Source organism: Magnolia sinica, chromosome 19, assembly GCF_029962835.1.
Source record: "Magnolia sinica isolate HGM2019 chromosome 19, MsV1, whole genome shotgun sequence".
NCBI classification, from domain to species: Eukaryota; Viridiplantae; Streptophyta; class Magnoliopsida; order Magnoliales; family Magnoliaceae; genus Magnolia; species Magnolia sinica.
This window is the reverse complement of record NC_080591.1, coordinates 27,552,804-27,696,982: the sequence shown is the minus strand read 5'-3', so window position 1 is coordinate 27,696,982 and position 144,179 is coordinate 27,552,804. Positions and strand designations below refer to the sequence as shown.

Below are 144,179 nucleotides of genomic sequence, written 5' to 3'. Positions count from 1 at the left end.
AGACACTGGCTCGACCAGTCTAAGAATTTTCTCGACCAGTCTAAGGTTGTTGTGGCTTTTTCAGAATTTTCTGTTGGACCCTCGACCAGTTGAGTGAACAGTACTCGACCAGTCATGCAGGCTCGACTCAAAGTCCAGCAACATTTCTGTGTCCCACTCGACCAGTCGAGCAAGCCACTCGACCAATCGAGTAACAATCTTATCTTATCGTGCCAAAAATTTTAAAATGTTGTTGGTTCTTCGACCAGTCGAACTGACCGCTAGGCTAGTCGAGCAAACAGTATTTTTGCCTACAAATTAAGGACGATTTTCAGAGTTTCATAACTCATTCCAAAGATATTAAAGTCACAATTCTGAAAACTTAGTCCCCATCATTGTGAAGCTATTGTGAGGTATTTATATATTATTTTAATAGCTTTTTTGGTTATTCAATTCTTTGATGTCTTGATTTCATTCTATTTGATACTAAAGGGGATTTTTGAATTTAACCATTTGTGAGATCTAAGAAGTTGAATCCAAAGTAGCCTAAGGTTGGATTTAATTTAAAATTCATTTAGACCTAGAACCCTATCATTTGAGAGATTGAGCATTGAACATTGAACATTCTACGTCTTTAAAGAAGCAGTTCTACCGGGCTACAACAAAGTACTTTCTTTAGATAAGTATTATTTCAATTTTCTGTATTTGGTTTGTAAGATTGCCAGAAAATATTTCATTTTTGGTTTTGACTGAGATAGCCAGAAAATCTCAGTGAGTGGGGTTTTTAATTGTGCTAGCCCTTTGAAAACACAATTGTGAAGGTTTTGGGTGAACCTTGGAAAACCTATTTCATAGTGAAAGCCAATATCCCGTGGGTGAGGATATTGGGAGTAGAGTAGTTGTGTGGCTATTTTCTAACAATTGGTGTACACACAAGCGAACTAATATAATTGCTGGAGTTCTGGTGAATGATTGTAATTTATTTTCTGTACATATGGTGAATGTTGTAATAGCAGTAGATATTTATTTCTGTTTTATTCTTTATTCCTCTGTATTGGTTTGGGACTTTGATACACAGACCGTTCTAGAAATCAAGTTGTCCTACCATAAGCCATTGGTTTTTGGCGTAAGATTGTCCTTAGAACAACATCTTTATCAACCTCTCAATACTTGTGCATTTGAGGTTGCTATTTATTTCTACTATTTGGGATTGATAAGTGCCATCTTGTTCTAGTGCTTTCTTAATTTCGCTTTTAAATTTTAATTTGGTATAGTCCTATTCAGCGCCCCCCCCCCCCCCCTCTTCCGCAAGGACTCTTAGCTCGGCTTTTTCATCAGGGACATTTGAGATAAAAGATTTAGGGGCTACAAAGAGGGTCCTAGGCATACATATTTATAGAGACAAGAAGAAGAGCAAGCTTTAGGTATCACAGGCAGAATACCTTGAAAAAGTGTTGATTAAGTATGGGATGGACCAGGCAAAGCTAGTGAGCGTTCCCCACGCAGCTCACTTCAAGCTTTCCTCAGAACAATGTCCTAAATCAACTGAGGAAAAGCATGTTATGTCTCATGTGCCTTATTCAAATGTAGTTGGCAGTTTAATGTGTGTCATGGTCTATACGAGACCAGATACTTCACAGGCAGTTGGTGTTGTGAGCAGATACATGTCAAACCCCAGTAAGCAACATTAGGAAGCGGTGAAATGGCTACTTTGATACATTTGAAGTACAAAAGACTATGTCTTAACTTTTGGAAAGACAGGGACAAAGTTGGTAGGGCATGTGGATTCAGACTATGCAGGTAGTATGGATTCTAGAAAGTTGACTTCTAGTTACTCATTTGTTCTAGTGGGTAGAGCAATTAGTTAGATGTCGAAGCTTCAGTCCGTGGTGGCTCTTTCCACAACCGAAGCAGAATATATCTCAGTGATGAAAGTGTTTAAGGAAGATATTTGGTTAAGAGGCATGATAAATCAATTGGAACTTTAGCAGGAGGTCGTGCCGGTTAATTATGATAACGAGAGCGCTATCAATTTGGCTAAAATTTTTGTTTATTACTCACGTACTAAATACATTTATGTTTGTCACCATTTTATCCAACAGGTGCTTAAGGAAGGAGGCGTAACACTGGAGAAAATTCACGCCAACATGAATCCAGCGGACATGCTCACCAAGGTCGTTCTTACAGAAAAGTTCAAGTTCTGTGCAACTTGTCTGGGCTTGGCGATGGCGTAAAAGAAGGATGAAGTGTGCACAAGAAGCATCGATTGGAGATATGAAGCGACGCAAAGATAAGAGAAGAGGGAAATAAGTTATACGCTTGAAGATTAAAAACATGGTGGAGATTATTGTTAACAAATGTTTTAAATCTAAAAAACTTCGACTAGCTCAAAGAAAGTTCCGCTGAAAGTCCAGCAATAATGTATTTTGGAATTTCTGAGAAATTCGACCAGTCGAAGGACAGGTTCGACTAGTCGAACGGCACCCTTCGACTAGCTTGAGCTCTGGTTCAACTAGTCAAAGGTTATGAGAACTGCGCGCGAACTGCGTAAATTTGAGGCGGTTTCTAGACTATTCCAAGTTGATGCGAAAGTTGGAATTTTCCAACTATAAATAGGAATCCCTAGGGCCATTTTAAAGTGATTCTAAGGCTTCTTAAAGTTATTATAAGATATTCCAAGGGTTCTAGGGTTTACAAAGGGTGTAGCAAGGGTGAGATTCGAGGTTGTTCGAATAGGGTAAGTCTTCTCTCTTTGTAATTTCTGCTTTCATAGTGAAGATCTGTCACTTTATGCCATGGTTTTTTCCCGAAAGGATTTTCCACGTTAAATCTTTGTGTTCTCTTGTGTTAGCTTGGTGCTCTTAGATTGCTATCCTAGATCCATCTCTAAGTGATTCCGTAAAACAATTCCCAACATGGGTCAGTTGCGTTGGGTTCAACCCAACGTAATTCATTTCTAGCCTAGACCCGCCGCCCATTTGGCTTGTTCCAAACCCACTTCAAAAAGTGGGTCTCGCCACTTAACCAATCAACCCAACTCATTATCATACCTACTTGGCATATTGTATATTGTCATGTGCGCCTGTGTGAATGGCAGGGCTTCACATGCAAAAGGCTAGATGTTATTTAATACTCTTGGCTGCATGTGAGGTTGACACACAACACTAAAAAATTACATGCAAGGCATGCATCAACTCAAATTAAGCCCCATAAATTATGGAAACCAATGTTGATGAGTCACAGTCGCAAAATTCCTAAACTCTGTTCCCAATGCTGATTTGTTGAAATAGTTCCATTGGACATTTTTATTTTCAACTGCCCATTAAAATTCACCAATCTAATAATCAGTTAAATAAGCATAATTTTTATTCCTGGTCATGCAACACATAACTTAGACAGTTTGATTGAAATACCTCTATTTAATATACGTTGTTGATGCAAAAAACTTTAAGACCTGTAAGAGAAATCACAGAATTTCTAAACTCTATTCCCAATGCTAGTTTGTTGAAATAGTTCCATTGGATATTTTTATTTTCAACTGCCCATTAAAATTCACCAATCTGATAGTCAGTTAAATAAGCATAATTTTTTGTTCCTGGTCATGCAACCCATTACTTGAACGGTTTGATTGAAATAATTCTATTCAATGTACGTTGTTGATGCAGAAATCTTTGAGACCTGCAAGAGAAGACAAAAATGGAGACCCTGGCTACTGCAGGGGACCCTCTAATGCCAAAGTCTGACAGGCAAGATAGGTCTAATAGAACATAAGGTTTTTTAGTGTGTTTTTTGAGTTGGATTGTGCATACCTTTCACCATTAGGGATACTCCTATTTATAGTTGAGGATGAGCGGTGACGTAGAAGGCAATATTTTCTATTTAGTAAGGCATGTTGTAGAGGGATTCATATCCCGAATATATTGTAAGTATCGCTCCAGATCCTCGGCTGAGATCTCGGGTAGATCCGTGTTGCGGTCATCTTTTGAGATCCTCGGTTGGGATCTCGGTAATTACAGTCGAGACTAGGTTATAATCAGCAAAGCGCGTGGTAGGAGGCCGAGCTTGTGAGTTCAATGTGGCCTATAGGTTCATTCCGAATAGTGGTTTGCCGACCTGGATTCTTTGATGAGTTGTGGTCGAGTTTTTAACTTGGTATTGAGCAGATTAGCAACCTACAGACCTGCCCTTGGGAGTCATGTTCAAGCGTCGAGACCGAGCTCATTTCCTTAGTAAAATATAGGCGTAATTAGGGATGACCATCATTTCATCTTGTCGTATGGGGCGGAGTTTTCCTAAGTATGGCAGCTTGGAGGTCTTGCCTCATGCAGGGTCATACCTTGGGAGCCCTTACCAAGGGATGTTCCAAGCAGCATCTCGAAAATAGATGGGACCGTAGAAGTAGGGCTGTACATCGAGCTGAGTCGAGTTGAGCTAGGCCAAGTTCGGCTTGACTCATCCGTGCTATACTCAAGTTTGAGCTCGAGCTCGAGCTCAACATTGAAGCTTGGCTTGTTTGCCAAAGCTTTCAAGTCGATCTCGAGTCGAGCTAGTGGTTCGAGTCGAGTCGAGCTTGTTCATATGTCAACCCAACGCCCAACCCGACCTGACCCAACCCCCACTCCAACCCAAACCCACACCCGACTCAAAAATAAAAAATCAATGGAACTGAAATCATACACATTTATGATATATATATATATATATATATATATCATCAATCATACCTTTGCGGTGGCCGAATGGGTTGAGAGTAGTCGCCGAGTGAGCTGAGACGTGTCAGGTTAGGCGCGGGCTCAGAGTAGTCGCCGAGTGGGCTGAGACGAGTCGGGTTGGGCATGGATCAGGGAGAGAGAGAGAGCGGGGGGGGGGGGGCAGAGAGCTTAGCTCGGGCGGGCATGGGATGGCGACCGGCGGGCTGCGACTAGGGGTGTACATCGACTCAAGCTGGCCTCAGCTCGACTCGGCTCAGCCAGTGGCTGACCTCTGCTCGAACTCGGCTTGGCTCGATCCTCGAGCCTGACTGGCCAGCTCGGCTCGGTTCGGTCAGTAGCTCAGGCTAGTTCGAGCCAAGTTCGCCATTGCAGTATTTTCACAAACACCTGGACTACACCTTTAAAATCTCACTGTATTTGAGAAAGTAGCAATGGTTTTACAGGTATTTTATTAAACACATTCTAAGCAACATAAAAAATCAAGAAAAAAAAAAGTGTTGGTTTCATATACATACCTTCCTTGCCACCAGCCACACCTCTTTGAGTCATTTCATCAAACACTTGGTGAGCAACATCAATATCAAAGTAATCGAGTCACCGAACTGGTTTGATTTGAGTTCGATTCGAGTCGAATTGGGGCCAGCTCAAACTCATTTTCAAGCTCAAAAAATCAGTTCGACTCGGCTTGAACTCAACTTCGAACCGAGTCGAATTGATCTTTTTCAAGTCGAGTCGAGCGAGCTAACCGAGATAGCTCGGTTCGTGTACACCTCTAGCTGCGGCGGGTTGGGTAAGGGAAAGAGAGGGTCAGGTAAAGTCGGTGTTGAGTAGGGTTTTGTTTTATTTATTTATTTATTAAAGTTATATATATATATATATAAAATAATACTTGAGCCCAGTCGAGCTCGAGTTCAAGCTTCGAGTCGAGTCAAGTTGATCTACACCATACTCGAGCTCGGCTCGATTTCAACTCTAGTTTTCAAAAGTGAGCTTGACTCGCCTCAAGTCGACCCTTCAAGCCAAGTCAATCTGAGCTGAATCGAGCTGAGTCGAGCGAGCTTTTTGAGCTAGCTCGACTCGTGTACGACTCTACGTAGAAGGGATCGAAATCTGATAGAAGAACCTTCTGATGGCCGAGCTCGAGAATTAGGTTGTTTCCTTAGCAATGTATTCATTGCTTCCTGGCCATTGAAGAGCTCGTTCATCATGACTGGCGTTGGCCGACCTCGTGACGCGCATAGATGTCCGAATTGACCTCGTCTTATTAATCAGTCCATTTTCACACATAACATACACAATTTCCAAGTAATTTATAAGTGCCTCCCATTCAGCCTAAGTTTTAAAATTTTTCTTTGGCCTAGCCATGCTTAAGTCTTATTGCAAGCCCACATAGTAAACCCTTGGTCCAAGCTCAGCCCAAGCCCATGACAGGCTTTAAAAAAAAAAAAAAAAAAAAAAAAAAAAAAAAAAAAAAGCCCAAGTTGCCCTGAGCAGGACCTACCCTCCATATCCGCGCAAGATCAGGGTTGTTCATCAGGTGCGATCCATCATGCATTATACATAACAAAAGTGTCCTTGAAACTACCTGCTGGCTAATGTGCTTAATTGGGCTAATGGGCTCATTTGCACGCCCATGGACTCAGCTCAGTTAATAAATAGCTAAAAAATTTAGTCCCGGCATGGCCCTTAGGCCTAGCATTCCACCTTGGATCGGTCATCACCTCAAAAATTAAGAGTTTTTTCCTACTATACTCCTCACTTTTAAGCCACCCACCTTCATAGGCACCTCCAAACTTACTTTTCCAAACTAAGTCCCATATGTACGGGCAGACTTTTATCGGACCAAAATGCCCATATTTTATATTTTGCATTCATTTCATGGTGGCACTACCGTCGATCCAATGGTAATGCCGCCCAGACTGTCCAGCGGGCAGCGGTAATCCGAGCAGTATTACCCCCAGGTCTGCAGTGTGTGGAAGCGGATTGGTTGGTGTGTGGATAGCTATTTTATTGACGTCAGCAATGGATCCCATTGACGTCAGCAAGTTGTGGGTCCCATCACTTGAAATAACGCATCTAATAAGGACGCTGATTGCCTACAGGTGGCTACTGACAGTGCTATATGGGCCCAACATGATGTATATCCCTTAACCACGCCATTCATCCAACATGATGATACGCAGGCATACAGAAATTACTCAGAAATTGCATACATGATAGACATCTAAATTAACGGTTCCAATTTAGATGTATCCCCAACCAAAATATTGAACTTATCTGATTATCTGATTATCAGATCAGTGGACATTTATTGGGCAGTTAAAAAATATTCGATGGTCCTGTTTCAACAAGGTGCATTCGTATAAAGCTTCATACATGCCTGAGTGCTACTCTAGTACATTTATCCACAGACCACAGGTTGTTTTCATACGATGGAGGGCCGCATGATATCTCCCATGTGGTGCTTAGTTCCTACCGCCCCGTTGCACACATATCTGAAATCTGGACCATTAATCGGATAGGGAATGCTGTGGCCAAAAACAGGTATAGTAATACACTTATTTTTCTAACCACCCATTTTGCTTCTGCCTGGTCAGCCAATCATCAATATTTTTGGTCAGGGGCATATTCAAAGTCTACCCCCTTCCAGATGAAGGGCTCAGATTTTAACACGTGTGCCACTGGACAATGGGAAGTAGGTACCACATGGGTTAGTATTAAAATGAAGAACTGTCGCACGTAACCACTGGGATGATAGTGCTGTTTCCATATTCAGCCCAGATATCTGGCAACAGTGTTATGTGGCTATCCCAACATGACAATGCTATGTGGGCCCAACAGTGCTATGCGGCTACTAACAGGGATGCCGATTGTCTACAGAAAATTCACCATGAAGTGAAGAAAATTCACTGCGAAGTGAAGCAAATTCACCACGAAGTGAACAAAATTCACCGTGAAGTGAATGAACTTCATCGCAAATTGAGTGAAGTGAATGAAATTCACCGCGAAGTGACTGAACTTCACCGCGAAGTGAAGGAAATTCACCACGAAGTGAATGAACTTCATCATAAATTGAGTGAAGTGAATGGAATGAATGAAATTGACCTCAAATTGATTGAAATTCACAGTGAAGTGAATGAAATTGACTGCGAAGTGAATGAAATTCGCCGCAAACTGATTGAAATTGACCACGAAGTAAATGAAATTCACCGTGAACTGATTGAAATTGACCTTGAAGTGAATGAAATTGACCACGAAGTGACCGAAATTAACCGTGAACATCGTGAAATTGACCGACGACAAAGTGAAATTGACTAACAACGAAGTGAATGAAATTGACTGCGAAGTCAATGAAATTCACTGCAAACTGATTGAAATTGACCGCGAAGTAAATGAAATTGACTACAAAGTGAATGAAATTGACTGCGAAGTGAATGAAATTCACTACAAACTGATTGAAATTGACTGCGAAGTAAGCAAAATTCACCGCGAAGGTTAATAGAGTATCAAAGCTTCTCTTCTAAAAATAGACCAGTTGTGGTCCATCTTAGAAAGCAGAGAATCTCTAGGTGGTGATGTTTTGTTTATCAATGTACACCATCTTATTGTTCATGAAAAGAAAAATAGTACTGATTGGTCCACCTAGCTGTGGACCACCATAATCAAAGATCCACTGCAAGGGCTATTTTCTTCAATCTCACGTGCACCTTTCTTACAAGTGGGCCAATGATCATTGATCATAGACCATTTGAGGGCCCAGATGGACCATTCTCCACAAATCCCCCAGTTGGAAAGTTAGTTGTCAGAAACCTAATGCATTTTATTCTATGAAAAACTTTGATACTCTGGCCATGTGGTGGATGATATGCAGGCACTTAAAAATTACTTCAAAGTGATCTCAACGCAAGATATACTTAATGGAATTTGATTAGGGAATCCTTGACGAGTAGTAATTTGTCCATTTCTCCAATTGAAATTTGGATAATTTCTCCAACTAGGATTATATGTATTGGAGATGAGTCCATTGAAAGGCCTTTGGTAATTATTCATGGCATTAAATTGCTCATTCAATGCCTCTTGAAAAGCAAGTATTGTTGGGAATTTTCATTTGTGTGAATGTTGCAAGCACAAATACCGCAAACAATTTTCTTAACCTTATCCTTCTTTAGTTCTATGGCCTCGAATTTCCTTATGAGATTAGCTACTTTAGCATTGATATCATCATCCTCTTTCAGAAGGTATATTCCACCCCTCTCCTTTGATTGAGTGGGCCTAGAGGTGGTGCTCGATTTTAGGGAGACGTTCCATGATTGTGCGTTTTCAGCAAGTCTGTCCAAATAATTCCATACATCATCAACATTTTTCTTCATGAATTCCCCATTACACATTGTCTCAACCAATTAGCTCATTGAGGATGTCAGTCCATCATAGAAAAAGTGTGTAATGCGCTACATTTCAAAACCATGTTGTTGGCATGAGCTGACAAGATCCTTGAACCGCTCCCAACATTGGAAGAATGTTTCATCTTCCTTTTGGGCGAAGTTCATGATTGACTTTCTGAGGATGTTTGTTTTATGGAATGGGAAAATTTTCTTTATGAACTTCCTTGTCATATCGTTCCATCTACCAATAGATCGAGGACGTAGGGAATGCAACCACGTCTTAGCTTTCTCTTTCAAAGAAAAGGGAAAGAGTTTCAGCCTGACCATGTCATTAGACACATTAGGAAAATATAAAGTGGTTATGATCTCATCAAACTCTTTCAAGTGTAAATATGAATTTTTAGATTCAAGTCCATGGAATTTTATAAGATATGTCTCGTATTTTATGAAAAAATCATGCATGAGGGCGTGCTCATCCTCGTCGGTTGTAACTCGTAAAGTACGAGGCGGGTGGTCCTTGATGCACCTCATTCTCATCCTGGATTTCCTCAACCCTATGTTGAGGTGGATTTGGAGGTTGACTTTCAGCTATAACTTCACTTAACTCTGTGGATCTCGAGTGGTGTCTAATCATGTAATAGATAGATAACCCCTCAACCAATCCCCCTTCACTCAAGAGACGTCGAGTGTTGTCACGGACCCATTTGAGCATGAAACACTCTCAGCCCTCAATTTCAGAATCTAACTAAACCTAAAAGGAAAGAGGGGAATAGAAATCTATAAATAAAAAGTGAGAGAATTATAAAGAAGTTATCAAATTAGAAGTTGCTATATTGGGATCTTGCAAAAGAAAAAGGAAACAAATTAGTTTTTTTAAATGAAAAAGTAAAGAAAACTAGTTTCTAAAAACAAATTAAGAAAGTTTCTTTTATATTTATATATATATATATATATATATATATATATATATATATATATATATATAAAGCAAATTAGTTTCTAAAACAGATTGGGAAAGGAAATTAGTTTCTAAAAATAGATTAGGAAAGTTTCTAAACCTAGAAATAGAAAGCTAAGTTAGTTTCTAAAATAATTCAGAAAAACCCTAACATAAAAATAGAAAGTAAACAAACCCTAATCTTAACCTAATTCCAAAACTAGTTAATCTCAGAAAAATGCAACCGTTAGTCCCTGGCAATGGTACTAAAAGCTTGTTCACAACCCCAAGTGTAGGGTCACGATGTAGTAATAATCTCCGTAAGACTGAGGTCGAATCCATGGAGACTAATCTCATGTGTATTCTGAAAGTAACTAGAATCAAAACTTTAAGAAGATATAAATCTAAAGTACGAATAAAAGGAAGTAATTGTGAAGTGTTTAATTAGAAACTTAAGAATTCAAAGGTGGGAACTAGGGTTTCCAAGGATCCACTTGTAGCAATCAGTGTGATTCCTTACTTGATTCAAATAACATGATTGGAATTGGAGTCTTATCTAATCTAATTGGAAGATATAGCAATTAAGATCAAATCTAAACTTCCTTTGACCTAATTCTCAAAAGAAGAGTATTATGATAATTAGCAGAGATTCCATCACCAAACCATGCCCATGAGACAATGGCAAACAACAGAATTTACCAATCCCATAATCTCAAAATAGGAAAGGAAGATACTCAAAGCTATTGCAGATCTACTGTGATTTAAGTCACAATAAATCATTAAAAAGTGAAAGTATCCCTTAATATATCAAACTAGAATCAAAGTAAGTTTAACATAAACATGAATCAAAGCAATAAAAATATCCCATCATGCTACAAGCTTCACCTCTAAGCCCTAGCTAAGAGGTTTAGCCAGCCATAGACATGATTAGATCTAAAACCCTAGAAGAAAACATGAAAACTAAGGAAGAAAGGAAGAAAAACGCTTGGCGATGGCTCTCCATCCTTGTGCTTTGCTCCTCCAAGCCTTAAATGATCCCCATGGATGCATTAGGGACCCCTATTTATAGGTGAGCAACACCTCCTTTCGCACCGACTTAGAAGAATCTAGAAACTGCCTCAAATTTACGCAGTTTGTGTAAAATCTGTGTAATAGCTTCGATGCATCGAAGGTCTTTCGATATTATCAAAACTAGTCCAAAACTGTCTAGCAAGTATGACTTAAAAATCCTGCAATTCTTTATTCCACCTTCGATATATCTAAGTACCTTCAATATGATCTTCGATGCATCTAAGTACCTTTGATATGATCGAAGGTGATTTTGGCTGTTTTCCAGAATTAGACTTTTCTGGTCCCGGAATCTGTTTTTAAAACAATTTTTAGGATTCCTTTTCTTCACTTCAAGTCTTCGATTCTCTTCCTTCATCACTTGGTTTCCTTGGATCTTTGGCAGTGAATTCTTCAATCTTGGTCTCCTAAGATTCATCCCTTGCCTTGGTGATCTTTGAGCATCAAATCCATGTTTTTAGCACCTTTTCCAATCCAAGCTCTTAAATTCACCTTGCAACACAAACATGAGTAAAATAGGACATTAAGCAGTATCATATTTATAAAATCAAGATATAAATGGGAAAAATATGCAAATATTTGACCCTCGACACATAGTCAGACGCATCACACATAAGTTCAAAAGGAATGCTCCAATCAGGTGGCTGCATGATAGGTGTAGCAGTCAACATGCCCTTGAGCTTAGAGAAAGTTTCTTGGCATTTCTCAGTCCACTCATATGGTATATCCTTTTGAAGTAGATTACATAAAGGACGAGAGAGGTGACTAAAGTCCTTTATCAATCTTCTATAAAACCCAACGTGTCCTAAGAAGGATCACACCTCTTGTATGTTCTTAGGAGGAGGTAGGGTAGAGATAAGATCGATTTTAGCTTTATCTACCTCAATTCCCTTAGATGAGATGATATGTCCAAGAATAATTCCCTTACAAACCATGAAATGACACTTCTCCCGATTTACTACCAGATTCTTTTCCTCACATCGCTTTTAGCACACATTAAAGATTCTCCAAACAATCACTAAAGGATGGACCAAAGACAAAGAAGTCGTCCATGAAGACCTCTAGATATTGCCCCACCATGCCAGAAAAAATACTCATCATGCATCGCTAAAAAGTGGCAGGGGCATTACACTATCCGAATGGCATCCTTCGGTAAGTAAAGGTGCCAAAGGGGCATGTAAATGAAGTCTTTTCTTGATCTTCAAGGGCTATCTCTATATAGTTCTAGCCCGAATACCCATCAAGGAAGCAATAGTACGAGTGACTAGCTAGCCTCTTCAAAATTTGATTAATGAAGGGCAATGGAAAGTGGTCCTTCCTCGTGACGGTATTCAATTTCTTGTAGTCAATGCATATTCTCCAACCAGTAGTAACTCTAGTTGGCATGAGTTCATTATTAGCATTGGCTACGATAGTGATTCTTGACTTCTTAGGAATCACCTGAGTTGGACTCACCTATTGACTATCGGATTTAGGGTATATGATACCTACATCTAATAGTTTAAGTACCTCGGCCTTAACCACTTCCTTTATGTTTAGATTTAATCTACGTTGTGGTTGTCAGGAGGTCTTCGCATTATCCTCTAGATAAATGCGGTGAGTACAAATCAAAGTATAATTCCCTTGAGGTCCAGAATCGACCATCCAAGGGCTTCTTTGTGCTCAATATATAGTCGGTTGTAACAACATATGTGATATAACACATATGGTCTTCACAGGCATATGGTAAATTCCAGTCTAATGTTCAATTCTCAATTTATTATAATGCTTATCATAGAGTACCTTAATGTTTAATATAAATTCTCAATCTTAATTACCATATAAACACGATTATATGGGCAAACACATATAAAGTCAGTTTACCATGCCTATGCAAATGAGTAAACCATCGGTAAGTATTAGAACAAGCCTGTGCAAATGACCTAGGTAAGCCTGTGATATGAAGACTCTCTAAGTGTAGATGTGGAATATTAGCTTGGTATTACCCATCGGGAATTACCTAATCCATCACCTTCTCAGGCCAAGGAGTCTCCATCATCTCCAGCCCAACCTTCGCGCAAGAATTTCAAAATGACCGCTATGCACCCTGCCTACATCAAGGAGCCGGTGTTGCCCACTTTCGATTTCACCGAACGCATCAACACGCTTCCATCCCCCATCCACAGAGCCATCGCGACGGGAGACCTTGAAAGACCTCTCAAACAAGGTCGTGAGTACGACTGGGAGCAGTGGCTGAAGTCAATAGCACATCATCAGACTATTAGCCAAAAGCCTACCACCAGGGAAGATACTCCACCCCCCTCTTGACTGAAGAAGAATTGCTGGAACAAGGCTCAAGAATTTCAAGAGAAAATCAAGGAGCACAAATCGGAAGAAATTGCACAACTCTTGGGAGTCAGTCCGCGCGATCGAGGGTGTCATAAAATTTGACAACCCTTACAAGCAGGGTATCATGGTGATTCCAGTCAGCGTTCATCGTCACCATTCCATGCTGAATTGTGAGGCCAGGGATCATCTGGATGGAGAAAGGCTAGCCTATACGGAGTCTTGGTCGTTCAGAGAGCCAAGGTTACTGGAAGGCATTCTCAACCAACGAAACCGAGACAACAAATCGGTGACATTCACTTTATGATCTTCCTCACCCCATCCTACAATCCTCACATCTTATATCCGACCTGTTTTTACGAGACGCTCCAGCAGCGTTTCAGTGACCGTCGCCTCATTTGGAGCCCTGAAGAGTTCAAAACAAGGGGTCTTTTGACTCCTCGCAATTATTACTCTGAATAGGCCACAGCAATTCTCGTGAAGCATGTGGTGATTTTGTCCAAGATCGACATCTACACCGCGATCGAAGCAACATCATATCCTTTTTATAAGGAATCCTCCATTCCTAAGGCTTTTCTCAACTATTGGTGCTCTTCTACCGATTCTTTCCACCTTCCCGAAGGCGAAATGAACATTACACTCTGGGATATTCATAGGATCACCGGTCTCCCAATAACCAGAAAATTCTTCGATGAATGTCCCCACCAACGATGAACTAGCCTTTGTTTCTTAGCCTGACCGTATCGCCTCCATCTCGGAAACAACCACTGAACTCTTTAAGGAGATGTCCAAGTTTCCAAATATCCACAAGATTCACCCTATGCAATGGCTAGCCCATTTTAACGGAGCTCTTCGGTAATCTTCCTTCTATTCAAATTAATGTTCTTATTATGCCTTGATACATAATCTCGATCTCACTTGCTTCTCCTTTACTTCCAGGTTTAACGGTAACCACTCACGAGAGCTGGAACATCTTCGTAAGGGTATAAAAGATCGCGCCGAGTATTCTGTTTATGGGGAGCTTGCAGCATTTATCGCTTACTAGCTGAGCATAGTGGTTTTTCCTAGCTCTAAGTCAACAGATGTCATCCGCCCCTCACTGTTTGTAGTAGCCGGCGCTATGGCCGAAGGAGTCAAATACTCCCTTGCTCCTGCTCTGTGCTCAATTTATAGAGGTTTCGGAGAGATCGCTTCTCACATAAAAAGTCCCTCCGTTGGCTCTGCTTCTACCTATATGTCATGGCATTATTTCCTCGGCTAGCTTGGCGTTTATTTTCCTTGGACCTTCGAAGTGCCAGAGAAAGCTTACATTCATCCTTATTAGATTCCTCTCTAGTTCATTCAAAAAAGAGTCATGGCGAAGAGGTCTTATGACTTGGTGAAAGATGTCATCTCCTCCAACGCCAAGATTAATTATTTTCATTTCTCTCTGCCTCGCTACACAACGGATACAGATAAGTCAGACACAGAATCACTCACTTCGGGAGCAAGGTCATTCTTTCTGTCAATTAGATCATGCAGTCTCTCGTTGAGGGAGGGAACAAAATTCTGGAGAGAACCGTACTATCCCAGTCATTTTGCTCGTCAATTTAGCTTTGATCAGGCAGTTCTCGAAGACTATGGACTTGTAACTCGAAGAATGCGAAGTTATGGTACTGGCTCATTTAATTGGGCGATGGTTTAGAAGCAACCGTTAGGCCGAGCTAATTCTTCTTTCATCATCTCAAGCTGTGACCGTATTCCTTGGGCTTCATATAACCACATGAGATGGTGGGTTCACCAATCATATTTGGTAAGGAAAGGTTTGCTAGTAGCTAAGCTCATGTGGTTTCCACCACCCAAACTTAGGGGTCGCACAATTGAAGAGGGAGTAAGCTTTATAGCGAAGACCAGTCATGCTCCTTTTGCTGGTCATCATTGCGTCAAAATATCCGTAGATGAACCTATCTGTGAGAAGAAGCCTGACAATACTCTTGAAGGGTGGATAGCTTACGGTGTCATTCGTGAATTTGAAAAAGTTCCTCTCCACAGTTCAAGAAGAGAAGAAGTCACAGAAGTTGCTTCCCCCTTGCCAGAGAACGTTGTCAATCTTCAAGACCAGTCAACCTCTTCTACTCATCTTCAATGTCAGTCGACCTCTTCTCCTGCCCCCAGGACTGTCCATCCTAGTCCTTCTTCGCCAATGACAAGATCTCGAACGCGTGCCCAAGCTTCTTCCCAAGAAGGGGTCATTGCCTCTGCTTCTCCGGTCTTAGCCAATGCAGATCCTCAACCGGAAAGCAACCAGTCTCTTCTTTCTAAAGGGAAACAAGTTGTTATTGAAGAATCCAGTAAAGGAGATTCAGAAAGTGAAGGTTCATCTTCTTCGTCTGGAAATACTGTTTCTGATCCATGGGCAATTTGAGGGAAGAGATGTGGGCGCTTGCCAAAATAGGAAATTTGAGGAGGCTTTGGATTTGTTCAAAGCAATGGAGGTTGAACGATTGGAGCCAGATTCCACCATTATGGTGAGTATAATCAATGCCTACACAGGTCTGGAAAGTGCAAAGTTGGGGTTTCAGATCCATGGGCACATTATTTAGAGTGGAAACGGATTGGATGTTTATATCAATTGTGCTTTGATAGATATGTATGCGAAATTTGGGTTACCAGAGTTGGCTGGAATTGTGTTTTCCAGCATGACGTATAAGAATCTTGTGGCTTGGAATTCAATTATCTCTTGCTATGCACAGAATAGCTATCCGGCCTTAGCCGTCAATCCTTTTTTGGAAATTTCACATCACAGTTTGATTCCTGAAATATAATCGCTTATATCAAGGGAACCCTGATCGCTTATATTTGCTCCATGTATCTAATAAATAATGTACTCGCAGAACTGTCAGATAGCTTACCACTGCTAATATAAATCATAATTACGTAGTTTATAAATGAAAATCATTATGACATAATAGTCCAGTGCAATATATTCACAGGGTAAGAGATAAACCTTATGATATATTTTAGCTGAGTAAATATTGATCTCTATGATAAATAATTGACTCCATAACCCATAACCATAAACTCTGCAATGAAACCCCCTATTAGTGTGTATAGATACCGTTCGCTCATGTTCGCATAAATAGATACAAAGTGAAACTTTTGCAGTTAAAATATTAGACACCTTGAAACGCTAAATCGTAAATGATTAGGTCTTACGGAACTGGACGGTGGGAAAAAAATAAATATCAGCTTGATTAACTTTTGCGCCCAAAAAGTTTCTAATGGTGGTCTTTCCTAAATAAGGGAATGATTTGTGTTATATTACACTTATTTAAATTCAGGAATAATATATAAATAATATATACGTTATATCGTATTTGTAACATGTTATATTACGTATGTTATATATTGCCATAAATTTCATTGTATTGATAGCTCACCAATAACATGTTTTCACAATTTAATTCTACATATGTAATAACCGTAGGTTTGGGGTTCTATGATTAGGTTTTGAACATGTTCCTATAATTACACGGCTACTATGAGTCATCTGAAGGTAATTTTAACTAAGAGGGAGATCAGCACTATACTCAACTATTTATATTAGTGGATATGCAATGATGATGTTGCATTTGTGATTTGGGTAAACTTGTGGTTATGCTTCTTATGAGACAAATGTACGTTGGAAAATCCTCCTTGAAAGATCCTAGGATCGGAACCTGGCGTATGGGCACTGCGACCCGAGAATGTAGTACTACGGAGGCTGTCGGCACCAGATTCGGCGATCAGGATTCCTGTGAGTCCGATTTTCGTATTTGGGGCGTGACAGCTAAAAAGGCAAACATCCTATTCTGCCGTTCACAGAGGGTAATAGACCCTCCAGCAGAGAGGTAGGTGGTGTCAGAGGAGGCGTTGGATTCACCTCCTGAGCGTGTGGCCGTTGAAGGCCCCTCTAGTCGTTCCGATCCTGAGGAAGGCAATTTTGAGTATATATAGTCTCAAGGGTTTAAGTGAATTAATTTGTATAATATGGATATATATCATTTATAGCTTAATTTGTAATTTATATATGATATGTTACAACATGTTATGGTATTACCGCAACATGTAATAAGTTATTGACCCATGTCCTAGCATTGTATTATAATATGTAAAGCTATGTTTACTGTGTTTTTCTATTAAGCTAAAATTATACAGTTCACGATTTATGTTTACCATATATGTATTAGATTAAAGTAGAATATCGCAAATTACTTATTGTACCATTAACGGATAATCTGTGTCCGTGATGGTGATATAAACATGTGGATTGGTTATTGGTAACATATATTACCATATTATAATCTATGGCTACTATATTATTTCCTTAAAAATAGTATTTGACTATAATATCGTCCATCTCCAAATAAAATCTTAGATAAATATCGGGGCTCCCTAAGGCGAACTAAATTTGCGATAGTTATATATAGATTATAAGAATGAAGTTTTAATACATAAATTGATATCTTGGTACATATTATAATATTTGAAATATATGACCTATGAACTAAATTTGTTAATATAGAATAAAAGATATATTTGCAAATACGGTATTTTTATATGATTACATGATCGCTGGGGAATTAGGCATTATTATGTATAACCGGTAATTGCTATACATATAGGATTATGTCATATACTGATATATCACTGTGATAGTAATATAATATATAACGGTATTCACAGTGCTCATATCATAATGCCAAGTATTTAAACTCAGAGGGATTAGTTCGCAATATTGATTATGCATCGATGCCATCTTTACTCAATAAGTAAAGATAAATCTCAATATTCGATGTGCATACGGCATTTTAACCTCAATCAATAATTCGGAATAGTTATGCATTGATATTAATAACATGTAGATTTAATACAAAAGTGGTCTTATATACTGAGGCGATGGGTCTGTGACATAGACATTGAACATCTCGTAACTCTGGTCTTTTGTAATCAAGGGAATATGCATATGTATAGTCTGATTACCAAATGCATCAAGGTTATAATAATAATAAACATATAATTTTAGCCCAATATATGATAAAGTAATATATGGCACATCTGGATATATCAATGTCTTACGCGGAATTTGGTATCCTTCTATCATGTCATATTACACAACAACCAGGAATAAATGTCTTTGAAAGGTCAATATTCTATGCATTGAAGGTTTGCTTACTATCGTACCATTTAGATAATATTAATTGCAAGATCATGACTATCAGTTGTCTGAATATTATTTATCAAGACCTCACAACTTTGAGAAACAATACTTGCTGCAGATTATGGAAATGCGATAGCATCTTTATGTTTAACCAAATCTTTGAATGACCAGAACCACAAATGCAATCTATCAGATTTTATTCTTCCAACTCTTCATGTTAAAAAGCTAGGTCACTACTGATGGGGACATCACGCACACACGAGCACTCACGCCGCCCCCCCTACGCACGTACGTACGTAGAAGGAGGACCTCACCATCGATCTGGCTCAATGACGACGTCCAGGGAGGGCCTCCTAACTAGAAGTTAAGTTTTGGTTCAGAAAAGTGGTCCGATAGTCAAGAAAAGCCCACCATGGGATCTCATGATCGTGGCCCATTCGGCGAATTGGTTTTATATTTTAGGTTTTGCTTATTGTTATTATTTAAAACATCGTGAACGCTTTAGATTTCCTTGTTTGGTTTTTATTTTAGTTTACTTCATCGCCAAGTAATAGGTGTCGCACATGGTGCGAGTTTTTAGGTATAGGGTTCTCCCTATAAATAGGCACCCATTGTAGTTCTTTTCATTCATTGAAGTTAATAAAAAAATTCCTGTTTTATTTTTCTGCTCTCTTCGTGAGTTATGGAAGAATTCAAAAGTGGGTGCGAAGCCCTCCCTTTTCGAAGGGCTAACTACCGTGGTGCGAAGCCACATCGATCCCGATTCACCCCCATTCTCCATCATCTTTTTTTTCATCTTCCCCCACCATCCGTACTTCGAATTCGTCCTTTTGTTGCATCAAATTTCTTCATTACAGCAAATTTTCAGATTTCGGCCCACAGGCGAGTTGAAACTTCGGTGGAGCACCATGCACAAACCGTACATCGGATCGAGCTGAGATTTGGGGGTTTTGGAGACCATCTCTAGCCAACTAGGGCCAAGGTGGCCTTTTTCTAAATAGTAAGCCCCACACACATGCGGCCGGGATCACACGCACGTCCGTTTGGCCATTGTTTCTGTCCACACGCAGGATCGTCTTTTGGCTCAAATTTTTATCCTCTTTTATCCTATCATAGCCATTTTTCATGAATCCTAGCCCTAGATTACGTTTTTCCTAAATTATTTGTCAATTTTCTTACCCTAGGGTTCCCCGAATTGGAATTTCTGAATCCCTTGGATTAGGGACTGATTACTATGCATGCGTGGATGATTATTTCTTATCTTTGAGTATTGTTTGGTTTATAATTTTTATTGATCCAGCTCTATCATGTGTAGGCCTGGACCCGCATAGATTCCCCTTAATTGAATGTTTGGACTTTCATGTGGGATATGGAATTTGTGTAATTGTTTCTGAACTAACATGATCTTAAGCCTGAAATCTCGCATATCATAATTAATTTTCATGTCCTGCATCAAATTTGGTATCAGAGCCTAGGGTTCTTGTAGGGGAATTCATTACATGTTTAGGGTTTGGTTGTTTATGTCCATTACGCATCAATTCTTATCATATATGGCTATTTAGAGGTCCATAAACCCTTAAATAAGCTGCTGAAATTTTCTGTTATCCCCTTATTTGAATTATTTTAGAAATTAACTTAGTTTTCTATTTCTAGGTTTAGAAACTTTCCTTTTCTGCTTTTTTATAAACTACTTTTTTAGAAACTTTCTTAATCTGTTTTTAGAAACTAATTTCCTTTCCTTTTTCTTTTTTAGAAACTAATTTACTTTCCTTTTTCTTTTTTAGAAACTAACTTACTTTCTATTTTTAGCAACTTTTCTTTTTTCTTTTTCTTTAGAAACTAGGTTGTTTTTTTTAGAACTTTTCAAATTTGTTTTTTTTTAGAAGCTTTCCTAATTTGTTTCTTTACAAACTTTCCTTTTTTCGTTTTTTAGAAACTAGGTTGATTCTTTTTTAAAATAAAAAATAAAAAATAAAATCTCTTATATTTTGACAACTATATTGCTGAATTTTGGTTGGCACCCTACACTAAACATGGAACAATTGCAAAAGTCCCTAAACAAGTTGTCCCAGAAGTTGGAGTTTATGATTAAGCGCTTGGAAATGGACTAATGCTTTGAGCATCTTGATGAACGCATTGTCCGACTAAAGACCATCACCAGGACAAACCCCACCATTGGGGTAGATGTTCAATCTCAGGCAAGTGGCCTGAAGGATAGACCAATGAATGGAGTTGGCCAAGGAATCAGTTATGGGCGTGCACCCTTGTACCACCTCATGAGGGACATCAAGACCACTATTTTGAGGGGTACAACATGTGCAACCTTGTGACTGGAGAAAGTGCACCAGATGTCAGTGTAGAGTTACCCACTGAGGTCATTCTGGTAATTGATGATTTTCGTAATGTTTGTCCTGATGATCTACCGGATGAATCCCCTAGGAGGGATATACAGCACACCAGAACATGGGACACCATAATACCTACAACCGAGTTTACGTTGAATAATTTTGTCCATAGGTCCACAGGTCTTAGTCCTCGTGAAGTCGTTACTGATTATAAACCTAGGAAACTTATTGATCTTGTCCCTATGTCACTGTCCAATAGGCCGTTAGAGTCTGCAGAATCTTTTACACATCACATTCATTCATGGCATCAAGAAATCAGGCAGAAGATCATGACTAATAATGAACATTACACATTTTCTACAGACCAATATAAATGTTTCAAAGGATTCAATATCGGGGACTCTATAATGGTCTGCATCAGGCCCAAGCGGTATCCTTCGAGGGTCGTTCGTAAGTTACACGTGTGTAGCGCTGGACCCATTAAAATTATAAAACGAAACGGTCTCAATGTGTATGAGGTAGATCTTCCACCTTCCATGAGAATTAGTTTCACATCCGATGTGGAGGATTTAGTTACTTTTCAAGGATCTACTGATACTTTGTCCGGCCCTTTGCCCACCCATCATGATTCCCCATATTTATCCATTGAACCATGGCCCCTTCCCAACTCATTTTCCTAGCCTCTACCTCCCATATCTACTTTTCCTAACATTTCTTCCCAGCTTCTACCTCCCACACATACCCTTCCCGACCCATTTTCCCAACCTCTACGTCCCATACATACTCGTCCCGACCCATTTTTTCAGTCTCTACCTCTCATATCTACCATTCCCAACCTATTTTTTCAGCCTCTACGTCCCATACCTACCCATCCCGACCCATGTTTCCAGCATCTACCTCTCATACCTACCCGTCCCGACTCATCTTCCCAGCCTCTACCTCTCATACCTATCCTTCTCCACTCATTTTTTCAGCTTTTATCTCTCATACCTAACCTTCACACACCCAAAAAGGAAATAGAGGATATCCTGGACCATCGGATAGTTTCAACATTGGACACCAGGTTTCAAAAGTACATGTTTAAATGAAAGTCACGCCCAGCTTCAGACAGCATGTGACTCACTGGGGAGCTTCAGAGACTTGATCCTAGCGCTGGACCCGTTAAAATTATAAAACGAAACGGTCTCAATGTGTATGAGGTAGATCTTCCACCTTCCATGAGAATTAGTTTCACATCCGATGTGGAGGATTTAGTTACTTTTCAAGGATCCACTGATACTTTGTCCGGCCCTTTGCCCACCCATCATGATTCCCCATATTTATCCATTGAACCATGGCCCCTTCCCAACTCATTTTCCTAGCCTCTACCTCCCATATCTACTTTTCCTAACATTTCTTCCCAGCTTCTACCTCCCACACATACCCTTCCCGACCCATTTTCCCAACCTCTACGTCCCATACATACTCGTCCCGACCCATTTTTTCAGCCTCTACCTCTCATATCTACCATTCTCAACCTATTTTTCCAGCCTCTACGTCCCATACCTACCCATCCCGACCCATGTTTCCAGCATCTACCTCTCATACCTACCCGTCCCGACTCATCTTCCCAGCCTCTACCTCTCATACCTATCCTTCTCCACTCATTTTTTCAGCTTTTATCTCTCATACCTAACCTTCACACACCCAAAAAGGAAATAGAGGATATCCTGGACCATCGGATAGTTTCAACATTGGACACCAGGTTTCAAAAGTACGTGTTTAAATGGAAGTCACGCCCAGCTTCAGACAGCATGTGACTCACTGGGGAGCTTCAGAGACTTGATCCTGACATTCTAGAGCGGTTCAGGAGTTTTATTTCGCCAGTGGCAAAATCTTTGCAGCCGAGGAGAATTGATGGGGACATCACGCTCACACGAGCACTCACGCCGCCCCCCTACGCACGTACGTACATAGAATGAGGACCTCACCATCGATCTGGCTCGATGACGACGTCCAGGGAGGGCCTCCTAACTAGAAGTTAAGTTTTGGTTCAGAAAAGTGGTCCGATAGTCAAGAAAAGCCCACCATGGGATCTCATGATCGTGGCCCATGATCGTGGCTCATTCATCGGATTGGTTTTATATTTTAGGTTTTGCTTATTGTTATTATTTAAAACATCGTGAACGCTTTAGATTTCCTTGTTTGGTTTTTATTTTAGTTTACTTCATCGCCAAGTAATAGGTGTCGCACATGGTGCGAGTTTTTAGGTATAGGGTTCTCCCTATAAATAGGCACTCATTGTAGTTCTTTTCATTCATTGAAGTTAATAAAAAAAATTCCTATTTTATTTTTCTGCTCTTTTCGTGAGTTGTGGAAGAATTCAAAAGTGGGTGCGAAGCCCTCCCTTTTCGAAGGGCTAACTACCGTGGTGCGAAGCCACATCGATCCCGATTCACCCCCATTCTCCATCATCTTTTTTTCCATCTTCCCCCACCATCCGTACTTCGAATTCGTCCTTTTGTTGCATCAAATTTCTTCATTACAGCAAATTTTCAGATTTCGGCCTACAGGCGAGTTGAAACTTCGGTGGAGCACCATGCACAAACCGTACATCGGATCGAGCTGAGATTTGGAGGTTTTGGAGACCATCTTTAGCCAACCAGGGCCAAGGTGGCCTTTTTCTAAATAGTGAGCCCCACACACATGCGGCCGGGATCACACGCACGTCCGTTTGGCCATTGTTTCTGTCCACACGCAGGATCGTCTTTTGGCTCAAGTTTTTATCCTCTTTTATCCTATCATAGCCATTTTTCATGAATCCTAGCCCTAGATTACGTTTTTCCTAAATTATTTGTCAATTTTCTTACCCTAGGGTTCCCCGAATTGGAATTTCTGAATCCCTTGGATTAGGGACTGATTACTATGCATACGTGAATGATTATTTCTTATCTTTGAGTATTGTTTGGTTTATAATTTTTATTAATCCAGCTCTATCATGTGTAGGCCTGGACCCGCATAGATTCCCCTTAATTGAATGTTTGGACTTTCATGTGGGATATGGAATTTGTGTAATTGTTTCTGAACTAACGTGATCTTAAGCCTGAAATCTCGCATATCATAGTTAATTTTCATGTCCTGCATCAACTGCAGATAAAAATTAAAAGATTCAGATCCCTAACATAAAAGAACAAACATCTATCCTGACTCACGAATACAGATAGCCATGATGAATCCAAAGGTGCCTACTATCAGAATGAAAGAGAAAAAGGAATATAAGAGGAAAAGGTAAAAGGATTTAAAACATACATCTCTTACAAGAGAGTAAAAAGGACAAGATTTTGGAAGATGTGCTATTTAGAGAGTGAAATGCATGATTCAGAGTTCAAACCATGGTCAGATATGATACTTAATCAATTTGGTTGATTCAAGTTTAGCTGAAATGCAGGTCACTCTCGTTCATGGTATGGAATGGGTGCGATGTACGCTACTCCCTCCAATATGTAGCATGCCAGGGGTAGGATCGTGTGGGTAGCTCTAGTTCACTTCATAGTTCATACATAGATACGCTTACGTATATGCAATAAAGTTTTACACATGATTTATGTTGTAATTTATGAATGTCATTATTGTTATTATAGACCCCACACGCATAGTTATATATATATATATATATATATATATATATATATAGAGAGAGAGAGAGAGAGAGAGAGAGAGAGAGAGAGAGAGAGATAACAACACTTTATTAGTTATTAGAAAGCTCACCAAAAGCGAGAAAAGAATACAAAGGGAAAAGGTGAAAAAAAGAAAAGTGGCTCAGAAAGAAGAAGACAAATTAGCAGCCAAAGCCGCATCTACATCTGCCCATTACAAAACTACCGATTTCATGTTCCTAATAACATCCTCCACACCCCGGTTCTCATTGCGAAAGCACCGCCCATTGTGAGCTTCCCAAATAGACCAAAAGACTGCCATAATCATAAGCCTCCATTTAGCTTTCTCTGATTTTCCTGTTCCACCCCCATGCCACGCCCAAAGGAGACCATCCACAGATTTCGGCATAACCCAGGCTGTCTTAAGCACCCCCAGGACGAACACCATTACCTTGTGAACGAAGGAGCAGTGCATAAATAGGTGGTCAATCGATTCCGCATCCTTCATACACATGAGGCAAATATTAAGAATATTTAAGGATCTTCTTTGTAGGTTGTCAATAGTGAGGATCCTCATGCAAGAACAGATAAGATGCCTCAGACGAATAAAGTGGAGAGTAAATCAAGGTGAAAAACGATGAGACTGAGAACCTTCCTGAAGGATGAGCCGTCCAAAACATCGAATCCGCTTGTGATAAATATGGGCACGCCTTATGGAGAAGATCTAAAAGACCCACGCACTCAACCAACTCTTCATCCGACAAATTCCTCTGGCATGGTAGTGTATATTTTATGCATGCTTTTGTATAAATCAAAGTACAAATCTCTACACTAAAGATTTACATTACAACTTCATCAACACTAAGAGTGTAGAACCGTAATTTTGGGTTGGTAAAATAATGATCCAGATCGTAAATGACCCATGATCTGGATTGTGCAATTCAGAATGGAAAATGTAAGGGTATTGGAGATCTACATTACATTGGGTTGAGTTGGGTTCTTGATGACAGCCATGGACCACAGGATCCAAATTGAACCGTGTGACTTACCATAGAGAGAAGTAAATGATTCTTGTAATAATGATATGAAGGACATAAATCAAACACGGTAGTATTGAGTGGCTCCTCAATTTAGCATGACTTATATTCTATTCATGGCTTGTTGCAACAAAAGCTATGGCATTGGCAGAATAAATAGAAAGTGCACAATCATAATGCAATAAATACACACATTTTTTTACAAATAACTGTAACTTCAAAAGCAAGCCAAAAGTTAGAAACCGTTCAAACTTACCCATCAGAAAATTTGGCTTCCAACTCTTTGTACTCTTGGTGGAGTACACGCCTACCAGGTACTATAGTACTCTGAAAACAAGCAACTCTATATAAGATTGCATAACAGCACATAGATGAATAAAGAATTCAACTTTACATGTGATGAAAGCTAAGCAAAATGCACCTGCTTGCTAACTATTGCCCCAATCTGACTTCCATGGGGACGACTGTGGAAATATTTCTCAGATTCCTCATCAGAAACTTTTTGTACGGTTCCTTCTACTCTTACCTACAAAGCATGGAAATATCAAAATGCAGAAGATAGTCTAGAAGGGAGGTGAGCCATGTTCAGGTTTTAGACATGGTTCAAAAACCAGAAGACTCGTTGTTGAGCCAGGTCCAGTTGACTCGAAGACTCAAGTCAACTCAATATTTAGTTACAATAAATTGAAAAAGGAAGAGAGGTTCAAGCATGATGAGGATCTTGATTTGCTCTTATGTTTGCCAGCTCAGCAAATTCATGAAAGTTTTGAGAGTCGTCTTCAATCGAAAGTTTACAAAGTTATTAAGGTTTTGTGGCAGCCTATCCAAATATATATATATATATATTGTGGCAGCCTAATATGAAGCACCTTTTTCTGCCTAAGTTGAATCAGTACAGGTAAAAGGTGCTGAAGAACCAAGGCCATTAGAACCATCCTGATTGCCAGTAAACCTATCCTACCCCCCCAACTCACTACCCCAGATTTTTCTTCTGAATTCTCTTTATTGCACCCTGTAAGTTCAATTTTCCCACCCTTCTGAGATGGCAAACAAGACTCCCGAGTGATCTTACTTCCTTGTGCTTTCTTTTTCTTCTTCTGTCCACTCGTTGACTTCAAACTTCAGACAAATATATCCAAAACCTAGCAACTTTTACATAGGTACCGAATAAGACTTGATGGAAGAGGAAATGAAGCATGCTACACATACATAACAGAATCAAATAGCTCCCTAATCAAATAGTCTTTGTGAGAGAGAAGCTTCAAGAAAGTAACTATTTGAGGCACTTTTTCATGTCTTCCCAAATTGGTATATGGGCAGAAAAGGTCAATGCTTTCAGGCGCGCACTTTTTGCAGATCTGAAAATGAAATTGCCACACTTCTGCTCCAATCACAAGTGGCGACATTTGTAGTCTGAAGAGATTAACTGAATACGGATGTTTTTTTGTCCAACAGATCAGGAAATGAGCATATCCAATGCTTTTTAAAATGCTATACAGAGAAGTCACTGCTTGGGGTGGCATACATTTTTTTTTCGAATCTTAAACTGAAGATGTCACATTGCTGCTCCAAATCACAAGCAGACATGAATACTATTCAATTTCGGTGGATATGTATCCGTTCCACCCACATTAACATGATAATGCAAACATGCCCTAATATAGGGAGAAAAAGAATGCTTCACCTGGCGATTAAGGCAGTCCCAGTAGAAAAAGTGATGCACAAGGATTTTCAGATAGGTCATGGCCCTTTCGACTTTCGTAATTGGTATACCTATGGAACACAGAGTCATAAGATAGGAAAAGTAGTTCGTGGTTCTAGCAATATTGTCAAGTTAACATTCCAGATTCATCTTATTACAGGAAAACAGAAGGACCATATTAAATATGAAAGATGAAAGAAAGACTCAACTGTATATCATATAGCAAAATTATGGAAAATACTTATTTTATTGACATAATTTCATTAAAACCCCAAGAAAAGAACATTATGGACAATACTAACCAAACAAAACCATCTTCATCGACTCCTTTTAGCAAAACCATCCTTGAAGAGCTGCAGAAGAGAACATCTTATACATCATAATAATATGTTGATAGTCAAATGCAATATTTTACAAACCTCACTAGTTGTAGTAGCACATGGTTCACATCAGCATAAAATAAATGTGATAGTTATAAATGAAGTTCTTAAAGACAAGGTTATCATGATGTCAAATAAATCTAGAGAGAGAGAGAATGACAGAAGATTACGGTTTTCCATCCTTGTCAGCAGTAGATAAGGCCATGGCATTTGGTTCTTGCAAGCCAGCAGCCACTGCATCGTCAATCCATTTGCGGAACTGCGGGAAAACTATCAACTTTAATCTTAAGCAAGAAAGGCTTTTCCACAGTGCTGTTGACAGAAAAAGGTGGTCCCAAATTTTACCAAAGTACGCACTGATTTTAGCACATCAACAATATAAATAAAAAAATAAAAAATAAAAATAAATAAAAATAAAAAATTGGCTCTGAAGTTATTTCAATTCTCAGCGAGTTATAAGGTACACACCGTTAAATCAATTAAAAGTTCAAACAACGACAATTTGTTACTATTTTGAAGATTTAATACCTGATCAATAGGGTTAGCCTGCACCTGATCCTCAACAAGTTCTGGAGAAATATAATTCTCTCTTAATGCCGAAATGTCAACTGATGGGGGCTTTCCAATCCACACACACATGGAAGTTCCAGGAAACGGTGGAAGATGAATCTTCTGCAATGGAAGGTGGGACAAATCTACCCCCTAGAAAGTGATGAGGGCCACAAAACTTCTTCGCACACAGCTTTGGAGCAGTTAATGAAACCTAAAGATACCACAATTACAGTAATGTTACATCTTCACCAAAATGGAAGGATAAATTCTACAAAGTAAACAAGTTGCATTTATGCTTATTTGTAATGTTAAACCAATTATGGAAAGATTTCATGAGATACAGACCAACATGTCAGGTTTGATCCCATCTCCATCTATGTCTCCTTCTTCTACATGCCACCCCAAGGGGATATCAACAGAAACAATTACAGGTGACCTCTGATGTGTCTGGTCATGATGTTGCAAAGAAACCAGCCTCCGTACGAGATCATCGAAAGGTGGCCTTGGTTTACCTGGATATTTTAACGCGTGCTCTCTTAACATCAACAGTGTCTTATTTAAAGTGTTACATGTCCTATTAGACTGCATCTTCAGAAAAACTAAAATAAAATAACCAGACTCATTGGGAAACTACAAGGTCCACAACCCCACCCCAAAGAAACACCTACATCTAAATGGCACACCTCATTTTTATATTCTGAAGATGTAGTTTGATTTTCGAAACTCCTTTTTACTCCAGATGAATCTTCATGGAAGCAAAACCCTAAGGTGTTCACACAGGATTTGGGGGAGATAATTATATGACCGTTTTGGATTTCCTTATTTGATAATATAAAGAAAAAAGAGGGCCCTAAATGGATGCTTTACACATAATATTTGCAAAGATAGTGACTGAAATGCCCTCTATAATCTACAAGTACATTGACTATGCTATGCACATGAAAGAAAATTTCATATAGCATGAGGAAACTAAAATGCAGCTGAAGAACATAACTCTGCAAATACGCTCGCACAGCACATAGAAGTAGATGAACATTATCTAAAACATTCACTTCACAAAATGATTAAAAATGTCCAGACTCATTAGGAAGCTATAAGATCCCACAACCCCACACAAAAGAAACACCTAGATCTAGAAGGCACACCTCACGTTCATATTCCTAAGATGTAGTTTGATTTTCTGAACTCTAATCACTCTGTATGAATCTTCATGGAAGCGTAAGACCCTAAGATTGTTGTTGCTAATGATAAGCTATTGAAAAACTGAACAGTAGTAATACACTACATAGGTGATCAGTGGTGATCAAGCAGGAATTGACGGAGAGAATTATATGGCTGCTTTTTATATCTCAGCTTATTTGCAAAGATAATGACTGAAATATTCTGTATAATGTACAAGTACATTGCGACACAATGCACATGAAATAGAATTTTGCATAGCATGCAGGCTTGTCATAAGCAAAAGACACGATGCAACCGAAGAACGTAACTCCGCGAAGATGTGCGCTCATAGAAGCAGTCAAACATTATCTAGCAAATTGATAAAAGACGGATATGCATGTAAAGCAATGTTCGTCAAAAAATCAACCAGGAACAGACAGGGCCACCAATGAGTAGAACTGTCTACAGAGAGTAGGAAATCCCATATTCCATAGCAATTTTCCAAATTAGTGTCCACACTGCATGGAACTGAACTTTCACATCAGCTTACAGAACATGCTATAAGATGTTTACAAATATTTCACACCAGAAAGGGTGCAACTGCAACAATTGAAAAGCAAAGGGCGATGACAGAATCAACACCCTGCAGAACTAAACAAGAGCAGACCAACAAGAATCAAAATACAAAGGGGGACAAGAAGAAAAGTGCTTAAGCAACAATGCCCAGGTGACCATGCTTGATTTGGCCTTCTTGAAAACCTTGTCAAGACTACAATTGAGGCTTCGAAAACATCTGTTATTGCTTTCACCCAAAAATGATCACAAAAATGCGAGGAGAGTCTCATTCTCATTTAAGACCAAAGCTACTCCCATGCCAAGCTGTGAAAAAAGGCCCAATCGAAGAAGGCGTCACACAACTAATTGAAAGAGAGAAGAATCTACCACCCACTGTCCTGGCAAAACTATAGAGCACGGAGAATGCAAGCTGTGTATTTTCATTACATTCCTTTTTTGGTGTGTGCATGTGTATAGAAGTGTGTGCTCCCATGGTGTATGTAAGTGTATCTCTAGCAATATAATAAAAGGGATGCTCTCTCTCTCTCTCTCTCTCTCTCTCTCTCTCTCTCTCTCTCTCTCTCTCTCTCTCTCTCTCTCTCTCTCTCTCTCTCTCTCTCTCTCTCTCTCTGTCTGCAAGCTGTGTATTTTCATTATGTTCCTTTTTTGGTGTGTGCATGTGTATAGAAGTGTGTGCTCCCATGGCGTATGTAAGTGTATCTCTAGCAATATAATAAAAGGGATGCTCTCTCTCTCTCTCTCTCTCTCTCTCTCTCTCTCTCTCTCTCTCTCTCTCTCTCTCTCTCTCTCTCTCTCTCTCTCTCTCTCTCTCTCTCTCTCTCTCTCTCTCTCTCTCTCTCTCTCTCTCTCTCTCTCTCTCTCTCTCTCTCTCAAGTTATCAACTTAAGAGGCCTCAACATCACAAGAAGGAGGGCATTTTCAGCCAACTGAAGGTGATGAACTAGAGAGCTTGTCTTTTCTACCGTAAAATCTTTAATCAAAATCACTTTCTCCAGCATTCTAAGAGCCTCAACCACTACCACAGAGGAAAGAAGATGGTGGACCACCTTGGCGCAAGCCTCACAAAATTTTGAAAAGCTTTTTGGAGAATTATGAATGAAAGATTACCTGGAAAAAGCTAACACGCTCCAAAACTCAACTCTTGTGCCCGACCCCATACCCCAACCTATGCAACATATCATCATCATCATCTAACCTTATACCAATTAATTGGGGTTGGCTACATGAATCTTTTTCTGCCATTCCACTCTATCTAAGGCCATAACTTCAATTAGACCATAGGTCATCAAGTATTTTCTTATTACCTGTACCCACATCATTTTGGCCCTTGCCCTTGCCCTTTTAGAGCCTTCAACTTGTACACCTACTCCTAACCAACACAACTCTTGGCCTCCATTGGATATTACATGATCAAACCATCCAATCTACTTTCCCTCATCTTATTACCTATTTGTGGTACTCCTAAGTTCCCTTGAATGCATTCATTTCTAATTTCACCCTTCCTTGTCTTGACGCCCATCCATTTCAACATCCTCAATTCAAATAGACTCATCCTATGAACTTGTTCCTTAATTGCCCAATATTTTGTCCCATAAAGGAATATCCACTACATGTGATCATAAGCATTCTCCATGTCCAGCTTGCAAATCACACATGCCTTTCCTTCCCTCTACCTTAAATCAATGCATTCATGAGCAGTCAGTGCACCATCAAGATCTACCTATCGAAAATAAACAACCCCTGAGAATTGTAGATAACATACCTTGTGGACTCTTATAGAAAGAATTTTGGCCATAATTTTACAAGGGCCCGGAATCAAACTGATAAGCCTGAAATTTTCAAGCACTTGGACCAGCTTTCTTAGGGATGAGCACAATGGACTCCACACCCAACTCTTTCCAAGAAATTGGAGATAAAAGCCATTAAATCACCTTTGACATCTTCTTTATATATATATATATATATATATATATATATATATATATAATGACATCAAGAATCTGTAAAATACACATTAACATGTTCTACTATGATTAACACATCATATTTTATCGAAACATCCCCAATATTATATGTATCTCCAGCTTGGCAATGCCGATAACACTAGTAGCAATACTAATGCAGTGGCATTTTCATACCAGGCTAGAGTGGGATGGCCTATGGGATGCAGGAGCACACTCGGGGTGGGCGACCCGTGTGAGGCGGGTGGCTCGTGTGAGGCAAAACCCATGTGATGTGGGGCCCATGAGGGGGGTTCGGCCAAGGTCCTAACCCATGCGATATGGGGCCTTGGCTATGAGATAAAGGGATTAATTCACCATGCTCTATCAGTTCGAGCTTTTATAGCAAGTGATTAATTGTCTTACATCAAAGTAGTATCAGAGCAGGAGATCTCGTGTTTGAGACTCCTCATCGAAGGTGATCAATGCAGTGGCATTTTCACACCGGGCTCGAGTGAGGTGGTCTGTAGGATGCGGGGGCACACTCGGGGTGTGTAGCCCATGTGAGGCGAGTGACTCGTGTGAGGCGAGTAGCTTGTGTGAGGCAGAACCCATGTGATGTGAGGCCCATGAGGGGCTTCGGCCGAGGTCCTAACCCATGCGATGTGGGGCCTGGGCTATGAGATAAAGGGATTAATTCGAGATAAAGGGATTAATTCGTCATGCTCTATCATTTCGAGCTTTTAGAACAAGTGGCGCCCACGAGGAGGGTTCGGTCGAGGTCCTAACCCATGCGATGTGGGGCCTGAGCTATGAGATAAAGGGATTAATTCGTCATGCTCTATCATTTTGAGCTTTTAGAGCAAGTGGTGCCCACAAGGGGGATTCGGCCGAGGTCCTAACCCATGTGATGTGGGGCCTGGGCTATGATATAAAGGGATTAATTCGTCATGCTCTATCAGTTCGAGCTTTTAGAGCAAGTGGTTAATTGTCCCGCATCAAATACCAATAACACTGGTAATATAAAAAATTCCAAGTATCAGCAATGTATTTCTAAGTATCACCAATGTATTGGTATCGCTAATATTTTCAACTATGTAAGATCCAAGTCTTGCTTGTATTGCCAATGTATTAATATTGCCAAGGTATCACCAATATTTTCAACTATGTAAATTCCACTCGTCGCTTGTATCATCCATGTCGGCGATATTTCAATAATATCTCCAATGATGGTTGGACCGTGTCTTTCCCAACCATTTCAAAATTCCGAAATATCGATGGATGTTTGGATGGATAGATGGGACGATGGGATTATTGGACCGATTTCTTACGATGGCACATGCTTTTAGGCCCCCATTAAATGAAAACTTATTAAGTATGCATTCTTTTTGTAATTTTTTATTCATAAATATGCAAATGTGTGTTTTTGCATCTCCTGAAGTTTCATTGAAAAATTCCACCATTTTCCCCAATATTTCCCCGCATTTCCAATTATCAACAATATTATCTGCAATATCAATATTGTTTTGTATCCTTGGCCAATGAAACTTGTAGCAATACCGATACCTCGAAGACCACCCCCAACCCAATATGCAAACACACGAAAGGAAAAGAAGAAGAAGAAGAAGAAAACAGAGACAAAAGAAAGAAAAAGAACACCCATCCGCATGTGCGTTGCACTCCCTAAATATAAAAGGTAACTTTTTCCATGAAATTATTGCCAAGATGCAACCTAATATTTCCAAGGGGTCCCAAGTATCGTCATCCATGTGAAAATTCAAGTCTATCCTGCTTGACTTTGACTTTCAAGTGTTTATGTAATTTTGGAAAATGGGGTGCAAAGGAAGTTTTAGAAATGGAGAAGATATAAAAAACATAAGGAGATGGAAATATCCAATTGACAAGGAAAGGTAGTTGAGCTTATTTTACCATGGAATGAGAATCTGAACATTGCATCTACAAGGATGTCAAAATCATTTGATAAGTCCAGAGGCAAGTCTTCTTCTGACAAGAATGGTATCGACAGTGATTCCAACTACAAAATTACAAAATAATAGAAATCTCACAATAAGGAAGACAAACCTAAGATTCTAAAAAAGGTTTCAGTTGGAGAATGGCAGTTACAACCTGAGTAACCAGACCAGTATAGAGAGTCTTGGGTGTACGCTTTGGATAACAAACAAATGGTTTATATCCAAAATGATGTAGGTGGCGAGCAGCTACCAAACCATCACCACCATTATTTCCTGGACCGCAAATAGCAAGAACTCGACCATATTCACTTGATTTGTAGACCTGTCAAAATAAGTAATTCCATCTAGAATTTAGCTTGGCTAAAGAGAAATAGCATTACCCAATAGGGGGGTTGACAAGCTGATGATCATTGTTTAAAGATTCGGTTGGGATGAAGGTTATGTCATGAAATAATGCATGGAGATAATCGTTCACTATTCTTCTTCTCTATTCAAACCCGTCTTCCACAGAACAGTCATCATCCATTACATCAACCTGAATGGGTTTCCAACTCACGTCCAACTCTCTGATCCACATTGAAGCATATCACCTCTCTTCGTGGTAATATGGTAACTGAAATTCTCAAAACATGCTGCAAGAACATACTGAATTTCAGTGTTAATTCGTATGTGTATCCAACACGCTTCTTGTTTCGTACAGTCGTGAAGAATGCCTGCTCAAAGTTTCCTTGTTAAACATCAGTCAAATATCCACTCTAAAAGCAAAAGGCAAACCAAAACTTCCTATTTCAGAGTTAAACATCAGTCAATAGACCATGGTTCCTACTGCGTGATGGAATAAGAGTCCTCGTAATCTCCTGTTTAAACAACAATCAGTAAAAGTATTTCACCAACCATTTAGCCAATAAGTCTTGTCAAACCAAAACTTCCTATTTCAGAGTTAAACAAATCCCCAGCTGATATGATCACGAAATTCATTTAACTCATCCTTGAAAGCAACAAGAACTACCTTTCAGGAACCTACAGCAAAATATGCCAAATACAATACTAATAAAAATCATTTAGAAACACAAAGCTTTCATCATTTTCAGATCCATCAGTGTGCATTAATGAAAAGCACTAATCTTACATAGGGAATTATTCGATGCTCTAGCTTTGTAAGATGCTTGAAATGGTATATGCGATATGTATTTATTCAAACACCATAGCTGAGTATTTGGTTTTGTAAAAAAAAAAAAAGGTATCGGGTTTTCTTGAAATGCAACTGAATAAAAAATATTTGAAAAAACTAAATTTAATATTATTAATTAACTTAAAGATTTCCATGTAGGTATCACCAAGTATCTAGAAAGCAAATATTCAAATCCTATTGCTATGATTACCTTGATCAATAAAGCTGTCAATAAAATTGTCCATAACGTGGGCCTAATTTTAAATGGATCACAAGCATTAGATAGAGATACTTTCTATGAACTCAATACAAACCCTTCAATGAATTAATCTTACTCAGAAAACTAGGTGCAATGTTAATTAAAACCTTTTCCTTTTCCCAATCAGCAGAGTCAAAGTAGTCTCCTGGTCTGAAAATAAAAATAGAAATCCACAACTGATAAGCATATTTAGGAAGAGAATTTTTATTATACATGACCAGCATTTTGAACAGTGTATACTAATTTTCAATTCAAACAAGTGGGTTCCAAACCAGAATGGTTATGACCGCACACCACTTCTTTTTTTTCTTGTTTCTTTTTTTCTTTTTTAAGATACAGGGATGCATAAAATAGATTCTTCTTTGGTGATTTAGGGCCTGTTTGGATCCACTTCCTCATAGAGTGTGGGTTAAGAGTAGATTCACTAACCTCTGATTACAGGCAATTCGCATTTGATGCCACTTTCCTGTGCCCCAGCATACAGCAGAAGCTCTATTCATCAATTTCACCAGATCACCTTAGGAGATGAGTCCAATTTAACATAAACAATATTCGCCATTCTTTTTTAACTGACAGTCATGATGCTCATGAAGTGGTTTCCATTTGGCCCACCTTGTATAAGGCCCACAAGTTGTGGACGTTGCTACTACCAAAAATCTCCGGTGTGCCACACAAATTATTTCGTCATTTGAAATACCTTAAGGTATTGGACTTGAGCTACACTTACATGAATAAATTTCCTCAAACAGTGCTACAGTTGATACATGAATAAAGAACACTTTTCCTTGGGTCCTACTATGCTGTTTAGCCGTTGAGTAATACCCCTGCATTGATTGAAGCCCAATGCCTATGAATATGAAAGACCAATATTCAAAGTTTCCTGCAAAGAAAGAAGAAAAAATGAAGCCTGCAAGAAGTTTTACATCCACATGTAATTCATGAATTTGGTAATTTTAATACCACCCAATTCATGAAGTGTGTTGTTGAGACATTTGAGCAACAACCCTTTACCCAATTAACAAATTAGGCAATTAGATGGTCCAAAAGCATGAAGTGTCAAACAAGGAAAAATCAAGGATGGCTGTTATCGAGAGGCTCTGCAGTTTATCATAATCAAATGCATTCCAATCTTTACATTTTCCGGAAATTCTCATCTTCTTATTTATCATCCTTCAATTACAAAATCAGGTCTTCCGTCCAGCAAGGTTGTTATCGAGAGGCTCTGAAATCAAAACTTCCTTTCCTAGTTTTGGGATCTCAAATAAACATTTCCATAATAACCATCTTTCATGATTCTCCCAGGAACTCTTCAATGTAGCATGGATTTCTTCCATCCACGGAGAGGATGAATCCCCGGAAGTGTGAATATATGAGCTCCATCTTTCACCTCAGCCCAACTGCATCTAGGACTCTTCTTTGCTTTCCTTTTTGGCCTTAAATGGAGACAATTTCATGACAACCATCATCCATGATTCTCTTAAGACTCTTCAACGTAGCATGGATTTCTGCCGTCCATGGAGAGGAGGAATCCCCAGAAGAGAATACATCAACCCTATCTTTCACCTCAATCCAACTATATCCAGGACTCTTCTTCAATCCTCTTTCTTTCATCAATGCCCTCAAATCGGCTGCCTTTTCCCACAATCCGGCCTCTCCATATAAATTTAGTAGCTGCACATAGTTTCCGCTTCTTTCTGGATCTAGTTTGAGAAGACAATTGGCCGCTAACTCTCCAAGCTCTAACTGACGATGAGCTCTACATGAACTCAAGAAACACAACCAAACACTCTCATCAGGTTTGATCGGCATGCTCTCGATGAAATTATATGCTTCATCCAAGCGCCCTGCACGGCCATAAAGGTCGACCATGTTTGCATAATGCTCTATTCGAGGAACAATTTTGTGGTCCCTACTCATGGAGTGGAAGAGCCCATGTCCCACTTCCACCAACCCTGAGTGACTGCAAGATGAGATCAAGGCAAGGAAAGTGATGTCATCAGGTGATACCTCCAATTTCTGCATTTCGTTGAATAATTCTATCGCGTGTGAGCAATGCCCATGAGATCCATACCCAGAAATCATTGAATTCCATGTTACAATGTTTTTGTGTGGCATAATGTCGAACAAGCTGCGTGCGTATTGTAAGCATCCGCACTTGGTGTACATGTCGACGAGTGCATTGTCAACATGAAGGTCTGATTGAATCTCATGCCTTATGTGGAAGCCATGTATGGTCTTTCCCATTAGCAATGCTGCTAATGAAGAGACCGCAACAAGAACACTGGTTACAGAAATCGAGTCAGGAATCAAACCGTGATGTGAAATTTCCAAAAAAAGATTGACGGCCAAGTCCGGACAGCTATTCCGTGCATAGCAAGAGATAATTGAATTCCAAGCCACAAGATTCTTACACGTCATGCTGGAAAACACAATTCCAGCCAACTCTGGTAACCCAAATTTCGCATACATATCTATCAGAGCACAATTGATATAAACATCCATTCCGTTTCCACTCTTAATAACGTGCCCATGGATCTGAAACCCCAACTTTGCACTTTCCAGACCCGTGTAGGCATTGATTATACTCACCATAATGGTGGAATCTGGCTCCAATCGTTCAACCTCCATTGCTTTGAACAAATCCAAAGCCTCCTCAAATTTCCTATTTTGGCAAGCGCCCACAATCATGGAACCCCAAGCTATGACATCTCTTCCCTGAATTGTATCAAAAACTGACTTAGCTGCATCGAGGTTTCCACATCTAGCATACATCGTCAACACTGCACTCTGCACAGTCATGTTACTCTGCACTGGTCTTTTTATCAATTCCCCATGAATTCTACTCCCGAGATTGAATAACCCATTCATGCTACAAGCTGATAAAACATTTGAAATTGTGAAAGAATCAGATCTTAATCCACTTAATCTCATCTGAATATAAATATCCAAAGCTTCATCAATATTGCCAGTGCCGACGTAAGCTGAGATCATCGCGTTCCATAACTCAATTTCTCTAACTTGAACTTTATCAAACACCTTGTATGCATCTTCAATTAACCCACACTTTGCATACATAGTCAAGATGGAAGTGCAGACAAAAGGATGATACTCAAAACCTGCCTTGATTATATCACCATGAACACCCTTACCAAAAATCACAGCTTCTCCGTGAGAGCAAGCTGTTAAAACACTTGAAAATGTCACAAACCCGAGCTCATAGCGCTCATTCTTCATTAACACAAATAGCTCCAAACTCTTCTCCAACCACCCATTCAGACAGAACCCCCCAATCACTGCATTCCAAGTAGAAGCATTCTTGACGATCAATCTATCAAACACTCGTAATGCATCGAACGGGCGCTCGCATTTCGAGTACATGTCAATTAACGAAGTCCCCAGAAAAGGATCACGATCAAGCACGTTTCTAATTACATAAGCATGGATCTGCTTTCCATGCTCGATGCCCGAACAACGACTTCTACAAGTTCCAAGAACGATACTGAGAGAGTACCCGTCAGGTCTGATACTCAACAACTGCATCTGACGGAACAAAAAGAGGCCCTCATCTTCACAACCACACCAAAAGCACCCATCAATCATCGAATTCCATACGGTTACGTCTCTTTCAGAAGTTTTATCAAACACATGGAAGGCCTCGCTCAACGAGCCGCATTTCACATACATTTTGATCAGCGCGCTGGCGATGTAAGGATCGGATTGAAGACCCATCTCGACGATCGCCGCGTGGGTCTTCCTTCCATAGGTGAGATCGAGAAGGCCTGCACAGGCTTTGAGAAGGGAAGGGAAGATGAATCTGTCGGGTTTGAGGGAGGAACGGATGAGGGTGGAGTGTAACCGCAGAACCTCTCGATAACAGCCTTGCTGGACGGAAGACCTGATTTTGGAATTGAGGGATGATAAATAAGAAGATGAGAATTTCCGAAAAACGTAAAGATTGGAAAGCATTTGATTATGAAAATTCGACAAGAATCTTGATTGGGGGATGAAAATTCAACCGAGCCAGTCATTAAAAAGTCCTGAGGGGAGGAAGGGGGTTCGAAAAGTCATTATAGTCCAAAAAAGATAAGCCCATAAAAGCTAGTTGTTGGGAGTAATGCCCTCCCATAATAAATTTCGACCCAAACATGATCACAAATTCGACCCAAACATGATCACAACCAATGACAGGTTCGGTCGATCCACCATGGTGGGCTTCATGGTTACTATGGCTGAAGATATCCAGGACACAGCAGTAACTATGCTAAGATGGCCTAATAGCACAACATATTATTTATATTTGTGTGAATAAGCAAATACAAATGACCGGTCTACTAACCTCGTTTGATAGGCCATGACTATTTATAAGTTTAAACAATTATCTCTGCATCAATAAACTGGAAAAGTGGCTACACATATCTTTCCATGCAACAGTCCAAGAATTCTATAAATAGGAGAAAGATTGAAGAGTTCAGGGCCCTCGCCGACCCAACATATATCAAATCAAATCCATAACATAATAATGCCTATTAAGTTTATCTTTTATCTTATCTTAGCATAAGATAACTTGTCTTCGCTATTACTTTGGACTGGTCTTAGACTAGGAGTAATGAAATCTCATCAGTCTACATTGTTACGCCAAACCGACTTAGAGTGTAATTCCCTTCCATCTACATCAAACATTGGATCACAAGGAAGACCTTTTACTTTTCGATTTCATTTGTGTATTTCCCTTTTTTTACGCCTCATTTGTTGGACTAAGGAAGACTTAAATTTAGGACCTTGCCCTCCACGCTGCAAATGCTAGATCGTAAAGGAATTATCTTTTGTAAGTTCGCATTTACTTCATCAATATAATTGAGTTCTTTTTACTCACGTGTTGTACATATCATATCATCTTTACTATCATGGTGAGAAAAAGTTATTTTGTTCAAAAGGAAAAAAGAACACATTAGAAGGATGAACCATCCTAATGCATGATGGTCTAAACTAGAATGCATGTGTGAGCACAAAAATTATCCAGCGAAATAAACTAAGCAAATCAATTGAAATATTCACATTCCACATCATATTAAAGATAATAATAAAGGGAACACGCAATGGTTGTAGATCATCGTCACAATCCTACGGTACCATATTCAAATAATGCGTGGATTGAATTTGGCGAGGGATGGTACCTCTTGATCTTGCATGGTTTCAATTCAACAATCAATGCAACTTCTCCAGTTTAGGAATTCAAAGGATTTCTGGAATATGGACGACTGAAAAATCTGAGCGAGGGTTAAGATCAATTCTTAGATTTTTAGGGTCAATAGCAATAAAAAAAATATATTAAGCATAGAAAGAGAAGAAGAAGATTGGAGAGATAGAAATAGAATTTAGAAGAAGAGAAGAGATAAGGGGAAGAGAAGAACTTCCCACAAAGAGAAAGGGGAAAGAGGCACCAAGCTTTCATTAAAAATTAAAAAAAAAAACTTTATTAGGTTTAGGGTAGAAAGCACCGTATTTATAAAATTCAGATTTAAAAGAAAATGACTAAACTACCCCTATAACAAAAGAAAAAAAATGTGCAAAACAAAGCTTTTTATAAAAAATAATAATAATAAAAAATCCCGCGTAACATATTAGTCTTCTAACTCATCCTACACGTGTGTCCTCTTAATGCAGGGCTTTCAATTAATCCAAGGATACATGTAAGGTCTTCAAAATCATCCTTAGTTGTACTATTAATCAAGTCTTCAAAATCATCCTTAGTTGTGCCATTAACCAAGTCTTCAAAATCATCCTTGGTTGTGCCATGAACCATCATCGAGCCATAAAGATATATTCGTCGGCCGCCTTCATCTTTGATAAACTTTGAACAGTCTAATGTCTTTATTAACTCTCCTCGGGTGAGAAGAACTCAGCTTCAATGAGTTAAAACTTTTATGCATCTCGAGAAGGTCTGTATCAATCCGCTGCAGTTCTACTTCTATAAGCCACGTGGAATCGGATGGTAGCTTGTTCTTCCATTTGACAAGGTACCTTTGGAGGCCCCCATCTCATGTGGAAACAATCTCCTCATCCATTATCCCTTCAATCTCTTTCTTATAGTCAATTGATAGTGGAAGGTTTGGAGTAGGCTGAGAAGTAAAGTCAGAAAGTGGCCAAGGGTGGAAGAAGAAACAATGGAAGGGTTAGGACAGTGGACTAAATCTTCCACATTGATCATCAAATTTATTCGCATTTTCAAGTGGAAGGTCTACCCTGTACACATTAGACCCAATTTTACGCAATACTTTGAATGGTCTAGTGCTACGAGCTTATAATTTCTTAGCGGAACTTGGAAGAAACTGCTCTGCTTAATCCTAACCATTATATAATCCTCTTCATTAAATTTCTATCCACCTACACTGTTGGTCAGCCAAACATTTATAATTATCATTACTCGCATTTATTCAATCTAACATGTGCATGCAAGTCATGAATATGTCGCGCAAATGCATCGGCTGACTTAGAAGATCTTTAGGTAACTGACATGGGTAACAAGTCTATGGGCATCTGAGGTTTGTACCCACTAACAATTTCAAATGGACTCAACCCTATAGATTTATTAATTGAATTGTCATAGGCGAATTCGACTATAAGTAGAATCAAATCCCAAGATTTCACATGTTCACCCACTAAGCATCGTAAGAGGTTTCCAAGGCTGTGATTAACCACCTCAGTTTAGCCATCAATTTGGGGGCGGTATGCAGTAGAAAACTGTAAACATGTTCTCATCATATGTCATAGTGTTTTTCAAAAATAACTGGTAAATTTGACATCACAATCAGACACTATGGTCTTAGGTAAATGATAGAGATGGACCACACCATCGAAAAATACCTTAGCAATATTAGACGCATCTAAAGTTTTAGAACATGGGATGAAATGTAACATCTTAGAGAAGTGGTCCACAACAACAAAAATGGAATCGTGCTTTTTAATCGTCTTAGGAAGCCCAAGCACAAAATCCATGCTAATGTCTTGCCACGAAGCATGCGGCACAGGTAATGGCGTATATAATCAAGAATTTTTCTTTTGTTGCTTTGCCATTTGACACGTTCTGCACTGCCCTAAAATTTTGGCGACATCTCACTTGAGACTTGGCTAGTAAAAACGATCATCTACGAGTGCAATAGTCTTATCGCTGCCAAAGTGGTCAGCTATCCCTTCCGAATGAAGCTTGTCAGGCCCGTATCATAGTTCGCACCATTCCTTAGACTTCCGTGGTCCTTCCGGTCAAATTCAAGCAAACCGCGACCTATAATTGATATTTGCCCGCGACCCTGAGTCGCACCCTATCATCCCGAGGCGACTCGACCCAAGACTTGTACCCTTACATGATCACTATCACAACCAGTCTAGTTACACCCTAAGTACGGACTCTCTTTAAATAAAAGTTCCCATAGAGAGATTTCAGACAATATGTGACTTACAACCAAAACAATCATATGGAGACTCAGGCATGCTTCAATATTCAAAGTAAAACTCACATATATGAGTAATTCAAGAATCATGTGTTGATAACCTATTAATTTCTAAAGCATATATCTCTAGAAAGCAAATCAAGTGATCCCTATACTTAAATAATTTGTTAATCAATTCTTTGATCATGTACTCCAGTAACTAATCGTGAGTTCTAATAAATCCAAAGCATATTCTTAAGACAAGCTCATCAAGTCTTTAGGTCCAGGTAATCAAGTACTCGAATTAATTCTAGGACATTTAGTTAAGTAAATAAATCAAACATCCTACTAAGTGTTAAATAATCAATTAGATAGTTTATTTCCAATACAGGTGATAAGCTGATTAAACAATTATTCTAATCAATTCACATCAAGTCTAAGACATGAGTTGAGTTATCCAAGGATTCAAATCAATTTTAAAGCATGAGTTTAAGTAAACTAACCAAGCATCAAACCACCTAATAAACATAAGCTTAAACAACTAACCGAATGATTTACCATTTCTGGGCTATCATTCATGCTTACCATAAAGGCTACCCTAGCCTAGCTTGGGGATGGAAACCCTAAGGGGAGAAGTCATCACCTGACTTGTTGTAGTCATGCCCTTGACCCGAGTTCCCGCGTGTAGCTAGTGGCCTCAAGTTACGCAAACTGCTTCCTAGAGGACCAGTTTGCATTAGACAACAATTCTCAAGGCTTTACGCATATTGAGAATTTATGGGGAATTGAAGGGCCCATAAATAAGATCATTTGGGCCCGATCTAGAGTGGTTAGGCCCACCGGATCTTGTCCCACTGATGGCCCAGATTAGGCCTGGAATTTGCTCCAAGCTAAGGTCCACATCGGGCCTAGATGGGCCCAAACTAAGCTACAACATCAAGGTCCCAAAAGGCCTGGGCCCAATGAAATTTGGCTGATTGGCCTAGTCCATTTAGGTGGCCCAAATGAGACTGGGTTGGGCCAGCGGCGTGGCCCATTTTGGTAGCCCTTCCATCATCCAGAGACTGGTTGAGGCTGGACCTTGTCCTGCCTAACTCGGCAACCCTACTCACTGCTTGAGTGCGGCCCGCTGCAATGTAGTGAGGCCCACTGGGACATGGCCCTCAAGCTAAGGCCCACTGGGATTTATGGCGAGGCCCACTATGCTTCAAATGTGGTGTGGTCCACTTATTTTATAGGGTGCAGCCCACCTGATTTGAATGTGGTGCGGCCCACCTGATTTTTAGATGTGGTGCGGCCCACCTGTTTTATAGGGTGTGGCCCACCTGATTTTCAAATGTGGTGCGGCCCACATGATTTACAGCCCCTTGCCACAGCCCGCTGAAGGCCTGCATTCTAACCAAGGTCATGGTCGCTTCAAGGCCTGATTTCGACCCAATTCCAGGCCCATTTTCAAGCCGTGACAGCTCGATTCAGAGCCCAGATAAGGGCCCATCTTCTGTCAAACTTCCGGCCCAACTAAGGGCCTATTTGCAACCCTTCCATGGCCTGGTGATTGTTGTATTTCAGGCGGGTTTCAATACATTTACTCAGCCTGATGAAGGCTGGTTTCAGTCTGACCTGAAAGCCATTTTCGGCCTATTACAGAGCCCAGTTAAGGGTCTGTTTTTTTTCCAATTCAGGGCCCATAGGAGGTCCGGTTTGAAGCTGTTTTCAGCTCTATACATGGCCCGATTATTGTCGGATCTCAGCCTGATACACGGCCTGATGGAGGCAAGATCTCAATCCATTTTCACGGCCTGATGAATGCCCGCATCTCAGTCTTATGCTCGGCCCAGAATGTGGGCCAGTTTTGGCCCACAGCTTGTGGCTAGGACCCAGCAATGGGCGGTTGGATGGCATATGAACATTGTGGTGATGCTCCTCAGATAATCCTAGCCATCGACTGAAATGGCCACTGTTGATCAGTGGACCATCATCCGTTTCTGCTAATGGTGTAGTTACGAAGGTAGGATGCCTGCTAAAGCAGAGTTCAGCCGGAACTGGGTTCCGACCAAAACTGATTGCATCTCCAATAGCCATGTTGTTGTTGGTAAAAGGAAAATGATAGAAGGGAGTTCACTACCTAGCCTGCTTCGATGTCGACCAAGTTGATTTAACTTAGTCACAGTCCCAGTGACAGAAACCTGCAAACGAGCATTTCGGATTAGCAAACTAACGTTGAAAATGGAAGGACTGACCAAGGTGAGCCCTAGGCCCTCACCTGATGGGTTCCTAGTCTCAGAACTCAGTGAGGCAGCACCTCCTCTTGACTGAGTCGAGCTGGAGATAGGCCGAGTCTAGCTGAGTAGCTGGGACTTGCTCACTCGATCTCTCTCTTCTCTCTCTTTCTCTCTCTCTCTCTCACTTTCCTTTCTCTCTCTCTTTTCTTCTCTCTCCCACTCTGGTGCGAATCCCGAGGGCAATGGTGCCCTATTTATAGTCATGGGAGAGAGGCCACCAACGACTGGAAAAAGAACTCCCCTAGCAACGGCTGTGATTGAAAAGCGGCCATGCATGGGGCCCATCCACACTTGGGGATGGATTTATATGCCCTGGCCTACCAGAAAAGTAAGTTTTTAGGCCTGGTGGGGCCCATCTCGTGATCACGCTCGGATGGGTTAACGGGGAAGATGACCTGGCCGTTAATGGCAAATCACTACCCAGGATAGTTTGACATAATCTGGTCCGTTTGAGTAGACTGGATAGAGTCTCTGATCAGTGTCGGGCCCACTTTTTGGACCACAAACATGAGTTTCTGTTCATCTCATGAGAAAATCCGATTGTCATCACTTTCTCATGAGATGAGATGTTCTTCTCTCTCATCTCGCACTACCTCATAGGGAGGGGCTGGGATCACTCCACGTGGCCCAAGGAACAGCGAGGAGCGTGCCAATGTCCATTTCTCGAAAGGGAAAGTCTGCCTTTGCCTTTCCTTACCACAACCGTTTGCCCGACCATTTTTTGTAGTGAGAGAGAGCTCTCTTGCAAGGGCAAGTGGATGACTGCGATCTCCTGGCCAAACTGATGTTGGATTGCACGTTAGGCCCCCTAATGGCCCATCATCCGAGGATCCTAGCCGTACATGAACTATTAAACGGTTCTATCCCAAAATCATCATTCCTTTGTATGGGCTCGAAAGCCTATAGGGTTATGATCAGACGGGTCTCACAAGCCTGATGAATGGTCCGGATCAGTCGGATAATGCCTAGGGTGGGCCACTTAGGAGGCCAAAGTCCATTAACCTTCGCGCAACCAGTGTGTCAAGATGTGATAAGTATAGACCGTCACTTAGAATCACTTAGAGAGTCGGTTCTTGATAATGACTCTGTTGAGCTCACGATAGTCCACAGACAGCCGCAACGAACCATCCTTCTTCTTTACAAACAATACCGAGGATCCCCAGGGCAAACTTCTGGGACAAATGAAACCTAACTCCCGGAGCTCATCCAACTGCTCCTGCAGTTCCCTCAACTTCAACGGTGCCATCTGGTAGGGTTCCTTCGAGATAGGCGCGGTATCGAGCACCAGATCAATCTGAAACTCCACCTGCCGACACGGCAAACTCGGGATCTCCTGAAACACATCCGGGTACTCACAAACAACTGGCAACTGCTCAATACACCCTGCTACAGAATCCTTGATGACAAAAGCCAAGAAACTAGATAACGGCTCTCCCCTGGGCTCGGCGACAAACTGGAATACTGGCAAGCTGGGAATGTGAAATGTAACTGTCCTCGCGGCACAGTCTAAGATGGCACAATAATCTGCAAGGCAGTCCATATCCAGACTAACATCAAAGCCTATCATCGGCATCACGAACAGATCAATGGAAAGGAACATCTCACCTACTAACACCGTATAAGAACCACAGTGACGGGTCAACACAACAGACTTCCCCTTGGGAGTCAAGACGGCTAAGACCTCGGATATGGACTCTTACGGAATACCGGTCGATCGACAAAACTGCTCTGTTACGAAGGAATGAGAAGCACCAAAATCAAACAAAACGTGGGCAATGCAAGCAAAAACAAGAAGAATACCCTCGATAACTCCATCGGTCGATGACTGTGGGTTCTGGCCTGGTGCCTGCCGCATGGGATAAAATTGGCCCTGAGCTGGCAAGGGAAGCAAGCCGGAAGACTATGGGTCCTGAGTCTGTGACTGCTGGGCTGCAATACACACTTGACTCAGGGACTGAACATATGGATATCCCCTCTACTGGTGCTAGTGCTGCTCTTGCCTCTGCTGCTGCTGTCTCTGCTTAGGAGTTCTGTCTGGCTGCCTCTGCTGTTGAGGAGGAACCCTAGGAGCAGGGGCTGGAAGTTGCGCTCTCTGCTATTACTGCTGAGGAGGATGAGGAGGAGGCAACTGCGGTGGTCTCTACTACTGTATGAGGAGAGGGCACTTATGCCTCCGATGCCCAGCCTATCCACAACCAAAGTAAACACCAAAAAATGGGCCAGACAATGAAACGACGGGCGGTACTGATGGTGATGAAGAAGCTACTGTCTGAGCCACGGGCTGCCGAAACTCTGATATGCCCCTCCATCTCTGCTGATGGTACTGCCTGGAACTGCCGGCCAGTGCTTTCCTCTTCTGGTCTCCACCGGAACTCTGCTCTCTCGATCTTTGGGTCATAGCCCAGTCCTCCTCATAAACCAATGCCCGATAAACAACCTGGTCAAACGTCTCCAAACAATGCCTTACCACACAGCTACGAAGGGTAGGACGCAAGCCAGTCATAAAACGACGGGCCCTCATCTTCTCATCGCTGGTGAGATGAGGAGCAAATCTAGACAAGGCCAAGAAACGGGCCTCATACTGAGATACTGACAAATCTCCTTGAACCAGGGTCTCAAACTTGATCACCCTCCTAAAAGTAAGCATACTCCTCCTAAGTTTATTAAAGGAGAATCCTCCAACTCAAAAGGGAAAAGTCTAAATCAAAATAGTTTTAAAAATCCTAAAACTTTTTAGGATATGAAACCTAAAAGCAATCATATCAACTATAGAAATCAGAATCATAAACCCTTGGCTAAAAAAATTGTGGATCTACTTAAGGAGCTTTTAAAATCCAACTCGAATGGTAGAATATAACAAGTATCAAAAAATCAACAATGTTCTAAAACCCAAAACTGTAATGAAATGGGTACCTAAAGTTACTTGTTTGGTTGCTCACACTGCTTTCAAGGCTTCAAGTCAATCAAAGTGGTACCTAGACAGTGGATACTCTAGACATATGACAAGTGACAAAGATTTGTTCTCCAATCTCAAGGATATGGCGGATGGTTCAATCACTTTCGGTGATGGTAGCAATTACAGAATTATTAGCCAAGGTACGGTTCAACTCTTTAATCTTCCATCATTTGAGAATGTCTTATTTGTAGAAGGTCTTAAGCATAATCTCTTAAGTATATCACAAATCTGTGATAATAAACATAGCGTCAAATTCAACAATCATGGTTGTGAAATTTCTAATGAGAATGGTTCTATGATATTGACTGGTCGCAGAACTTCTAAGAACTGTCATATAGTTAGTAACTCAAGCTCGTCTAAATTATCATGCTACATGGTCCAAACCAATGAATCTGATCTATGACATAAACGCCTAGGACATGTACACTATCGTAATCTCTATAGACTGAGCAAAGGTGAAGTAATACGTGGTCTACTCAAGTTAAAGAAAATGGATAAAATCTGTAGCGATTGTCAGATTGGAAAACAAACTAGAAGTGTTCATAAGAAAGTTAACTCTAGTGCCACATCCAAACCTCTTGAGCTCCTCCACATGGATCTAATTGGACCTACTAGAACAGAGAGTCGAGGCAATAAGAAGTATATTTTAGTAATTGTTGATGACTTTACTAGGTATGCATGGGTAGTTTTCATGAGAAAGAAATCTGAAACTCTCGATGAAGTGAAAAGGGTACTCAAACATATTCAAACTGAGAAAGAATCACCAGTTATTAAAATACAAAGTGATCATGGTTCCGAATTTGACAATAGCAGCTTTGACAAATTCTATAGCGATCACAAGATATCGCATGAATTTTCTGCTCCAAAGACACCTCAACAGAATGGGGTTGTTGAAAGAAAAAATCGTGTACTTCAAGAGATGGCTAATGTTATGTTAAATAGCATGAAACTTCCTAAAAATCTTTGAGCTAAAGGTGTTAACACTACTTGTTATATTATTAATCGAGTATATACTAGAAAATTGAATAATAAGACTGCATATGAACTGTGGTTCAATAAGAAGCCAACAGTCAAATATTTTTGGGTTTTTGGTAGCAAATGATATATTCTACGTGACCGGAAAAATTTGGAAAAATTTGACACTAAAAGTGACAAAGGTATTTTCCTAGGATATGCTCTAAATAGTCGAGCGTATCATGTTCTCAATAAGAGGACCGATGTAATTTAGGAATCCATTAATGTTGTCATAGATGATCATCTGAATACATCTACCTAGAGTTCAGAAGATGATGAAGTCTCATTATTTAATAAACCAAACTCTTCATCTAGTCAAAATAATGACACTGAACTACGACCAGTTAAAGATCATCCAACTGATCAAATACTTAGGAATCCTCTCACTGGTGTGCGCACTCATAAACAACTTGAACATATATGTAACTATTTATGCTTCACTTCCCAAAATAAGCCGGCCAATGTAAAAAGAAGCACTTGCTGATGAAAACTGGATTATAGCTATACAAGATGAACTTAATCAATTTGTTCGAAATGACGTATGGCGTTTGGTTCCTACACCTGATGATAAACATATAATTGGAACCAAGTGGATCTTTAAAAATAAGTCTGATGAATTAGGTAACATTATAAGAAATAAGACGAGACTGGTTGTACGAGGGTACAATCAAATAGAAGGCATCGGTTACGATGAAACCTTTGCCAAGTAGCTTGTCTTGAATCTATCAGACTGATCATATTCATTGCTTGTTACAAAAATTTTTAAATCTATCAAATAGATGTCAAGAGTGCATTCTTGAACAGTGATCTACATGAGGAAGTATATGTAAAACAGCCTAAAGATTTTGAAGACCCTAAACATTTTAACCATGTTTATCATCTGAAAAAAGTACTCTATGGTTTAAAACGAGCTCACAGGGCATGGTACGAAAAGTTGACTGAGTTTCTACTAAGTCATAACTTTGTAATTGGGAGTGTTGACAAGACATTGTTTGTAAAGAAATACAATGATCACACTCTAATAATGTTGATATATGTTGATGACATTATCTATGAATCTATTTGTGTTAACATGTCTGTTGAGTTTGCAGAATTAATAAAGTCCAAGTTTGAAATGAGCATGGTAGGAGAATTGAACTATTTTCTAAGTCTGCAAGTAAAACAGCTTAGTGATGGGATATTTATCTCTCAAACCAAGTATGTTTTAAACTTGGTGAAAAATTTTAGATTTGAGAGCAGTAAGAACTTCGATACTCCTATGAGTATGACACTTAACCTCTCTAAGAATTCAACAGGTAAAAGTGTAGATCCTAAGTTGTATCACAGTATAATAGGTAGTTTATTATATTTAACTGCGAGCTGACCTGATATTGCATTCAGCGTAGGAATCTGTGCTAAATATCAATCGAACTCTAAAGAGTCCCACCTGATTGCTGTAAAGCGCATTTTAAGATATGTTGCAAGTTTAGCCACACTTGGCCTTTGGTATCCTCATGATACTAATGTTCAATTAGCCGGTTATTCGGATGCTGATTGGGCTGGTAATATTGATGACCGTAAGTCTACTAGCGGTGAATGTTTTTATGTCAAAAACTGCTTAGTTTCTTGGCATAGCAAGAAACAAATTTCTGTATCTCTTTCTACAGCTGAGGCTGAGTATATTGCAACCGGTAATGCTTGTACCCAACTTGTGTGGATGAAGAGAATGTTAAGTGATTATGAATTTACGTAAGATACTATGGTTTTGTATTGTGACAATTCTAGCGCAATTAACATTCCTAAAAATCCAATTCAATATTCACGAACTAAGCATATTGACATTAGATATCATTATATTCATGAATTAGTTGAAGATAAGATTATTTCAGTAAATTATATATATTTAGACTGAAAATCAACTGGCTGACATATTTACAAAGCCGCTTGACAGAAACAGGTTTGCTAAGATGAAATTAGATATGGGTATGTGCAATATGAACTGAAATGTTTATGTTTATTTGTACAATATTGCATATTTTTATTTTATTTTATTTTTATAAATTTTCTAAATTTCAAAATATAAAAATATACTGAATTTTTGAAGTGCTCGACCAGTCGGCCTGCTCGGGTTTGGGAGTTTTTATTGCCTAAAAAGCTTTTTCTTTTCATTTACTTCATCTTCCTAACCAGCCCTAGCATGACCGGTCGAACCCACCTTCGATTCCTCCATGGTTAATATATCATTTTCAATTTTCTTGTAGATTTGAGTTCTTTGCACTTCCATTTCCTTGTTTTTGTTGTTTATTTCAAGGTTTATGGTGGTTTGTTAGGTTTTTTAGCTAAAAAACTGATTTACTTGAAACTTTTCTTTCCTCTTTTGCAATCCTTGTATTCCTTATTTTTCTTTTTGTAATGGAGAGTAGAAATAAGAAAAAAGGATCTCATGGTCCCTCTTCTTCTCGTTCCGCTCCTATCACGGTATGTCATCTTTGGTCACCCGAAGAAGATCCTGAGTATGTGCAAGATATTCACTTACGCAACGTGATAGTTGAACGGACGGTTAACACTGATCATTTGGCACCTTTTGGTATTATTTCACTCCTTCAATCTGTAGGATGGGATAACATTTTACATTGGGGCGGTCCTGCATACCGTTCCATTGCGCAGGCCATGTTTGCTTGCATTAGTGACTCCTCTACTGAGAATCTAACGTTTACTATTACAACCAGAGAAGGTCCAATTGATGTGGACCATCACTTAATTTCTAGATTAATGGATATTCCAGTTAATGATGACGGTATTCCTATTTATACTCTTGTAGCAAAACCGTTTGAATCTGAGAAAAGAATGCTCACTAGAGTTTTATGCGACATGAATGCGGAATGGAGTTCTGGGAATGCACTCAGTTCCAAGTTTATGTTATCCAGATACAGGGTTCTCCATTAAATTTTCATTTCTAATGTCTACTCTTGGTCTGTTAACAAGACTAAGCTTACTACTTTCATGGCTTGTATCCTTCATTCTATTGTTACTAGTGTCTCTCTTTGCCTTCCATCTCTTATCTGTTACATCATTATTCAGTTCCATCTCCATCCAGGTCATAGTGATATACTTTTTGCCTATCTTATGAATGCACTAGCCACCCATAGTCTTGTGCCTATGCCTGTTGGAAAAGCTCCCATTAACCATCTACCATTCAACAACTCGAACATAAATAAGATGAATTTGAGGTTGGCTCCAAGCCAAGTTGATGTCGGTGCTGGAGGAACAACTGAAGCAACTAAAGAGGATGATGCTTTGCCTCCAAATGGTGTCAATATGGATGACATATTTGATGAGATTGAGTCTAACTCTGCGGCTGATCCTGATTTTCAGCCTTCTGACTTTGATGCGTGTTTGCGATCTCTTAAGGAGAAGGTAGAGGGCATGCATGTGTCTCAAGAAACTCAATTTAAATACATGTAAAAATATCTTAGGCGCATTAACAAGGGACTACATCATACAGATCCTTCCATACCTGCTCCTTCCTCTGGTTAAGATTAGTATTGAATTTCTGATTTGTAATAACTTTTATACTTGGATTTCTCTTGCTCTATATGCTTGGACATGTTTTCTTGTTTTTGTGGACATGTTTTTCATGGTTATCTTGACAATGTTTATGTTATCTTGAACTTCCGTCTTACTCTCATTACTCATTCCTCATATTCTCCTCTTATATTTTCATCATTTCAATGCTCTTTCCCTTGTCTTATTGTGACAAAAGGGGGGAGAATTTGTGTTGGTAGATGTGGAGAATATGTGGAGAAGTGGTTATTTTTGGATCTGTATTTGTTCACATACAGGTACTGCAATTCTTCTCTTCTCTTAGGTTCTATGGAGTAATGTATTAATGGGAAGTATTAGGTTGCTGATTTTTACTAACCAATTTTTAACTGGTGTATGATTCTTTATTGATCTAACTGGTGCATGATTCTTTATTGATCCAACTGGTGCATGATTCCTTAGTCTTGGTTTGTTTTGTCACAAATTTAACAAAGAGAGAGATTGTAAATGCTATCTTATCTAGCTCCTAGGTTTGTCAAATTTGGTAGTGCCAAAACGTCTTGGAATTTGTATCTTCTTTTGCTGTTATTATAAGATCAATTTCATGTCATCCTAGCCAAGCTTGTCTACATCCAAGTAAAAGCTTAAGAAGTTCAAGTACAAGATTAAGAAGTTCAAGTACAACATCAAGAAGTTCAAGTACAAGATCAAGAGGTTCAAGAACAAAAAGTTAAGAACTGGATCAAGTCTTCAAGTCTTCAAACTACTTCAAGAGAATGATATATGATGATTCAACCTCATAAGTAAGGTTTGTTTGACCCTAGATTGACCTTAGGATAGGTCATATAATTTGCACTTATATCATAAGTCATTTGATGATTTAATATGTCATTTTTTAACTAGTCTTAGCCATGGTTCGACTTGTCCAGACACTGGCTCGACCAGTCTAAGAATTTTCTCGACCAGTCTAAGGTTGTTATGAATTTTTTAGAATTTTCTGTTGGACCCTCGACCAGTCCTGGAGACTGCTCGACCAGTCGAGTGAACAGTGCTCGACCAGTCATGCAGGCCTGACTCAAAGTCCAGCAACATTTCTGGGTCCCACTCGACCAGTCGAGTAGCGATCTTATCTTATCGCACCAGAAATTTTGAAATGTTGTTAGTCCTTCGACCAGTCGAACTGATCGCTAGGCTAGTTTAGCAAACAGTATTTTTGCCTAAAAATTGAGGACGATTTTCAGAGTTTCATAACTCATTCCAAAGATATTAAAGTCATAATTCTAAGAACTTAGTCCCCATCATTGTGAAGCTATTGTGAGGTATTTGTATATTATTTTAATAGCTTTTTTGGTTATTCAATTCTTTAATCTCTTGATTCCATTCTATTGAATATTAAAGGGGATTTTTGAATTTAATCATTTGTGAGATCCAAGAAGTTGAATCCAAAGTAGCCTAAGGTTGGATTTAATTTAAAATTCATTTAGACTTAGAACCCTATCATTTGAGAGATTGAACATTGAACATTGAACATTCTACATTTCCAAAGAAGCGGTTCTACCGGGCTACAACAAAGTACTTTCTTCAGATAAGTATTATTTCAATTTTCTGTATTTAGTTTGTAAGATTGTCAGAAAATCTTTCATTTTTGGTTTTGACTGTGATAGCCAGAAAATCTCAGTGAGTGGGGTTTTTAATTGTGGTAGCCCTTTGAAAACACAATTATGAAGGTTTTGGGTGAACCTTGGAAAACCTATTTCCTAGTGAAAGCCAATATCCCATGGGTGAGGATATTGGGAGTGGAGTAGTTGTGTGGCTGTTTTCTAACAGTTGGTGTACACACAAGCGAACCAATATAATTGCTAGAGTAGTGGTGAATGTTTATTATTGTGCAATTGTGGTGAATGATTGTAATTTATTTTCTGCACAAGTGGTGAATGTTGTAATAGCACTAGATATTTATTTCTGTTTTATTCTTTGTTCCTTTTTATTGGTTTGGGACTTTGATACACAAACCGTTCTAGAAATTAAGTTGTCTTACCATAAGCCATTGGTTTTTGGTGTAAGATTGTCCTTAGAACAACATCTGTATCAACCTCTCAATACTTGTGCATTTGAGGTTGCTATTTATTTCTGCTATTTGGGATTGATAAGTGTTATCTTGTTCTTCTTTCTTAATTCCACATTTAAATTTTAATTTGGCATAGTCCTATTCAGCCCCTCCCCCCCTTTAGGACTCTTAGCTCGCCCTTTTCATCAGGGACATTTGAGATGAAAGATTTAAGGGCTGCAAAGAGGGTTCTCGGCATACATATTCATAGAGAGGGGAAGAGGAGCAAGCTTTGGTTATCACAAGCAGAATACCTTGAAAAAGTATTGATCAAGTATGGAATGGACCGGGCAAAGCTGGTGAGCGTTCCCCACGGAGCTCACTTCAAGCTTTCCTCAGAACAATGTCCTAAATCAATTGAGAAAAAGCATGTTATGTCCCATGTGTCTTATTCGAATGTGGTTGACAGTTTAATGTATGTCATGGTCTGTACGAGACCAGATATTTCACAGGCAGTCGGTGTTCTGAGCAGATACTTGTTAAACCTCGGTAAGCAATATTGGGAAGCGGTGAAATGGCTACTTCGATACATTTGAAGTACAAAAGACTATGTCTTAACTTTTGAAAAGACATGGACAAAGTTGGTAGGGCATGTGGATTCAGACTACGTAGGCAGTATGGATTCTAGAAAGTTCACTTCTAGTTATTCGTTTGTTCTAGCGGGTAGAGAAATTAGTTACTTCTAGTTATACTGGGGAAGATTCACACCAACATGAATCCAACAGACATGCTCACCAAGGTCGTTCTTACAGAAAAGTTCAAGTTTTGTGCAACTTGTCTGGGTTGGCGATGGCATAAAAGAAGGATGGAGTGTGCACGAGAAGCATCGATTGAAGATATGAAGCAACGCAGAGATAAGAGAAGAGGGAAAGAAGCTACACGTTTGAAGATTGAAAACATGGTAGAGATTATTGTTAACAAATGTTTTAAATCTAAAAAACTTTGACTAGCTCGAAGAGAGTTCCGCTGAAAGTCCAACAATAATGTATTTTGAAATTTTTGAGAAATTCGACCAGTCGAAGGATAGGTTAGATTAGTCGAAGGGCACCCTTTGACTAGCCTGAGCTCTGGTTCAACTAGTTGAAGGTTATGCGGACTGCTCGCGGACTGCGTAAATTTGAAGCGGTTTCTAGACTATTCCAAGTCGATGCGAAAGTTGGGATTTCCCAACTAGAAATAGGAATCCCTAGGGCCATTTTAAAGTGATTCTAAGGCTTCTTAAAGTTATTATAAGATATTCCAAGGGTTCTAGGGTTTGCAAAGGGTATAATAAGGGTGAGATTCGAGGTTGTTCGAATAGGGTAAGTCTTCTCTCTTTGTAATTTCTGCTTTCATAGTGAAAATCTGTTTCTTTATGCCGTGGTTTTTTCCCGAAAGGGTTTTCCACATTAAATCTTTGTGTTCTCTTGTGTTTGCTTGGTGCCTTGGATTTCTATCCCAGATCTATCTCTATCTGATTCCGCAAAACATTCCCAACACGGGTCAGTTGTGTTGGGTTCAACCCAACCTAATTCATTTCTAGCCTAGACCCGCCGCCCATTTGGCTTGTTCCAAACCCACTTCAAAAAGTGGGTCTAGCCACTTGACCAATCAACCCAACTCATTATCATACCTACTTGGCATATTGTATATTATCATGTGCGCCTGTGTGAATGGCAGGGCTTCACATGCAAAAGGCTAGATGTTATTTAATACTCTTGGCTACGTGTAAGGTTGACACACAACACTAAAAAATTACATGCAAGGCATGCATCAACTCAAATTAAGCCCATAAAATTGTGGAAACCAATGTTGATGAGTCATAGTCGCAGAATTCCTCCCAATGCTGATTTGTTGAAATAGTTCCATTGGACATTTTTATTTTCAACTGCCCATTAAAATTCACCAATCTGATAGTCAGTTAAATAAGCATAATTTTTATTCCTAGTCATGCAACACATAACTTGGACGGTTTGATTGAAATACTTCTATTCAATGTACATTGTTGATGCCGAAATCTTTCAAACCTGTAAGTGAAGTCGCGGAGTTTCTAAACTCTATTCCCAATGCTAGTTTGTTGAAATAGTTCCATTGGATATTTTTGTTTTCAACTGCCCATTAAAATTCACCAATCTGATAGTCAGTTAAATAAGCATAATTTTTTATTCCTGGTCATGCAACACATAACTTGGACGGTTTGATTGAAATAATTCTATTCAATGTACGTTGTTGATGCAGAAATCTTTGAGACCTGTAAGAGAAGACGAAAATGGAGACCCTGGCTGCTGCAGGGGACCCTCTGTTGCCAAAGTCCGACAAGCAAGATAGGTCTAGTAGAATATAAGGTTTTTTGGTGTGCTTTTTGAGTTGGATTGTGCGTACCTTTCAACATTAGGGATGGTCCTATTTAGTAAGGCATGCTGTAGAGGGATTCATATCCCGAATATATTGTAAGTATCGCTCGAGATCCTCGGCTGAGATCTCTGGTAGATCCGTATTGCGGTCATCTTTTGAGATCCTCAGTTGGGATCTCGAGTAATTACCGTCGAGACCAGGTTATAATCAGCAAGAGCGCGTGGTAGGAGGCCGAGCTTGTGAGTTTGACGTGGCCTATAGGTTCGTTCCAAACAGTGGTTTGCTGACCTAGATTCTTTGATGAGCTGTGGTTGAGTTTTTTACTTGGTATTGAGCAAATTAGCAACCTACAGACCTGCCCTTGCGAGTTGTGTTCAAGCGTTGAGACCGAGCTCATTTCCTTAGTAGAATATAGGCGAAATCAGGGATGACCATCATCTTCATCTTGTCGTATGGGGCAGAGTTTCCCTGAGTATGGCAGCTTGGAGGTCTTGCCTCATGCAGGGTCATACCTTGGGGGCCCTTACCAAGGGATGTTCCTAGTAGCATCTCGAAAATAGATGGGACCGTAGAAGTAGGCCTATACATCGAGCTGAGTCGAGTTGAGCTAGGCCAAGCTCGGCTTGACTTGTTCGTGCTACACTCAAGTTTGAGCTCGAGCTTGAGCTCAACATTGAAGCTTGGCTTGTTTGCCAAAGCTTTCGAGTAGAACTAGTGGTTCGAGTCTAGTCGAGCTTGTTCATATGTCAACCTAGCGCCCAACCCGACCTGACCTAACCCCCACCCCAACCTAAACCCACACCCGACTCAAAAATAAAAAATCAATGGAATTGAAATCACACACATCTATGATATATATATATATATATATAATCATTAATCATACCTTTGCGGTGGCCGAATGGGTTGAGAGTAGTCGTCCAGTGAGTTAAGACAAGTCGGGTTAGGCGCGGATCACGGGGGGGGGCTCAGCTCGGGCGGGCTGCGGCTAGGGGCGTACATCGACTCGAGCTAGCCTTAACTAGACTCGGCTCAGCCAGTGGCTGACCTCAGCTTGAACTTGGCTCGGCTCAATCCTTGAGCCTGACTCGCCAGCTCGGCTCGGTTCGGTCAGTAGCTCGGGTGAGTTCGAGCCAAGTTCGCTATTGCAACATTTTCACAAACACCTAGACTACACCTTTAAAATCTCACTGTATTTGAGATAGCAGCAATGGTTTTACAGGTATTTTATCAAACACATTCTAAGTAACATAAAAATCATGAAAAAAAAGAGTGTTGGTTTCATATACATACCTTCCTTGCCACTAGCCACACCTCTCTGAGTCATTTCATCAAACACTTGGTGAGCAACATCAATATCAAAGCAATCGAGTCACCGAACTGGTTTGATCTGAGTTCAATTCGAGCTGGGTTCGATCTGAGTCGAGTCGAGTTGGGGCCAGCTTGAACTCATTTTCAAGCTCAAAAAATTAGTTCGACTCGGTTCGAACTTAACTTCGAACCGAGTCGAATCGAGCTTTTTCGAGTCGAGTCAAGTCGAACGAGCTAACCGAGATAGCTCGGTTCGTGTACACCTCTAGCTGTGGCGGTTTGGGTAAGGGAAAGAGAGGGCCAGGTAAAGTCGACGTCGGGTAGGGTTTTGTTTTATTTATTTATTTTTTAAAGTTGTATATATATATATATATATATAAATACTTGAGCTGAGTGGAGCTAGAGTTCAAGCTTTGAGCTTCGAGTCGAGTCATGTTGATCTACTCATGCTCGAACTCGGCTCGATTTCAACTCTAGTTTTCAAAAGTGAGCTTGACTCACCTCAAGTTGGCCCTTCAAGCCGAGTTAATCCGAGCTGAATCAAGCCGAGTCGAGCGAGCTTTTTGAGCTAGCTCGACTCATGTACAACCCTACGTAGAAGGGCTCGATATCTGATGGAAGAACCTTCTGATGGCCAAGCTCGAGAATTAGGTTGTTTCCTTAGCAGTGTATTCATTGCTTCCTGGCGATTGAAGAGCTCCTTTGTCATGACTGGTGTTGGTCGACCTCGTGACGCGCATAGATGGCCGAATTGACCTCGTCTTATTAGTCAATCCATTTTCACACATAACATACACAATTTCCAAGTAATTTATAAGTGCCTCCCATTCAGCCTAAGTTTTAAAAGTTTTCTTTGGCCTAGCCATGCTTAAGTCTTATTGCAAGCCCACATAGTAAACCCTTAGTCCAAGCTCAGCCCAAGCCCATGACAGGCTTAAAAAAAAAAAAAAAAAACAAGCCCAAGTTGCCCTGAGCGGGACCTACCCTCCATATCCGTGCAAGATCAGGGTTGTTCATCAGGTGCGATCCATCATGTATTATACATAACAAAAGTGTCCTTGAAACTATCGGCTAGCTAATGTGCTCAATCAGGCTAATGGGCTCATTTGCACGCCCATGGACTTTGCTCAGTTAATAAATGTCTAAAAAATTTAGTCTCAGCATGGCCCTTAGGCCTAACATTCCACCTTGGATCGGTCATCACCTCAAAAATAAAGAGTTTTTTCCTATTATGCTCCTCACTTTTAAGCCACCCACCTTTGTAGGCACCTCCAAACTTACTTTCCCAAACTAAGTCCCATATGTACGGGCACACTTTTACTGGACCAAAATGCTCATAGTTTATATTTTGCATTCATTTCATGGCAGCACTACCGCCGATCCAATGGTAATGCCGCCCGGACTGTCCAGCGGGCAGCGGCAGTCCGGGCGGTATTGCCCCCATGTTTGCGGTGTGCGGAAGCGGATTGGTTGGTGTGTGGATAGCTGTTGTATTGACATCAGCAATGGGTCCCATTGACGTCAACAAGTTTTGTTGGTCCCATCACTTAAAATAACGTGTCTAATAGGGATGCCGATTGCCTACGGGTGGCTCCTGACAGTGCTATGTGGGCCCAACATGATGTATATCACTTATCCACACCATTCATCCAACATGATGATACGCAGGCAAACAAAAATTACTCAGAAATTGCATACATGACAGACATCTAAATTAAACTGTCCAAATGATGGTTCCAGTTTAGATGTATCCCCAACTAAAATATTAAACTTAATTGATTATCTGACTATCAGATCAGTGGACATTTATTGGGCAGTTAAAAAATATTCGATGGTCCTGTTTCAATGAAAATATTCGATGGTCCTGTTTCAACAAGGTGTATGCGTATAAAGCTTCATACATGCCTGAGTGCTACTCTAGTACATTTATCCATAGACCACAGGTTGTTTTCATACGATGAAGGGCCACATGATATCTCCCATGTGGTGCTTAGTTCCTACCGCCTGGTTGCACACATATCTGAAATCTGGACCATTCATCAGACAGAGAATGTTGTGGCCAAAAACAGGGATAGTAATACACTTATTTTTCTAACCGCCCATTTTGCTTCTGTCTGATCAGCCAATCATCAATATTTTTGGTTAGGGGCCTGTTCAAAGTCTACAGATTCTAACACGTGTGCCACTAGACAGTGGGAAGTAGGTACCACATGAGTTAGTATTAAAATGAAGAACTGTTGCACATAACCACTGGGATGATAGTGCTGTTTCCATATTCGACCCAGATATCTGGCAACAGTGCTATGTGGGCCCAACAGTGCTATGTGGCTACTAATAGGGATGTCGATTGTCTACAGAAAATTCACCATGAAGTGAAGAAAATTCACTACGAAGTGAAGGAAATTCACCACGAAGTGAACAATATTCACCGTGAAGTAAATGAACTTCACGCAAATTGAGTGAAGTGAATAAAATTCACTGCGAAGTGAGTGAACTTCACTGCGAAGTGAATGCAATTCACCGCGAAGTGAAGGAAATTTACCACGAAGTGAATGAACTTCATCATAAATTGAGTGAAGTGAATGAGATGAATGAAATTGACCGCGAATTGATTGAAATTCACAGTGAAGTGAATGAAATTGACTGCGAAGTAAATGAAATTTACCGTGAACTGATTGAAATTGACCGCGAAGTAAATGAAATTGACCGCAAAGTGAATGAAATTGACCGCGAAGTAAATGAAATTGACCGCAAAGTGAATGAAATTAACTGCGAAGTGAATGAAATTCATCGCAAACTGATTGAAATTGACCGCGAAGTAAGCAAAATTCGCCGCAAAGGTTAATAGAGTATCAAAGCTTCTCTTTTAAAAATAGACCAGTTGTGGTCCATCTTAGAAAGCAGAGAATCTCTAGGTGGTGATGTTTTGTTTATCAATGTACACCATCTTATTATTCATGAAAAGGAAAATAGTACTAATTGGTCCACTTAGCTGTGGACCACCATAATCAAAGCTAAACTGCAAGGGCTATTTTCTTCAATCTCACGTGCACCTTTCTTACAAGTGGGCCCATGATCATTGATCATAGACCATTTGAGGGCCCAGATGGACCATGCTCCACAAAGCCCCTAGTTGGAAAGTTAGTTGTCAGAAACCTAATGCATTTTATTTTGTGAAAAACTTTGATACTCTGGCCATGTGGTGGATGATATGTAGGCATTTAAAAATTACTTTGAAGTGAAGAAAATTCACCGCGAAGTGAAGGAAATTCACCGCAAAGTAGATGAATTGAATGGATTTCACCGCAAAACGAGTGAAATTCACCACTAAGTGAAGGCAATTGACCACGAAGTGAAGGAAATTGACTACGAAGTGAAGGAATTAAATGGATTTCACCACGAAATGAGTGAAATTCTTCGCGAATTAAAGGAAATTGACCGCGAAGTGAAGGAAATTCATCTCGAAGTACATGAATAGAATGGATTTCACCGTGAAATGAGTGAAATTCACTTCAAATTGAAGGAAATTGACCGCGAAGTGAATGAAATTCACTGTGAAGTAGATGAATTAAATGGATTTCACCGCAAAATGAGTGAAATTCAATGCAAAATGAAGGGAATTGATTGCGAAGTGAAGGAAATTCACCGCGAAGTGAAGGAATTGAATGGATTTCACCGCAAAGTGAAGGAAATTGACTGCAAAGTGAAGGAATTGAATGGATTTCACCACGAAATGAGTGAAATTGACCGCAAAGTGAAGGAAATTGACAGCAAAGTGAAGGAAATTGACCGTAAAGTAGATGAATTGAATGGATTTCACTGCGAAATGAGTGAAATTCACCGCGAATTGAAGGAAATTGACCGCGAAGTTAAAGAAATTCACTGGAAAGTAGATGAATTGAATGAATTTCACCGTGAAATGAGTGAAATTAACCGCGAAGTGAAGGACATTGACCGTGAAGTGAAGGAAATTCACCGCGAAGTAGATGAAATTAACTAATACACAAACAAATCACCATTCATAATGAAATCACTATTAACAAGACATTATTTACTACAAATTTACAATAAAATATACAGGATATTATTTACAACAAATTACATCATTTCACCCTAAATGTTTTACAAGACATCATCTACAACATTTCACAAACTTTCCCCATTCCTCTCACGCCTAAGACAAATATATCATCTTTTGTGGACACTCAGACAATCATAGGCTATTGAATTCCTAAAGATGGGAGTCAATTTCTGCAAGTCTGTGCCTAACAAAATTCGATCACTACATAAAATGTCAATATATTTCATGACAAATATACTGCAATCATATCCGTTCGTTTGCTTTGGTATAAAAGTATCTTCTTTGACCGTCCAAGCATTCTTGTCCAACACAGACATATCTCCTATGGCATGGAATATTATAGGCAAGCCCTCCTTCATCAGCTCGATATGTTCCTTGTATCAACTGACTGCCCTCGAATATAAACCATCGAGAATAACGATCTCTCGGGCTTGAGGGTGGATGATTATAAAGTACCAATGACTGTTGGCGTAGTTGACTGGTACGTATGCTTGTCCATGTTTGACAAGATAAGATATCATTAGAGAAATAATAGAAATGGATACACCTTGCGTTGATAACTTGCAACGACATCATTACCTATTCATACTGCCACATGGGCTTGTGCCCTTCTCGAGGTTTAGCAATGCCGTTCCAAGTGAAAGTGCTCGACTTATAAGTAAATTTCAACAAGTTCGTAGCCTATTTTACTCATTTATCAGTTAATTTCATGAAGTTGTAAGTCAATTTTCGCAAGTTCTTGGTTAAAAAGATGTCAATTTCAAGCGATTATCGGTCATTTTGATGAATTTTGAGTCAAAGTGGCCAACTCATTGGTGAAATTTAATAAGTTTGCGGCCAATTTCACTCAGTTATCATTACAATTTTTGAGTTTTATGTTGCATTTTGGCCCGAGAACGTCTTGAAATTGACCGCGAAGTGAGTGAAGTAGACCGCAAAATCACTTTAATTGACCAGGAATTAACTAAAATTAACCACAAACTAAGTTAAATTAACCACGAACTGATTGAAATTGATCGCGAACTTTACTGAAATTCACTGCCCACTGAGTTAAATTGATCGCGAATTGATTGTGTTTGACCGCTGACTAAGTGAAATTGATCGGGGACTAAGTGAAATTGATCAGGGACTACTTCAAATTAACATCTTGAACTGAGTTAAATTGACCGCAAACATCATGGAATTGACTGATAACTGAGTTAAATTGACCGCAAATATCATGAAATTGACCGCGAACATCGTGAAATTGATTGAGAACTGAGTTAAATTGACGGTGAACATCGTGAAATTGACCGCGAACAAGCTTAAGTTAGAGAAATTGACCGCGAACTAAGTTAAATTGACCGCGAACTAAGTTAAACTGATTGATAAGTAAGTGATAAGCAGTTATCGATCAATTTCACACAATTATCAGTCAATTTCAAGCAGTTATTGGTCAATTTCACATAATTCTTGGTCAAGATGTCAATTTCAAGCAGTTCTAAGTCAATTTAACGCAGTTCTCGGTCAATTTAACTCAGTTCGCAGTCAATTTAACTCAGTTCGCGGTCATTTTAACTTACTTCGCGGTCAATTCTGAAAAGGCCAAGCTATATGTCCTAGAGGGGGGTGAATAGGACTATGCCAAATTTAAAATAATAATAGCGGAATCAAATAATAAGATAGCCAAGTAAAGAAAAGATAGCAATCCACAATATAGAATGTAAAGCAATCACAAATTTTAGTTGTTCTAAGGACAACCTTTCACCATAAAAACCATGGGTTTATGGCAGGACAACCTTACTAGAACAATTAGAGAATTAAAAGTTAAAACTGAAAAGGATTAAAAAGAAATAACTAGAATTGAAATCTAAATTATTATAGCATTCCCCACAATGCTTGAAATGTAAATATTACAACATTCACATCCACACATACATCCACAATTCTGAATGATAAATGATAGGAAAAATAAATCACACATCCACAAAACACAAAGAGTTATAGTGGTTCGCCTGTGTGTACACCAACTGTTCAACAACAGCTACACAGCTACTCCACTCCTAATATCCTCACACAGTGGATATTAGCGTTCACTGATCAAATAGGTTTTTCTTAGGTTTACCTAAAACCCTCACAATTGTGTTTTTCAATAGGTTTACACAATTAAAAAAAAACCCCACTTCTGAGTTTTTCTGGCTCTCCTCAGATAACCAATTAGTTGAGATTTTTCTGGCTTAACCTCAAATAAAACCAAAAAGATGGAAATTTACAATAAAGTAAAATACCTGGATTTCTCCTTTTGTTGTAGCCCGAAAGAACCAGATCGGAGTTAAAGTTTGAATATTGAAGTTCAACGTCCACACTCACTTTAATATGGTTCTAGGTTCTAGATTGATTTTAAATTAAACCAATTGGGCTAGCACTATTTGATTTTGATTTCAAGAAGAAGGAATATAGCAGTTCCTCTTTCAAATCAGATTAGAATATAGAAACAAAATCGAATTGATAAAGCTAACAGAAGAGAATATTAAATATGTACAACGTAGCTTAAAAAGAACACTAACTTATCTCAGAGTGATGCCTTGATATTTCTTGAATTCAGTTTTTATTCTCTGAAACTCATGCTCTATTTATAGTTACAGAAACATGTCTTCGACTGGTCCTAGAACACCACGACTAGTCGAAGAAGAAACGGATTTTTGAATTTTTGAGCACAATCAGATAAAACCGTTCCATGACTGGTCGAAGGTAGTCCACGACCGGTCGTGAGGCACTAGATATAGTTGCTATAGTTTGAGTCGAAGCTACTGGACTGGTCGTAGGATGAGTCGTGCACTGTTCACATGACCAGTCAAGCAGTCTCCAGGACTAGTCGAAGCTTAACAAAAAATTTCAAAAAATTACAACAAACTTAGGATTAGTCCTAAAATTTCTTGGACTGGTCGATCCAGTGCTAGGACTAGTCGAACAGGGTTTAGGACTAGTCTTAAAACAGGCCAAACACATATATAATGAATCAAATTGAATTATGTGTTCAAAATGACCTATCTTAAGGTCAATCTATGGTCAATCATACCTTGAAAGTGAGGTATGAACATCGAGACTTTATTTCTTCAAAAGATGATTGACCTTTGAAGATTGTGAAGCTTGAGATCTCTCTACTTGATGTAGCTTGAACTTGAGATCTTTTAGAGCTTGAATTTCACTTCATCTTGAGTTGTACACTGACTTGAATCTTGAATAAGAACACTCCATTCGTTGTAGCTTGAACTTGCATTTCTTGAAATGGCTTAAAATGGCTTGAAGTAGTTCTTCATTCTTGACTGAAGCAATGTGTTTATAGAGTCGATGCGATGTCTTGAACATATATACCAATGAGCTACACGAGACATAAATTGAAGTTTTGGTACCACAAAATTTGACAACCAAAGGAGCCTAAAACCATAGCACTTACAATCTCCCCCTTTGTCAAATTTGTGACAAAACACAATAATAATAAGAGAAGCATCTCAATAAAGAATCATGCACCAGTTGTATAACAACTAGCAACCTTCTCACAACTCCCCCTGAGTAGCACATATATATAAAAAAAAATGCTTGCTACTATACCACATTCACAATCCATATTAATCCATATGCAATCCATATGCAAAACTAAAAAAATTCTCCCCCTTTTTGTCAAAATATGACAAAGGAAGCAAATAGAATGAAAAGGATAATAAATAGGAGAGTAATAAATGGATTAATTAGCCAAGATGAAAGCAAGTTAAAGTCCACATACCATTAACTAGTTTAAACAAATGTCAGTCAACCAAACACAGTTCACATACCAACAAAAGTAGAATCAAAGTTATTACAGACCAAAGAGTAAATCACTTAATTCGATCCAAAAGAAGGAGCAGATATGGTAGGATCAATTTGATGAATGCCCTTGTTAATGCGCTTAAGATACTTACGTATATATTTAAATTGTAGATCATGGGCAACATTCATATTCTCTACCTTCTCCTCCAATGCATGTAAATGCGCATCAAAATCAGATGGTTCATAGTCAGGATCATTAGCAGAGTCAGATTCAATTTCATCAGAAATATCATCCATATCTATATCATCTGGAGGAAGATCACCACCCTCTTCTTCATTCACATTTGCTGCTTCACCATCACCTATATCCACTTGGCCTTCAGCCAATCGTAACTTCATCTTGTTAATATTTGAATTGTTGAAAATAAGATGATAAATAGGAGTCTCTCCAACAGGCATAGCGACTAGCATATGTGTAGCCAACGCAGTCATAAGATACGCAAATGGAATATCACTGTAGCCAGGATGGATACGAAATTGAATGATGGAATGACAGATCAAAGAGGGAAGACAAACATTTACACCAGTAATGATAGAATACAAAATACGGACCATGAATGAAGTCAGTTCTGTTTTGTTACCAGAATGTGGATACAGATTAGAAATAAAGATACGATGCAAAACTCTCTATCTAAGTAACAAAACTCTGTATCTGGGTAACAAATATTTGGAGATGAGGGCATTCCCGTTCTGAGTCCATTAGGCATCCATGTTACATAACGCTCTAGTAAAAATGCATTTTTCATATTCTGAGACTTTCTCAGCTAGAGAGCTAGGTGGAATACCGTCATCATTAACCGGTATGTCCAAAAGGCCAGAAATTAAATGACGATCAACTAAAAAAGGGCCTTCTCTAGTAGTAATGGAAAAAGTCAAATGTTCAGTAGAAAATTTAGATATGCACGCAAACATGGCCTGCACAATAGACTGGTATGCCGGCCCACCCCAACATAAAATGTTATCCCAACCTACAGATTGAAGTAGTGGAAGGAGACTAAAACGAGCAATGTAATCAAGGTCAATAGGTCTTTCCACGATAACATTTCGCAAACGCAAATCTCGAACATAAAATGGATCATCTTCGGGAGACCGAAGGTGACGCCTTGTAATTAGAGTAGATCTGGATGAAGAGGGACCTCAGTATTTTTCTTTTTCCCTCTAGAATCCATTTACTTGAATAAAACCAAAGCAACAAGATATCACAAAGGAAGTAGAGATGGGTTTTTCTAAATTAGCAAATGGAGAGGAAAACCCCAAAATCTCAACAAAGCAAATCAAGCACTCCAATGACGAAAATGAAGAGAATAGAACATGAATTTACAAAATTGAAAAAAAAATGCACTAATCTTGACAAATCAGACAGTTGGGTTCGACTGGTCGTGCTACGGCCCGTTCAAGAAGAAAGAAGAAATGAGGAAGAAATGGCGTTTTCCCCAAATATAACATCCAGCGCGCTACACGACTGGTCGTGGACAGTCCTCGACCGGTCGTGCCACGACTGGTCGTGGACCATCCTCGACTGGTCATGTACTAGCAAAAATATTCATTTTCCATAAAACTTTAAAATTTAAATTAACAAAATATCAAATATATATACAATATGATATAAGTATGCATGAATATTCAATTTAAATTGCACATACCAAGATCAAATTTTAATTTATTAAACCTGCTTTTATCGAGTGGTTTAGTGAAAATGTCAGCAAGTTGAGTCTCGATAGGAATGTGTTTCAAAGATATCAGTTTTTCTTCCACTAATTCATGAATGTAATGAAACCTACTGTCAATGTACTTAGTACGTGAATGCTGGATTAGATTTTTTAAAATATTTATTGCACTGGAATTATCGCAATATAAAACCATTGAATCCTATACAATTCCATAATCGCTTAACATATGTTTCATCCAAACAAGCTGAGTACATGCATTACCTGCTGTGATGTATTCAGCCTTAGCAGTTGAGAGCGATATAGAACTTTGTTTCTTGTTAAACTAAGAAACCAAATAATTTCTAATATAAAAACAACCACCACTGGTTGATTTCCTGTCATTAATATTACCAGTCCAATCAGCATCTGAGTACCCAGCCAATTGAACACTAGTCTCATGTGGATACCAAAGATTCAAATTAGCAGAACTTGCGACATATCGCATAATCCGCTTAACAACAGTTAAATGAGACTCTTTAGGATTAAACTGATATCTAGCGCAAATACCAACACTTAAAGCAATATCAGGTCTACTAGCAGTTAAATAAAGTAAACTGCCAATCATACTTTGATATAATTTAGGATCAACATCTTTACCTGTAGAGTCCTTTAAGAGTCCTAGAGTTGTACTCAGAGTATCAAAATTCTTACCATTCTCAAATCTGAACTTTTTGATTAAGTTCAGAGCATATTTGGTTTGTGAAATAAAAATGCCATCTGGTTGTTGTTTTACTTGCAACCCGAGGAAATAATTCAATTCCCCAACCATACTCATTCCGAACTTAGATTTCATTAAATCTGCAAACTCAACAATCATGTTAGTACAGGTTGATCCATAAATAATATCATCAGCATAGATTTGCACTATTAAGATATGATCATTATGTTTATTAACAAAGAGCGTCTTATCGACACTACCCATTTGAAAATTATGACTTAGTAAAGACTTAGTCAATTTCCCGTACCATGCCCTAGGAGCTTGTTTTAGACCATAGAGAACTTTTTAAAGACGGTATATATGATCAGCAAACTTAGGGTCTTTAAACCCTATAGGTTGTTCAACATATACTTCTTTATGTAAATCGCCATTTAAAAAAGCATTCTTTACATCCATTTGATAAATTTTAAATTTTCTAAAGCATGCAATAGATATAAAAAGTCAGATTGATTCAAGACGAGCTACTGGGGCAAAGGTTTCATCGTAATCAATGCCTTCAATTTGAGTATACCATTGTACAACCAGTCTTGCCTTGTTTCGAATTATATTACCAAGTTCATCAGACTTATTTTTGAAAATCTACTTTGTTCCAATAATATGTTTATCTTTAGGTCTAGGAACAAGGTACCAGACATCATTTCGAACAAACCGATTAAGTTCTTCTTGCATAGCAACTATCCAGTTTTCGTCAGAAATGGCTTCTTTTACATTAGCCGATTCAATCTGGGATGTAAAACACACGTAATTACATATATCTTCTAATTGTTTACGAGTGCGCACACCAGTGAGAGGGTTTCCAAGAATCTGAGTGGTTGGATGATCTTTAATAATCCTTAATTCAGAATTATTTTGACTTGATGAAGTATCTGATTTATCAATTAAAAGAACTTCATTATTATCTGAACTTGGGACAAGTGTATTCAAGTGATCATCAATGACCACATTAATAGACTCTTGAATCACACTGGTCCTTTTGTTCAGTACACGATATGCGCTACTGGTTAAAGAATATCGTAAAAAGATCCCTTCATCACTTTTTGTGTCAAACTTTCCCAGATTTTCACGGTCACGCAAAATATAACACTTGTTGCAAAAAATTCGAAAGTATTTGACAGTAGGCTTCTTATCAAACCACATTTCATAAGCCGTTTTATTATTAGATGTATATGTATAAACCCAGTTGATAATATAGCAGGCGGTATTCGTGGCTTCAGCCTAAAGATTTCTGGAGAGCTTCATACTTTTAACATTACATTTTCCATTTCTTGAAGCACTCTATTTTTCCTTTCCACAATTCCATTTTGTTGTGGTGTTTTGGGCGTAGAGAATTCATGCGATATTCCCTGATTGCTACAGAACTTCTCAAAATTGCTATTTTCAAATTTAGATCCATGATCACTACGGATCTTACTGACCAGAGAACCTTTTTCCGTTTGGATTCGTTTGAGTATCCTTTTAACTTCATCTAGGGTTTCTAATTTATCCCTCAAGAAAGCTACCCAAGTGAATCGGGTAAAATCATCCATGATTACTAAAATGTGTTTTTACCACCTCGACTCTCCGTCCTGGTAGGTCTTATAAGATCCATAAGGAGAAGCTCGAGTGGTCTTGATGTGGCATTGGAGTTCACCTTTTTGTGAGAGCTCCTAGTTTGCTTGCCATACTGGCATTCGCCACATATTTTAATTTAGGTAGACCTCTTATTAGTTCTCTTTTGCTCAATCTAGATAAATTACGGTAGTGTACATGTCCAAGGCGTTTATGCCATAATTCTGTCTCATCGGTATGGACAATGTAACACGATTGATATGATGAGCTACCATCGCTTACAATATAGCAGTTTTCAGAAGTCCTGCGACCAGTTAATATTACAGAACCCTTTTTGTTTAAGATTTTACAACCTTGATTAGAAAATTTCACGCTATGATTATTATCACTTATTTGAGATATACTTAACAAGTTGTGTTTTAGCCCCTCAACATATAAAACATTCTTAAATAAGGGGAGGTTATAGTGTTGAACAGTACCTTGGCTAACAATCTTGCAGTTGCTACCATCACCAAATGTGACTGACCTATCAGTCATATCTTTAAGATCGGTGAATAAAGCCTTGTCGCATGTCATATGCCTGGAGCACCCACTATCTAGGTACTACTTTGAATGGCTTGTAACTTTGAAAACAGTGTGGGCAACCAAGTTGGTAACCTTAGGAACCCATTTCATAACTGTTTTGGGTTTAAGAGTATAGTTGGTCTTCTTCTGTTTGTTGTTGTAAGAATGACTTACTGAGTTAGATTTTAAGAGCTCCTAAAGTAAATCAACTATTTTTTCAGCTAAAGGGTTTCGGTTCTAATTTTTATAATTGATGTAGTTGCTTTTAGGTTTTTGAAAAGTTTTAGCTTTTTTAGAAAAAATTTGATTTGTACTTTTCCCTTTTGAGTTTGAGGTCTCTCCTTTTACAACCTGAGGAGGAGTATTCTTCTGTTTAGGAGGAATATTTTTATCGTAGCCCAACCCGGATCTGTCGCCACATTTTCTATATCCGGATAAAAGTTTTTCTAACTTTGGATCTCCTTAGGCATATCTCCATGTATCCTTTAAACTCAAAAGTGAAGAGTTTTTAAGTTTAAGTTTATCATTTTCAGATTTAAGATTTTCAATCAGGGAGGTTTTGAATTCTAAATCACATTTAGTCTTTTCAAAACAATCAGAAATATGGGATTTTTCTAAAACAAGAGACTTAAAATTTTCTTTAAGCTTTAAAAATTTTTCTTTTTGAAGTTTAAGTTTGACAACAATTTTACAACTTTCCATATATAGGGCATTGTAAGCATCTTGAAGATCATCTTCATTTTCACAATCACTATTCGGATTTTCTTCACTAGTTGAATCATCATTATCTGAAAAAGTGAACTTGGCCAGAGTCATAAGGGCTTTAACTTCGCTGCCCGACTTGGTTTTAAAATCTTTTGATTTAGAAGAGGCTTCAGAATCAGAGGATTCATCCCAAGTAGCCAACATACCCTTCTTTTTGGGTTTATCCTTTTTAGGACACTTGTTTGCTAAATGCCCATATTCATGGCAGTTGTAATACTGACTGTCTTTTAATGATTTTCGAGTTTTAGAATTTTCTTCCTATCATTGGATTTTTTAAAATCAACCCTCTTTTTACTTTTGAAAATTTTGTAAAACTTTTTCGCTAAAAGGGTCATATCATCTTCAGAGTTTTCTAAATCAAAATTGTTATTATTTTCTTAAAAACTATTTTTAGAAGATTTAAGAGCAATAGATTTACCTTTTGGAGCTTTAAAAGTTAACTCATAAGTTTGTAAAGAGACAACTAATTCCTCTACCCTCATATTATCCGTATCACGAAGTTCCTGGATCGCAGTTACCTTAGAATTGAACCGTTCAGGAAGTGAGCGCAGTATTTTTGCACATACTTTACTTTTAGGAATTTTATCACCAAGAACCCACAGAGAGTTCACCATGTCATTTAATCTAGTGTAAAAGTCCATAAACATTTCTTTTTCTTCCATATGTATTTCTTCAAATTTGGTTGTGAGGATTTGAACTTTAGATTTCTTGACGATTGATGTTCCCTCGTGTGTCATTTCTAAAATATCCCAAGCTTGCTTTGCAGAATCACAGGATATAATTCTTTTAAATTCATCCGGTGATGGTGCGCAAGTGATTGCATTTAGTGCTTTTGCGTTTACACTACTCTCACTTTTCTGAAGAATTGGTCCATGAAAAATAAGGTGTTACTCTCATTGATTTTGATCCATCGATACCAGTTACTTCAGTGGTAGGATGGGTCCATTTAGTCACTGTGGCTAGCCACACATTTTCATTCATGAATTTTAGAAAATTTCTCATTCTAGCAATCTAATAGGCATAATTGGTGTCATCAAAAGGTAGAGGCCTAGTGACTGAAAGGCTATCAAAAATTGACATCTTAAATATAGCTTAGATCGATTAGGTCAGGAAATAAATCCAAATATAAAGAATTAAAAGCGAGCTATTAGGCTCTAATACCACTTGAAAAGGCCAAGCTAGATGTCTTAGAGGGTAAGTGAATAGGACTATGCCAAATTTAAAATAATAACAGCGGGATTAAATAATAAGATAGCCAAGTAAAGGAAAGATAGCAATCCACAATACATAATGTAAAGCAATCACAAATTCTAGTTGTTCTAAGGACAACCTTTTACCATAAAAACCAAGGGTTTATGACAGGACAACCTTACTAGAACAATTAGAGAATTAAAAGCTAAAACTGAAGAGGATTAAAAAGAAATAACTAGAATTGAAATGTAAATTATTACAACATTCCCCACAATGCTTGAAATGTAAATATTACAACATTTACATCCACACATACATCTACAATTCTGAATGATAAATGATAGGAAAAATAAATCACACATCCACAAAACACAAAGAGTTATAGTGGTTTGCTTGTGTGTACACCAACTGTTTAACAACAACCACACAGCTACTCCACTCCTAATATCCTCACACAATGGATATTAACGTTCACTAATCAAATAGGTTTTTCTCAGGGTCACCTAAAACCCTCACAATTGTGTTTTTCAGTGGGCTTACAATTAAAAGAAATCCCACTTTTGAGTTTTTCCGGCTCTCCTCAGATAACTAATTAATTGAGATTTTTTTGGCTTAACCTCAAATAAAACCAAAAAGATGGAAATTTACAATAAAGTAAAATACCTGGATTTCTCCTTTTGTTGTAGCCCGGAAGAACCAGATCGGAGTTGAAGTTCGAATATTGAAGTTCAATGTCCACACTCACTTTAATATGGTTCTAAGTTTTAGATTGATTTTAAATTAAACCAATTGGGCTAGCTCTATTTGATTTTGATTCCAAGAAGAAGGAATATAGCAGTTCCTCTTTCGAATCAGATTGAAATATAGAAACAAAATCAAATTAATAAAGCTAACAAAAGATAATATTAAATATGCACAACGTAGCTTAAAAAGAACACTAACTTATCTCAGAGTGATGCTTTGATATTTCTTGAATTGAGTTTCTATTCTCTGAAATTCGTGCTCTATTTATAGTTACAGAAACACGTCTTCGACTGGTCCTGAGGACACCACGACTGGTCGAAGAAGAAATGGATTTTTGAATTTTTGAGCATAATTGGATAAAACCGTTCCACGACTGGTCGAAGGTAGTCCACAACTAGTCGTGAGCTCTCCACGATTGGTCGTGACCTACCCACGACTGGTCGTGGGGCACCAAGTATGGTTGCTGCAGTTTGGGTCGAAGCTGCTGGACTGGTCCTAGGATGAGTCGTGCACTATTCACATGACTGGTCGAGCAGTCTCCAAGACTGGTCGAAGCTTAACAAAAAGTTTTGAAAAATTACAGCAAACTTAGGACTGGTCCTGGAATTTCTTGGACTGGTCGAGCCAATGCTAGGACTAGTCGAACAGGGTTCAGGACTAGTCTTAGAATAGGCCAAACACATATATAATGAATCAAATTGAATTATGTGTTCAAAATGACCTACCCTAAGGTAAATCTATGGTCAATCATACCTTGAAAGTGAGGTATGAACATCGAGACTTTATTTCTTAAGAAGATGATTGACCTTTAAAGATTGCGAAGCTTGAGATCTCTCTACTTGATGTAGCTTGAACTTGAGATCTTCTAGAGCTTGAATTTCATTTCATCTTGAGTTATACACTGACTTGAGTCTTGAACAAGAACACTCCATTCGTTGTAGCTTGAACTTGCATATCTTGAAATGGCTTGAAGTAGTTCTTCGTTCTTAACTGAAGCAATGTCTTTATAGAGTCAATGCGATGTCTTGAACATATATACCAATGAGCTATACAAGACATAAATTGAAGTTTTGGCACTACAAAATTTGACAATCAAAGGAGCATAAAACCATAGCACTTACAAATTTCATTCACTTCGTGGTCAATTTAACTTAGTTCGTGGTAGATTTAACTCAATTCGCGGTCATTAAAACTTAATTCGCGGTCAATTTAACTCAGTAGGTCCTCGGTCTATTTCACTCGGTTTTCGTTCAATTTCACATCGGTCTTCGTTCTTTGTTTAAAAAAGCCTCAATGTAGGCTATTTGAGTAATGAATTTACTCATTTATCGCGACATGTCATACCATAAAAATGTTTTAAAAAAATAACTGGATTGTGGACCGTGCGGATATATCATATATACGGTGGGGTCCACATAATAAAGTTAAGGATTTGAAATATACATGTCATTCGAAGCTTCTTTGATGGGGAGACCATTTTTGTCCTATCTTAGGTTGACAAAAGTCGAAAATGACATGTGGTGCTCCGTGTATTCTCGACCAAAGAAAAGTATACCAAAAATAAGAGTTTTATTCGTAGGATGAACAATCACAAAAGGGGAGAGAAGAAAGTAGAAAAATGAGGGTTTTACTGCTAGGGTGGACAGTCATAAAGGGGGGAGAAGATCTCAAGAATGGGGTTTTTTCTGTTAGGGTGAAGGATCGGGAAGTGGAAAGAAGAATCAGAGTTTTATTTTATTTTTTTACAATTTTTGAAGGAACTACAGCTTTCAAAGCTGTGTCTATGAAGAGGCGAGGGCACTTTGGACCGGTGAGAGTGCGTCTCTACAACAGGAGAGTATTCTTAGAAAGTAAGTATGGAAGGGCTTGATAAGGTACGTGGCTCAAAAGTGAGGAGTATTGTAACATCTTGGATTTTCACTGTTTTGGATTTTAAAAAATCATTTTTTTTATAATTAACTTATATTATTACTTATTGACCATTAGCACTCAATGTTAGTTTATACACGGGTGATATCAGTAAAGAACGGCATAAGTCCGATTAATCAACCGTAGGAAGCCAACGAATTCGCCCGATCACTTGAAAATCAAGTTTAACCCCATGATTTACTCACGTAGGGCCTAAATCTAACCAACTCATCGCTAACTAATCAAGACAATCATAACTAAATTAAAGATCTAACCAAAGCTGAGTCAGATAAGGCTCGAATCTTGACTAATAGACCAAATCAACCCCGTTACTCTTTTAGCCTAAAACCGACAGTTTAAAGTAATCATGACCAAATATCCACTTTCACTAGTTATAAACAGGCCACATTACGAACATAGTTAATCCAAATCCTAATCATTGCCCACGAGAAATCTTAATACCTAATTCATTCCAGAAATGCCCTGATTTTCCGAACAAGCTCTAAACCGCTTGTTGATGGGTCACTAGTTCCAAAATTATAGAATAATGTCCGTCTTACTGGGTTTGACGTCCATCGCGGGAGTCGGACCTAGGTACTGTTCAGAACCGCTCAACTTGAGCCAAAGGACGAGTGCATAGAAGTGCAAATACCTTAAAGAAAGAAGTTGAAACTTAAGTGAATTAGGTCGTCCACTCTTATGCAAAGTTGAGGATTTCGGACCATCGGTTTAAGACCAAACTTCACACGTAGAGTAAGGATATTTTCCTGCTCATATCCATATAGTCACGGCCCTAATTGATCATCGATGACCGTTGAGTAGACTTCTAATCATATCTGTCGAACAACGCATCTAAATGCCGGGCCGAACATGTCCATACGTAGATCATCATTAGGGTTAACTATCCTACGGTGTATATCAATATGTACACCCATAATAGGCCCTAGAGGTTAGAAAAACCCTCTCATAGGGCTAGTATAGTAAAAATCTAACCCTTGGGGCCATTTACACCAAATCTGGCATTATAAAAGGGCCTCATTTAGGCACCCCCTCTCCCCATACGAATTTGACCTAGAAGAAACAAAGGGAGAGAGGAGAGAGAAAGGAGAAAGAAGAGATGAAGAAGAGAGTGAAGGAGGGTGTTGTTGGTGGAGGAGCACAAGGAGACTTGGAACCGTAGCAAATCTCTTCCCTTTCCTCACATTCATAACTCCAAACACAACTTCCAACCGGTCGGGAAGGTAATCACTCATTTTTTTGGAAACCCCTTTTGTATTGAGAGAGAATTTGCATGAAATCCTAACATACAAATGCATTGTCTCAGGATTCCGGCCAATCGATCCTGAGGTTGACACTTCTAGGTCATTTCCCAAGATCTCAACGATCCATAGGTGCGGACTATTATTCTTAGGTGACCTATCACCAATTTTAGTATGAATCTAATGATAATGTTTGTTTGGGTGATGTATTTGGATAATCTAGAGGAAACTTAGGCAAGACCTTACCTTTAGATCCTCTCAATCAATATAGAATAATTATGGAATGTTTGGTGTTCTTTAACATGATTGGGCATGAATTTGGTGTTTGCATGTTCATTGCTTACTTGATCCTTGTATGATGTTTCCTTGTAATATGTATGATACCTTAACCCTTGTGTATTTTGTGTTATGAGATATATGCAATTCTTGGCTTCCTCACTAACCCACATAACACATATGCACATAGTATTATTGAATACCATCAAATCCCTAGGTTAGTCAGGAATCTGAGGTGAGAGAAGGTGGTCCCGTTGGTAGGACTATCCTACGGCTAAATCAGTGAGTTTGGGCAGATGCGAATGGGCGATAGTAGTTGGACTACATGGGTTGCTTGTACACGATGTCGTTCGTCACATATTCTCCTGAACTCACACGATCTAGTCCACTTACTGACCAACCATGTAGATGTTAACCATGTCTGTTTATGCCTGTATGGAACCTGGAACACCCTTCAACCACTGAAGCCCATTGATAACTGTCTGAAATTGATCCACTGACTCGAGACTCGGGCATGATGGAATGAGACACTGTGTCCGAGCTGTCGGCCTACGCTGGGGTGAAGAGCCTTCCCGTAGTGACCGCGAGCAATCTCTCTTCTCAGCACTCCCCATGTGCTTGAATCAGGGATGGGGAACCCGATGAGATCAAGGATCGCGGGGTCTGGCCTCGCACGTTGAGGGACCTTAACCTCACAACTAGTTGAGGGCAATGATATGTGGGGTGTACCAGTTTTTCCAATCTGCTGGATGAACGAAATTAATTAAAAAACTCGGCTAACACAATCATGATCGCATCGCACTAGTTAGGTTAGCGACTTGGCAGTTGAGGTCGCAATGAGGGTGGTTGGTCATGCGCGATCGTTAGATGAAGTCGCTTGAGGGAGTGCTATTGTGAGGGCATACGTTATATTATAATATATGCATATGCATTAATAAAATTAGTTAGGAATCTGTGAATGTATGCCTTTCATTAAGTTCATTATATAATTGGTGCTTGTTGTAACTTAAGGCTAATAGTAACCACTGAGTTAACTACTCACTCCCACTCTGGGATGGTGTTTTAAAGCACCAACCAAACCCTTTTCTAGATGCAAGTGAGGCGGTGCTCGATGAGCCGAGTGAGGTGAGCATGGATAGGGAAGAGGAGCTTCCCTACTCCCAGACTATCGGCGGATCCTTCTAGTCTGAGTTGGGCTACCATGGGGTATGGGCCAGGGCTCTAGTCGCTTTGGGTCATGTATGAGTGAGACTAGTTTTCTCTTTAGATGACTTGAGATTTGTGGTTTAGATACTTTTATATTTAGTGGCACTCGATACTGCTTTATAATTTACTTACGCTGCATGCCTTGCTGAACTCTCTATTGTTTATGAAATCATCCAAATGTAATTAAAATTTGAAGCCCATTAGGGCACCCATGGCACCTGGGAATTCGGGAGCCGAGTTCCTACACGGCCCTTGAAAAACCGGGGTATTACTAGTACAATAGGAAAAAGGTGGACAAATTTGGGGAGCGGGTTGGGTGAGACCTCGAATTGACCGGGGTGGGTGGGACCCCTGATTATGGAGCTCACCATGATGTATGTGACTACATCTACGCCCTCCATCCATATTGAAAGCTAATGTGACTACATCTACGCAGTCCACACCACAAGAAATGAAGCAGCTCCAAATTCTAGATGGACCATAGTACTGGAAACAGTGGGATTGACCATTAAAAACATTTTATGGGCCACAAAAGCTTTGGATCAAGATGATATTTGTATGGCCTCTTCATCTAGATGTTTGTGACCTTATCAACAGGTTGGATGGAAAATAAACATTCCGGTGGAATGCTTGAGGTTTTTAATGGTGGGGATTCAATCACTACTATTTCTTGTGGTATGGTCCACCTAAGATTTAAGTTAGCTTAATTTTTGGCATCATTCCCTGAAATGAGTTTTCAAAAATGGTTGGATGGTGTGGATTTAAGGCACATATACCACTGTGAGCTGAGCCCATCAGTCGGGTCTCACCGAATCGGCTCCCTAAATTCTGATTGGTCGGCATTTTACTCCTGAATCTGGACCGTTGACTATTTTCAACCACAATCCACCAATAATCCATTTAAAACATATGTAGCCACTGCAAAATTGTCTTTATGATCTATGTAGTTTAGGATGATTTTAATGGTGGATATCCAATCACTATTGTTTTCCTATGGTGTGATCCACCTGAGCTTTATATCCCTCTAATTTGTGGTATAAAATCCTAAAATGATCTGTAAAAATGGATGAAATACATGCATCATGGTGGGGCCCATAGAGCACTGGCCATCAGCCACGGGGCTGATGGCAGGGGGAGTAGCTAATCCGTTTCCGCACAAGGATTCTTGGTGGGGCCCACTGCGATGTTTGTGAGAAATCAAACCTGTCCATCCGTTTTTTAATCTCATTTTAGGACACAGAAAAAATAAGGTGGATCCAAAACTCAAATGGGCCACGAGAGATGAAAAAATGGGGCTTTAGTTTTCACCGTTGAAATATTTATATGGCTACAAAAGTTTTGTATCGATCTAAGTTTTCGGTGTTTTCACTTCATCCCAGTAAAAATGACTTTATAAGCAGTTTGTATGGCATATAAACATCAAGGCAAAGCCCAGGAAGATTTCAACGGTAGGAATTCCTTTTACCACTGTTTCATCTTGTATGGCCCATTTGAGTTTTGGATCCTCCTAATTTTTGGTCATATGTCATAAAATGAGCTTGAAAAATGGATGGACGGGTTGGATTTCTCATAAACATCACGGTGGACCCCACCTTGCATCCCAGGCAGGAACTTCCTGCGAAAGCCTTTCGCAGGAAATCCGCGTCCGACTTGCAGACCGTTAGGGTTTAAACGGTCATTCTTGCATTCGTTTATAGGGTTTTGCCTCCCATCTCTCCAAAAAGCAATTCAACCATGGATGAGACCTCAAACCCAGTGGCCCATCCAAGGAAGAAGAAGGCTCCCAGGAACCAGACCGCACAATCCCAGCTCCAATCAGCACTTGCAACGTGTACGAAGGCCAACGACCTCCCAACCGCCCTTTCCCTATACCAGAACGCCCTCTCCCAAAACCTCCACCTCACCCCTTCCCATTTCAACAGTCTCCTCTATCTCTGCTCCTCATCCCACGATCCTTCCATCTCCACCGTCGAAACCGGCTTCCAAATCTTCGACCGCATGATCGCCGCCAGCATTGCACCGTCCGAAGCCACCCTCACTGCTGTGGCCCGCCTCGCTGCTGCTAAATCGGATGGCGATCTGGCCTTCAGGTTGATCAAGGAGAATGCTTCCAAGTATGGGATTTTACTGAGACTGAGAACATACGGGCCGGCGTTGTTTGCATTCTGTGCGAAGAACGAGGCAGAGAAGGCATATGAGGTCGAGGAGGAGATGATCGCGAATGGGGTTTCTCCGGAGGAGGTGGAGATTTCCGGGCTCTTGAAGGTGAGCGCGGAAATGGGGAGGGGCGATAAGGTTTATGTGTATTTGCAGAAGATGAGGAATGCAGTGAAATGTGTGAAGGAAGAGACAGCAGAGGTTATTGGGACATGGTTTAAGAACGAGGCAGCGGCAGAGGTTGGGGGATTGTCGTCGGATTGGAATGTGGGTTCTGTTCAGGAGGCGGTTTTGAGGAATGGTGGAGGGTGGCATGGGCTGGGGTGGTTGGGTACAGGGAGGTGGTATGTCTGTCGATCGAGGGTTGGGATAGACGGAGTGTGTGGGTGCTGTGGGGAAAGGTTGGTTTGTGTGGATGCTGGCAAGGAAGAGACAGTGAGGTTTGCGGGGTCGATTGTTGAGTTGGCGATGGAGCGGGAGGCCAAGTCAGGTTTCGGCGAGTTTAAGGTGAGTTTTTTTTTTTTTTTTTGGAATTGTGATTGAATTTGAAATCAAAATTTGATGGTTATTGAATTCAAGCGAGTTTTGAATTTGATTAGGATGTACTTTTGTAGTTTGGGGAAATTTAGTAATTTACAATTCAGGTTTCGGGGAGTTTAAGGTGAGTTTTCCAATTGTGATTGAATTTGAAATCAAAATTTGATTGTTATTGAATTCAAGCAAGTTTTGAATTTGATTGGGATGTACTTTTGTAGTTTGGGGAAATTTAGTAATTTACAATTGAGGATTGTTGGATACGCTGGCAGAGTATGGAAATTTGGAAATATATACTATATGAACTGCGGGTCTGCTGTACATGGATTTACCCCAAAAATTGCATTGAGCATGTGATCCTAGTTGTCCGGTTGGTGGCCATCAAATAGACAATGAAAATAATCATCAGACCATATTCAATAAAAGGAATTCACTAATTAGGGTTTGGATCATCCGATCTATCTTATTTTGAGGTCATGCTTATCTATAGTGGTAGTGGTGGTGCTGAGGGGCATGATTGGTTGGTTTGGATTGATGTGCATGTTTGCCGCAGGCGCAATGGATGTGTGCGTGTGTATATATTGTCATATTGTGCCAGCATATCAAAAGAGTCCTGACTACAATGCTATAGTACCCGTTTCGCTTTCCAATTACCAAGATAATTGGCTGGAAATGGGTAATGATTACTTACCCCTATAATTGTGTGGTGACATCATTTACATTTGATTGCAATGGTTACATTATACCATTGCTTGTTTTAGAAGGGTGTCACTGTTAAAATGGGTCTTTTGGTGTGTAAAAATATTATAATTACAATTTTCTTTACTTGTTTACTTTATCTAATAGTCAATGGTCTGTATGCAACTAGAAAATGCACACTGATTGGATGGCTGGGATTGTTAAACGGAGGAGATCTTTCCTATAGCCATCCATGGTAGGATCCATCAGATTAATGATTATGCCAATGTAGGGGTGAGCAAGCCTAGATACTAGAATGGATTTGAAGGGACTTCTTGTGGTAAGGAAGTGGTTCGTAAATTTCACTTACTCGATTGGAAGGGTGCCTTAAACCAAGAAGTGGGTGTAGGGGTGCGAGGCTTGTAAGAGAAATTTTTATGTTGCTTGGCAAATAATGGTGGAGGTTTGGAGAGAAGCCACATACATGCTTTGTGGAGGATTTTTATTGCTATAAAATATGGTGTATCAGATGAGGGTTGGTTCTCTGTGTTGGCCTAGGCACTTAGAGGAGGGGGTTTGATTATTTCATAAACAATTAGCAAATTGGGAGCACCTCTCTTTTAGAGAGTAGATATTTCTTTTAGGTGGGCTACTTCATGAATAACGATGTTCAATTCTAATAGAGTGTGCAATGGCGACCATTCATATTATTCAAAACGACACCCAAGATTGTCTTTGATGCTTGTGAAGACCGATGAGGAGATTGCCAATTGGCCAATGATTTCGCAATTTGGCAAGCAACTTAACAACAATTCATGTTAATTGGGTTGGTATGATGAGTTTGCGAACGACTTAGCAACGAGAAAACAAAAATGAAAAAATTGTGATTTTACAAGTGGCTCGAGCATGAATCTCACAATCACACGTGTGCAAAATATTTTTTTACCAGAAATCAATAGCTATGGCATCGTGCATATGAACCTTTATTTATATTTAAAACTCAATGAGAATCCTACAACCTACAAATGAAGTTTCCTAATTTTATTAATCGATAAAAACATGTGTTGACGCTGTCAACCAATCGTGTTGAAGTACCTATTTTGAAGACCCATGAAAAGAAGAAAGCAATAAATTGAAATGGATACAATCTTTTCAGGATGGCTTTTATATCTTTGTTGGACCTAAAAATTTCTCAAGCCAATCATTTTACACCATATGGAGTGAGTGACAATGTCTCTTGTACACCGGAACACGTGAAGCTAACGAGTTGTGTGGAGAAAACTCTGTTAGAATTGAATCAGAGTTTTGCGTTGAAATTTCAAGAAAAAAATGAAACCTCCATATGGCTATTTACTGAATCCGCTGTATCTTGTTCATACAGTGTCAGATTTACATGTTCTTGAGCTTGTTTGAAAGATGACTCGATAGGCTCTCAAATGAGATCAATTTCATGTTGTTTCGATCAATGTTTTAAATATCGTTATCACATAATGTGTCACACCCTTGGGATACGGATACATATCGGTTATCGCATGTGATATATCGGTTGTATCGTGTAATTTATCGTTGTTGTTGGGAACATTGGGAAATTGGTCGATTTTTTCATGGAAACTTCAAGGATCGTTGAAAAAGACATTAATACATACTTAGAAATCAAAACATTACAAAAAAAAAATGTACATAATAGGAGTTTCCTTTGCATGGGGTCCTAACCTAATACATGCACTGTCCAGCTGAACTGATGCAAGTATATTTAAAGTCTATTCATATAATTTATAAATGTAAGAAGACATGTATGGAAACACAAGCAATACATTCAAAAGCAAAAGAAGCATCACTAGTTCGGGTTACATACATGTTTGATTTTGTGTTTGGATACAAAGATTGCAACTGATTTGCGAGAAATTGAGAAATTTCGATTTTTCTCAATTTTTTTGCAACTTTCCCCATCTCCCCCAAATCTCAAAATTAGAGCTCCAAATCCATGATTTTTCATGGAAAACATGAAGAGTCATAGATTTGTAACCATTTGACACCAATTTAACGTGATTTATAGCAAAAAAATGTATTGAAAATCGAAAATGCTCATTGGATCAAATAGGTGGGATATATCGGCACTACTTGTGTATTTCGTATCACACAGGTGGGATACAAGATATATCATGGGATATATCGGCCAATATCGTTGATATTTAAAACACTGGTTTCGATGTCATTGGATCCTCCAGAAGTGGGTTGTAAATTTCTAACATGATTTGGATAAACAGTTGGGTTGTGGGGCCCACCAAAATTATCTAGCATCTGTTGAGAACAAAATTTGATTCCATGGTGTGTGAGATCGTGACCCACCTTGTGATGATCTCCATTTCCTAAATCGATGAGTTAAGTGGGCCAGAAGCTTGAAATAATTCAGATTGTCAAATCTTTTCACTCAGTCGAAGACGTTGATCTTTATGAGAACCGTCAGTAATATTCAACTTTGGCTCGATTCAAAAGATTTAGATAGTGGTCCAACTAAGAGAATGATGATGATTTCCACGTGATACATCGAAAATGCAAGCCCTTGAACGATAAGATGAACCATTTGAAGATCAATGGTGGAGATTGATTTGGTCTCAATTCTCAATGCGGATTGCTTCACACTCCCTGTGTTGGAGTAAACTCGTCCTTGAGCTCTAATCTTTAAGGATACATGCAGTGGTATATGGTTTACTCCAAATGTAGGATTTATACCAAGGAACATTGTCTAATCACACTGGTAGCAAAACTCCTTGAAGGCTTAATCTAGCTCTTTGGGCTCCTCATTGAAAGGTGGTCCTTTGTTTAGTTCCAAATTTCCCCCATCTATCCTAGGCATCTTCGAGATTGAAGATTTTTATTTTTATTTATATATATATATATATATATATTTATAATCATTTAGGGAATGGAGATGATGATGGGAGACACGGATGAGGAAGCAATGGCGAGGATGATGAGGTGAGGCGATTGGTGTTGCTTATGGATCTGTGATGTGGATATATGGTGTAGGAAGCGTACGGTTTTGACGGGAGTGATGATATTGATGATGATGAAGGCTACAAAGATGGTGTCGGCGGTTGGATGGGGTAGGGACATTGGGTTCGGATTATGTTGAATGTAATTTCCATTCTGATATTAAATAATGAAGCTGAGCTGCTCTAATCGTCCAAAACAACATGCATGATCATACATGAATATACAAAATCATCATTATTTGGTATCAGAGCAAAGTCATGCCCAACATGACTGGTCCATGCACCCATTCATCTCCATCACCTATGTTGAATGTAATCTCCATTCTGATATTAAATAATGAAGTTGAGTAGCTCTTATCGTCCAAAACAACATGCACGATCATACATGAATATAAAGAATCATCATTATTTGGTATCAGAGCAAAGTCATGCCCTACATGACTGGTCCAGGCACCCATTCATCTACATCACCTCCCATCATTCCCATTATCATCATCCACTACTACCATGACTATCCATTCCATCTAAAGTCGTTCATCAAACTCCGAATGACCCTATGCTAGATGGATCAAATCGTCAATCTAGAAAATGCGCCTTATATGTATGATGGAAAGTTGGACCTCAACAAAGGGACCAATTGTTGACAAGGAATTGGAAAAGGTTGGTCAGATCATCCTAACCATTGCCACGAGGACATCATAAGCATCCACGTCCACCCTCACCTTGCTATTTTCATCGTCAATAATCCATTGCCACCATCATTGTATCCTACATGTCCACCATCTGTTGATCGCCACATGTGCATCATTAGCTTATTTAATGAAGCAATTGAGAGCACATATTTGTACTGTTCGATTGACATTATGTGGTATGAATTTGACATTTGGTGTGCATCACATGCCATTCAAGGACTCTTAAGGACTCTTAACTTAAGGGTGAGCTTTTCCTAGGAAGTTTGATCTAAGGAGCGTCTGGCCCAAGTCAATTCCCCATTGTTGCTTTTCAGATGATTCGTGATCTTATTTGTCAAAGGATCGTGTTTTCAATGCATCGCATGAGAATCATCATCATTGATTTAGGCATATGCTATCCGTAGCATTTGCACTAAGTTAAGGTAAAGAAATACTAACAATTCTCATAAAGATCTACATGTTCGGCTTAGGTGGATAGATTCGATGGTCTGAATTGTTTCAAGCTGCTAGCTTATTTAGGCTAATCAAATTAAAAAAAAATGGATATCATCATGGGGTGGACTGCGATCTCATGTACCCTGGGGTCAAATTTCGGCCTTAATGGAACCTAAATAAGATCGATGGGTCCCATAGCCTACCGTCAGTTCAAATCTAGCTCGAAAACTTGTAGCTTACAGGGATCAAACGATGTCAAAACAACATGAAATTGGTTTTGTTTGAAAGCTTATGGGGTTATTGAGGATGAACATTTTTCGAAAATTCTAAAATTTAATGAATTCCTCTTCATACAACTTGCTGACATTATGCATTTCTAAGCTTAAATGATGTCACTAATTCCATTTGGTGTAAGAAGATTGGCCTGTGAGATTGTGGGTCCCATGAAGAGCTAAAAGCTCCCATAAGTTAAAAGGTTGTATGCATTTCAAGTATCACTTTCTTATTTTTCATTGGTCTTCATAATAGATTCTTTACTATGATTGACTAAGAGAAATCAACACTTGTTTTTATTGGAAATAGAATCAATTGTTTTGGATGTAAATAAAGGGCTATGGGTCTTATAGCTATTGATTTCTGAAAAATAAATAAATTTGCACATATGCATGTGATTGTGAGATTGAAGATTCCTGTTTGAGCCACTTGTGGAATCACAATTTCTCCTGGTTTTTGTGTTTTCCCATTGCCGAGTCACTCGCATGATGACCATAGACCTTGTGATCATAGGTTTGACATTAAAGTGTGCTTTTGGGAAGATGTTTGTGTAGGCTTGATTTGATGCTTACCCTCCCGAGATGGGCAAGTCATATGTGTGATAAGCAAGGGGAAATGAAAAATCATATCTAAACACAAAGTAGAGGATAATAATAGAGGAGAACTCCAATGTTTTGATAGAGTTATTAGTGGGTATATGGACTGAGCCCAAAAACAATATGATATAGGGCGTACTGGACCTGTTTCAACCAACAAAATCTTTAGCCAATTAAAAAAAAATCTTGAAAAAATAGGAAAATATATAAAACATTAAGATCTAACCTTTTTTGTTTTTGTTTTTTCTTTTTTAAAACATGTATTTGATTGTTTATCAGACCATTCTTTGATAAGAATGCTGTTTGTTTTCTCGAACTGCCGAAATCCACCCAAATAAGTCTAAGACATCAGTATCTATCCATTTTTTTTTAATTTTTTTTTTTTTTAATTTAAACAAACATGTATTCAACGGTGTATTAGACCATTCTTTGATAGGATTGTTGTCTGTTAGCTTGATCTGCTGAAAGTCAACCAAATACGTCCTAGTCGAACGCAAATCCAGCATGAGTTTACAGAAGAATACAACAAAAAGAAGAAAAAAGGAAAAAAGCAATGGTTTACGCCTTATTTTGATATTTCCCAAAATGGTCCATTTCGCCTCAATTTGTTGAGTCCCACTCAAATCTTATGTTTTGATAATCAAAATAGGCCTATATCTAGTCTAAAGTTATTATTATTTTTGTCTTCATGATTGAAATGAAGAAAGAAGTGAAAAAAAAATGAGAGAATTGAAAATAAAATTTTCAAAATGGGGCATTTATGGGTGTATTTGCGCACATAGGCTGGCCTTGTATTGGTGACAATACAAGGTATATTGTCTTGTATTGGTTGATACTGATTGCTACGTCCCATTTTTCTTAATGGAACCAGTTCACCCCTGTAATGCATAATGACCGTTACGTAACGCCGGAGATTGATACCGTTGTGTAATGACCATAACGTATTGGATAGTCAAAACCATGGAAAAATCTCATCGTTTTAGTGGAGATTCCACAACCTGATGATGGCCTTCAAGAGCCGTAGATTTGAAGGAAATCTGGCCTACTACGTCTCTCATCCTATCTTTACTTAAGAGGAAAACCCTAGGGAAGATGGTCTCCATTTTCTCCTCAAAAGCCAAGGAATCCTCTATATAAGTGTGTTTGGCAAAGGATCCATATGGCTCTCTATAAAGGTCCTCCTAGGAAACTACCTAGGGGCCTCAATTGAGTTACATAATGCCATCAATGTCTCCAGTAAAAGATCTCATGCATATGTAGCTCTTCCCCTTTACCACACCATACGTCCATCCCTCCACTTCATCATCACCATTTCATCAAGTGGGCCCAAGCCTCAAAGTGGCTGCACATATTTGAACTTGAGATTTCCAGTTAGATATGCAACTGGCCACGACCCAAAATAGTCTTCTAAAAGAACACTAAATATCAAAAGTCATTTTGTAAACATCCTTTGGAAACAAAAGATGGCATGCCCGCATAACTCACTGGGCTGATTAAACATAGTGATCCTCTCTGGTGAAACAATGTTCGTAAAGAGACTACTTTGTGGATTCCTTTTGGGAGAGTATGAGCATACATAGTTTATCTTTCGTAAGACCCAATGACACGTAGGAATTCCTCTCATTGGAGCTCACTTTATGACCATCGATGCCTCCATAGGAGATGACCTAAGGTCTCCACACAATACCCTCATGTTTGGGACTGATGGTATGTGTAATGGAAGTGTATGCTCTCTTACGCAGAATGCAGAGCATTCCTTCAATGTGATCCCTGTTCAATGCACCAAATATACCTGTTTACACAATCATGTACAGATGTGAGAACCCTACTCAAATAGGCCAAGATTTAGCCAACACTTCTATAGCAGTCATCCAGTTCCATGACAACCATATTGATGTGCTGTCCAAGCCTATCCCTAGGTGCAAACACTGCTCTAAAGTCAAGGAACCACAAATCCAAATCCCTCCACTGCACTAGCCAAACCAACACACTTGGTTTGCTGCTATGTTGTCAATGGACTCTTTAACTAAATCAAGCTATGTAGTTAAACACAAACCATAAGATGCTTAGCACTGGAAAAAGAAAAAAGAAAACAATTGTTATATCCATGATTCATTGATTAATAAATCAAGTTAGAAAAAAAAAAACAATTGTTACATCCATGGTTCGTTGATTAATAAGTCAAGTAAAATGTCTGGTTCGCTTTCAAGGGCACAAAAGTCAACAATTTGTTTGGGAGAGGCTTTCCTAGCTACTTCTTTCCCTTTTTGTTTGCCATGTCTACTTCGAAAGAGGGTTTAAAGGATTATTATGAAATCCTTGGAGGTAGGACTCCTATAAATATCTTGTTTCGTTGAAAACTTAAGGATGATGCAATTGAGAGTTGTGAAGACCTTGTAGTTGTTTTGCATGAGGCGTTCATTGATGTTGGCGAACTAGATTGCAATTTTGGAAGTGGGCTTCCAGTCGTAACATCTCATCCAAATCTTTCTCAAATCTCACGTTTATAGTGGCAGGGAGGCTCCTTGTGCAAAAGTTTGGGGGAGGTTTGTTCCACTGAGATTGGAGGCCTTTGCTTGGATAGCTGCAGCTAATAAAATATGATTCCTGATAATTTGTGCAAAAGCATCCTGCTTTCCTAACATGCTCTTCTTATGTTTTTTTTTTTCTTCTTTTTTTTCTTTTTTTTCGAAAGGTTACATACGCTTCTTATGTTGGTTGGAGGATGAATCCAACAGTTATATTTTTGAACATTGCTCTTTGGCTAGGGAGATGTGGAATCATCCCTTTGATATGGCTGCGATGGCTTTACTGCTTAATGATTCTGGGTGAGTTGATTAACAGATGGCCAGTGGGGCCTTTCCCCACCGCCCGCGCCCACCCCCCCCCAAAAGGCAAGATTTTGAGGAAGGTGGTCCTGTTTCTCTTATGTGGGGCTTTTGAAAAAAAAAAAAAAAGAAAAAAGAAAAAAGAAAAGAAAGAAAAAAAGTGGATTTTCGAGAATAAAATATCATCACTAGAAGGTATTTACTATATATGCTCATCAAGTGGGCCTAGATGAGGCCTGAGTCATCTCAGACATGATTTCTTTCAGATTGGAGTCCACAATCGAGGATGGAGACAGAATAGCCAAAGTCAAAGTTACCCTTAGCGGGTACTGGAATCTCAATTTGATTTGTGATCTCCAGGTTGGGCCTTACTGTAAGGAGGTGTGTTGAGAATTGACGAAGGGGAGCCGGCCTCACAGTATTACCGAGTCCAGTGTGGCAGAGGTATGTGCCGGCCTCATAGTCTTACTGAGTCCAATGAAAAAGAGGTATACGTGCTTCAAGAAGGGTTGCACATTTTTCCTCATTCATTTGTGGGATTGTGTTGATTGAAGGAGACTTGCGCAACAACATCAAATGGGCTTTGTTGAATTCGGGCCTTATAAATTAACTATTGTCACTAGAGAAAATAAAAATCTTGTTTCTTTGAAGGAGAGCTGTCTTTTTTTTTAAAAAAAAAAAATAAATAAATAAAAAAATTACTTTTTATGAGGGGCAGAATTGAGGTTGCTGATTATCCTGCAAAAGCGGGAGTGATGTAAGGATCACTTGTTATTGGTTTCTCACCTCATTCTCACTAATGTCTTGTTCTGCTTCTCCCAATAAATCTTCAGTTTTCTGCAAGAAGAAATACCATTGCACTGTTATGTTGAAAGAAACCAACCATTGCACTTTAGCTTTTTTCTAAGTTCAATGAATTGCAACTTCAAAATCAAGAATGGGGTGCTTGTCAAATCTTAGCCAGGTTGGTGTGTTCAAATTCTGTTAGAAGCACTCGCTTGAGTATTATGGGGACTTTGAGAATTTACTGTGCTGTTTTTCCCTGCTCTTGTCTATAATTTCCATGGTTGATGCTATGGTTAAGCCAAGAGTCAGTTGAATGTAAATCTTATCTCAGGTCTTGACTGGGGGTGCTTGCCAAATCTTAGCAAGGTTGGCGTGTTCAAATTCGGTTCGAAGCACTCGCTTGAGTATTGTGGGGACTTTGAGAATTTACTGTGCTGTTTTTCGAGAAAGAAAAAAGAAAAAAGAAAAAAGAAAAGAAAGAAAAAGGAAAAGTGGATTTTCGAGAATAAAATATCATCACTAGAAGCTATTTACTATATATGCTCATCAAGTGGGCCTAGATGAGGCCTGAGTCATTTCCAAGGTGTTCCGTAACGGTAACGGTGGCCGTAACGGCCACCACCGTTACCGTTATGATACGGGCCGTAATGGCCGTTACAGCCCCCGTATCGGCCGTTACGGCCATTTTTTAATTTTTGAAAAATGTTATTCCTGGACCGTTACGGGGCCGTTACGGACCATTACGGGGCCGTTACGGTCCGTTTTTCTGTAACGGCCATTACGGCTGTTTCGACCCCGTAACGCGTAACGGTTATGACCGTTACCGTTACGTAACGGCAGTTACGGCCGTTACGTAACCAATTTGGAATACCATGGTCATTTCAGACATGTTTCTCACCTCATTCTCACTAATGTCTTGTTCTGCTTCTCCCAATAAATCTTCAGTTTTCTGCAAGAAGAAATACCATTGCACTGTTATGTTGAAAGAAACCAACCATTGCACTTTAGCTTTTTTCTAAGTTCAATGAATTGCAACGTCAAAATCAAGAATGGGGTGCTTGTCAAATCTTAGCCAGGTTGGTGTTTTCAAATTCTGTTAGAAGTGCTCACTTGAGTATTATGGGGACTTTGAGAATTTACTGTGCTGTTTTTCCCTGCTCTTGTCTATAATTACCATGGTTGATGCTATGGTTAAGCCAAGAGTCAGTTGAATGTAAATCTTATCTCAGGTCTTGACTGGGGGGGCTTGTCAAATCTTAGCGAGGTTGGCGTGTTCAAATTCTGTTAGAAGTACTCGCTTGAGTATTATGGGGACTATGAGAATTTACTGTGCTGTTTTTCCCTGTTCTTGTCTATAATTACCATTGTTGATGCTATGGTTAAGCCAAGATTCAGTTGAATGTAAATCTTATCTCAGGTCTTGACTGGGGTCAACTCATGGCTCAACCTAGTGTCTGGTGAATCATTGGCATTTGTTTAGAATAGCATGTTTGTAATAGTAGTCCTCGAACACAACTGAAACTGATGCTTCTTATTATTAAAAAGAAGAAGATTTGTTGTGCCAAAAAGTGAATGTTTCATAAGCATAATATTCCACTGCTTGCTCATGGATTAATACTGTTTTGCAATACTCTTTGGCTAGGAATGGCTTGATAAGCATGCTGAGTATGAAGCTGTAGTGGATGGAGCGAACATTGGATTTTATCAACAGAACTTTGCAGAAGGCAGATTCAGCCTTTCTCAGGTGTGTACATCTTGTGCTGGTTTTCACCTCTAAGCATGTGTGTGGCTGTTTGTTTTATAGAAGGGCCTTTTTTTAAATGGAGAAAATATATATTTTTCACTCAACAAAAATTTTCCTCTCCAAATTGCAGATGTGGCACCCACATTTTGGTGATCCATACTGTTATATAATTGGCCTGATCATGGATGGAGATACTCTAATCTCCTATCAGATTATCCTAATGGTCTGATTGGGTCACTACTAAATGCAGGCCACTGGCTGTAAATGTCCATTTGCAAGCCATCAATTGTCCCTAGCATCATCTGATAAAACAGCTATCTGGAACATCTCCATTTGCAAGCCATTGATTGTCCCTAGCATCATTTGATAAAGCAGATATCTGGGCACATCTCCCTTTCTGGGGTCTATCAAATGGAACATATCAGGCTACCCATAGGTGGGCCCCACGTGTTCCATCGTTGGTTTGGGAAAAAAAGTTGTTTCTTGTGATCGATCAGCATATCGTACCTTTTTTCTTTGACTAATGTAGATATAACTTTGTTTGCTTCCATATCCGTGAAATTGGAGTAGAGCAGCTCAATACTGTTGTCAAAGAACTTTATGAGAGAAGCCAAAAGAAATGGCCGCTTGTTTTACTTCATACCAAGCGTGTTCGGGCACTCATGGAGATCCCTTCCAATCGAGAGCTAATTGAGGAATGGAGAGCTCGAGGCGCCTTGTACACAACACCAACTGGGTCCAATGATGATTGGTACGAATCCATGAATCCTGGCTTTTCTTTATGGTGAACGTGCCACTGCTTTTAATATTCAAATTATTCAGTTAGTTCAATCGCTTTAGCAGTTTGCCTTTTCCCGCTTCTAGTTGCAAATCATGCATCTTGACCTGTTTAATGTCAATAGTATAACTCAAGGTGTGGTGTAAGTGTAACGGTAACAGTGGGTGTACGCATAATGGTCCCACCATTACCATTACATGTAATTGCTGTTAGGTTGATTTTCTTTTTAAAGAAAAAAAATCCTAAAAGATGTCAGAAAAATCCAAAATATTGATAGGATATCTGAACATGTATTCTTTTGTGATTTTGAACATGTTTATGATGGTGTAATGGTCCGGTGTTTGGTAAATTTGCTGTCTTGTCTAGTCTAATGATTTATTAACTTAATGGACTCAGATTGACCCCCAATTGGCCAGAATTTCATGCAAGCTATAGCACTCATCTTAAGTGCACATCCCTAAGCATTTGGTATCATTCCCTCAAGAAAAAAATTGAAATTAAATTCAGATGAATGATAACACTGATTTGGGGGGCTACTCAAATGCCCCTAAATTGACCCAAAGTTCACGCAATTTATGACACTCATCCCACTTATGCATTTCCCTAAGTATTTAACATAATTCCCCCTAAGTATTTATAAAACTAAATTCAGATGAATAGTTTTGCTGATTTGGGGGAGCACTCAAATGCCACCGAATTGGCCCCAAATTCATGCAATCTATGACACTCATCCCATTAAGGCATATCCCGTTACAGAAAAATGGGCCGTAACGGCCCTGTAATGGACCATAACGGTCCAATAACAATTTTTTCAAAAAATAAAAAACGGCTGATATGGGGGCTGTTACGGCCTGTATCATAACGGTAATGGTGGTGGCGGTTTTGGAATACCTTTGGGGGGGTGGGACGTTGCAGTAGTACATATTTGTTTTCCTAATCCAGTTACTGGGAGGAGGAAGAAGTCTTAACTATGTATCTTTTTTCTCTTCTCTGATTACCATGCACAAGTTTTTTTTCCTGTTCTCCGGTTACTGTGTCTAACAACCTAGCCATTTCACTAGGCTATAACCAATGTTTTCGGTAGCGTAGGTAGCGTAGCGCTCCAAAAACGCTACGTAGCGTGTACAGTAGCGTATATCCACTATAGCGCACGCCATAGGGGTTGTAGCGTACGCTACGGAAACGTAGTGTGTATCACAGGTAGCGTGCGTTACTTGTTTTGAGTTTTTTTTTTTAATTTTTAATTTTTTTTTTTTTTAATTTTTGTTTTTACACTGCCGTAAATGGTGGTGAACTCACACAGCAGTAACTTAAGTTTGTTTTTAAAATTTTTTTTTTTTTGATTTTTTGATTTTTATTTTTTTAAACACTCTGTTCGAACAGTATTCGACAGTCGGCCCTCACCCGACGCCCGACGCTGCTTCCTCAACCCCTCTTCAATCTTGCAATCGAAAGGTCCTTCCAAGGGGCTTCTTTGGCCGATTGTTGGAGACTACAAGGAGCTCCATTTGGTGCAGTTTCATCAACAATGGAGAAGAAATGACAGAGAAATCGGATTTCCCCTATTCCGGTTGCGATCGGCTGTGGAGCTTGAACTTTCGCATATTTCATTAATTCAATCTCATCTTGAACAAAAATAGGTACGCACGCTCCTTTTTTTTGAATTTCTTTCGATGTACAATGAAAATAACTTGGTATTTTGAGTTTTTCTTATTTTTTCCCTTTTAAAATGCCAGTTACTGTGCATTTTTTTTCATCTTTATAATTTTTTTCATTTCTTTTTCAATATCTCTGTAGATATAAATTTTTTTTTTGTGGTATGGCCTACGTGGGGCCCACTGAGGTGCGTGAAGGGGTGGATTTGCATTGTTTTCTATGTTGTGGTCCACTGTGTGTGTGTGGATGTGCATTGTTTTCTATGGTGTGGCCCACATAGGGCTCACTGAGGTGCGTGAAGGGGTGGATTTGCATTGTTTTCTATGGTGGGCCCACCGTGGTGTGTGTATGTGTGCATTATTTTTTATTGTGCTATTTAATATTTATCATATATATATATGTATTAAATAATAAAAAATAGAAGTATTGTGTAGCTTACGCTACACGCTACAGAGGGTTGAATGCTACGCAACACGCTACCGCTATTTAAAACACTAGCTATAACAGACTGACCATTATGGTTTTTTTTTTTTTTCCAGGAGGACTGTTTAGTTGTTTCCGTTACGTAATCGATACATCTCACCTTAGTATAGCCAGTATACACGAGTTACTACTTGCTCAGTTATGTATTGATGACTGTTATATTCCAAAGAGTAGTTATATTTGCATGCTTGTTTGAGAGGGCAAGAGATGCTACTGGAATGATTATCATTCCATTGGCTTTGAGAAACTATAGGATCTCAATGCATCAGAAAACGAATAACATCCTGATGTGCTCAATGTGTGCAAGTGCGACTGATGGATGTGGGTGCCCCATAAGTCTTCTAGATTGGAAGATCCTAAGCATCCAATGATGGGGACATCATGCGCACATGCACACGCACGCCACCCCCCTACAAACGTACGTACAAAGGAGGGCCCCACCGTCGATCTGGCTTGATGACGACGTCCAGGGAGGGCCTCCTAGTTAGAAGACAGTTTGATTCAAAAGAGTGGGCTCGATAGTCACAAAAAACCCATCATGGGATCTCATGATCGTGGCCCACTAGTCGGATTAAGTTTATACTTTAGGTTTTGCTTATTTATATTATTCAGAACATCATGAACGCTTTAGATTTCTTTGATTGATTTTTATTTTAGTTTACTTCATCGCCAAGTAATAGGTTGTGCACATAGCGTGAGTTTTGGGGTATAGGGTTTTCCTATAAATAGACACTCCTTGTAGTTCTTTTTTTCATTGAAGTTGAATAAAAATTCCTGTGTTTTTTTCTGCTCTCTGAGTTTTTGAGTTGTGGAAAAATTCAAGTGGGTGCGAAGCCCTCCCTTTTCGAAAGGCTAAATTCAAGTGGGTGCGAAGCCCTCCCTTTTCGAAGGGCTAAATACCGTGGTGCGAAGCCACGTTTATCCCAATCCGCCCCTCCATCTTATTTCATCCATCCCACGATCATCCTTGCTTTAAATCCGCTTGTTTTGCGGCTATTCGTCTCTTTTCAGCCAGTTTCCAGAATTTGGCCCTGCAGGATGATTGAAACTTCGACGGAGCACCGCGCCTCAACTGCACATCGGATTGTGACGAAATTTGGAGGGTTTGGAGACCTCCCCTGGCCGACCAAGGCCAAGGAGTCCGTTTTGGGATTCGGGCCCCCACCATACGTGCGCCTAACTCGGGCCCGCTGTCCATACGCGGGAGCTGTTCCAGTTTTAGGTTTTCTTTCTATTTTTCCTTTTTCTTACCTATTTTCATAACCCTAGTCTTGGATTGCATTATCCCTAATTTATTTGCCCCCTTTTTCGCCCTAGGGTTCCTTGAATTGAAATTAAGGAATCCTTTGGATTAGGGGCTGATTGCTATGCATGTGTGGATGATTACTATTTTCCTTTGAGCATCGTTTGATCCTTAATTTTACTGATTCAGTCCTAGCCTATGTAGGCCTGGACCTGTGCAGATTCTCCTTTACTTGAATGTTTGAGCTTTTTGTGGGATGTGGAATTATTATGTGATTGTTCTGAATTAGTATGATCTAAGCCTGACATCTTGCATATCATATTTAAATTTCATCTCCTGTATCAAATTTGGTATCAAAGCTTAGGGTTCTTATAGGGGAATGCATTACATGTTAGGGTTTAGTTGTTTATGTCCATTACGCATCAATTCTCATCATATATGGCTGTTTAGAGGTCCATAAACCCTGACATAAGCTGCTGAAATTTCTGTTATCCCCTTATTTGAATTATTTTAGAAATTAACTTAGCTTTCTATTTCTAGGTTTAGAAACTTTCCTTTTCTGTTTTTAGAAACCAATTTTTAGAAACTTTCTTAATCTGTTTTTAGAAACTAATTTCCTTTTTTTTTTAAAATTTTAAAATTTTATTTTAGAAACTAGTTTACTTTCCTTTTTCTTTTTAGAAGCTTACTTTCTATTTTTAGAAACTTTCCTTTTTCTTTTTTAGAAACTAGGTTGCCTTTTTAGAAACTTTCTTAATTTGTTTTTTAGAAACTTTCCTTTTTCGTTTTTAGAAACTAGGTTGATTTTTTTAGAAACTTTCCTAATTTGTTTTTTCAGAAACTTTCCTTTTTCGTTTTTAGAAACTAGGTTGCTTCTTAAAAAAAAAAATAATAAAAATTTCTTATTTTGTCAACTATATTGCTGGATTTTAGTAACACTGCATAGTTCCCTCATATAGAGTCTCATAGTCATAGGATCATTTAGTCTTATTTAGTTACATATAGTTGTCCTAGAAAGTCCTTAGGTGGAGTTAGCAAGTGTATGCCCACACGTACGGGTCGTGGTTTTGGTTTGCATCCTGCACTAAATATAGAGCAACTGCAAGAAACAGTGGCCAAGTTAACCCAGCAAGTTGATTCCCTGAGTAAGTGCTTGGAACAACGTATAGATCAGCGCCTTGACCAAATAGAGGCCTCCCTCGGGACAACCCTACAATTAGGGAAGATGTCCAATCTCAGGCAGGTGGTCAGGAGGTTAGACCAATGAATGGGGGCAGCCAAGGAGTTGGTCATGGGCGCGCACCTGTGCACCACCCCATGAGGGACATCATGATCAATATGACCCGAATGCACAACTCCTCAAGGGAGTTGGAGTAGATGCTCCTACATTTGATGGCCACCTGGACCCTAAAGCCTTTCTAGATTGGTTGGCGGATATGGACCATTATTTGAATGGTATGACATGTCGGATACTCGATGAGTCCGATTCGCCAAAATGAAGCTTGTGGGCTAAGCAAAGGGGTTTTGGGCGACGGTTGAGTGAAAGAAAGAAAGAAAGCGAGGGAGCTCCCAATAATCCATTGGGGAGAGATGAAAGAAACACTTAGAGAGAAGTACCTTCCTTTCTCTTATCGCTTACGGTTGATTGAGGAGTGGCAGTCTCTTCTACAGGGTTCTATGAGTGTTGCCGACTATATCGCGAAGTTCGAAGAGTACTCGACCCGCTGTGAGGTTGATGAGGACCCAGTACTCACCCTTGCTCGTTTTAAAACGGGCCTCCGTCCTGACATTAGGAGAGAATTGCTCACCAAAGACAGACACTATTGAACAATTGTACCAAGTAGTGTTAGACGTCGAGCAATATCTTAAAGTATCTGTGGAAAGGCGGTTTGACTTTCGTGAGTCCAGTGCTAAGGCCAACCCCTCTGGGGCTAAACCTAACACGGGATTCCAAAACAAACCTTCCAATTATGTTCAGCCTAGGTCCAAGGATGATAAGGGTAAAGAGATTGCTGGGTCTAGTTCACGTGGCAGTGGGGCCACTAGGTGTTTTAGGTGTCAGGGATTTGGTCATTTTGCTCACTAGTGTAGCATGAGAGAAGGCACCAAAGTATTCTTCATTGATGGGCAAGTAGAAGTAGTGTTCACAGAGAGATGGCGAAGAGGAAGAATATGAGCCCTTGGAGACCCCTAGTGATGAGGAAGAGGGAGCACAAGAGTCTGCGACCCTCGCAATTGTGTGTTGCGCTTTGGCTCAAGCAAAGAGCATTGATGACTGGTGTCGCAACACGATTTTTTATACTTATGCAAAATGTGGGGAAAAGAGTTGCAAGTTAATCGTGGATAGTGATAGTTGTGCCAATGCGGCATCAACTTGCATTGTGAGCCGTTTGGGCTTAAAGTTGGAAGCCCATCCGCAACCCTATAGTCTCCTGGGTTGACAAAACTTCTATTCCAGTCTCGCACCGTTGTCTTATTCCTATTCAGTTTGGATCATATAAAGACACATTGTGGTGCGATGTTGCTCCTATGGATGTTGGCCATATCATTCTGGGCAGACCATGGCTCTATGACAGGGATGTCACCATATTTGGTCGTTCAAATGTGTGTACATTCTGGTTTGAGGGAAAGAAGGTCAAGCTAAATCCTCTGCCACCCAAGAATATGACTGGAAAAGAGTCCACACAGAATGGTGTGAACGGCTCAAAAGAAGTGAAAGACTCGAAGTCCAAGTCCAAACCTCTCCATATCCTGAATGCCAAAGACTTTGAGCGAGAAACGGAGGCAGACTCGATGGTATACGCCCTTGTGGCTAGGAAGAGTGTACCAGAGGCTAGTGTAGAGTTACCCACCGAGGCCATTTAGGTAGTGCATGAGTTTCGTGATGTCTTCCCTGATGACCTACCGAATGAGCTTCCCCCTCTGAGGGATATACAACATGCCATTGATTTAATCCCTGGGGCGACTTTACCAAACCTCCTGCATTACAGAATGAATCCAAAGGAGCACGATGAGTTGAAGAGGCAGATTGACGAGCCCTTACAGAAAGGTTTCATTCGAGAGAGCATGAGCCCGTGTGCCATGCCCGCCCTTCTTACACCTAAGAAGGATGACACATGGAGGATGTCTATTGATAGTAGAGCTATCAACAAAATCACAGTCAAGTATCGGTTTCCTATATCGCATCTTGATAACATGTTGGATATGATGGCCAATGTTACTATCTTATCAAAAATTGACCTCAAAAGTGGCTATCACCAAATCCGTGTACGCCTTGGTGATGAGTGGAAGACGGTGTTCAAAACAAAGGATGGGCTATACGAGTGGTTAGTTATGCCTTTTGGGTTAACTAACGCCTTAAGCACTTTCATGCGCGTGATGACCCAAATGTTGAGGCCCTTCATGGGGAAGTTCCTGGTCGTATACTTAGATGATATCTTGATTTATAGCATGACTAAGGAGCAACACCTTGACCATTTGAGGTAGGTTTGTGGGATCCTTAGGGCCAAGAAGTTATACGCCAATCTAAAGAAGTGCGCGTTTTTGTCTAGTAGTGTGATCTTCTTAGGTTTTATTGTATCAGCTGAGGGCGTATCGGTGGATCCCGAGAAGGTCAAGGCCATCGTCAATTGGACTGAACCCCGTAATATTTATGAGGTGGCTTAGCCACCTTTTATAGGCGGTTCATTCAAGGTTTCAGTTCCATTATGGCTCGCATCACGGACTGCATAAAAAAGGGAGAGTTTCAATGGACGAAGGCAGCCTCGAAGGCCTTCAAGGAGATAAAGGTCAAGATGAGCGAAGCTCCAGTCACGCGGCTTCCTGATTTCTCAAAAGCTTTTGAAGTCACATGTGATGCGTCAGGAGTCGACATAGGAGTACTTAGTTAGAAAGGGCACCATGTCACCTTTTTTAGTGAGAAACTGAATGAGGGGAAACAAAGATATTCCACCTATGACAAAGAATTCTATGCGGTAGTGCAATCACTGTGCCATTGGTGTCATTATTTATTACCGCAAGAATTCGTCTTATTCTCAGATCATGAGGCCTTGAGATATCTGAACTCTCAGAAGAAATTAAACCCTAGGCATGCCAAGTGGGTTTAATTCTTTCAAGAGTACACTTTTGTACTTAAGCACTAGGCCGGTGTAGAGAATATGCCTGTTGACGCGTTAAGTCATCGAGTCGCATTACTTAATTCCATGAGTGTCGAAGTCACGGGCCTCGATCACATCAAAGAAGAATATTCTGAGTGTCCAAATTTTGGAGTTGTGTATGCGTCGTTGTTAGAGAGTCCGTCAGGAGCCAGTAGTGAGTACTTGATTTTAGACAGATATTTGTTTAGGAGTGACCGCTTGTGCATACCACGCACCTCCCTCCGCGATTTTCTTATCTGGGAGTTACATTTAGGAGGGGTTGCGGGCATTGTTATCAAATGCGATTGCATGTGCGCATACTGTTGATCAAATCACATATGCCATGATGGCACTTGCCAGGATCATGGCATATGCGATCCTGGCAAGTATGCCATGGCATACTTTTATATGCGATAAATATGCAATCGCATATTTCCCAATAGCCAAGAGCGGAAGATTTTTATTTTTATTTTTTCAAATTGGAGAAATTTTGCCTATAATTAGGCACTCATATCCCCTCCATTTTCACTATTCTTCACTCCAAAGCTCTAAATCTCTTACTCTTTCTCTTACACCTCTTTCTTTCTCACTCTAATCTCTCTACAATTATTTCAATTATGTTTATTTTTTGTATTTGATAAGTTGTGCTTACTTTTTGTAAATTAAGTTGTGAGTTATAACTTGTAAGTTGTTTCAAGTTATCCATTTATCATTAAAATTTCTTTGTTCGAAGTTTGTAATAATTAGTTATCTTTTAATGTAGCTTGTTGATTGTTTTGTTAAAATTTATATAATGTAATATAAGTAATTAAATATATCACTTAATGAAACACTCAAACTATAATGAAATAAGTAAAATAACCCAATCCAATCATGTGTACTAATTAGATGAATTTTTAGTTTTTTTTAAAGGTTTTTTTCTAGTTTTTTTTTTTTTTTTTTGAAAAAAAATATGCCATGGCATATGCGATTGTGCGATCGCATATGCAAACAGCATATGCGATTTGACAACATTGGTTGTGGGTCATTTTGGTCGAGACAAGACCATTGCCTTAGTGGAGGATAGGTTTCATTGGCCAAGCCTCAAGCGAGACGTGGCCAAAATTATAGGGCAGTATCGTACTTGTCAACTGGCAAAGCAAAAGAAATAAAATACAGGATTATATACTCCTTTGCCAGTTCCATTCATCCCTTGGCAAGACATCAGTATGGACTTCGTGCTTAGACTTCCCAAGACTATCCATAAACATGATTCCATATTTATTGTCGTGGACCGTTTCTCTAAGATGACCCACTTCATTCCTTGTTCTAAGACCTTCGACGCATCTCGTGTTGCTAAACTATTCTTTAGTGAGGTCGTCAAACTGCATGGGTTACCAAAAACCATAGTGTCTGACCGTGATGTGCGATTCATGAGTTACTTTTGGAAGACACTATGGCACATGATGAATACTAGACTCCAATTTTCTTCTGCCTACCACCCTCAGATCGATGGCCAGACTGAGGTGATTAATAGGAGCCTAGGGAGTTTACTTCGATGTTTAGTGGGGGAGTATATGAGGACATGGGACACCGTACTACTCATAGCCGAGTTTGCATTCAATAGTTCTGTCAATAGGTTTACAGGTCTAAGTCCTTTTGAAGTCATTACTGGTTACAAGCCTAGGAAGCCTATTGATCTTGTCCCTATGTCATTGTCCCATAGGCCATTAGAGTCTGCAGAGTCTTTTGCGCATCGCATACATTCATTGCATCAAGAAATCAGACAAAAGATCACTACTAGTAATGAACATTACAAATTTTTTGTAGACCAACATAAACATTTCAAAGAATTCAATATTGGGGACTCTGTGATGGTCTGCATCAGGCCCGAGCGGTACCCTCCAGGGGCCGTTCATAAGTTACACGCGCGTAGTGCTGGACCCTTCAAAATTATAAAACGAAATGGTCTCAATGCGTATGAGGTAGATTTTCTACCTTTCATGGGAATTAGTTCCACATTCAACGTGGAGGATCTAGTTACTTTTCAGGGGACCACTGATACTTTGTCCAGCCTTTCGCCCACCCATCCTGATTCCCTAGATTTATCCTTTGATCCATGGCCTCTTCCCGACCTTTTTTTCCAGCCTCTATCTCCCATACATACCCTTTACACACCCATAGAGGAAATAGAGGATATCCTGAACCATTAGATAGTTTCAACGTCGGATGGCGGGTTTCAGAAGTACCTGGTAAAATGGAAGTTACGCTTAGCTTCCGACAGCACGTGGCTCACTAAGGAGGAGCTTTAGAGACTTGATCCTGACATCCTGGAGCGGTTAAGGAGTTTTATTTCGCCAGTGACTAAATCTTCGCAGCTTGGGAGAGTTGATGGGGAGATCATGCCCACACGCGCACGCATGCCACCCCCTACGCATGTACGTACGAAGGAGGGCCTCACCGTCGATCTGGCTCGATGGCGACGTCCAGGGAGAGCCTCTTAGTTAGAAGACGAAGTTTGATTCAAAAGAGTGGGCCCGATAGTCACAAAAAACCCATCATGGGATCTCATGATCGTGGCCCACTAGTCGGATTAAGTTCATACTTTAGGTTTTGTTTTTTTATATTATTTAGAACATCATGAATGCTTTAGATTTCTTTGATTGATTTTTATTTTAGTTTACTTCATTGCATAGTAATAGGTTGCGCACATGGCGTGAGTTTTGGGGTAAAGGGTTTTCCTATAAATAGGCACTCCTTGTAGTTTTTTTTTTTTTTTTTTTTTTTCCAATTGAAGTTGAATAAAAATTCCTACGTGTTTTTCTGCTCTCTGAGTTCCTGAGTTGTGGAAAAATTCAAGTGGGTGCGAAGCCCTCCCTTATCGAAGGGCTAAATTCAAGTGGGTGCGAAGCCCTCCCTTTTCGAAGGGCTAATGACGCAGGACAGCCCTAATTATGATGCATGCTCATGGAGATAATTAAACAGCGGAAATAAAAGGAATAAATGATCTAAAATTCTAACAGTAATCATCATAACTGAGAAAATCATAAAGGAAACATGCAATGGAGCGGGCCATCACTACAACCATGGAGTATGGAATTCAATTACTACTTAGGTTGGATCCGGCGAGGGATGAGACCTCCCGATCTTGCATGGTCACACCCAATCGATCAATGAAGATCACTAGTCCGAAGAACCAAGAAGTTTCTCGGATTAGGGATTTGAGAATTTGGGGATTTAGGGTTTAGATCGGTTCTCAAGATTTTGATCGAAGAAGAATTAGCCAAAACTGAAAAATAGAAGGAAGAAAGTTATTACCTTGAGGAAGTTGGAGGGACACAAGAAGAAATTAGAAGAAGAAGATCAAGGGGAGAGAAGAAGCACCATTAGAGAGAAGAGAGGAAGGAGTCAACCAAAGGGTTTGCTTTTCATTAATCAATAGTTAAAATTCGTGTTTAGGGCTTTACCCCACTTAAATAAGCAAATAAAGACATAAAATTACTAAAATACCCCTAGGATAAGCAAATAAAGATATAAGATTACTAAAAGACCCCTAACTAAGTCAAAAAACGCGCAAATAACTTAAGTATGAGAAAGTTTGGGCGGTCGGTCTTCTTTCTCCAATCTTCCTTCACATGTGTCTTCCCTAAGTGGGGTCTTCTCTATGTCCAATCACATGCGAAAGGTCTTCAGCTCCTCAATATTCGCCTATCCACAAGGACGACACTTGTGGTTGGCGCTTTCTTCGTTGGTACACCTTGAATGCACCTGTGTCCGCATCAATTCCCCTCGGGTGAGAAAAACTCGACTCCGACGAGTTGAAACTTTTGTAGCGCTCGAGTAGATCTGGGTCAATACCCTGCAATGCGTCGCTCGACAGCCACGTAGATTCAGACGATGGTTTGTTTTTCCACCTGACAAGATACCTTTGGAAACCCCCATCTCTCGTGGATACTATCTCGTCATCCAAGATTTCTTCAATTGCTTCTTTATGGGTAATGGGTGGAGGAGGGGGTGGAAGGGGTTGGCTAGCAAACTCAGAAAAAGGCCATGAAAGGGACGATGTATCAACAATGGGAATATGGGCACGGACTAGATCTTCCACATTAAAAGTTGGATTAATGCTCGTTTCAGGTGGAAGGTCAACCCGATACGCGTTGGACCCAACCTTTTGTAATATCTTGAATGGTCCAGCACTACGCGCTTGTAATTTCTTTGCAGATCCTTGAGAGAATCGCTCTGGCCTTATTCGCACCATTACATAGTCTCCTTCTTGAAATTCTTGCACTCTACGATGAGAATCAGCTGAAACTTTATAATCATCATTGCTCTTATTTAACCGCTGTCTAATATGTGTATGCAAATCATGAATATGGCGTGCGAATGCATCGGCTGACTCAGAAGTTTGGGTAATAGACATAGGTAAGAGATCTATGGGCATTCTAGGTTTATAACTACTTACAATTTCAAAAGGACTCAACCTTGTAGATCTATTAACTGACCCATTATAAGCAAGTTCAGCAGTTGGTAAAATTAGGTCCCAAGTCTTAACATGTTCACCCACTAGACAACGTAGAAGATTTCCAAGGCTACGGTTTACCACTTCAGTTTGACCATTTGTTTGTGGGTGGTAAGCAGTGGAAAATTGCAAACGAGTTCCCATAATGTGCCACAGTGTCTTCCAAAAATAGCTAGTAAATCGAACATCACGATCAGACACTATGGTTTTAGGTAACCCATGGAGACGCACCACACCATCAAAAAAGAGACGAGCAACATGAGACGCATCTGACGTCTTCGAACACGGGAGGAAATGCGCCATTTTAGAAAAACGGTCCGCAACGACAAAAACGGAATCGTGCTTTTTTATAGTCTTGGGAAGCCCGAGCACGAAGTCCATACTAATGTCCTGCCACGGAGCATGTGGCACTGGCAATGGCGTGTACAGCCCGGTATTTTGCTTTCTTTGCTTTGCCAGCTGACATGTTCGACACAGCCCTAAAACTTTGACTACGTCTCGCTTGAGGCTTGGCCAATAGAAACGATCTTCCACGAGGGCAATGGTCTTATCACGACCAAAATGGCCAGCTATCCCTCCTGAATGAAGCTCCCAGATGAGGAATTCACGAAGGGACATACGGGGAATACAAAGCCTGTCTCCCTTGAAAAGAAAGCCATCTTTAAGAACATATTCACCCATAATATGCTGGTCACTAAAGAGCGACGCGTAAGTACCCCCAAAATCAGGACATATGGGGTATTCATCTTTCAGTTGCTCAAATCCGACTACCTCTACACTCAAGGAGTTGAGCAACGCCACTCTCCTACTAAGGGCATCCGCTGGTTTGTTTTCAACCCCGGCCTTGTGTTTCAAAACAAACGAATATTCCTGAAGAAACGCTACCCACTTGGCATGCCTTGGGTTGAGTTTCTTCTGAGAATGCAAATATCTAAAAGCCTCATGGTCAGAAAACAAAACGAATTCTTGCGGTAGGAGGTAGTGTCGCCAATGTCTCAGGGATTGCACTACCGCATAAAATTCTTTGTCGTAAGTGGAGTATTTTTGTTTTGCCTCATTCAGTTTCTCACTGAAATAGGCCACTGGGTGTCCTTCTTGACTCAACACTCCACCTATACCGACACCAGACGCATCGCACGCTACTACAAAGACTTTAGAAAAGTCAGGTAGACGCATGACAGGAGCTTCCACCATCTTGCCCTTAATTTCTTTAAAAGTCTTGACGGCGGCTTTAGACCTCACGAACTCTCCCTTTTTCATGCACTCGGTAATGGGAGCCATGATCGTGCTAAAACCCCTAATGAACCGACGATAAAAAGTTGCTAGGCCATGAAAACTTCGCACCTCATGAATGTTCCTTGGTTCTGGCCACTCAACTATGGCCCTGACTTTTTCAGGGTCTGCGCGCATCCCTTCAGATGACACTATAAATCCTAAGAACACAACTTGGCTAGACATGAATGCACATTTCTTAAGATTAGCGTATAACTTTTCATTCCTAAGGACACTACAGACCTTCTTTAATTGTTCAAGGTGTGATTCCTTAGTGGTACTATAAATAAGAATATCGTCAAAGTACACCACTAGGAATTTTTCCATGAACGGCCTCAAAGCTTGTGTCATCACCCGCATGAAAGTACTGGGTGCGTTAGTCAAGCCGAAGGGCATGACCAACCACTCATACAGCCCATCTTTCGTCTTAAACGCCGTCTTCCACTCATCTCTTGGGCGTATACGGATTTGGTGATATCCACTCTTGAGGTCTATCTTAGAGAATATAGTGGACCTGGCCATCATGTCAAGCATATCATCAAGTCTAGGTATAGGGAACCTATACTTAACAGTAATTTTGTTTATGGCACGGCTGTCCACACACATGCGCCACGTGCCGTCTTTCTTTGGCGTCAACAATGCAGGCACGGCACACGGGCTCATACTCTCTTGGATGAAACCCTTTTGCAGAAGCTTATCAACTTGCTTCTTCAACTCTGCATGCGTTGCAGGGTTCATCCTGTAGTGAGGAAGGTTCGGTAGAGTAGACCCTGGGACAAGATCAATGGCATGCTGTATGTCCCTCATAGGTGGCAACTCATTCGGTAAGTCTTCAGGAAATACATCACTGTATTCCTTCAGGACCGAGGTCACCTCACAGGGCAACTCTGATGGAACCTCAGGTGTAATTTCTCTAGCCACAAGGGCATACACCATAGAATCCTCCGTAGCCTCTTTTTCAAACTCTCTTGCGCTGATTATATGTAAAGACTTAGGTTTGGATTTCCCCATTTCTCTAGGCTCACTTGCCTTCTCATCCTTCTTCTTCCCTAGTGTATTCTCAGGTGGCATGGGATTAAGTTTGATCTTTTTACCATTATACATAAAAGTACACGCATTCGAACGGCCAAAGATCATGACATCATTATCGAATAGCCACGGTCTACCTAGGATAACATGTCCCACATCCATAGGTAAAACATCACACCACAGGGACTCTTTGTATGACCCAAACTCGATGGGGACTAGACATTGCTGGGTGATAGGTAGGGATGTCTTGTCAACCCAAGAAATTTTATACGGGTTTGGATGAGGTGTGGATTTCAGTTTTAAGCGATCTAAGGTGCTAGTGGAAATCACATTCTGACAACTTCCACTGTCCACTATCACCTTACAATTCTTTTCACCACACTTGGCAATAGTGTAGAAGATAGTGCTTCGACGCCAATCAACACTACTTCTAGACTGAGCTAACACACGCCTGACTACTGCAAGCGTTGCTTCTCCATCCACTTCTTCATCAGTAAGTCCTCCTTCAGGGTGATACTCTTCAACTTCAAAATCACCCTGGTCATCTCCACCCTCGTGGGGCTCGCTTATAACTAAGGCTCTCCCACGGCTCTTCGTAGGACACTGATTAGACATGTGGCCAAGGTGGCCACACTCATAGCACCTCACTTGGCTCATATTACTAGGACCGGCACCAAGAACCCCTTTGCCCTTGTCTTCCCTAGGCCTAGGTGGAATGGTCGCCTGTGCCCTAGGTTGATTACTAATATTAGGTCTAGTTCATTGGGAACTAGATCTAGCATTGGAGTCTCGGTACTCAAAACGACGAACGACAGGAGCCTTCAGATACTGCTCTAACTCCTGCACGACTTGATATGCTTCATCTAAGTCCGTTAAGGGCCGAGTAATAAGCTCGCGCTGAAGATCCGCGCAAAGGCCCGTCTTAAAACGCGAGAGCGTTACTAGAGGGTCTTCTCGGATATCACATCGCATCACATACTCTTCAAATTTAGCGATGTAGTTAGCGGCAGGCATTGACCTTTGGCGGAAGGATTGCCATTGGTCAAGGAGCTTCTGACGGTATGAGAGAGGAAGGTACTTCTCCTTTAATTTCTCTTTCATCTCATACCAATGTGTGATAGGAGCTCTACCAACTCTCTCTATCCTACGCTCGGTGTTAGTCCAGAAGAGCTTGGCTTGACCTACAAGCTTCATCTTAGCAAATCGCATTTGACGGTTTTCTGACATGCCATACCACTCAAAGTAGTGGTCCATGTCAGCAACCCAGTCAAGGAACGCCTTGGGATCCAAGCGTCCATCAAAACTCGGGGCCTCAACTCTCACACACTTCATCGCACGCTCATCTGGATCATAACGGTCTTGATGACCACATGTGGCTCGTACCTCTCACACCACACCACGACCGTTACCACGATCTCTATCCTCACTACCACCACGTGTGGCAGCACGTTCTTCCATGATTCCTTCCACTTGGGAGTGCGCATCTTCCCCTACAGCTGGGTTTTCCTTTTGGGACGCCTCTAGTTGCTCCACCTTAGTCATGGTAGTGGTAATTTGGTTCTCAAGGCGGGCAAACTCACGCCTTTGACCTGCTTCTAGGGCGGTTATCTTTTGTATCAATTGAGCAAGTTGCTCAGATAACTGCTCGTTATTCATGGTAGGTTAAAGTCCGAAACCTCTACCTCTTCTCGTGGGCATACAATGAAGACTTGAACCAAACTCTACCTAACTAGACTACTAGGTGTTATGACTTTCAAGATGAATGCGATGAATACAAAACTACTACGAACTGACACAATTAAGTTGAAACAGGAAACAACTCAAATTTGGAAATTTTCCAGATTAGGAACTTTCTAAAATTGGAAAGTTTCTAAAATTGAAAACTTTCTAAACCTGGAACTTTCCTAAGTTAAACCTAAAAATCAAAACCCTAATTTGATAACTCGATCTAGACAAAAACCATGCAAGCTCATGGACAGCCCTAATTATGATGCATGCTCATGGAGATAATTAAACAGCGGAAATAAAAGGAATAAATGATCTAAAATTCTAACAGTAATCATCATAACTGAGAAAATTATAAAGGAAACATGCAATGGAGCGGGCCATCACTACAACCATGGAGTATGGAATTCAATTACTACTTAGGTTGGATCCGACGAGGGATGAGACCTCCCGATCTTGCATGGTCACACCCAATCGATCAATGAAGATCACTAGTCCGAAGAACCAAGAAGTTTCTCGGATTAGGGATTTGAGAATTTGGGGATTTAGGGTTTAGATCGGTTCTCAAGATTTTGATCGAAGAAGAATTAGCCAAAACTGAAAAATAGAAGGAAGAAAGTTATTACCTTGAGGAAGTTGGAGGGACACAAGAAGAAATTAGAAGAAGAAGATCAAGGGGAGAGAAGAAGCACCATTAGAGAGAAGAGAGGAAGGAGGCAACCAAAGGGTTTGCTTTTCATTAATCAATAGTTAAAATTCGTGTTTAGGGCTTTACCCCACTTAAATAAGCAAACAAAGACATAAAATTACTAAAATACCCCTAGGATAAGCAAATAAAGATATAAGATTACTAAAAGACCCCTAACTAAGTCAAAAAACGCGCAAATAACATAAGTATGAAAAAGTTTGGGCGATCGGTCTTCTTTCTCCAATCTTCCTTCACATGTGTCTTCCCTAAGTGGGGTCTTCTATATGTCCAATCACATGTGAAAGGTCTTCAGCTCCTCAATATTCGCCTATCTACAAGGACGACACTTGTGGCTGGCGCTTTCTTCGTTGGTACACCTTGAATGCACCTGTGTCCGCATCAGCTAACTATCGTGGTGCGAAGCCACGTTTATCCCAATCCGCCCCTCCATCTTATTTCATCCATCCCACGATCATCCTCGCTTCAAATCCGCTTGTTTTGCAGCTATTCGTCCCTCTTCAGCCAGTTTCCAGAATCTGGCCCTGTAGGAGGGCTGAAACTTCGACGGAGCACCGTGCCTCAACCGCATATCGGATTGTGACGAAATTTGGAGGGTTTGGAGACCTCCCCTGGCCGACCAAGGCCAAGGAGTCTGTTTTGGGATTCGGGCCCCCACCACACGTGCGGCCGGCCTCCTATGCACGTGCGCCCGACCCGGGCCCGTTGTTCGCACGCGGGAGCTGTTTCAGGTTCAGGTTTTCTTCCTATTTTCCCTTTTTCTTATCTATTTTCATAACCTTAGTCCTAGATTGCATTATCCCTAATTTATTTGCCCCCTTTTTCGCCCTATGGTTCCTTGAATTGAAATTAAGGAATCCCTTGGATTAGGGGCTGATTGCTATGCGTGTGTGGATGATTACTATTTCCCTTTGAGCATCGTTTAGTCCTTAATTTTACTGATCCAGTCCTAGCCTGTGTAGGCCTGGACCCGGGCAGATTCCCCTTTACTTGAATGTTTGAACTTTTTGTGGGATGTGGAATTATTATGTGATTGTTTTGAATTAGTATGATCTAAGCTTCAAATCTTGCATATCATATTTAAATTTCATGTCCTGCATCATCCAATCTCTTCGATTGGTGCTGTGTTTCTTTGTTAATCATCCGCCCATAGGATCCTAATTGAAGGGTTTGATACTTTATGTTCTAGTCTTGGTACTTCAATTGTAGTGATCTTTTAGTAGTCGTTTATTCATAAATTTTTTGTGGAACTTATAGGAATTGAAGTGTGTGTGCGTGCATGGGGATGCGCGCGCGCGCGTGTGTGTGTGTCTGTACAAACTTTTATTGTAGCTGAGTATGCCATCCGATGGTTCAGATAGAGCTCATAGGCTCTTCATGTTTTTCAGAAGTTGCGGGAGTCTCTAGTTCTCGAGGCCGACTCTCTCTCTCTCTCTCTCTCTCTCTCTCTCTCTCTCCATCCATCCTCTCTCTTGACAACACCCATTCAACCCCCCTCTCTCTGTCTATGTCACCCATTTGACACATTTTGCCTAGTGTCATCTTTATCAATTTCATCTAGAGGAGAACATATATCTAGTATATATTTATTTTATTTCTTATTTGTTGTGTTTTCACTTGTACATCGGGGTTCTTCATCTTTGCCTTCTATCTACGTCGTTAAGCTGAGGCCCACAACCAGGAGGTTTTTACTCGATGTCCCAAATTTGAGATCCTATTGATTCGAGGTCCAAAAATGGGGGTTTTTAATCAATGACCCAAATTAGAGATCTAGGCCGTCGATTTGAGGTCTCTATTTGGGGTTTTAATCAACAGCCAAAATTAGAGTGCTAGATTGTTAATCAGAGGCTCCTATTTGAGAGTTCTATCTAAAAGGCGAAATTTCAAAGCTAGGTCATCAATTTGAGCTCCTTATTTTGGGGCTTTTTACTTAATGGCCCAAATTAGAGATCTAGATCGTCGATTTGAGTCGTAACTGTCAATTTAAGGTCTCTATTTGGGAGTTTTATCTAAGAGGCTATATTTCGTATCTAGGCTGACTCCCTTGTTGACATAGAGTTTTGCACTCTTATTCAATAGGCCTCCACGAGTCTAATGGCACCTTTGTGCCTATCCAACTAATCCCCAGTTCGTCTGTGTCAGTCAGCAAGACACCATTAGGATTCTACTTTAAGTGGACTTTTCAGCAAAGCCTTTGTGCCAAGTGCAAAGTGCCTTGTACTAGACTGCTAAGGTAGGCGCAATTCCTTGATCGATGGATTGAATGTTAATTGTGAGGGCATGTGATTTAAGTTAAATCGAATTTCAGTTTCTATTGTTTACTCTCTGAATCATGTTGTAGGTTGACATCTTTTGTTACTTGAATTACTTTATGGACTCTTTAATAATCTCCATGTTACATGCTAGCATTAAATCACGTGTTCTGCATCAATTGACAATATTGATACATTGGTGATACTTAGCAATACATTGTCGATACCTGGAATTTCCGATACTACAAATGTTATCGGTATTACTACCAATGTTTTCGGTATAACCGAGTTGGAGATAGAGATAATATCGGGATACTTTGAACAATGCCTAGGGGGACCTACCAAATGCACATCGTGGCTGTCCATCATAGATAACAGTGGAGTCCACAGAGCTCGACCTCATGGGAAGCTCCCATGTGGTGCATATGGTTTGTTGTGGGCCCCATTGTTGTGTGTTGATGAAATATACTCTGACCATCAAACAAGCCCTCCCTTATTGGGCCATGTGTCAAAAAATCAGGCCAATCCATGACTTATGCGGGCCACACTAGCAAGAATAGTTAAGAGTGAATGCCCACCCTTGATTCTCATAGAGGGCCCACCATGTTTTGTATATGCTATCCAATCCATTGCCGTGAAACATCTACCCTAGATGGCGGGACACCTAAAAAATTAGGTAATTTTTTAGCTAGGCACGGCATAGTGAAAATCAAGGGTGGGTGTCCCCTCCCAACTATTCCTCCTTGTGTGGCCCACTCGAGCCACCAATTGGCCTGGTTTTTGGGCCCATGGACAAATGAGGGAAGGCATGCATGATATTTGGAGTGGAAACATGCTGTTAAGCATTGAGGCAATTTTTCTATTTAGATGGTCGATGGAGAAATATAGGGGGAGGAAGGATCTCACATGGTCTTCCTTGACTTAGAAAGCATACCATAAGGTCCCTAGATAGATAATTTGGTGGGTGTTGGGAAAAAGGAGTCTCAAGAGGATATATTGACAAATATGAGGCTTACACAAGCGGTTGGTATTGAGCCTGATCGTTTTGTGTTGGTTATGGATTGATTTAATGTTCTGTTTTCTAGGAAGAGGTCCCTTGGTGTACGTTATTTGGGAATGATAGTTTTGATCGACGAGATGAGGGAGTAAATACAAAGCTACAACTTTCAAGGGATGCTTTTGAATATAAAGGTTTTAAAAGGTAGTTGGACTAAAATAGAGTATATGTATTAGTAAAATAGGTTTTGAAGCGAGGAATTATTTAAGATTGTGGATCAAGTAACCCAAAATAGTCATTTTCGATATCCTGGGTCAATACATTCATGAGAGCAAAAAAGGAGTGATAAGGATGCTGCTCATAGAATCAGAGCTGGGCGGTGAAGTCGAGATGCGCCTTTGGAGTTTTTATGTGATCGCTACTTGCCAATCAAACTAAAAGGGAGATTTTATAGGATAGCTATTAGCCCATGCTTTATGGGACAAAATGTTGGCAGTCAACAAACGTTGTGTTCATAAGATGAGTTTGTCTGAAATGAGGATTTTGAGATGAGTGGCAAGACGGGAAAGTATAGAATTAGAAAAAGAAGCATTTGAGGGCACTTATGAGTAGCCCCAATAGGTCAAAAGATGAGGGGAAGTAGATTAGATAGTTTCGCCATATGCAACGTAGGCCAAGAACTAAAAGGGAGATTTTATAGGATAGCTATTAGCCCATGCTTTATGGGACAAAATGTTGGGCAGTCAACAAACGTTGTGTTCATAAGATGAGTTTGTCTGAAATGAGGATTTTGAGATGAGTGGCAAGACGGGAAAGTATAGAATTAGAAAAAGATGCATTTGAGGGCACTTATGAGTAGCCCCAATAGGTCAAAAGATGAGGGGAAGTAGATTAGATAGTTTCGCCATATGCAACGTAGGCCAAGAACTGCACTGATTAGAATTGAGTGGGTTGAAGTTGAATGCTCTAGAATGGCTAGGGGAAGGCCCAAAAGGACATGGGTGGAGTTAGTAAGAAAAGATTTGATGACCTGTGGTTTAACTAAGGACATGATTCTTGATAGAGTGGAATCATGGAACATGTTCATGTACCCGACCCGAATTAGTTGGGATAAGGCTTAGATGATGATGATGGAAGAAACATGAAAACAAGCTTGTTTTAAGCTTAGCAGAAAACATCAATATGTAGGCACATGCAACAATAATGGTGGAAATGTATTGTGCTTCATGATAAAAGGAGTTTGGTGTTAGGATTCGGAACTTGTTTTGGTGCTTACGAACATTATAATTTATGTTACGTTTTCCTACATAGTTATGTTTTTAAAAAAAAAGTCGGATCACTTGTGACCAGCACATGAGAACTGGTAATACTGGTTACCAAAATTGTTGACAGCATGAACTCATGTTCATTACAAAAACATATTTGAGTTACAAATAGGCTCAATCATACTTGAGATGCAAGCAGCCCAATTTCTTTTAGCTAAAGATGGTGGTTGCTGATCTTTGCTTTATATAACTAATTTATTCCCTGTTATTTATTTTAGTTTTGTTTCGCCAAACATCTCTTATCCATTTACAAAAAAGCATGCACAGTTGCTATTTCAATGCATGAATGCTTGAAGTTCAATTTTCAGTATGGCAGCAATAGCACACAGGTTCTTGTATTATTACAAATGACTTCCTCTAAGAATACGAGGAAGATGTGTACATGATCTGGACCCCTCAATTGGCAGGCCAAACCATGAACGATCCATGATAAATAATTAGGCAGATCGAATGATCCTAACTGTTTGATCAGAAAAAATCCCAGAAATGGGTGGTGGTCATTTTTCTCAATCAAGTAATCAGTTTCGTCTAATTGACTTCATTTTGAGCTATGGTTTGTTGGTGGGACCCACCTGAACAAGGCCCAAATATCAGTCATAGTACTGTTCAATTTGAGCAACTTCTATGATCTTATTAACTAGATTTTCGGGCCTTGGCCAGTTCATGGATGGGTTGCCAATCATATGAACACTCCAGATTTCATACATGCATTCCGTGTCTCCACGTGTAACTTGCACATAAATAAGGTGCATGGTAAGCCCTTCTTTCTCATGAAATTTTGGGATTGTGATAATGTTTGCTTGTGCTTCAGGTATTGGTTATATGCAGCAGTCAAGCTCAAGTGTTTGCTCGTGACAAATGATGAGATGAGAGATCACATTTTTGAACTCTTAGGCAGCAGCTTTTTTCTCAAGTGGAAAGAGCGCCATCAAGTGCGTAATTCCGATAACCTCCCCCAAAAAAATTCCTGTCTGCATTTGGCAATTATTTTTGGAGGTATTCCAGCAGGAAGGTTGTAGTTTACTATTATACGGGTTTTCAGTTTGGGCAAGCTGGGCCCTAGGTTCAGTAATCTGAACAGTTATTATACACCCCACTGCTGATGGCCCATGCACCAAAATCAACTTAGATTGGAAGAATCCCAACCCTTCAATAGGAGGTCAACAAATCGATGGTAAGGTGAAAAAAATATGGTAACTGTCCATATTCAATTAAGAAAAGGGCCCAATATTCTCCGATGAATGGGATTTTTGGTGGATGGGCTTTCCACAGAGAAGCCCATCATATCAACGGCTTGGATCATTAGACCGTGGCCCACTTGTATCAACAGAAAATCTGAACAGTAATGTACGACCTTTTTGCACAAATGCTGTATAATATCTCTTATTTTGGAGCTCTGCTAGCCCCGTGTACACAGCAAACTTGTCATGCGTAAGCCATCTTAGTGTGCATGAGGTGGGCCCCACTGTTGATGAACTGGTGTAGAACTCAACCTGGTCACCTAGGTTTGCCATACATACCGAAACAAGGAACAGTTTTAAAAATCGACAGTGGTCCACAATCACCGTAAAGGGCTCGCCTGATGAGTGGTGGCTGTTTTTTTAGGTAGGATCTATGTGAGGAAGCCCTTCTAATACACCACTTGGATGGTCCCGCACATGTGCAAGGTTGGCATGTATGGTCAATGTGGCCAGGCCAGATGTAGAGGAGTGCTTGAGCTTAGAACTCTTAGTTTTAAACATGGCTTTATGAATCAAATGGTCTAACTCTTTATTAGGACCTGATGAGACAAGTTGCAATGCTAAAGCTTGTATTGTTGGGTTGTGAGTTCTTTGATGAGCTTTGTTGCTACTTTGCAGGTCCGGTTTACATTCGTGAAGGGTGATTTGAAACTTCAGATGCCGCCCTCATATTCCACAGTCATCCAAGTCAGTTTCACAACTTGCTTTGTTTCATTTTGCATGTTTCTATAATCTTGTTTAAAACATGAATTTCAGCTGCTTTGATCTACCAAAAAGTTGTCCCTGTTTCTTGCTTGTGAGTGAGTGCATGGTTTCTATGAATGCTTGAAATGATTGTTTTTCTTCTCTTTTTCTCTCTCTCTTTTTTGTGTTTATCATTATCATCATAGGGTTCTCTTTGGGGCTCTAGACAGAGTTTTCCAGATTTTCTGAAATGTGGGTGAGACATCCACCTTCCACCATTGCACATGTTCAGTTCTATTTTTCACCGCTTATTTGTTGGCCACTATTTGAATTTTTGGGTCCTTCCAGTTAGTGTTTTGGGATATGCTTCATCCACGATTTGGCCCACTTTAGACCACAGTTAATGGAAATTCGTTCAATCACCAAAACCCCTACCTTTCTTGGTCGCTAAAAGAATAGAAGAAGTAAAAGGGAACCTATGTTTTCTGCTTCCCACTTGAACCCACGATTGGGCCCACTATTTAGACCATAGTTAATGGAAATTCATTCAATCTCCAAAACCCCCACCTTTCTTGGTTACTAAAAGAATAGAAGAAGTAAAAGCGAACCTATGTTTTCTGCTTCCCACTTGAACCTATTTCTCGCATGCGTTAGTACTATCACCTAGATTGTAAAATGATTCTTTTCTCACATTGCTTCCCTTCTTGTTCCCTGGTTTGGTAACTATGATTTGGGTGATCTTGATTGATGTACAGGTTTGCACCTGTCTTGGTTTTAAGACTCAGACGAGTCCAATGCAACTCGTCTGAGTTCACCCAGACTCAGTTGAACCCGATCTGGTTTGACACCACAAGTTGACACTGACAAGTCACCCCCAACTTGACTCAGGCTAGTTCTGACTTGTGGCTAGAGGAGTTGGTCTGAGTCACCCAGTCTCTGGGTGGTCTTGATTGATGTACATATTTGCCTTGGTCATGGTTTGATGTCCGTGTTTGCCTCAGTCATTTCTTCCCCCATTTGTTTCCTTGTTGGGTAACTATAATTGCATGGTCTCAATTGATGGAGATGTTTGCTCCAGTCATGATTTTAAGAATTGGACGAGTTCCATGCGACTCGTCTGAGTTGGCCGGGACTCGCTTGGACCCGATCTGTTTCAACACCAGGATTCGACCCAACTGAGTAAACCTCTGACTTGGCCTAGTAAAGCCAATTCACTCCTTACTCAGCTGTGTCCTGACTCGACTCGATACTGGACGAATCGACCTTGTTGCATGGTGGATGAGCAACTACCATCAATGCAATGGTGGAATGGGCACTTGTCTAGCCATTTTTCTTCTTCAACACAACACTATTTTAAAATTTAAAACTCAATCAACACAGAAAAACTATGGCTCAGATGAATAAAATGCTGTGAAAATCTATACTAGTTTTGCTGTCTGAAATCATCAATGTTCTCACAAAATAATTTTCCTTAACCCAAGGATAGGATATGTAAAGTGTATCAAGGGCTTGATTTTATACAAGTGGAACTCATGGTTTGATGATCAAGACCATTGATTAGATGATGCTAACCATGGATACAACATGGCTCAAAAATCTCCCATATTGGATGATCCTAGCCATTCAATTTTTGTCCTTTCTATTGGGTGTGGCCAGTGCTGCAAATTTCTTTTTACTGTCTACCCATCGAAGGGTTGTGATTAACAGTCTGGATCACTTAATCATGGAATTTGTAGAAATCCTCAGGTCAAGCAACAACAGCACTATTTTAAAATTTAGAGCTCAATCAACACAGAAAAACTATGCTCAGATGAATCAAATGCTGTGAAAATCTATACTAGTTTTGCTGTCTGAAATCATCGATGGTTCTCACTAAGTATTTTTCATGTTGTTCTTGTTTTTAGGAGTCAGAGAAAGGATCATGGCACATTCCCATAGAAGGAGAATGTGGCAGTGAGGAATTGAGGACTTGGCTTTGTATAACCAGGCGGAAAATAGATGGTCCGGGTGAAATTCCTATCAGCTTGGATGCTCATTTAAATGGCCCAATCGCTCGGTGCAACCAAAAAGCAGCTGATTGTGGTACCATCGTTGCAGAGAATGATATACAGAACTTCTCTACTGCATCTCAACTTCTTGGTGATAAGACTTCAGTTGTGACAGGCAAGAGAAAAGATAGATCTCCTTCTCCTCCTAGACTTCAATAGCAACCGCTGCAAAACCATTGGCGTTTGGGGTGCATGTTCATGATTAGAGTTTATCCAAGGAGGCGATGGTGGATTGGCACTTTTAGTATTGAGTAATTGCATATTTGAAGCATATATGTAGATGAGCAGAATTTTCGAGTTTGTGGGGGCAGATGTTTGCAAGCTCAACATGACTAAATCCAGTCAATCAATGGCCTGTTTGTGTGGCCACTGATATTCGGATTGGATCATTTGGGGTGGCTTAGATGGTCGGAACTGCATGATGTGGCCCTGCTCCAATTCTAATGATGGGACAAGAACGGCTATGAGTGTTTTCATTGCAGCTGCTACTTTTACGTGGAGATTTTGGCATCTGCCGGGACGGCCGAACTCCAAAAGGGCCATGTGTGTGGTAGCTGCTGGGTTTGTAATTTATTTAAACATTGAATTTTTGAGCTGATAATTCTTAGTTGAAGTAGGAGATAGAAAGTCTCATTAAACAACGGTTTGATTGGGCGTTCCATGGGTTGGCCTGGTATCTGGACTGTTTATCGAGTTGATAATTTATCTCCTCAGGTGATGCTTTTGCTTTCCAAACTAGCGCTTGTGGAATGTGGGCCTGATTTCTTTTAATCCATTAGATAAAGAGGGCACCAATTATTTTGCAACTGGGCAGGGAATTAGATGGATGAATGGTCCTGATTATGGGAAAACATACAATATCAAAGTGTAAATGGGCAGTTCCAGAATGCCCGTGTTATGTTGGTCTGCGCTACGGTCGTGCGTTCTTAATTTATTGGTGCCCAAACCAGGCCATCGCCAACGAGGCGCACTTTCACCCTTTGCTGAACATCAGGAGGGAGATACATGCAAAATGGTCAAAAGAAGTTGAATATGGCCTGATGTGGCCCACCTGATGATTGGATCTGGCCATGTGCCGTTCAAACAGTAGGAATTGCTAGATGAACGGTTCTGATTTTGGAAATGTGGGCACCCTTCCCATTCGAAGGGTGAGGCCAAGTACACTGGCATTGTTTCAACTCGATAAAGAATGGCGGGTCCCACCATCTGAAGGTGTATAGCGATTAAAGATACACGTGCAATATTCTTTGATAAAGAAATAGTGGGCTCCACTGCATGATCTGATCAGGAAGCAAACTGAAGGTTGGCATGATAAACCAAAGCAGGGGGACGTCCGTCAATAGAGCTGGGCACGGGACTCTAACTCGTCCAACTCGGTTAGACCCGACTTGACCCGAATGACTGATTCGGTTTGGGCTAAGTAGCCTTAGCTCGATACGAAAGCATACCGAGTTGAGTTCAAGTTACGTAATACCTCAACCCGATCTGAAACTCAACTTGACTTGGGTTGTCGGATAGGGTATATAAAAAAACCTAATCTAATCTTTTTCTCTCTACCCTACCTCTATCCACAACACGCTTGCACCACCCGACCAGGGTAGGGATTCGAGATTGCAGCTTAGCCACGTCAGCTGCTGGGGCCTCCCATCTCCCGGACGTACAGAACCATTTGTCCTTCTATTTCTGGTTGGAGGACATGTTGCTAGTTACAAGGGCCTAGCTCCTATTTGCCCATGCTGAGAAGTAATACCATCCCGGGTGCTTGGGGTTGGCCTTCGCCCGATACAGTATAGAAACTCATCAGCGGTCAACTAGGTGCTCCCAAGCTAGAACCAAAGAATATAGGTCCCTAACAGAGCCCTCCAGGCGTTGGGGATGATCTGGCCTGGGGCCAACTTCAAGCGAGATGTGACCTCCCATACAATGCGATGAATGGGGAGTCAGAGGCCACACTGCAAGGCGACCATATATATGGCCACCTCACCCTCGCGATGAACATCCGGAACTTCACCAAGTTCGGGAGCTCGGAGTACTACGAAATCTGGTATCTAGTACTCCGACCTTATCCGAACTAGGTCGGCTTCTCTCAACCTTGACCCAAAAGGGCCAACATCCACGGGTTGCTCAGCCGAGGACTGAGCTACTGCCCTCTCTACTGGAGCGGACTCCATCGCTCGTTCGCGACCTAACGACACCGGGGATAGTGGTTTAGAAGGAGCCCTCAGCCGGGAGTCTATACTTTCTGGCTCATAATCGCCCTGAAAGGCTCTCAGCTTAGGCCATTCATCCAAGATATCGGACGTTCCGACCAAGAAAAGAATGAGAAAGATGAGGAAGACTAAGGAAAGGGGAGGCAGAGGCCTGAGCACCAAAGAGAAAGGAAAAAGAAGATCGCCGGAGTATGATTTCCGACTTAGGACCCCCCCTTATAAAGTCCTCATTTGTAGGCATTAATTGCTCACATTCAATGCCCCAGCCCAAGAGGGGTTACAACTCACGCCGACCTCCACGTGCAATCGCCTGTCTGCTAACCGACCCGACCTCCAAGGTAAAGCCACGTGCACGCACATCACTGGCCGGGAACTGAAGAGGTGTCGTTCCAACACATGCCTCCTCGAGCACACCATCGTGATCATTACAGATCCCCCTTGATCTTCACACCAGCCGCTCTTCTCTCTCCAGCAATTATGACAAACCGATCCGACCTCTCGACCTCTCGGTTGAAAGATATTGTATAAGTGTCAGTCCACACTGACTTACTTCCCGAGCTTACAAAAGACACTCGGAAGTATGGGGGCTACTGTTATGGGTGAAAATGGACTGACCAAGAGCAACCAGTATAGGAGAGAACACGAAAAATTCGAAAGGAGGTAGCTTGACGCCGACAATCGAGTACGATCCCTACGAGCAACTCGATGACCCGATCACTAGCGGAGGGTCCAACTGTGGTCGACCTCTTGCTATCACGACTAACGAACAACTGTAAGGATCGACTTGACCTACCTCGAAGGAAGGTTCAACCATAATCGACAGTTCGACTCTGGAATATTGGCCTCGACCCTTTAATTTGTAGGATGACCTCGGCCTTCTGACTCAAAGGTCAGCATCAGCTATCTACCATGATCTTCTCGGATCCCGATCACTCAGAGATTTTATCAAAGAGATCTCTCCGAGATCTTTTTCGAGAATCGTGGAAGATAACCGCGATACGCTCGGGGGGAGATTCCCTCTATAATACACACCTACTAAGTAGGGAGATTACCATCTACGCCTCTAGCGCCTAGCAACAGTAAATAAGAACTTTGCTTACGGTAAAAAAGGTACGTGTAATATACACATCATAAACCCTACGCTGGACTAGGTGCAGTTTGCTACACTGTAGCTAGGGTCTCTATTATCTCCTTTTCTACGTAAACGACAGTCTACTGAGGATGTGGGGATATTAGCATCATGTAAGAATCTCAAATTCGAATATTGGGCATCCAGATCTCAAAACCCTAAATCCAGCTAATTAAGGATTTCGGATTTCGATCCCCAGATCAGGATTATTAGGGATTTGGAATCAATTCGATATTTGGATTTTCAATCCCTAAATTAGGGAATTAGGAAATTTGAATCCAATATTCAAAAGAAATATTGGGGTTTTCCAATTCGAAACCCACATCAAATATTAGGGATTTTGAATCTCAGAATCGGAAATAGGGTTTGAATACCCAAAATTCGGTTGGAAGTCATTCCCACCCTCACTTGTGTCATGTATTGAGGCAGCCGTGAATTTCCAAACCATCAGCGGCACCTATTGCTTTCAGCATCATTGTTAGCCATGGAGTTCACCATTAGGGATGGCATTGCCGTCATGATCGGCGTCATGTTTAATGGAGGTGATCGATCCTTCGATTGGCTGCAGATCCATCCGCGACAGAGAATCTCTCTCTCTCTCTCTCTCTCTCTCTCTCTCTCTCCATTTAGCTGCTACTCGGTCAAAAATGGACCATGTTTATAACAGCTATTAGGTCGAGATCGACCTTATTAGTTTTGGGTCTTTGGACCCAATTACATGTATTCAGGTCCAATGCCTCTACCCGCGAACGGGATGTCTTCTGACTCCCTTGTGGGCCTGTTGCTAGTAGTGGGCTCATTGTCCACATCCTGGGCCATTTGATCCATACCTTAGTCCCCAGTGGGTCCGTTGCCCACATATAAGATTTCCATGTGGGCCCCATCTATGGAGTATGATCATGACTGTTGGTTAGGGCCAATTTTTGAGAACATTCTATTAGGGCCATGTGCAGGCCCACAACGGATCGGTGTTTTCGGTTCATAATGAGCACTCTATTTGGCTCATTGACTGGATAGACAATCAAGATCATAACCTTCATTTGATGAATATTGAGAAAATGAGCTAATCCGTCTATCTTATGAACACTCATGGATGGATCTGCACATTAAATTATAAAGTTTAAATTTTAACTATCCATTATGTAAATGTTAAAGACCAGACTTACAACACTCATTGATGATAACCAGATCATACAATGTTTTGATTCGGCCCTATTGTGGGCCTATTACCCATTCTTTAGGAGTTGATATAGACCGTTGGAATGAGGAATGTGAAACATACCCGTCTGTTTCTCTTTGAGGTTCCTCAATTCTCCCAACGACCAATATCAATTACCTTATGGGTCGCATCATTCTAATTAAGATATAATCTATTGAGAGGAATGATTATAATCACAATCCTAAGCCTATATTTATAGTGTTGGATTCGGTTATATTAGCCACCACAGTGACCTCAATCGATGAAAATTTTACAAGTATAGACTTGTGACATTGGGATAAGGAGGATTGCATACAGTTGTGTTCACGTTTTCATATATATGGTAATGAAAACATAGATGATTACTGTTTGGCAGTTATATAAACGGGTGAAGTAAATGGTGCTAATGATGTAAAGCTAAAAGACTCATCTCACCCACAGGTGTTGAGTGTCTCAGTTTTACATAATTAACATCACTTAGCTTCATGTTCAGGAGGATTACTGACATGTTATCATTTCCTCCCACATGATGAATGATGATGATGTAAAAGATTCTCACTAGAATGTGATGGTTGGGCCCATCTTCACCCTGGATAATTTAGTTAATTCCTCCCTTAACAACTGAATTAATTATCTTTGCCTGATATTCGTTTACATTCATGAATTACTTTATGAAAGAATGAACTAATGTGAGTATATATATCTCTTCTATTTCAGTCTCAATTTCAACAAGTACACACCAAGTCCCTGCCCTAAATGGATCTAATTATGTTCAATGGAAGGAATCCATTGAAGTTGTCTTGGGTTGCCTGCAATTAGATCTTGCCCTGATAACACTAGAACCACCAAAATGCCATCTGATGATAGCACTGAATCAAATATTAATCGTTATGAGACATGGTTTATATCAAATGATACGTGCCTAAAAGTCATAAAGCATTCGATTTCTGAGTCTATGAAAGGTGTCATGCATAAAGTAGATAAGGCCAAAGCTTTTCTGACCGAAATGGAAAAACGATTCAAGAAATCTGATAAATCTGAAGTAGGTATTCTTTTGAATAAACTAACTCATTCATCCTACGATAGAAAAGGAAATATCTGTGAATACATTATAGAGCAGATCGAAGTCATGTTTAAGATCTGCTCTCTAGGCCTCGTACTTATTGATGACCAACTGATTCACTTGATCATGAATAACCTACCTCCTGAATACAGTATGTTCCTGGTAAACTATAACATTCTGAAGGACATGTGGACATTGGATGACTGATCACTCAGTGCGACCAAGAAGAAGATAGGATCAGGCTGTTGGGCAAAGTGTAAAATGTTAATATGGTGATCTCAGGACATGGGCATGGACATGAGCATAAAGGTAAAAGGAAAAGGAACAAAGGTTCTAATGATGGATCCTCTGGTCATCCATCAGGAAACCATGAGAATAAATCAGGAAATGGATTGAACCATAAACGGGCTAAAGGTAATAGTTGTTACTTTTGCAAAAAGGCGGGCCATCTAAAGAAAGACTGTGAAAAGTATAAGAAATGGCTCATAAAGAAAGGTAATAACTTTGTTCTTGTCTGTTTTGAATCTGTGAACGCTGGAAAATCTGCGCCCACACTTTTCTTTAGCCTTTTTGTGGGAAGATGTTTTGTTCTTGAAAATGATTTGTTTGTGGGGGGTGACCTGATTGATGTATGTTTGGAGTCTCCACTAGTCACTTAATCCAAAATTCCACAGTCGGCTAGAACCTGCAGAATGTCTAAAGTTAGAGAATCCGAAGACTCTCTTACTTTATGTTGACTCCTGGTCTGCGATCCGGGATTCCGAGTAAGGGACCTCATTTACAAAGAGGGAAGGTGTTAGGCACCCTCTTTGCCCGTACAAATGTATGGTCTCTACTCTGTGTGGTAAACAAATCTCAAGGGATGATATGATCGAGTTTGGACTAAGCAAACTCAGATTTCTGATGTAGTAAGATCCGGAATCCCGGCAAGCCACAGAGCATACATCTAAGGAATGTCTAGAAAGCGGATGTGATGATGCTAATATAGTAAAAAAGAGGGACTAGGCTATCATGAGTTTTTGATGTGACAGGATACGAATGTTCGACAAGTCACAGTGCATACATTCAATGATAATCTAGAAGAGCAAGGGGGTTGAGAAAGGAAGTAATGATGTGATGAATGCTTAATGGAATGATTTGATCTTTGACTTGCTCTTGAGATGGCTAGAACATGGGATGCACCATGTCTATTCCAGGTTAGACTATAGGGTTGAGATGGCTTTGAGGAGGCTAAGAGGTGGCTAAAAAATTAGATCTTGGGAGCTTGGAGATCCTTCTCACCCTCACTCTCTTCCTTTCTCTCTCCCTCTCTTACTTGAGAATTTTGGATGGGATAGTTGTTGTTGAAATGAGGAGAGGTGAAGGCTATTTATAGCCTTTTGTAATGGCATTTTGGTAATTGTTGGGTTTGTGAAGGGTAAAAGCTGACATGACAACATGGAATTAGTTAAGGAGAGAGAAATACCATGTAACATGCTCTTATAAACTCTTGGGGTTAGGTAAAATGATAAATAGGGTGAACTTCAGGTGTAATTCCATATGAAAGTTGACTTTAAGACGAGGGACAACTGTGTGCTCAGAGGAGACACCTGTCGAATCTGGAGTGGCACTTTGATTACCGCGGGCGGTAGTCGGACTACTGCCCGGGCAGGGTTTTATTCGGTCTTTGTTCGGTGGACTTGATTCGATGTTTTAGCTCAGTCCAAAGTCTATTTTCAGAGTTTTGGCTCAAAATGATTGGATGCTTTTTAGGGAATAGGCTTGGGTGGCGGTCAGGGTTTAGATTAGGGTTTAGGCCATGGTTAGGGTTTTAGGTTTAGGATCAGGGTTTGGGTTTAGGGTTAGGATCAGGATTAGGGTTTAGGTTTAGGATTAGGGTTTAGGTTTAAGATCAGGGTTTGAGTTTAGGGTATGATCAGGATTTCCAGATTGTCTTTACCTTTTTAAAATGCTAGCCTGAGTGGGTTGTCTAAAGATGCCCCTATTTGATCGAAGTTGCGAGCAACCGAGTGCCAAAGAGAGTGGACACCCCACCCCTCTGGTCAGAAAAGGTAGTAGTTCGGATCTGTTGCCTATCATTGTATCGTTGTCAGTCGACTATTTGGGAAAGAGACGACTCACACATATCATGAGGGTTGAGGAAAATGTTGTGATTGTCCCTGTGCGTTCTGTGGCATTACGGACCTCAAATTACAACCTTTTCATGTTAGATTGTTGATAACATTGGAGGGTCAGTTTGAAAAGTAGGGCCTCTGCGCGTTGATGCGGCTTTACGAGGATTCCCGTACTGTTTGGATCTGTTGTTTCCTTTGCTATGTAATCACCCTAGGAGTATTCGTTCCGCTTGATCGTCAAAGTGGTTGCTGCCTTGTGCGTCGATGCAGCCTTACGGGGAACTCACTACGCCGACTTGGACTCGATCAAACTTTCTGAATATTCCGGACTAGGTATGTGCGTGTAGTCTTTTGCCGTGTAGTCTGCTAATTATGATACGTTAGTTACAACGAATTCTCTTCACTTTGAGTTTGATTATTCTTACAAGAGATTGATCAAATCATTATCACTTGCATTCGATTCGTATTACTGTCCAGATGTTGAGATTGGGCCAATCGTACTTGTATCATATACGGATTCGACCATCCTCCAAGGAGACCGGAAGGGATCAAATTTTATTTTACTGTTTGCACTGGCTGCAACTAGAGAATATGGTAGATTCCTCAATATACTATGTGCCACGTGCGTTTTTGAAAATTTTGTTTTGTTTGAAAGTTATTCTCTTCGGAACTACATTCCTTAAAGATTTTATTGTAAATATTTTTGAGATTTTTGAAAAGATCCGTTCGATCTTGCGGGAGGGCATCGTCGTTCGATTTTTATTTGTGAAATGTAAGTAGATGTTGAACTGTCATGTTCGTCTCCAATAATGAAGTAAGTGGGGCTTTAACCATGCTTTATCATTTTCTTATCTTTTTCACCTATTCTTTTGTATTTTTCTACAATTTATTAGTTCATTTTATTAAAATTCCCAATTTCTCATGAGATTTTGGATCTTCTCATGAGAAGATTCTTTTTTCTTCTTTTCCGTCCATTGTCCAACGGTCCATGGCATTTTTCGATCGTCCCATCATCTCAAGAGAGACAGGCATGCTGATCCACACACTTTGGGTGGCAGGCGGCAGTCTGACTACCGCGGGCGATAGTCAGACTACCGCCTGACACTGGTTTGCCCACTGGTCTAGCGATGGTCTTGGTCCGAGTGTGGTCCTTCCCTTCCTATTTCTTCTCTTCATGCATTCTATCCAAGGACACCAGTTTTGCTCCCTTGAAGCTCCTGTTGTTGGTTTTTCCTTCTTCGCCGCTTCTTCCAACTCCTCTCCATTTCTCCTTCAGGTGGTTGTTTGTTTAATGGGCTGGTTGCCTTGTTTGCTGGACTTCAGTATCCATGCTTGTAGAGTGTTTAAAATACTTACCTGTCTCCCTGAATCTTTTTCTTGATCATGGGAGACCTGTTGATTTGGATTTTGGAGAACATTTCCTGGAATTCCAGCCGTTGGATCTTGCTGGAAATTTTTATTTAGCCATTCCAGATGTATTTTTTTTTGTAATTTTGATTGAGTGGGGTGTGATAAGAAAGGGGCCCTACTCTTATTTTGTGTGTGGCCATTTTGTTGTTTTTGTGTTGTTTTTTTTTTTTGTTGGAAGAAGATGATTACGATCAAAGATGGTGGGCCAGGATGGATGATTTGAGGCCCACTCAGATCTTTAAATAGCATGGATCTCGATGGTGGGCCATCATTTGTGGAGTGGATGACACTCTTTGGCTTGAATTTTAGCCCTATGTGTGGATTGGATTTTCCCAGTGGGCCTTGGATCATGGATTTAGGCACATGGGCCTTTGGATGGGCTTTGGACTTGGAGATATGAGCTTTGAACAATGGGCCTTGTAGTGGGTTCTGAAATGTGCCTTGAAGTGGGCTTTTGCGCTCGGAGACATGGGCCTTGAAGTGGGCTTTTGGATGTGGGCCTTCAGTAGCCCATTCATAACGCCTATCCTTCTTATAGAATGTCCATTTTATGGAGGTGAGAGGGATACTTACCTGTGAATGTTTGATCATGCAGCATGCCTCGTCGTGGTAGGAACGAGGCTGGTCTTTCTCATTAGTCCGTTGATCCTTGTTACGTGCCTCGAGAAGGTCGGCACCTTTCTGATGTGGCTCGGGAGGGAGGAGCTCCTGTGGTCTTGAGAGGCTATGGGGTCCGCACCCATTGTCCAGACTAGTTTAAGGATCCTCAGCCTCGTTTCTTTCAGGTGTTGGAGCACACTCCTCTATCTAGCTTGTTCAGAGTCCGTATGAGTAAGAAGAATATGGTCTGTTGTCCGTGCTGACTGAGAGGTGGCGCACTGAGACCCACACGTTTCATCTGCCATTTGGGGAGTGAGGGATCACTCCCTATGATATTTACATGCAGCGGGGCCTACGGTATGAAGGAGGATGTAACGTCTCAGAAAAATCCATACAAAGACCTGAGTGCCACCTCAGGCAGAAATCACTCAGGACCAAATCCTTTAGAAATTAGACGAGAATTAACTAAGTGCTAAACTAGATTACCTATGAAATTAGCACTAACTACTTTAAATATGATCCGTAAGACCCAAAACAAGTAGAATCATTAACGCTACTTTACCCTAAAATCTAGAATCAATCTCTAAACTCGGTTGCTCTCGGGAGCACCTTGAAACTCCGTATTAGACCTGGACCGCACGTCGAAAGTCCGATGACTACGAAACTATACCGTTATGACTGCCTCACTAGACTTGACAACCATCTCAGAAATCAAGTCCTAACAGTATCCAGAAACGCACAACTTGAGCCTGGAGTGAAGTGTCTGAGAAATGCGAATATCTTTAGAAAATGAACCCAAACTTAAGTGAATTGAGTCGTTCACTTACAGGCCAAATATAAGGATTCAGACCGTCAGAATTTTACCCAATTACACCCTCGGATCAGAAAAAATTTTCAACACTTGTCAGTGTACTTGTGGCCCTGATCGAGTGGCGATGACCATTGAACTGAAACTGGTCCGCCACGGTCGATCTATATATCCGATCGGACTGAAAACTTAGCCTGACCTAGATCTAATGTCAGAGAACTTTTTCCTGACCGTATGCAGAAAAGGGGCCACAAACAGCCACCTCTTGGCTATAACCCAAGTATACCTTGGCCCTGGGGCCATTTCCATCAGTCCTGGGCTTATAAAAAGGCCTTAAACCCCCTCTCTCTCATTCCATACGAATTTGAAACCCTAGGTGAGAGAAGAGAAAAGAAAGAGAAGGAAAGAGAGAGAAACTGTGAGGGAAAGCTAGGGTTTGCTGTAGAGATTCTTTCCTGCCGCTCTATGTATTATATCACCGCTACCGTATCGCTATACCAGCGATTCTGGTTTTGTTTTTGGGTAAGAAATTCTAACCTAACCTATTTTAGGGTTTCAAATAGAGTAAATGATGAAATAGCTAATCTATTTCATACTGTAGGTTGCAGTTGTGCTGTAGACGACGAGTTAGAGAACGAACTGAGTTCGTTACTGTCTACTGGCGTAAGGTGCGGACTATAAATATTTAGGTTATGGTTTTCAAGTCTTTCAATGTTAGTCAATGATTTATGACTGACTTGAGTGCTATCACATATGCGTAGTTAGGATGTTTCAGCATATTACACATATATGTAGGTTAGGCTATTTTCAATGCATTCTATGTGTTTGTTGAAATGACTGAATGAATGTGGAATTATGATTTGTGCCTACCACGTCTATGGAATGCAAATACATGATTGTTGTGTATGTGACAACTCCTTGTTGGGAGGATTTGTCCAAATATATGTTATAATTAACATATGTTGTGTATGTTGATATGTGTAGTATAAGTCTTTGATAAAATGTATGTATGAGAAGTTGTTAGATGAACTGTACTTAATAGGGTTGTTGAGATAGGATTCCCAACTACCTTAGTTATATACATAAATTCCTTCTAGTGGCTGTAATCTAAATAGTGTGGTTTGTGTAGAATATGTGTATGTAGAATGACATGTTATATGTGTTTCATTATACATTAAAATGCTATCCATGTTGCATTGGTTATTAAATGCTGTATGATTATCATGTGTACATATTTCTCATATCAGAGTGTGTTCGGGATTATGGTATAGTCGAAGCAATTGGTAACAGGTCCTGGTTTGGTGGCTGTGGTTGTCTCGCCACACAGGACGTGTTCAATAAATCCGAGCCGTACTTTGGTTGTCGACAGTGGTTAGGCTACACAGAGTGCTTACGCACTTTATGTCGATCAACTCAATGTGCACTCGTACCATTCGAGCTCATCAAGTAACCCAATTGACCCGATGTATATTCACCATATATGGATGCTACTGCTTGAACCTAAGGTATTAAACTCACTAGTGAAAACCCCATTAACCTTAGTACCTCGATCCGTCAAGACTCATGAGCCGGACATGGTGGTATGGGACACCGTGGTCGAGCTGTTGGCCTACGCCGGGGTGACGAGCCCACCCGTAGTGACCAGTGAGCAACCTAAGCTCGTGAGCCAAATACGGTGGTATGAGACATTGTATTTGAGCTGTCGGCCTACGATTAGGTGACGAGCCATTCGTAGTGACCTCGAGCATACTCTGAGACTGCGCTGAGGTGATGAGCCTTTCCGTAGCAACTAGAGTATATGCTAGGCTGCATTGAGGTGACGAGCCCTTGTAGCGACCTGGAACCGCAACATCGTATGAGACTAACTAGGACTGACGACCCTAGAATGGATCATTGTTTGGAAAATGATATAAGGGAGGTACCTTAGCTTCCCAATCCTACTGAATGAAAAGGTCTAATAAAAACTCGGTAATCACACTCATGCACCGCATTGCATATGCCTTTGGCGTTGGTGTTGAGCACAGAGGAAGGGGTGCATGCCACGACCGTAAGAGGAAGTTCGCAGAGGGTGTGCAGACGAGGTTATGCATCATTAATACATATCATTCTCACACTAATCAGAGTATTTATGGATGCTTGATGGTATTGCTTTATCATTACTGCTTGATTGAATTGATAAATGTTAACCTTTGCCTTATAGCTCCACTGAGTTGATCACTCACTCCCACGTTCTAGGACGGTGTTTTAAACACTAACCAGACTCTGTCTTAGCTGTAGGTGATGGCGATGCTTGCGAGGCAGGGCCGAACTATTATGATGATGAGGAGGAGTTCTCCTATATGCAACTCTCTGGTGGGTCTACGTAGACCTGGAGTTACGCTGGTGGGGCTATAGGGTTTTTAGATAGAGAACATTACATTTTCTTATTTTGTATATTTTGGAATCAGTCTTGTAATTGTTTAACCTGGTGAAGTTCATACTTTGAAGGCTCACAATCACTTATATGGCCTATATACACATCACAGTCTTCCACTTACACAATATAGCTGCCTCTGGAGTATGATGTTCTGTTCTGGTATAATCCCACTCATGTTTAATGCACTAATATGGACAACATTCAATCATCATTAATTATGTTGCATAAGTGATGTGTTGGAACTCGGGAGTTGGGTTTCTGCTCGACCCCCCGATTTTCAGGGCGTTACAGAGGATCCATCCCGTTTGAGGAGGATCTTCCCATCCCTTCTGCTGACGATTGGATGAGCTTGTTAGGGATGATGCCAGATTCTTTAGACTTTTTGAGACCGCAGTTTAAATTGCTTTGATTGTCCGTGAATTTCTCCCGACGCATTCCTAAGACTGAAGCCGAGGCCATTATGAAGGCCCGTGCCTTGCTTCTGTACACCATGGGGGCCATGATTTTCTGTCATGAGAATGAGCTGGTGAGCACCTGTCTATTGTAGCTCATAGCAGACATCACTTTCCCACGTGGTATAACTGGAATGTGGCACTTCTGGCCCATTTGTAGGATGGGTTGGACAAGGCCAACCGCAACAGCAATAGATCTTTGACCAACTTTTACCCAGTCATTGAGGTGGGTGTCGGATCCTCTTCTTGTACCGTACCCTTGGATGATCGATGTAACTTCTAATTGTGGTTCTTGCGCAGGTCTGCTTTTTTTTTTTAATATCATTTTTCTCTTCTGGAGCCCACTCTAATTGATTGCACGCCTCCTTTCCTGCGCATGATACTATGGTATAGGGATAACTGCAGCCGCACTCGCCTGTTTTCTGATTTTTTCTGGAGGTCGAACGTGGATGCCCTTGTCCCTAATGACATGAGTGACTGCCCTTTGGTATCTTTTTTGTTTGCCTTTTGTCTCTGATTCTCTTGTTCTTGTTCATTCCACACTAGGCCCTACTTTCGGTCGGCCGCCGCTCTTACTCTTGCTGCTCAGGAGGCTTTTTAGGCCTAATGTCGGCGCCACATTCTAGAGAATCCTAGGGTGATGAAATGGTACCTGGGTGAGAGACTTTTATGGCAGTTGACTGGGAGTCCTATGGTTCCGTACAGCCCACCATCTGGTTCGACAGACTGGAGGACAACGCCTAAATGGGAGTTGATTGCTGCTTTGGAGGGCTACGAGGCCAATGCTTTCGTCAATCCATCGAGGGAGTACAACTCTTGGTGTGAGTAGTATGGTATTGGCCCTATGCTTCAGAAGGCTTATGCCACAGGCGGTGGTGCACACTTTGCCGGGGGAGACCTTTTGGGGCCCGAAGTTCGTCTGAAAGATACGGATGATTATGTACTTGATGAGTAGTGCTTGTTTTATCTTTGCTGCTTATGTATCATCTGTGTACATTCTTCTGTATATATTGAAGCTTGTTCGCCTGTTGTTGCCTTTCTCATTGCTTTCGGAGCCCTTCTATTGATCTCGATGTTCTGTTTGTTGAAGATTTGGGTCCCACATTTTCCATGGGTGGACCCCACCTTGATTTTCATGAAATTCGGGCCTGGGCGGTAGTTAGACTACTGCGGGCTGTAGTCGGACTACCGCCCATTGACCTCTGCGCTTGGTTTTGGCTAGGTTCTGCTGTCAGGCTGCAAGAGCAGAGATAGCATGCGGGCGATACTCGAATTATCGTGGGCGGTAATCTGATTACTGCCCCTGCTCATCTTTTGTTCCAGCAAGGTCTGCTCTTCTCTGTTCATGCACAGCTACTCCCTCTGTTATTCTTTTTCTCCTCTGATCACTCGGATCATCCCTTTTGTCCCCTTCTTTGCTTTTTATCCCTTTGTTCCCCTTATCTTCTTCTCCGTTGTACGTTACCTCATAGTTGACCTTGGAGATCATGTTGATGGATCCCATAATGATGAGATGGGGGGTCCTCTTGAAGTGAATGGTATGTCTCCTTTATTAGCTCATGATGACATGGTGGGTGAGAATCCATTTATAGATCTTGATGGGAGTTTGATGGGTGTTAATGGAGGGTTGGTAGGGCCACTTGAAGAAGTGAATGCCATTTATAGCATGGCTCCTACTACCATTAATGGTGGGATGGATTTTGGTGGTGTGGTAGAAGGGAATTTAGGAGATGGGTGGTTGCTTGATGGTTTGGATGGGCCTACATTTGGTGGTCCTTTAGGTAGTGAGGATGGAGGATTTGATGGGTTGGCTTTTGGGGGTTTGGATGTGGACATACCATTGGTCGGTATGGATGGGACCACGGTGATGGTGGATGGTCTGGATTTCCCCATGGTTGATGACATGGGTTTTGATGGTGGAGATAGTAGTCTGATCGGGTTGGATAGTGTGGATGGGATGGATGGGACGGATGGAGCCATGATGGATGGTGTGTCCCATCCCGATGGTTTGAGCATGATTTTTGGCATGGATTACGATGCTATGATGAGAAGTGCAGCTGACGTCGTGGATCGAGGTGATGGCCTTGTTGGTTATTGGAGTGGCTTGGGTATTGCGACACCTGGGGCAGGTACCTTCCGGACAGCTCTTGATGTGATAGTAGTTGGTGATTCTGGTTCGCCTGTCACCGCCTTTTAGGACATGCTTCACGAGGCCATGGGAGAGTCGGGCTTCTTTCAACACCATGAGATTGACTTTTTGGATGAGGGGATGCCCATTTTTGATGATTTGCCGGCTGATCTGAGCTTCCAGATTGTCGAGGGTGTGCCAGTTCGTACCTGTCATCTGCAGTCACGTGGTACTTGCTCGGAGAGATTGCATGCCTGAATAAAGAGTCTGACAGCTTTTGAGATTTTTGATTTGGATTCTTTGGGCTTCAGGAATGTCCTCCATTTCCACTGGGTTCGCCTAGATTGGCAGTTGTTGAGCGCTGCGTCCTATGACTGAGTTCTAATGCTAAACTTGTTCTCCTTCAATGACCTGGAGCTGGGTTCGTCTTTGGAAGAGTTTGCTCGCTTGTCTAGGCTTGCTCTCTCTCAAGAGCCATATATCCCTTCGCCTTCGCCGGTTCACCCTTTGGATTTGGAGCTGTGGTTCAGATTCTCGGCTACTCTTCCGATAGTTGATGACAGAGCTAATGAGTTCTCCCTCGAGTTTTTATATGATCGATGTTTGACTGCTTGAGGGAGTGAGGGATCTGACCGCCAGCTCTAGTGCTTGAATGCACTGATATGCTGCATTTTGGCTGAGCTACTCTTTTCCAGGTGGGGGTGGTCATCTCTGATGGTTCTGTTTGATGCTTTCCGTCATGTCCTCGCTTGTCGGAGCATCGTCTCTGCGGTTATGGCGGAACTCTTTCTGGGCTTGTTCGAGTGTTCGCTTGGGCAGACTCGCATCCTCAGGGGGTGCTGCTCCTTCCTCTAGGTATCTTCATCACTCTTTTTCTTTTTTGCTCTTCTTCTGCACACCTCTCATGTATAGTCTTGTATCTTTAGGTATGGTTGTGGGAGCATCTGTACATGACCCCTCTCCTTTCATGGCCAGATTCCCATCACGTTAACGTGCTGTCCTTGCTGCTGGATGGACTCCCTCTAGGCGCTGAGGCTATGGAGTCCTTTATCGTTGCATGTTCTCTCAGGTCCGCAGATGGAGATGAGTTGGGAAGCTCTGTGGCTCTGTCGTACGCCGTTGATATGCAGTGCGGCTCGTACTCCTCTTCTGCTACTGGGCTTTTGAGGGTACTACTCTTACCATCCAGTGCGGTTCCTTCGGCAGTTTGGCTTTTGGCAGGACATCCCTGATTTCTCCTTTTCGGGATTTAGGCATGCTCCCCTTCCTCTATGCATGCCGACTCTTTGTCAGCGAGTTCAGTGTTCATGACAGGGGTGCTTGGATGTGACGGATTTGGAGTTTGAATCCTGGGCTCCTTTGGCGACGGTGCCATATCAGCGATGGGTGGCGGAGCAGTCGCTTTATCGTCAGGTTCCCGACTGACACCTGGCTGACGATGAGGATGATCGGGACATTGTCGGGGATTCTGCTTCATCTTCTTTAGGGGTCGACGACTCCTTTGGAGTATTTAAGGAGAGGCCCTTCATTGATCCTTCATTCCTGTCAGCCACGCATGACCACCTCATATCCGAGCTTTCGGTGCTCCGCCATACCTGTGAGGACATGGCCCGTCATTTGGTGGTGGGGTGGCAGTATGATGAGAGTATGATTGCGTCCCGCCGTTTGGAGAGAGATGAAGTCTTCTACTTATGCATGGAGGTGGACAGACTTAGGCAGCGTTTGTCGATGTATAAGGGAGGGAATGAAGGCTTACATGGCAGTTTCTGACTCTGTTAGTTGCCACCTTATACGTGCATATCTCTTTTTGTTCTTTTTGGTTTTTATAGAAAAACAATGTACTTATAAATGCTATTGAAAGGAATGAAAATTTTTGTTTGTGCCATAGCTTTGTCAGTATTTGTTTGTGTTTGGATTTGTGCTTTTGATGATTGGGATCAGAATATTGGGCTCGACCCACGTTGAGTTCAGTAGTCTGACTTGTATACTAGGGATCTTGGTTCCCTGAGAGTAGCGCATATCAGGATTGTGCCTTTTGGACTTGGGCAGAGTCTGACAGAACATTGATCCGGAGTTGTATCTTTCCTTGCATCTCTTCGCTTCGCTTGTTTCCTTGGCTTCCTTTGTACCTGCACTTTTTTTTCTAACCATTTTTGCTTGTAGCGCCTTTTCAGGTTTTCACTATGACTGACTTTTCAGTCATTTTTGCCCGTATCGTCCTTTCGAATTTTCACTACGTCCTGGATTTTTGTTCTTACTTGCCCCTTGTCAGCTTATGCTTTTTTTTTAATACTATTGACACCTTTTCAGGTTTTCACCAAGTCCACTACATGCCCACTGTTTTTACTCGAGCTTCCCTTTCGGGTTTTCAACTCGCCCTACTTGCTTGGGCATGTTATTATTATTATTATTATTAAGTAACCGAGGCGGGAGGATAGATTTCATTCATTGCCGGTCAACTGGCTACCTTCCTGCCTTTGTCTCTGATTATAATCGTAAGCTGTTTATTTGGGTTGGACAATTTTGTTTAGAGGAAGTAGGATGGTTTTGTAGGCTTTTTTTTTTTTAAAAAAATTTTATGAGCTGTATATCTGTAAGACCCGTATCTTAGTCTGTACCATTCCGTAGGTTCCCGCGATCTTCCCTGTCGAATTTCGGCAACCTTCGACCTGTATCCAACGTTTGCGCATGATCTTAAGCCGAGTCCTGCAAACCAAAGTCGACTCAACCCGAGACTTATACCTTAGCGACTGTACCATCGCTATGGTTTTGATGCCACATCTTGTGTGCCGAGGCGATACCTAGGCCAGGAGATGTGGGCCTGAGTTCAGTTCGAGGAAAACACCGCGCGTTACAAAACCTGAGAGAATCTCTACAATATGTCACCTCAATCCATCAATCAATCCCATCAAGGGTCAAGTACATGTCAAGTACACCATCACCTCTCGTCCATCCCCAAGCAACCCAAAAGTCAAAAAGTTCTTATACCATCTACCCCAAAAGTCAAAAGTTTCTTACACCGATCACTCACCACATCCATCACTTCATCACCCATCTCTCTCTCTCTCTCTCTCTCTCTCTCTCTCTTTACAACCCTCTTTCTCTCATTTCTCAAACTCACCTTTCCCAAGTAAGAAAATTTACATGTCCAAAGCTCTCTCAAACCTTCATGAGAGAGTTTTGTATGTGGACCACTTCCTACCCTCTCATCTCCCATCTCAACCATCAAAACTCCATCATCTTCCGTTGGAATCGAAGCTAAGGAGCAAAGGAAGCCTAGAGAGCAAGAAGAAGGAGACGATGGGAGATCTTGGATCTTCATTTCTTTAATTTTGTAATGTAAAGGCCCACATATGTTGGGACTCACCTTGATGTATGCTTTGTAACAAGAGGGGCACATAGTGGCGGGGCCCCTCCATTATCTCCGATCTCTCCTCTCTATTCTCTCTTTATGATCATGGCCCACCTATGATATGTGTATTTTATCCATACCATCTACCGGTGGACCCCATCCATGTGGGACACATCATGATGTTTGTATATCATCCCAACCGTCCATCTAGGATGTGGTCCACCCCACACGTGTGGGTGGGGCCCTCCTCGATGTATTATCACCCCATCCATTCACTTAATGGCCCACCTGAGCAGGGCGCACCTCATATATGTATGTGCCCCAAACAGTCCAGCATCCACGGACGCTGGACGTAAGTTGAAAACAAAAATATTAGCTTGATTTCAACAAGCTTGGGGTGGACCGCTCATGCAGGCCCCACCTTGATGTATGGGTCTAATCCATGCTGTCCATTCCATTCCTCAGCTCATTTTAGGCGTTGAGCCGAAAAATGAAGTCAATCCAATTTTCTGGTGGGTCATAGCATAGCAAACAATATTTTCTACTGTTGAAATCCACCTGATGTTTCTATACACCAAAATACCTTGAATATTGGGCTTGATGGGTCTGTCTTGAGCCATGGGATCCAACGGTTGGGTCGGATTTCTCTGATGCAGGCCCCACCTGTGAAAAACCACAGGAAACCAATTTTTTTTAAAAGAAAAAAAATATGCAGCAGGTCGCTGCGGCTGCCAGAGGGCATGCAGGCAGTGCCTGCTGTGCTGACGGACGGATGGGCAGGGACCCATGGTCCCAGCCGTGGGCCCCACAATGATGTGTGTTGGAGATCAGCACCGTGCGTTTGGTGGGCCCCTTTTTGGGTAGTGGGCCCTCCGAAAATCAGCTGTATGTGGTGCTCAGGTGGCCCACATCATAAGAAACAGTATGGATTGAATGTCTGCCATTGAAACCCTTTTTGGGCGTCCAGAAGTTTTGGACCATTATGAAAATTGTTTTTCCTATGCATCCAGGTCTGCGTGACCTTGTCAACAAATTGGGTGGGCCCCACGTGGGACCCAATGATGTATGTGTTTCTATCCACATCGTCCACCATCCCTGGACGGTGGGACCCACCCCACGGGTGGGGCTACCATTGTGTATGTGTATGTCCAGGCCATCCAGGGCCTGGACGTGGTATATTATAAATATCATAGAATACTATATATATATATATATATATATATATATATATATATATATATATATATACATGAGGGTGGGCCCTACTCGGGACCCACCTCTGCCTTTCTAGTGCAACAGCTGCATGTACAACAGCTATGTGGCTGCTCCTCTTGGCAGCAGCAAGCCCACATGCCCCACATGATGTATGTGTCTTATTTACACCATCCGTTGTTTCGATGGTAGGCCCCACATGATGCATGTGTTGCATCCAAGTCATCCAACCGTTTTGAAAGCTCATTTTATGGCATGAGCTAAAGAATGAGGCAGATCCAGTATTAAGTGGACCACACCATAGAAAATAGTGGAGAGATGAATGACTACCATTGAAGTCCTTTGGACCCCAACAGTTTTGGGTTAAATTAATATTTATTTTCCTCCCAACCAGGTCTTTGTGACCTTACTAACAAACTAGATGAAAAAAAAATGAACTTGACGGTGGGCCCTGGAATTTTTATAACGGTGAAAATCATTATCTCCACTACCATCTATGATATGATCCAGTTGATCTTTTGATATAATTCGTTTCTTTTATATATATTTTGATTTCTAAAATAGATGAGTTGGGTTCGGCCCATTGATTGGCCCATTGATTCGGCCCATTAGTTCGGCCCATTGATTCGGCCCATTTGATTAGGGATTCTACCATGATGTATGTAATGATGTTTATGGGACCGTGCCTTGGGAGCAATGATGGTTTGATGCCCACATTGTAAGAATAATGTTGGTTAAATGTCCGCATTATAATTCTCCCTGGGGCCCATTGTTAGGCCCATACTTGTAGGCCGTCTCGGCCCATCTTTGTTATGAATAGAATCCATCACCATATAACATGTTTAGTATAGTTCCATGATTCATGATCATATGCATCATATGTATGCTTGATATGAGAAGTGACTGATCATAGCATATGTCTTCGGGCAGATTGTTATAGGCTCCCGGATAGGCGGTGTTGCTCTACATGAGCGCACGATATGCAGAGGATTACTGTATGATTGGATAGTGTGATTCATGCATTTCGCATTATGTGATATGATTACTGTACGCCCTAGCGACATCAGGGCCGTAGCCTCCACAGGCATATCGTGGTTGGCAGGATTGGATACCAGAAATCTTATTCTATATGGGGTGCTATAGATATCCCTGGGTGAAAGTCCCTAAACCCTTATGGTACTAGGAGGTTGCTCCAACGTCTAGACCGAATGGGTGCATGAGCGCCAAGTGCCGATTACCAGAAGGCCGCGCTTTTCACTGTATTGTGGTCGGTTGGAAGGGAGTGCGGCCTTACCTACCCAAGAGGAGGGGGCAAAGCTAGGCTGAGTTTGACCAGTTCAAGGAATGGGTCCGCTATCGACGAGCCAAACCCGATATTAACAGACAGATAGTGAGGTCTCTTACACTCACCTTATTGCGCGCGATGGGGCGACAATCTGGTTTAGAGTGCACTAGACCTCGGTTATATTCCAGAGTTGAGCTGTATTGATATGTGGACTTAGATGAGAATTTTTATGCTTGAGTTGCATCTTACATCACATGGCCTTGGTACGACCGACATCATTCATGCCTCGTATCGCATAGCCTTGGTACGGCTAATGGCATTCATGGATTCATCAGCATGTTCCTCATTACTCTGATATTACATAATTGTATTACTACCTTGCGCACACACACTTTCACCACCCTCCAAGATTTTTATAAGCTTATTCACGACCGTTGTGTGCTGGTGCCGTTGGACCGCAGCAGCGCAGAGGCAGGAGCATATAACAGATCATCTAGGAGCTTTTTGTCCACTATCATTGTATTTCCCTTTATGCTCATTATACTTATAAAGTTTTTGATCATAGTGGAAATGTGATGGAGTTTTTGGTTGTTGTTTGTAGGTTATGCCTTTGGTTATGCTCATTACGAATCAAACTGACATTGAAAATCCTCCTCGTAGCATCCTAGGATCGGAACCTGGTGAATGGGCGCTGGGAGCCGAGAATGGGGTACTATGGAGGCCGTCGGTGCTAGATTCGGCGATTAAGAATTTTGTGAGCCTGGTTTCCAAGTTTGGGGTGTGAAAATGTCTCCCTTTTTGTTTGTCTTTTTCTCTTCTTCTTTTTTTATCTTGTACAGAGAAGGGATGGTAGGTATATACTTTTTTTGTTGTCTGTTGAGCTTAGCTTTATGATTGTAATTATTGACAAAGTTAGGCTTGGTTACCTGTGATAGATTTTCATGTTGTCGGTGTTGATGGGATCTGAAAGATCTTCTCCTCTCAGGTTGGTGAGCTAAAGGGCGCCTCTTGTAAGAACCTCTCGGATGATCAGCGATCCGTCCCACGAAGGTTTGAACTTTCCTCTGGGATCTGGCAAGTGCAGCGGTAAGATACGCTTCATGACTATGTCACCGACTTTGAAGTTCTTCTTCCGAACCCTCTTGTTGTAGGCCCATGCGATCCTCCTTTGATAGCATTGCGAGTGGCTAAGCGCGCGCATGCACTTTTCGTCTGCCAGGTGCGGTTGATCGTATCTTGTTGTTGCCACTTTCTTGCTTCGACTTCACTCACTAGCAATATTCGGAGAGATGGGATTTCAATTTCGACTGGTAATACTTCCATTCCGTACGCGAGTTCATAAGGAGTTACGCTTGTAGCAGACCGTACAGACATCTGATAAGCCTAGAGTGCGTATGGGAGCATTTCCGACCAGTCGCGATATGTCTTGACCATTTTCTCAAGTATTCGAATGATAGTCTTGTTTGCAGCTTCGACCCCGCCATTCATTTGAGGGCGTTAAGGGCTTGATTGATGGCGCTGGATCTTGAACTTGTTAGGGAAATCACCCATCCTTTTATTGATGAACGGAGTCCCGTTGTCTATAATAATGTCATGAGGAATCCTGTATCGGCTAATGATATTGTTCTTCATGAACTTTACCACATGAGATGCTGTGATGGTTGTCACGTCCCAAACCCGGAAATCGGATTCACAGGAATCCCGATTGCCAAATCCGGTGCTGACAGCCTCCGTAGTACCCCATTCTCGGCTCCTAGCGTCCATACGCCGGATTCCGATCCTGGGGTCCTACAAGGAGGGTTTTTTTTAATACATTTAACTCGTAATAAGCATAACCACAAGATTACCCAATTCACAAAGGCAACATCATCATCACATATCCACCAATATAATCATTTAAGTACAATGCTGAAAGGAAATACATAAATAAAAACCAAGCTCCAGAAGACCGTCGCACGCTCCAAGCTCAACACTGCTGCAACCTAACATCACCTGCATGCATCTATCGTGCATAAGCTTATAGAAAGCTTAGAGGGTGGGGTAAGTGTGTGTACAAGGTAAGTGCCAAGTATTCAACATAATGACATCATCATATAAGACCAGAAATACCGATAATCCATAAATCATACAATATCGGAATAAGCAGAAATATTGATAAGATCATGAATTATCACAGTAAGCAGGAACATTGAAAAGATCATATGATAACAGAGTAAGCGAAAATACGGACAAGTCCATGAGTCAATCAATGTCAGAATACGCAATATAGAACTACTATGCAAATGAGGAATCATAGATAGCCAAATATCAGATGTAGAGGATGCATTATAATATACATTCTTGATGAGTAACACAAATAGCGTCAGCCGTACCTAAACCATATAAATGCAGAGACACAATAGCCCAAAATGCTGTATGCCGCGAATGTTATGCAATATGCGGTGCGAGTGGAATGACCATACTGGAGTATGAAGTCAGGATGATAGTACGTAGTATCGCAGGTTATGGGGTCCATCACAAGGGAATTCTATCCAAACCAGTCCCATACCCAAATTTGGATAGTCAGACTCAATGTGGTAAACTCCTGATCTCAGGTTAGTCGCGCGCCCCAACCGAAATCTTGGCCATTACGAAAGCACACGTAACAAATAGTTACGCACCACCAACCTGAGTGGATAGTGAATGAATGAATGCGTGAATGAGTATGCAACTCCTACTCACTAAATCCACATATCAGTACAGTTCATCTCTAGGATCATCACCGGGGTTTAGTACACTCCAAATGGCACTGCCGCTCTCCCAGCCGCACAGTCTAAGTGAGCGTAGGAAACCTCACTATCCGCCTTGCCAATAGTCCGCCAATACCTATCCGGCACGTCGATAGTGGACCCATTCACAAGCTGGTCAAACTCAGCCTAGTATTGCCCTTACCCTCGGGCGAGTAAGGCCACACCCCCTCCCAACCGACCACGACATAGTGGGAGACGCGGCCTCCTAGTATTCGGCACTCGGGCGCACATGTATCCACTCGGTCTCGACATTGGGACGTCTCCTAGCCATGGAGGTTTAGGGATTTTCACCCAGGGACATATATGACGCCCGTATGCTAGAACCAAACATTTTCAGTGTCCTATTTGGCCATCCACGATATGCCTGTGGAGGCTACGACCCCGATGTCGCTAGGGCATACAGTAATCATAATGCGAGATGCATGAGTCATACAATCCAGTCATGCATCAGTCTTGCACATACCGTGTGCTCTTGTGAGATAACTTCCACCTATCAGGGAGTCTCATAACAACATGCTCAATGACATATGCAATGATTAACCACCTCTCATAACAAATATGCAGATGATGCGTATGGGCATATATCATGATGCTATGCTGTCACATACTCATAACCGGTATCCACAACCGGCATCGACAATCGACCTCGACAATGTGGACATTTAACCAACATTGCCCCCAAGGAATGGCCCACATAGAGCCAAACAAATAATGGGTCCACGGTCTCACACAAAGGCCCGATATACAACACAGTAGGCCTTACTCAAGGGACACATATACACAACAGGCGGGCCCTGCTCATGGGCCTCACATACATCACATCAAGCTCCATACAAGGGCCTCGAATGTATCACAATGGACCACGCCCACGGAGTTCGAATACATTACAATGGGCCTTGCCCATATGCCACGAATACATCACAATGGGCCTTGCCCATGAGCCTCAAATACATCACAATAGGCCTCAACTACGAGTCGCATATGCATCATGTAGGCATCAACAATAGGCCTTGGCAATTGAAATCGGCCTTAACAATCAGGTTTGACACTCGAAATTGGCCTTGATACTCAGCCTCGGCAATCAGAATCGGCCTATACAATTGGCCTCGACAAATCAGAATCAATCGATAATCGGAATCGGGAAATCGGTCACGTCAATCGGCAATCGGTCACAACAATTAGGGTCGATCGATAGTCAGAATTGGCAACTCGGTCATGTCAATCGGCAATCAGTCACGACAATCGAAATCGATCAATAATCAGAATCGACAAAATCGATCACGATAATTGGGATCGATCGATAATCAGAATCAACAAATCAGTCACGACAATCGGAATCGATCGATAATTAGAGTCAGCATATCGGTCATGACAATCGGATCGATCAATAATCAGAATCGGCAAATCGATCACGATAATTAGATCGATCGATAATCAGAATCGGCAAATTGGTCACGACAATCGAGATCGATCGATAATCAGAATCAGCAAATCGGTCATGACAATCGGATCGATCAATAATCAGAATCGGCAAGTCGGTCACGATAATCAGATCAATCGATAATCAAAATCGACAAATTGGTCACGATAATTGAAATCGATCGATAATCAGAGTCGACAAATCGGTCACGACAATCAGATCGATCGATAATCAAATCAGCAAATCGGTCACGACAATCGGAATCGATTGATAATCAGAGTCGAAAAAATCAGTCACGATAATCGGGATCGATCGATAATCAGAATCAGTAAATCAGTCACGACAATTGGAATCGATCGATAATCAGAGTCAGCAAATCGGTCATGACAATCGGATTGATCAATAATCAGAATCGACAAATCAGTCACGATAATTGGATCAATCGATAATCAGAATCGTCAAATCGGTCACGACAATTGGATCGATCGATAATCAAATCGACAAATCGGTCACGACAATGGAAATCAATCGATAATCAGAATCGATAAATTGGTCACATCGATCGGAATCGGCAATCGGTGATGACAATGTGGACATTAAACCATCATTGCCCAACAATGTGGCCATTTAACCAACATTGCTCCCAAGGAGCGGCCCACTTAGAGCCAAGCGTATGGTGGGCCCATGACCTCACACAAGGGCCTAATATACAATATCATG

General features: G+C 40.6%; 3 protein-coding genes, 1 non-coding gene and 1 pseudogene across 5 annotated transcripts; 2 read left to right on the top strand and 3 right to left on the bottom strand.

The window, feature by feature from the left end:
• The first annotated feature begins 9,149 nt into the window (after positions 1 to 9,149).
• On the top strand, positions 9,150 to 9,256 carry LOC131235749 (small nucleolar RNA R71). Its single transcript, XR_009166271.1, has one exon. It is a non-coding gene; the product is annotated as a small nucleolar RNA R71 (small nucleolar RNA).
• A 16,357-nt stretch (positions 9,257 to 25,613) lies between these two features.
• On the bottom strand, positions 25,614 to 35,872 carry LOC131234569 (pyridoxine/pyridoxamine 5'-phosphate oxidase 1, chloroplastic-like; annotated as a pseudogene).
• A 669-nt stretch (positions 35,873 to 36,541) lies between these two features.
• On the bottom strand, positions 36,542 to 39,444 carry LOC131234408 (pentatricopeptide repeat-containing protein At2g40720-like). The gene has a single exon (XM_058231258.1). The coding sequence runs from the start codon at positions 39,277 to 39,279 to the stop codon at positions 36,748 to 36,750; it is 2,532 nt and encodes an 843-aa protein (XP_058087241.1). The 5' UTR covers positions 39,280 to 39,444; the 3' UTR covers positions 36,542 to 36,747.
• Positions 39,445 to 44,740: 5,296 nt separating this feature from the next.
• LOC131234568 (uncharacterized) lies at positions 44,741 to 46,622 on the bottom strand. The gene is made up of 2 exons (XM_058231504.1): positions 46,308 to 46,622; positions 44,741 to 44,926 (listed from the first exon to the last, which is right to left on the bottom strand). Exons 1-2 carry the CDS (start codon positions 46,620 to 46,622, stop codon positions 44,741 to 44,743), a joined length of 501 nt encoding a protein of 166 aa, XP_058087487.1.
• Positions 46,623 to 79,740: 33,118 nt separating this feature from the next.
• On the top strand, positions 79,741 to 118,608 carry LOC131234363 (proteinaceous RNase P 2). Of its 2 annotated transcripts, XM_058231182.1 has the most exons (6): positions 79,742 to 80,745; positions 91,699 to 91,800; positions 92,376 to 92,551; positions 114,712 to 114,832; positions 115,760 to 115,828; positions 117,730 to 118,608. In XM_058231182.1, the coding sequence occupies exons 1-6, from the start codon at positions 79,816 to 79,818 to the stop codon at positions 118,030 to 118,032; spliced, it is 1,701 nt and encodes a 566-aa protein (XP_058087165.1). In that variant the 5' UTR covers positions 79,742 to 79,815; the 3' UTR covers positions 118,033 to 118,608. The 2 variants fall into 2 exon arrangements, with proteins under 2 accessions (XP_058087166.1, XP_058087165.1); XM_058231183.1 differs by lacking the exon at positions 115,760 to 115,828 and having other exon boundaries at positions 79,741 to 80,745.
• The last annotated feature ends 25,571 nt before the right edge of the window (positions 118,609 to 144,179 follow it).

Coding starts and splice junctions, on each gene's coding strand:
- LOC131234363 (XM_058231182.1), top strand. CDS start 79,816: ATGGATGAGACCTCAAACCCAGTGGCCCATCCAAGGAAGAAGAAGGCT. Junction 80,746..91,698: donor CAGGTTTCGGCGAGTTTAAG/GTGAGTTTTTTT, acceptor CTCTTTGGCTAG/GAATGGCTTGATAAGCATGC. Junction 92,552..114,711: donor ACTGGGTCCAATGATGATTG/GTACGAATCCAT, acceptor CTTGTGCTTCAG/GTATTGGTTATATGCAGCAG.
- LOC131234408 (XM_058231258.1), bottom strand. CDS start 39,279: ATGCTTTCCAATCTTTACGTTTTTCGGAAATTCTCATCTTCTTATTTA.
- LOC131234568 (XM_058231504.1), bottom strand. CDS start 46,622: ATGTTCCTTTCCATTGATCTGTTCGTGATGCCGATGATAGGCTTTGAT. Junction 44,927..46,307: donor TGGAGTTTCAGATTGATCTG/GTGCTCGATACC, acceptor GCTCGTTTGCAG/GTTTCTGTCACTGGGACTGT.